The sequence below is a fragment of the Pezoporus wallicus genome, unplaced genomic scaffold (assembly GCF_028554395.1).
Source record: "Pezoporus wallicus isolate ANWC-B61680 ecotype Strahan unplaced genomic scaffold, APGP_CSIRO_Pwel_v1 contig_1583, whole genome shotgun sequence".
In the NCBI taxonomy this organism is placed as follows: domain Eukaryota; kingdom Metazoa; phylum Chordata; class Aves; order Psittaciformes; family Psittacidae; genus Pezoporus; species Pezoporus wallicus.
In genome coordinates this window covers 2807843-2936686 of record NW_026637266.1, presented here as the reverse complement: position 1 = coordinate 2936686, position 128844 = coordinate 2807843, and the positions used below count along the sequence as shown (strand labels likewise).

General features: G+C 38.7%; 5 protein-coding genes across 7 annotated transcripts; 1 reads left to right on the top strand and 4 right to left on the bottom strand.

Annotated features, from left to right (window-relative positions):
- The first annotated feature begins 13380 nt into the window (after positions 1 to 13380).
- CISD2 (CDGSH iron sulfur domain 2) lies at positions 13381 to 20983 on the top strand. Its single transcript, XM_057404609.1, has 3 exons — positions 13381 to 13509; positions 19446 to 19657; positions 20642 to 20983. Exons 1-3 carry the CDS (start codon positions 13407 to 13409, stop codon positions 20729 to 20731), a joined length of 405 nt encoding a protein of 134 aa, XP_057260592.1. The 5' UTR covers positions 13381 to 13406; the 3' UTR covers positions 20732 to 20983.
- A 5824-nt stretch (positions 20984 to 26807) lies between these two features.
- On the bottom strand, positions 26808 to 51151 carry SLC9B2 (solute carrier family 9 member B2). 2 transcript variants are annotated; one of them, XM_057404606.1, is made up of 13 exons: positions 51132 to 51151; positions 50385 to 50477; positions 42004 to 42106; positions 40168 to 40351; positions 39051 to 39221; positions 36201 to 36343; positions 33937 to 34064; positions 32883 to 33058; positions 32246 to 32352; positions 30966 to 31115; positions 28749 to 28857; positions 28408 to 28544; positions 26808 to 27462 (listed from the first exon to the last, which is right to left on the bottom strand). In XM_057404606.1, the coding sequence occupies exons 2-13, from the start codon at positions 50387 to 50389 to the stop codon at positions 27223 to 27225; spliced, it is 1653 nt and encodes a 550-aa protein (XP_057260589.1). In that variant the 5' UTR covers positions 50390 to 50477; positions 51132 to 51151; the 3' UTR covers positions 26808 to 27222. The 2 variants fall into 2 exon arrangements, with proteins under 2 accessions (XP_057260589.1, XP_057260590.1); XM_057404607.1 differs by lacking the exons at positions 50385 to 50477; positions 51132 to 51151 and adding an exon at positions 44954 to 45202.
- Positions 48183 to 61323, bottom strand: BDH2 (3-hydroxybutyrate dehydrogenase 2). Its single transcript, XM_057404608.1, has 10 exons — positions 61219 to 61323; positions 58863 to 58943; positions 56966 to 57044; positions 54780 to 54876; positions 54137 to 54245; positions 52947 to 53007; positions 52193 to 52306; positions 51132 to 51190; positions 50385 to 50477; positions 48183 to 49095 (listed from the first exon to the last, which is right to left on the bottom strand). The coding sequence occupies exons 2-10, from the start codon at positions 58932 to 58934 to the stop codon at positions 49042 to 49044; spliced, it is 738 nt and encodes a 245-aa protein (XP_057260591.1). The 5' UTR covers positions 58935 to 58943; positions 61219 to 61323; the 3' UTR covers positions 48183 to 49041.
- Positions 61324 to 63616: 2293 nt separating this feature from the next.
- On the bottom strand, positions 63617 to 99927 carry CENPE (centromere protein E). 2 transcript variants are annotated; one of them, XM_057404602.1, is made up of 42 exons: positions 99824 to 99927; positions 99433 to 99524; positions 98192 to 98281; positions 97994 to 98112; positions 95571 to 95690; positions 94579 to 94660; positions 94317 to 94384; positions 94167 to 94238; positions 92508 to 92559; positions 91919 to 92006; positions 91614 to 91740; positions 90817 to 90936; positions 89349 to 89507; positions 88855 to 88999; positions 87919 to 88013; positions 87557 to 87613; positions 87312 to 87479; positions 85248 to 85322; positions 84868 to 84987; positions 84378 to 84512; positions 83589 to 83766; positions 82977 to 83131; positions 81662 to 81976; positions 80544 to 80855; positions 80195 to 80353; positions 78813 to 79013; positions 77607 to 77876; positions 77358 to 77495; positions 76311 to 76523; positions 75195 to 75332; positions 74112 to 74312; positions 73880 to 74023; positions 72522 to 72734; positions 71120 to 71329; positions 70394 to 70603; positions 68901 to 69122; positions 68059 to 68262; positions 67397 to 67509; positions 66834 to 66931; positions 65818 to 65980; positions 64775 to 65034; positions 63617 to 63714 (listed from the first exon to the last, which is right to left on the bottom strand). In XM_057404602.1, exons 1-42 carry the CDS (start codon positions 99877 to 99879, stop codon positions 63617 to 63619), a joined length of 6255 nt encoding a protein of 2084 aa, XP_057260585.1. In that variant the 5' UTR covers positions 99880 to 99927. The 2 variants fall into 2 exon arrangements, with proteins under 2 accessions (XP_057260585.1, XP_057260586.1); XM_057404603.1 differs by lacking the exon at positions 85248 to 85322.
- A 461-nt stretch (positions 99928 to 100388) lies between these two features.
- On the bottom strand, positions 100389 to 106775 carry LOC130596675 (radial spoke head protein 4 homolog A-like). The gene is made up of 6 exons (XM_057404536.1): positions 106528 to 106775; positions 105795 to 106026; positions 103411 to 104154; positions 102191 to 102332; positions 101272 to 101389; positions 100389 to 100638 (listed from the first exon to the last, which is right to left on the bottom strand). The coding sequence occupies exons 1-6, from the start codon at positions 106713 to 106715 to the stop codon at positions 100389 to 100391; spliced, it is 1674 nt and encodes a 557-aa protein (XP_057260519.1). The 5' UTR covers positions 106716 to 106775.
- Between the last annotated feature and the right edge of the window lie 22069 nt (positions 106776 to 128844).

Below are 128844 nucleotides of genomic sequence, written 5' to 3'. Positions count from 1 at the left end.
CGCGGCCTGCCTCCGGTCGGACCGTGCTGGGTGCCGAGCATCGCCTGTACCGTGCTAGGTGTTGGAGACGCCTGCTGCGGGCCCTACCCCTTCGCCAAACTCGGTGTCCGTGTGGCTGATCGGTGGGCAGTTGGAAGGGATTGCTTCTGCAGTGGCGCGGCAAGGAGCGAGGCTGGGGCGTTCCATCGGCCTCGAGAGAAGAAACGCCGGCACCTTCGCACCCGCGCCGCTGGGGCTCGGCGGTGCGCCTCGACGGAGCCCTAAAGCCCCGGGGTTTGCAGCCATCGGTGCAGTGCCGGTGCTTCAGCAAAAGGCCTGCTCTGGCCTGGGGGAGCGGCAGTATCGGGGAGGAGCGCAGGGTTGGCCTGATGGTAACGGGCCTGGACGCTTTGGTTTAAGAGAGCATACCAGCACTGACAAGTAAAGCACACCAAGTTTCTCAGTCTAGGGAGAAAGACGACCAAAGGGAAGATGCAGCAACAGGCTGCCAGCGCAGGGGCCAGGGTCACCAAATATTACTTAAAACTGTTCTCCCCTGGGCTCTTTTCTCACGGTAATAAATTGTGTAGGTTTATGTATAGCTGTGTATATGTGTAAGGGGAAGGAATCCCCCTCTGCTTCTGTAACGTAACAGGCAGAGAACGGATGCCAGGTTGCCCTTCTGCTGCAACAAGGGGATAGATGCATCGTGTTAATAAACATGGCATTTGCTATCCAGGGAGTATGGATACGTAATTAGCTACATCGACTTTACTGAACAGTTTGCATTCATTATAGTGCCTTTATTGTGCTACTGTGTTCTTGCTATCTAGGCTGGTAATTATTGTCTGGTGAAAGCAGCATGTTCAGAAAACCTGATTGTGTAACAATGTTTTCAGTATGAAGCTTGAGAGTAGCCACCAGTGAATTACAGAAGCAATGCTTTATTTATTTTACAAATAGCACTGTAGTAGGACCATCATAGTTTTTGAGCATTCATATCATGTAAAGGTGGGAAAGAAAGCAATGCCATATACTTATAATGTCCAGTTATCTTTCTGTGGTCACCTAAACCATTCCTAGTACTTCCTTGTCTTCATTTTCTGCTTATTATTTTAGTTGCACTGAGTGTCATATTTGGGAACAGCAGTCCCAAACTATCCATTAATGTTCTTATCATCTTAATCAAGCATATTGCTGAAAATCACCTTGCTGTTTCTTGCCTGCTTTAGGTTGCAACTGCTGTTAAACTGCTCCAGATCAACAGTGTGTCTGTCACAGACATATTCCTCTGCCTTGTAAATTGGTTACAAACTTCCTGAACTTTTTCATTTTTGTCATCTCAGGAGATTTAGGTACTTAACAGTATTCTAGTTCTACACTTTTAATTATTATTTGAGATTAATGACATCTTAATATGACTATTAAAAAGTTTTGATTTGGCTTGGGATTCACATTTTACTGTATAATGAAAGCAATGCAGGACAGCACAAACATACTGTTGACAGTGTGTAATTTTCCCTGCTAATTTTAGACAACAGGAATTGTTAATCTGGTAAATCAAGTTCTGTTTGTGTGCCTTTCAACAGTTACATGTTAAAAGCAGTATCTGTTATTAGCATTTGACTCCAAAGAGAATTTAAAATGTATTGGGATAGCTCTTGTTTCTAGCCATTGCTCAGAACTGGGTTTGCATGTTTTGGTCCAGTGTACCTTTTTAGACAAACACTTTATTACACTCACTGGTTGTTTCTTTTAAACCAAATCCATCAATTTAAACATTTATCTTTAAATGTACTTGAGAAAAAGAATAAAGCATATTGACTTGTGTAGGAGTGACAAACAAGACGCACGCTCACAATTCTGTGGCCACTTCTGCAAGTCACAGCACACAGTCCTGCTTGGGTAACATTCTGCTGCTCGCTCTCGCTTCTTTTTTCCTCAGAAAGGTGAGGTAACAATCATGTATTTCCCCCTCGGTGTCTGGAAATAAACAAACTCAAATAGATCTTTTACTTCAGCAGAAATACTCAGGCAGTTAAGGCCTCATGACCTTAATATACTAATGGGCCATACACAAAGAGTTTCTCACCTTTACCACACACAGCAAGTGTACTATAATGCTACTTGCACACAGTAATATTAGATGCAAGAGGCACAGATGATGGTTACTGAATATGAGCATTGCACCTTATTGTGGAACTACCCAGTCTATTTGGGTTTGCCTCATTTTAATTTGATTTTTGAAGCTAATCCTCAGAAGCGGCTGAAGAGAGGTATTACCATGTCTAATCCTCATACGGTAGTAAAGTTGGTTAGATGTTCAGTGGTTTATTCTGCGAAATAGCTCAGTACTTCAGTTTGCACAGAAGTACTGAGAACAGACCAGCTCACTTGACCTCCCTCCTTGAATTTTGTTTTCTTTATCAAGTATGGCGTTGCAGAGTCCTGTGCAGCCACTTGGCCAATAACCTGTCAAAGGCTGAACTGGCTAGTACATTTCAGCTGCTTTGTGATGGTCCAGCAGAGCAAGCATGAGTGGAGATTGCCTTGATATGCTGTCGTAGCACTTCAGCTTCAAGAGGGCTTGAGGGAGGAGCAGACCAGCCTTAGTTTGAAGGTTAGTGTAGTATGCTCACACATGAATGTCAGGTTTTCTCTTCCACTTGCACCAGAGCAGCTTTTTCTACATTCTGAGCATGCTATTTGACCTGTCTTCAAAACAGCTAGAGCAACCAAGCACCCTGGACACTAAGCAGCTTTCCATACAGGATGCTTTAAAAAACAGAGAGGAAAGAGAGAAACAAGATGCAAAGTGTGCTAAGAAAAAAAGCTAAGAAAAAAAATTACTTCAGCAAAGACAAGACACTCTTACTAATCCATCCAGTAGATCATTATTAGTGCTTGTTTGGAGGAGACAAAACACAACAGCTTTTGCTGCTGGAAAACAAAGTGCCATGAAGATGAACAACAACAGCTTCCCCCTGTTTGCGTGTATTACCGGGCCTCAAATTTCAGCACCCTGTCCAACTTGTTTTTCCTTTAATTATCATAAATCATGCTTGCAGTCAAATCCCTCTTTAATCTGGCCAAAACTCATCCTATTGGGGCCCTTTTGATTCAATGCAGACCACAAACAGTAAGATCACAGAAGAAAGCTGATAAGACTGTTCCATCAGCTTTTTTAACACAAGAAATAAAAAAGCTGAATTTGCTAACCCACATGCCATTACATGACAGTGGAAGAAAAACAGGTTTAGGGATGTCACTGAGTTCTACCTGATCTGTGCTTTAAATATGACAGGCCAGCAGCCCTTCCTGCGTAGCTGGGGCTTCTCCCCTTCAAGAAGGACAGCAAGATCACAGTTACAGCCTTAGTACTGTGCGCTCAGTTCTCTGGCTTTTACACTGGGGCGATATCACTCCTTCTGTTAAGAAGAGGCAGCAAAATCCTTCCACATCTGGAGTCCAGCCCAACATCAGTATGTTGGGTGGCAGTTAGCTAAGGAATATTAGATAAAAAGTAACTTTGTCTCAATATTCTAACTTGGCAATTATTCATCTCCATTGTTTCTTCAACAGCTTCTCTGACATTCTCACTGAAATAATTCATAAGCTATTCCACATGTTTGTTTTGTATAGGTGTACTCTTTTGTTTCGCTGCTAGGTCATGGGGCAAGACACCAGGTCCCTACATTAATCCATTTTACGCTGTTGCTGCTTTATGTAAAGAGTTGTAAGACCTAATGTTTACGTCCACATATGAGTCTCAGTGAAAAGCTTGAGCGCTTTGTTGCATAATGCTAAGGTTCCGCAGCTTGGACGAGGTCATGTGGGATTTGCAAGGATATAAAATACTTCAGTAACTTACATTGACATCAGCAGACAAAAGTTCCCCACAAAATCTTCCAGTCGTCAGGATTTTGTTCTGCACTTCACTGTTTAGCCTCATAGTGACAGCATAGTTTTCTTTCAGTTACAGAAGATTTTTCTTTTCTTTTGAGATCCTTACAGAAAATAAGAGCTATTTGACAAGAAGAAAGTTTTGACAACATAAAATGCATGATGCTATTTTCACAGGCCTAAACAACGAAATCTCTGAAAACTGCTGCAGGATATTTATTACTATTCATACAGAGCATTCATTTTTTTTCCCAGCAAAACTGCCATTTGATCTAAATGAAAAAGATATTCCTCTCAAGTCAGCAGCAGTTTGCGTCAACAAGAATGTTCATTTTCTGTGCTGATTCAGCTCTATGGATATCGAAGCATGAAAGTCAGATGAGCACGTGCACAGCATAATTGCAGTGCCGACTTTGAAAAATGAAAACTTTTGTTGGCATGCAGTTACTGTCTTTGTTTTCTTCTTTCAGATGAATTCTTTACATTCCTGAATAAACATAGATAATTTAAACATATGTGGCAAAATAGCATCTTAAAATAGGGGTGTGAAGGGCAGCATAATTAATCACAGTTACTAAAATAAGATAACACAGGCTGAATTCAGCAGGTGGAACACCTCTCTGGAGCAAACCAGTAGTTTTGGTAGGCCAGGACACATCCATTGGAGGTCTCTTCAAAAAGGTGTTTAATGGTGACCTACTTTCACCCATCCCTTTAGAGGTGGTTGCTTTTCCTTGTTATACCTGTTTTTTGACCCCTTGGGCTGTGATCAGACTGCATACTAAGTCTGTAGGAGTTACACTGTTACTGAAAATGACCAAGCTCTTACAGCAGTTTTCAGCAGTACTTAATTTGGCCCACTGTGTTTACTAAAGCACACATCAGAGGACTCCGTGAGGCACTTTCAAGATACATCTGTTTAATACTTTGACGTAACTTATTACTAGTCAGATTTGGACCATCCAGATTCAGTTGCTCCTCCAATGCTTGATCCAGGATGCAGATGTACTCAACCTTTGAGGAGTCTTGGGTTCAACAAATTATTTGACCAGTGTACCTAATACACTATAGAAGCTGCTAACCCAGATAAAATGTTAAGGCTTAAAGTTAGTAAGGATAGCTAACATATTTTACAGGCTCCCTAGTATAGGCAAGGCTGCTCAGACTTCACAACATGCTGCACAGCATCCTTGCACACGGCCTGCGGCATGCTAAAAACAATTTCCACTGTTTGATTAGTATTACAGGGAAATAGTTAGCCTGAGCTAATCAAGACACTGATGGGGTACCTTATATTGAAGTATTTTACAGCCACCTTTTGTCTTGGGAGGTTTCCCTACAGAGATCGGCCGGTGTTTCTAGAACACCTGGGACAGTGACCCTCGCTGGGTTAGAAGCCCTTTGAACTACTGACATCCCAAATAGCCCACAGCAAGGTACACTTCTTGGCTATTCCCTCTTCTGGGGCAGTCCTGTTGGTGAATCCTTCACATATTTGTAGCTAAATAAATATGACACTTCAAGCAAAGGCAGGAAGCTGATTTTGTCACTTCATTTTGAGGCTTTTTTTCCTTGTAAAACATTCTCTTCCCTCTCCCCCCTGTCTTATATAAAATAATGTTCTTTCCCTGGGGAAATTATTACAGTCTTGTAAATTGCTGTGGTTTAATTGTTTGACACTCTATTGAATTAATTTAAAATACAGAATTGAGTAAATAAGAAAGTCCACCGAAATATTTCAGTGTTTTTTTGTTTTGTTTGTCTTTGAACTGGCAGGAGTATATGCTGTGCATTTAGACAATGGATTTAATTAGCTAACTATCATGTGGTACTAGCAGTCATTTTACTTTTCTTTTTGACCTTTTGAACAACCTCATCCTTAAAGATTTGGCTCATCTTTCCAGTTTTGGTATGTCCCAGTTAACCAAAAGACGTCCAAGAGCTCGCTTAGACCTCAAGTATTCAGGTAATTACAGGCAAATATATCTCTTAGAAGGAATATTACTCTTGTTTGCTGTCATGTTGTAATTTGGGAAATACTGTTGATGACTGTAAATCACCAATACTGAAATTAGCCAGTTATTACACTATTCATCATTATGGTTAAGGGGGATGGATCAGGGCACTGTTGCTAAAAGAGTGGGTCGTGACACACACAGTAGTCATGAATCACAGGCAGGTGTTGGCAAGTTGTTGAAAACTGTGCAAATTATAAAGCAAAGGCAACCTAGTTTCTGTGCTCCTGGTGACTTCTGTTCTTCAAGGTCAGCATGCTTTTCAGCCTTTCAAGAAATATTACATACATTTGTCACTTTTACAAGCAGGTATCAATCTAGTTTTATAAAGACAATGAGGGTTGAAACTTTTTTTTTTTTTTTTGCAATTTTCAGCTTGAAAAAGAAAACCAACTCAAAAAACACTGGCTTAAGGACAGTGGGATCCAAGATGCTACTCTTGTCAGTAACAGCAATTTAAATTCAAGTTACCAGCAAAAAAAAAGGTGATTTCTTAGTCTGCTCTTCCTATTTGTTGCCTATACTAAATGATTTTACGATCTCAGTTTAGCTCCCATATTAGAAATACAAACACTGCTGCAATTAGGCATGGAGGACTCAGGAACTTGGAAACTAATTTACACACCTACCCTTACATCATTCGGGATATTTGACAGTATCAAATCATATTGGACAGGCAATTTGAAGGACTATGTTTGGCACTCACTTCTACCATACTCATTTTCTCAATAATGACAACATTTCTTGCCCTGGAGCTGTCAAAATAACTCACATAAAAGTGTAAAAAAAGAAAAAAATATAAAAATAAATTCCTCTTGGTGAAGGAGGTTAAAACGTTCTCCAGCATCTTAATAAATTAACTATAGACATCTATGGCAACACTTATTTTCAATAAACGACTAGGATCTTTTACTGGTTTCCAAAACCACTCCCCTAGCATGCTGATGAATGCCTCTTAATTACCATGTATTTATTTTTAATATAATTTTCACCTTTCACAGTCATTAGGCTTACATTTCTGGTAAAGTAAGCTTCGTAAGCTTTGAGGTGCTATGTTTATATCCTACTTTTTGTGCTGGTTGGTTTCTCTGATGATTCAAAGGGAAAAAAGAAACTGATTTCAAAGAAGTATTTCCAGACCTTCCAGCTGCCTGTACCGGTGTGAAGTACAGAATTTCTATAAAATTCTGGCAATATCTTGACAAGTAAAGCAAAGAAGTAACTTACACATCTTCTAGGGAATAGCCAACTACCTGGGTCTGGAAGCACACTGTGCTATAGTTAACCTGCAGTCCAGAGGACAAGAAGAGCCCAGAAAAAATAGAAAATAAAAAGCATTACTAAGCTAGGCATTAAAGAGGCTATATTAACCTTTTTTACCTGCTGTAGTACTATTCCATGTCATTGCCTTGGAATCAAGATAGCCACTTTTTCCCTGCTTTCCTCTCCATCCATTATATATATATATATATGTTTGTTTTCCGAAATTCAAAAGGCATGATATTTTGGGGGGTTGAGTTTGTTCTTTTATTGCTCCTCTTTATTCTTGCGAGACGACAGAGAAGAACTGTGCATTACTGTCAATGCCACACCTGTCTAACCTTGAAAAGAGGAGAGACAGGCTCAGAAATCTCCACATCACTGTTGTTACAGAGCAGCCTGGGAAGGAATGACAAACTGCTGTTTTGCTGTGGTGTCAGTAGTGTCGTGACACAGGAAGAACTTAAGAGCAGAGTGCAGTCATATTGCAGAGATCATGTACTCTGTCCTCGGCAGAGGAAGCTGGTAGTTATTCTGTGCTATAATTAGCCCCTGCCAATGAATGCACATTGCATCACAGGACTTAGTCTTGTGGCATTCTCACCTTTGCCTTCCAAAATGAAGGAAACAGCTTTCAGTGACAGCTATTATGCCAAGGGATTAAAGTACTAAGGGGACGAATATACCCTTAGTTGCCTGGTCAAGGATATACAGTCATACTGACAGCAAAGATCAATGCAGTTTAAAACGGAATGGTAGGTGGTCTTCTGCTGAGAATATATTGACATATAAATAGCTTCTTTCCCCTGGAATTCCCATCATAAGAGAGCAGCTTGTAGTGTTTTGATAGTGGTTTTATTTCACGTATGTTCATTTAGCAGCATGCACTTCCTAGATTATGTCAGCTTTGTCCTCCATAGGTCCTTCATTGTAGAGGAGGATGTATCTGTTTTCCATCACTGTGGCTTCCTCCCAGGGGATAATCTGGTGATTTTGCAGCCTGCTTTATTGCAACAAACCAGGCAGAACCTGACACAAATCAGTAATGTATCTGGCCTTCTATGAACACATTAGTGAACCCTAAGGATATTTGTTCTGATCTGAGTAAAACTGTTGTGAATTAGCAACTCCCTGGAAGCCAATTAAGTTCCAAATCTGCGCAAGTCTGTATGTGACCAGCGATCAGATCAGTCTGGATCCTAATAAGCAGTACATATCGGAGAGATTTAAGTTAGTTATAAGGAAGAAATTCTTTACTGTGAGGGTGGTGAGGCACTGGAACAGGCTGCCCAAGGATGCAGTGAATGCCCCATCCCTGGCAGTGTTCAAGGACAGGCTGACATAGGCTTGATACCTAGTGGGACGTGTCATGCCCATGGCAGGGGGGTCGGAACTAGGTGACCTTAAGGTCCTTTCCAACCCTAACCATCCTATGATTCTAAAAGACTGGATGATTCATGCAGTGGGTCAAAATTTAAAACTCATTGCAATATTACATTTACTGTGTGCTTTCTTGAGCATCATTGCTGTTAGCTGACTGATGTTACCTACAATAGCTTCATGTCACGCAGTTTGTTACTTTCTATGCTTTAAATAAAGGCAGTTGAAATCAGTAACTGAGTGTAACCAAGTGAATATTCACAGTTTGTGATATTTCTGCAAATACAGTAGCTGTAGAAACCGCTACTGTGGACCAGTGCTAACCGTTGCATAAAAAGACAGTTCCAGCCTGGAGAAAACATACAATGTAAGTATAAAGTAACTGAATTTTATCTGGGGATATCTCAGAATTTAGCACTGAATACACCTCCTCTTTCTTGAGTTCGGAAGTTCCTCAACTTTGTTCCATACATAACTTGTGTAACATTTCCCACTTCCTGGCAGTACTAGTCAGAAAAAATAATGAAGACCTACTGTTTTAAAGTTAAACCTGTTGCTGAGAGATCAAAGCATGGTATTTTTCTTGAATAAATAAAACCTGTGTCTACTGCTCTGTTCTGTCATACATAAAGTTGCCATGTCAGAACTTGATCCAATTCTTAGAAATCTTGCCATTTCGCTTTACATTCCTGTATTCACTGTTTTCCACAAATGAATTTACTACAATCTGTGACAATAAATAGCAAGACACAGGGAATTCAACAATTATACATGCTATTAGTAGGACACTGCAGTTACTTAAGTAATTACCCTAGCACCTGCTTTCAAAATGTAACAGTTACATTCTAAAATTCCTGGACGTTCGTTAGATTAGAAGGTAATATCATGGAGTCAGAGTGGTTTGGGTTGGAAAGGACCTTAAAGATCATCTAGTTCCAACACTCCAGTTATGCTATACAAAATGACCCTATTAATTCTATTATAAGTGTGATTTGTTTCCTTTACTAATTTTTCTCTCAAATACTCTGCCTACCACAGAACACTAGGTATTTTCAATAAACACCAGCAGAAGTCACCTAAGGTGCCAGGTTTCAGAGTTAAGTGAACGCATGACAATCTCCACTTTCTTCCAAAGGCAATTAAGCTTCTGGATGTAAAAATAAGAAATGAAACCTTAACCTTCATGCAATGCAATTGCAACTTGTTTAAGCATAAAAGACAGGAAAGTAACCTTATATATACAGTCTTAAGGTTTATGTTTTTAAGCCAGACTACTTTTTTTTTTTGAGATTCAATCATTTTATAGTTGGATGTTGAAAGTGCTGCATAACTAACTGATGGAGCTGGAGCTACCCTATGACACAAATCGCAGCTCCTACAGCCCTTCTGGGGTGCAATGATTTTGCTTACTTTTGGGGAACTGGAAGAGAGGGAGATCTTTGCCTACATCAGGGAGAGCAGCAAATCAAAGCCCATTGTGAAATGAATCAAATACAAAGGGAGAGAGCTAGCTTCTTCCTAGACAGAAGCTTGTGTTTGCTGATTACACAAGCCAGCCCTCTGGTGACAGGACAGTTTTAGTTGACAACAGTGCTTTTTGCCTGCTGCAGAGATTATTCCAGGCATGGAATACAGCAGTGCCAATTCCAAGAAAATGGTTTTAAGAATATAAGATGTCCTGTTGATAGAAAACCTCATTACCACGAAAGAGTGCTGAGCAAATTATTATGCTATTTAGGCTTGTTTTAGAGATGGAAAGACTGCGCATCTGCTGCCTCAGAACCTTTCATCTTTTATCCTTACTGGGTGTACTTGGTAAAATAAAATAATTTATAAATATTCTTTTCCTCTTAGTGTTCCAAACAGAGCAGTATTATCTCATTTTACAGCTCAATTAAAGGCACAGGAAAATCAAGTGATTTTTGAAGGGTAACAAGGAGGAACACAACCACCTTCTTTTCACCTATGCTCAATCTGCTGGACCAGGACCAGCCACTCCACTGCAAGCTGGACCAGTTCAGATGTACTATAGTGACATGAATTTATTCTGCCAAGCATGATCTGCATCTGCACCACAAGATTTTCTACCATTCTTGTCAAAGCATGTGTAGTAGTAAGGTAACTGGGCTGGTCCTCTTTTGGGCTGTGCTTTGGGACTTCCATGCAAAAGACCCGAGCTAGCACTATGCAGATCTGTAGATCTCTACATGTGGACTCCATGCTCCATCTCATCTGGAGCATTTCTTGCTAGATGAAAAATTCCAGTGATAGAGAATACTTACTGCTGAAAGTAATAATCTTATTCCAGTATTGATGACCTAGGTTTTGTTCAAGTATTGATGCTTGGGGGTTTTGTGCTGTCATTTTTATTACAATGACTTCTGTATGTCCTACACAATACCAGAGTTTCAGTTGACAAATTCAGCATGAAACAGAGGCAATCTCTACTTTTTAACAGTTTCCAAACTGAATCTAAATATGCAAGAATGAATTGTTGCATATTACTCTCCCCCCAAAAAGGCAGAAAACTTTCCAGATACCCAACAGTAATGAGATTTGAGGCAAAGTTGAAAAGGATGCTGACAAAATCCTGAAGAAGCAATCTGCCTGTGGAATAAGAATGTCCACATAAGGTGTTAACCTCCTGATGTTGACTGATCTGACCCCATAACGTGGTTCCTGAAGATGGGACTACTGTGTAAAATCCTGTTTTTCTTCTGCAGGACCGAGCAAGCCTGCAGCTGACATTTTCCCCCTTAAGTGAAACAAGAAGTATGCAGCCAAGTTGGACAGTGAGCATACATCTCCTATGCTCCAGTTGAAACTGTTTTTCAAAATACCATCTTTTGCCTCCCCTAAAGTTAACAATCTCATTCAGGCTTAATTTTCTTTATAGTTTTTCCATTATTTATGACTTCAGCCTTCCATATATGAAAACCATTCATGGCTCATGTCAACTGATACCTATGCAGACAGGCGAGGCAGTGAGAATGGCTCCTCTCTGCAATATGTGCAGATTGCCTAGCAGTGTGCTGAGTGGAGCACTGATCAAAAGCAGCACAGTGGGGCTCAGGAGCTTCAGTGATATGTCAGCTGAGCTCCCAGTATCATGGCTAGCATCCAGAGAAGGCTGAAACAGCAGAAGAAAGGGAGGAGGTGGCAAGGACAGAGGCTCTCAACTTCAGTGTGAAACTGATTCAGAGCTGGAGGATTTACCTTATATATCTTCAGCTATATATATTCTTCCCTCAGCAAGTTTCACAAACAAGGTTACATCATGACATCTGATGTGTAATCTTTACAGAGTGATTATTCTGCATTTTGAGCATTCTGCTCTTTCATTATCTTGTCTAATAGCAGGCATTTGCCTACACCAGAAGGAATCATCTTAGGACATCAGACATAGTCATTACAAGGATAAACTTAGGTGAGGTAGGGAACTAAGATACTCTGAGATCACAGGAATATTCTTGCTAGCTAAGTAAGATGATTCATCAGGAAATGTTAATGTAAGGTCACAGTATTATTCAGACAAGAAGCACAAACAAGGTGGATTTGTTTGTCTCAAACCTAGCTTTCAGTATTTGGAGCTTTTACCTTAGCTCTTTATGGTGATTTTAACTTTTGGTTAAGATTGTCCTGAATCAGTTATTAAAGCAAACCAGTAAAAGAGATGTAGCACTGCATTTATCTTAGTCAATACAAGGCAAACACGACTGTAAGTAGATTCATCCAAAGACAAACCAGTGAGTTCATCTGACTCAATAAATACCTATATTACTCTTTCATTGCTTTGCTGAACCCTATTAACTTATCCCCAAACTTCTTAATTCTGGGATGGCACGGAAAGTGCACAGCTGATACAGGCAGATATGGCGCAGTTTCCATACAGTGAAGAACAGCTGTATTCCTGTCAAAATCACATAAGGAAATGTGTCTTCTGCTTCGGCTTTCCTGAAGATAGTCATGCTCTGTGCTATATGCTATCAGCACTGGATGGATTACCCACAGTAGGAAAGAATCTTGAACCAAATGGTGCTGTACTCGTGACCAAAGGACTAATGCAAGAGTCTTCAGGTCTGGCTAGATTATCTAAATTGACCTGGAATAGATACATACTTCCTATTTTCTCCTCCTGGCTACAAAGGCAATTTTGTATGCCAAAACAACCAGTCTCCTTGACATAAAATTCAATAAAACTAAGTGAAGTGCTCAAAGACAGAGCTTGTTCTGCACAAACTACTACCAGACATGAGGCAGATGGGCTTCTTTGTGTAATATTAATCCTCTCAGTACTCACATTATCCCACCTCAAAAGAGTTATGACACCATATGAAAAACAACATCCACATGAAGAAAAACTTCCAGTCCTTCACTTCAGTGTTTTTAAGCCCGTCGACATGAAACACAACTTCAACACAACAGGATGACGACACATTACATAAAGCCTATAAAACTTAAGGCACACGTTATTAAAGCCGCACTCCCTCACCTCCCTAGCTGTACCTTCAAACGGGACCAGCCCGGACAGCACCACATACCCGCAGGCACGGCGCTGCTCCCCTCCGCTCCCCTTCGCTCCCCTCAGAGGGACACCTTACTCCCGGAGGCGCCATAACGGCTCCCAGTCCCACCCTGCCCCGGCCCGGCCCCACTGCCTACCAGGCTCTGCTGCAACCGTCACCACCCCCTTCCGGCTGTGACGCTCCCCACGCAGCGCCCGCCGGAAATGCGGCCCGAGCTGGGAGGAACCGGCTGTACCTCTGGCGGCGCATGCGCTGCGGGAGCATTGCGGTGCAGGGCGCCGGCCGCCGTGGGGGGGACGGTTGGTAGTCACAGAGCGATATCCCCTCAGTCGTGGTCGCCGCCATGGTGCTGGAGAGCTTAGCCCGCATCGTCAAGGTACAGCTGCCCGCGTACCTCAAGCGCCTGCCGCTACCCGAGAGCGTCGGCGGCTTTCTCCGCCTCACAGGTAGGTGGGGGGAGCGGCGGGGCCCCGACCTCCTTACCGCTCCTCTGGCCCCGCGGGTGGTGTGGGGAGCACGACGGGGCCGGGTTGGACGGCGCGGTTCATGCCCGGAGCCCGGCGTCTGCTTGAGTTGCCGGCACATGCCCCGGGGCTGTCCCGTGGCGGGCTGCGACTTCCACTTCTGGCTCCGGACATTGCTCGCTTTCTCCCGACCGTGCTGAACCGTTAATCAGTTACAGAAAGGGGGAGCCTAAACGTTAAACTATTCGAGCAGGAAAATTGTCCGTAAGGACGTTTAAGATATCTTAAGAGGTAGATCATAACCGTCAGAGTAAAATGTAGTGGTAAAGTAAAACGTACCAGGCCGCTCGGGCCAAGCTTCTTTGCACTGTACTTAAAATTCCTCTCTGTGCAAGTATCAGCCAGTCTGAAGCTGTGCACGCAAAGAAAATGGGATTCTAGCTGAAGGCCTAAGCCGCTGCCTCTTCATTTGCTTAAAAGGCTACAGAGCTCGTCTGTACGGATAGGAAAACCAAACAAACCTGTTTCTGGGACCTGTTACATACACGATGTTATGGGGGGTTATTTAATATTTTTTATAAGTATATTAAGGGTGAAGGAGTGAAAATACTTACTAATCATAGCCCTGTCACACAGTGAAAGAACTACACATAATCACTACTGTCACACAAGAAAAAACTACTGTGAGGATGATGAGGCACTGGCACAGGTTGCCCAAAGAAGCTGTGGTTGCCATGTCCCTGGCAGGTTGGCCTGTCCCAAGGTCAGGTTGGATGGGGCTTTGAGCAGCCTGTTCTAGTGGAAGGTGTCACTGCCCATGGCACAGGGCTTGGGTCTAGGTGAGCTTTAAGCTCCTTCTGATCCAAACTGTTCTATGATTCTATAAAATACTAGCAAATTCTTTGTGTTCAGTGCATTTCAGTGCTTTGCAAACTGGAGCTGTCTGAGCTCAGGCTCATCTGTGATAATACAGGTAGAACCTCAGGTAGTGTCAAATGACAAAATTAGTTGGGTGATAATAAACAAGAGGAATGTTCTAAAGGAAACTCTCAGGAAACAGAAAAAGTCTTCAAAGTGCAGAATCAACTTTAGTTGTTTATCTTGCAGCAGTAAGATATATGACTTTAATAGTGCTGGAAAGTGATTCAATGTAGAACAGGCACAATTTATTCAAAACCAGGTTTGGGTACTTTTCCAGCATATTCATACTGCTTGTAAACTTAGTGTCTCATTATCTTTCCCACAACAAGAAGACCTGATTGAAATGAACCGTTCTTCTTTCCCTACAACTACTCTCTCATCAGAGCATGCTGTTAATTATATTTACCAAATATAGAAATTGAGCTGCTACAAAGCTGGGAGGAAGGGGATACAGTACGCTACAGAACGATGGAGCTTCTCATATTCCAGCATTTGACAGTTTCCCACTTAAGTCATTGCCCTTTTAACCCCAAGTTGTACTTAAAATTTGTTAAGCTTGAGTTTAATCTCTTCTTGCTTCACTTGTCCAAACATACATTTCTATAACAGGATTATTTGTGCAGCCTCTGTATTTATTCACACTACGTAGTAGTAAATATAGTTTATTCTGTAAATCTCTGGTCAGGACTTTTCTTGTAATACAGTTATCAGTGGGGGAGAGCTGGTTTGTTGTCGTGTTATTTATCCCCTTGACAGATACTGCTTTGAATTTGGAGGGAGGGTAAGAGACAAAACTGAAACCTTAAGTGGAGACCATACATATGAAATGTCAGTCCCAAAAACATTAAACAAAGGCAAAAGAAGGAACCAAGTCAGAAATTGCTTTGAAACCTGGTGGATTTAAGAAGCATACGTGTTAAAAAAAAAAAAAAATAATCCACTGCCACTAGTTTTAAGTGGTTTCTTTGGCTGGTGTTGTGCTAAACACTCTGAAAATTGAAAAGAGATGTCTCTGTGGCTATGTATTTTTAATTATACAACATTTTTACACTTTAATTTTTTTCAGTAGTCAGACTAGGCTAATATCTACTGTCATGCTTATATATTTTCCCCTTAGGGTGGATATGAATGAAAATGGAGGAAAAAACAGCAAAACTGTACAAGGTGCTTAAAGTTATGGCATAGGGTAAGTGCAACATGGCAAGGCTTTTCAAAAAGGAATCACAGGATGCCGTATCCTAGGCACCTAAATTAATAAGTGATTCTCTCTTAGTGCGTAAGTTATTGAAAGTCATTGAAACCTTATTGCTTATTGGAAGAGTCTTGTGTTTACCTGCGGTCAGAGCTGCTGTCAGTCTAAAGTTTGATCTGAAAAAACAGATTGCTTTAGCAAGTGTTGATTCTTCTGTATTATAGTGGTCTGGTTTATCCTGTCCTAAAGTCATAAGCCTTTAAAAGCAGGGGACTCCCAACTCTGGGAGTTACTCTGTAGCAGCAACTTACAGGATCATATCTATTGAATTACCAATGCTGCAGACCATTAGACAGTAGAGAAGACTAGATTAATATTCTTTTTTGTGTTTACTACTACAAATTACAGAGGGGCATATTCTTTGGCAAATGGCATATCAAACATGTCACACATTTTTCTTCTTTTTGGAAAGTGAGAAATAATATTGATTTTAAAACATTTAAAGTGCATCAGTATTTGTCCTTTGGTGGCATCTACTGATGGGACTACTAGGGACCAGCACCATAAAACACTTGCTAGCATAGACCTTGTTTGCAAAGGCAGGCCAGAACCCAAATCTGGAGCAGTGCAGTCCTTTGCTTGTTAGCTCTTTTATTGCTTCTGTAGACCTTCATTAGCTTCCCAGTTGATGCCACTTCAGTTCATGTAGTGCATCAGCTGTAGAAACACCAGACCAAAAGTGCAGGGAGAATCCTTTCATGTAGGATATTGTATAGTGTGCTGACAAAAATCTTGAGACACCTATTGTCTGTTGTAATCTCAAAAAATCAGAATGGAAAATTGCTTGCTTGGAGAAAGGGAGACTGTTAACATCCAGTGCAAAACTCTTGAAGGGGAGAGCAATGAGAGAGGAAGGAAAGAATGTTTGACCTTGGTTTTGAAAGTGGATATCTAAATTGTCACCCTGCTGCTGCTCAGAAGCCTCTTTCAGTTTCTTGTCATAGCTGCTTTACCCTTCCCTTCTCAAGTTCACTGAAATGAACAGTGTTGTCTCATTCTGGTGTTGCTTTTTATCCTAGTACATGTCATTAAAACAGCATAGACATTAACCTTAACCTAGTATGTGGTCATAACTTCAAGGTTTATGTAAGAATCTTGGTGTTACGCCTCTTTCCATAACCATGACAGTCCTGTGTGGGCTGTCTTACATGTGGCCTACATGTTAAGGGGGACTTTAATGTTACAACCTGCTAGGCAAGAAGAGGACAGTTTTTAGATCATCTTTTACTGTACTGAGGGAAAGAAGGGTGAAACCATGATAACAGAATCTGCATAACCCATTTGAATCATGAAATTGTCATTTGCAGAGTGGCTTGCTAACCTACCCATAGTTTTGGCTTTTTATTTGTGTGCTGTTGCTAAAAGGACCTCTCTACCTTCATAAGCTAATAGGCATAGTAAAGTGGTGTGTGGAATCCTCTGTGTTTAGTTTTGTGTGGCAATGAGAACACCCTTGAGAGACCCAAGCAAACAACAGAAAACAGTTATTATTAGTTCTGACGATAATGTAATTGAGTAAGTGAGGAATTTCATCAGCTTTGAGAACATACAATCACAGTTCCAGTCTTCATTTTGACTGGTAGCTAATACTTGTTAAAAGGTTGGCTTGCAGTTGAGCTGTTACTATAAAAAGCTGCTTTTGGGTCTGCATTCTGTGGTCATTTCCACAGGAAGTGAAAGATACCAAATGAGTAGTTGATTAAAGACAAGCAGGGACCGCTTGCTTTGATTTATGTAAGCTGGCTGGCTGGCTGGCTGGTCCCTTTCTGTTCACAATGTGAACTGATAAAGAATCTCCAGAATCACTGTAATTGCTGAATTCTGAGTTATCAGCTGCGAAAATAAAGAGTCTTGTGAATTGCCTTACATCTGCTTCAGAAAGGTATGCATGGCTTCAAAAACACAGAGCGGCTTACAGTTGTAGAAAGATATTATTGCAAATACAAATATTAAATAGTAACCATGATAAATAATATCCTTGTACTTCTTATTCCTGTTTGTTTCTAATTCCCTTTCTAAGAGGTTACAGCTATCATATTCCTGTTTCATTTGGATGAACCCAACTGGTTATGAGCCTCCCATAGACATGACTACTGTTCCGATTTTGATGTCGTATCAGTGAGTTTCAAGCTGTATTGAGATGCCACTTGCTGCTTAGTTGCTGGTCTCTGTTAATGATGCTTAATTGTGATGCGAGACATTTCCTTTTTGTATGTCAGTTTTAGCCCAGTTGTATTCATCACACACTTGGTAAGTGCCCTGCTTCTGGCTATGCTATGCCTGTTAGAGTGTATGTTCTGTCTTTGGAGATCAGAGTAGCTTTTTAGAAACCCACCTCTTTGCCACCAGACAAGGTAGGTACTCAATTTGGAAATTTTTTTTCAGTGACCAAGCGTTTTTCCTCTCTTCTAAAGTAAGTTCCAAGTCAGTCCTTCACGTAAGGTCAGAAAGCGCATTTGGCTTCCTGTTGACATGGTCTTCTGGAACAGTAATGATAGAAGAGACAAACAAGTACTGCTATCCAGGAAACTCAGTACTTTGTGTAACTGAAAAAGTTTAAGCATCTCAGCGTTAATTGTTTAATTATTTAGGGGTTACAGGTTGTTGGAGGAACTGAGGGAAGAGAAGGATTAGTCTCTTGCAGTAACTCTTAGCAAATTTTGTCAATTATTGTGCATAGGGACCACTGTAAGTACAGGTATGGAAAGACTAGTGAAAGTTCTTGCAGTGCCTTTATCATTTATACAGTCGTGGTGCATTGTATTCAATGTATTCTCCAGAAATTTAGAAAAATGCTCTCTCCTTTATTGCACCGTGGTACGTAAATCACACTGGAGTGTTGTCACAACATGTTTTGCTGGAAAAGTGGATCCACCTTCAATATATATAGATCTTAAGTGAGGTGGTGATGAATTACGAAGTCCAGTAAGTCTTCGCACCAGTATGTCTGGAAGATTTATAATGATGTAGCAAGGCAGATAAGCCTGTAGAGGATACTGAATGTCTTACCTGTTCTTAAAAGAAGTTCCTCATCTTGGCAGAAGGCAACTTTCTGTGGCTTGACTTACCTGATCCCAGGACACTTTCTCTGTGTATTGTAGAAATTGGTGGCAGATCCCTGAGCAAACAGAGATCTGAAAATAAAACCTAAAAGACAGGTGAAGGTTTGGTAGTGTTTATTGTGTAATCTCTATAATTACTACCAAAAGTTTAAAAAACAGACCTTGGAACAAATAAAATGAGGAAAGCTTCAAGAAGCTAAAAATCTAAGAAAAACAAAAATATCAAATCCCTCCAATTGAAAATTGAATTATAAAATATGCTGAATATTCTTCATACACAGAATGTTAAGATAGTGACATTTAACATACTTGCTGCGATTATGCCCAGTTTGCTAGTACACTGTGCTGGTTTACCTTGGGTGAGCAGAACCCCTGTAATTTTAGGGCTCATCATTTCAGTATGCCTTTTATTTGTTTTCAATTTATTTGTTTCCATTGAGTCATCTTCTATAGTGTTAAGAGGAAATTCTAGGAGTCAGCTTTTTACCTTGGCTACAGTAAAGCTCAGGTTTTCACCTGGGTCTGTCTTTCTTCAGACTTACCCACAGTCTGGTTTGCCCTCAAGAGCCTTGCTGACTGAGCAGTTCCATTCCCTACCCTAAGCCTCAGTCATTTGAGAGTAGCTGATGCTGCACCATACTGAAGTGGTGTCAAGAGCCAGTCTAAGTTCCACCTGTCTTTAGTTGCAGAATGGCTGCGGTTGTTGCCTTTCCTTGGCGTGCTGGCCTTGCTCGGTTACCTCGCTATTCGCCCGTTCCTCCCCAAGAAGAAACAACAGAAGGACAGCTTGATTAACCTGAAGATCCAGAAGGAAAATCCAAAAGTAGTGAATGAAATAAACATTGAAGATCTGTGCCTCACTAAAGCTTACTGCAGGTGTTGGCGTTCTAAGACGGTAAGACACGTTGTGCTACTGTAGCATTAGAGATTGAAACTTGGATATTTCTATCAGTGCTTCAGTGGTGAATTGGAGTTTTGAGAATGACACAATTCTTATTTTTTTCTCCACTGTAAACCTGTCTACATGCAGAAAGAAACTGTAGAGACTTGCAAGAAACACAGTAGGGTTTTTCTAGAAACGCTTACACGGTGACCGCCTCTGAGTAGATTGAAACCAACCAACCCTTATTTAATGTCTGGAAATACATTGCAAGTAATTGTAAGATAACTGTTTTGCAAAAACAATGCATAGAAAGTTGTTCATAGTAGAATGAAAGTAAGGCTGGACGTGTGTTGGTGAGGGAGAGCATAACCCCATCTGGTCCAGAGACATCGGTAGGTGACTAGTTGGGGTAGTCCATATCCCCCAAATCAACTAGAATGTACATGAACATTTTTCATCTAGCCTCAACTTCATTTCAATGTGCTGACTGCACCCTGGTTTTGCCCTCTCTGGACTGAATACTTTCTTGTTTTAACAAACAAATCTGCCCTGGACCTAAGAAACCTTCTCAAGTATTCTTGCTTCAGACTAATCACTACTGAAGTAAACTTCAGCAGTTACTTCAGCTTTCCTTAAACCAGTATCTTCTGGTTGCAAATGATTAAATCTATAAAGAGCACTTTTACTAGTTCCACAATAAACCTTAAGCCATTTGTGACTGTGATGGCTGCTTTGCTTGCTGTCTTTTCATGCAAAAAGGCTTTGTCCCTAACTTTGTGTCTATGAACAGCTATTTTAGGACCCCACAAACTTAGTTACCTGTTAGCAGTGTAATGTGTCCTCTGTCTTAGGAGATAGGGAATTTGATATTGAAACAGGATGTAGTAGTAGGAACTAGTGACATTGTCAAAGTGCTCTTGGCATAGGAAGAAATATAAAAATCCCTATGCAATTTTTGTAGAGTTATGCTAATTCCTCATTTCTGTTTTCTTCCAGTTCCCTGTCTGTGATGGCTCCCACAACAAGCACAATGAATTAACAGGAGATAATATAGGTCCACTAATACTCAAGAAGAAAGAAGTATAGCAGATGCTTAATCTACTAGATAATGACTAATTAAAAAGTATTTTTATACTGTTGTAGTTGCAAGGGACAGCATTTTATTATGTGATTGGTATGATTTAGTCTAATTGCTGTAGATTTCTTTTTGGAATAAACTGTATTTAGACAGTGCTAAGTCTGTCACTGGTTTGATACTTTATTCTGAGAAGAATTATGTCTGCTTTGTAAAACTGTAAAGTAACTATTCCTGTAAATAAAATTACTTCCTACAATTAAGCCTTTTTTTGTATGAATATGTAATTCTAAAACTGTTGCTATTTCCAAGTACTGTTGATTCTGTTCTGCTGTTTTATTGTTTTATTCTGCTTTACAGGAACAGATTTAAGTGCACTTACATTTGAGAGGCAAAAAGATACTAAATTCCTCCTTTGTGAATAGACGCTCACGCAGGTAGCATAGCGCTGTTCACTTAGGCTAGGTTGAAGGTCTGGTCTGGGCAATGCTGAAGTGGGCAATTTGTTAATCTCATGCAAAGCAGCCTACCTCAGGCAAACACGTACCCTCACCCCTAGCTGGTAAGTCTCATACAGCCTACCAGGTGGAGTGCTGCAGTTCCAGACCGCATAAATTGAACTATTCAGCAGGTCAGCCACTAATGTTATCTGTTTATATTGGGCACCTGAGTTGATCGTTCATGAGTTAGTGTAAGGATACCCAGATTTGCTTCTTGCAAGTTCACTTGCACTGTAGCTGCTACTTTTTATAGCAGAGAATTTCATGGGAGGAATTTGTTAAATGACCAGAATGCAGAGCTGAGCTGTATTCTTGTTACCTATTCAGAAAGATTATTTGGGCAAGTCAGAACCTTTGCTGTGGTATGGCTTAATTTCAGATGCAGGTAAATAATTGCTGGTTATCTACCTGCTAGATTAATTCTTCTAAAGTGCTTTATTTGCTGGTGAAAGACTGAATCCATCAGTTTAAAAATAAAAAATTGCCCCATGCTACAATTTTAGTCAGTTGTAGTAAGGCACATTTCAACTGTTCCTTAACAGTGTGTAATTTGACCTATTGTTAGGCCGGTGGGAAGCCCCAGAGTGTCGTGCCATTGCCAAAGCTGGTCACCACAGAGCTGAAACAAGTAAGTCCGGAAGCAGTTCTCACATAATGGCTCACACAGCAGCAGTAGAACTAAGGTAAATCATTCCTCCTGCATTTGTAATAATTGTAGTTCTAGGTAGAAGAAGTTTGCAGCAAGGGATGGCAGATCAGGATGTGATTGTATGTTAAGTGCCTGCTTTTGCAAAGCATGTAATAGAACCACAGTAAAATCTTCAAATGCTTGGTGATCTTGCCTGTAATGGACAAGCAAACCATAAACTTTTTATTAGGATATAACATTTATAAGAGAGGAAAATTTATAATGTTGCAAGTGTCCTACAGTTGGTCTTCATTTAAAAATTTAGTATACTGAATACCAAGTCCCAGTTCTTGGGTTTGGAGAAGAAATTACTGTGAAATGCAAAGTCCTGGGTTTAGATGTTTTGGTCTTGTTTTTTCTCCAGCCTTTAAAATCCACAGCCTGTTGTAACAGGCTGTTCCATACAAGTTTGTATGTGCTTCCAGCTTTTATCAGGATACTTTTGCATTCAAATAGTTTGATTTCTTCCAAAGTCTGGGAATTAAACTACATACATCAGTCCTGTTCTCACTTCTGTTGCTCTACTCAGACAAACCCTGTTAAGAGTAAGCAATACGGCAAAATTGGTTTTGTTTCTCCCACAAAGGTCCTGTAAAAGGTGAAAGACAGTGTAACGTTTAACCTCTTGACTCCATCTCTAGCATGGTTTGATAATGTACTTAACTTCTCCTTGCTTGCTGTTAGATAAGATTGCTGCTAAACTATCTACAGCTGCGGCTATGGAACAAGCGGGGTTATTTAGTTTTGCTTATGCCTGGAGGGGAATGGAACACATTTGTAGTGTTGCAATAGCAGCATTCAGTCACGGTTCCTTCATAGGAAGGACATTTTAGTAATTTCTCCAAGATAATGAAGTGAAGGTCACAAGTAAGATAAATGATCATTTCCTCACATTCCAGAATCTGTCAAGGTACTAATGGCACTTATGGCTGCAGAATTTTCTGTAGAAAATTTCAAAAGAATTTACTATTAGTTTCAAATTATCTGCCTAAAGTCTACAGGAAGAGATAGCTAAGAACTGACGTGGGTGCAGAGCCCTGTATCTCACCAGTGCTTGAGAGAGTTTAACCAATTACCAGCTGGGATGTGCTTGGTCATGTCTTGCCACTGGATGACTTTTCTAATCTGATTTGAAAGCTCCACACAAAGGGATAAATTTTCCCTGAATGCTAATTAAGGCCAGCCCTGAGGCAGTAGACCAGTCTTGATGCACAGTCAGAGGAAGCTGAACTTGGCATGTCATGACATGCCCTTTTACAAGAACAGTGATATTTTCATGATGAATTTGAACAGTACTTATACTAGATTACAAATAAAGTTGCATGCCAAATACATTTAGGGAAAGGTGTCTGACTTGTGGCAACTACTAGACAAAGTAAATGTAACTGCAGGGTGGCTGGCACAAAATCCGATCTCCTGCACTCCATTTATTTAAAAGCCAAAATGCAGAAACTATCATTCATTGTTTTGTGGCTGTATTGCACCATAAGTGTTTCACAGTTCAGTTTAGATTTCAGTCTGAATTCCCTAAAACACCAGATTGGCTGAAAAAGAGAAAGTAGGGATGATAATTACATTATCACTGCATCCCCCAGTTTGTGAGACTCTCTGCTTGCAGATAGCCAATTTCTGTTTTGTCCCATATGCTGTGTGGTGTAACTGCCCGTTGCTGGCTGCCAGGAATGCACTGTGCCATCAGACCCTTCTGCTGCAGAGGTTCTTGTGAATCTTCTGGAACTGCACACACCCTGTGCTCAGTGCTCTCCCACATTATGTCAGTGATTATGTCTGCGTGACAGTGGGACTTCTCTGGTTATAGTTTATTGCACATTATGCTCTAATTTTATTGCCTGCAAATAAGAGACTGGCATGGCATAAAGATTTTACTGGCTTGAATTCATTCATTATTCATGAATTATTTTGTGGTGTTTTGTTAAAAGGTAAATGGTCTTAAATGTCATGACTTCACCCACACAATGCCTGATAGCAAGTGAAAGTGTATGTCTCAAAGGTAGCTGCTGTTTAAAATCAGCTGAAATTGTCATCACAGTTATTAAAAAAAAACCAACCATCATTTCTTTTTGTGACAAGATGCAGGTGTTTTATTCCTTTCTGGAAGGTAAGGAGGGGAGCAATACAAAGCATTAATGCTTTTCATTTTAGATCTGCAGGTCTGGGTAATAGCTTCAACCCGATTCTTTCTGAAGATTTAATAAAAGCTGGGGAAAAGGAATCTTGTGAGAAACATCCACACACGATGGCAAGGCAATGAAAACTGATTCAGTTTTGTTTAGATTAGAGGTGATCATGGGGCTTTTCATTGGTATAGCTATTCAAGCACTCGGAATGGTGGGAGTGAGCTAATGAATAAACTGAGAGTGCGGTTTGGTGAAGGAAGCACAATAAATCCAGTTTATGAGATGCTGTTGTGATGGTGAGCAAGTATTAGAGGCTATCATCTGTTTGTCAGAGGTTTGCCTGCATGCTAAAGGTGTGTTTAAATTTAAAAGGGCTGTAATCCCTACATGTCACACTCCTGCTATTGAACAGACTCCAGATTTGGCATAGTGATCCCTCTCTGCAGGAAGAGTCTACTTTTTATAAAGCTTTATGGAAAAGTGAACTATATAAAGCTTTTATTCCTATAAGTTCTACTCAAAATTATTTTATACACAGTCACTGATGAACTGAACACCATCTTCCCTCATCAGTTCGGTTTACAGACATGATTTCAAATAAAATAAACTCCTATTTAAACTACCCCTATTTAAGAAACAGGGCGCCTCTGTTAGCCATGCAAAGTAGGCAGAACAGGCACAGAAGTCAGTGGCTGATAAAATAACCACCCAGCACAGCACCCTAACCATTCATCAATGTGTAGTTTGAAAGCATCTTCCTTTCTGGTCAGGGGGACAAACATGAACTGAACTGAAGATTGTACATTCCCCAAGGAATCAGAGAGAACAGCAGCATACATGGTGAAAAAATGTCAAAGTTCTTGACAACTGTTTGGGGAGAACTTATCAAAGAATTTCCTTGTTTTATCACTGTGCTGGAATTTCACAGTGATAAAATATTTCTCAGGAAGCTTCCTTTTTGGCTTGGAAGAGGAAGCATATACCAAGGCATACTTATTGATGTGCAATTAATCTGTATACAGAGGCATACACGAACACTCTGTAAATAATACAGTTTTAGGTAGTTTTCTTTTAAAAGTTTGACATTTTTGTGTTGCATATTAAAATTGTAAAAGCTAAAACAGAATTGGTTAATTCTTTCTTACTAATGCCAAAATGATCTAGACACATCAAATATATTCTGCACAGTAGCCTGTAAAATGAGTTCAGTTCAGTTCTGGCTGTAGTGCAGATATATGCACTGAGGCACCTTGAATACAGGCACAATGTAGCATTCTTGCTAAAAAACCCATAGGGTTGGAACTAGATGGTCTTTGAGGTCCATTTGAACACAAACTGTTCTATGAAAACCTGCAGTTTCTGAGTGATGCTGTGCTGATTCCATGCCTGAGAGTGGAGGTGGGAACGACCTACTTGGAGCTAGTTACTTGTACAAAACAGCAGAGTGAGAAAGGTCTGCTGGTACCTGTCAATACAAAACCCTAACCAATACCACAGCTAGAGCATGAGCAGGATTTCAGTCAACTGAGGAGGTTTACTTCTGGCTTTAGAACAGCCAAGGAGAAATTATTCTGAGAATGGGAGTATCAGATGTGTACTGTATTGCAGCTGACTCTGCAGGATACATCTATATTAAATACACTGAAGAATACCATATTTGAGCTTTCTGCTCCCCCTGGTGAAATGTTTTGGCAAGATACTTAACACAATTGTCAGTCATTACTATGATCCACAGCCTCACAGAGAAACTTGTTTTTTCTGAAAGACCCATAGTATCTGGGGGTATGTACTGAGGGTGCTAGCACTGTGGTGTTAATGCAGCTTCCTCATGACACCTGCCTTCACACAGCAGCCTTTCTGAAGGTAGGTGAGAATGAAGCTCCTTTCACTTTGAACAATCCCCTCTCAACACTGTATTTTTAAGGTCATTCATTTAAAGTGTATCAGTTTTCTGCATCAGTCAGAGTCAAAAATACCTTGGGAAGTCTTAGAGGCCTCCACTCTCCACAATCAATTCAGCAAACCACCCCTTGGAAAAGTGAGCACCTCTGGCTATATTTGTAGCAAATACCTGGTTTTCTTTGCTGTAATTGTCCAAAAGCAGACGTGAGAGGGGCTGGATCATGGCATTTTCTCAGCCAGATGAGTATTCATTTAGGACAAAGCAATAGGAGATCCCAGCTGACCTAGGAATCTTGATTTGAGGTCTGCTGCTATCACTGAGTTGCTCAACAGGAACTGAGGAAGAAAGTGACAACTCATTGCCACCTTGGCCTTGCCCTGTCAGCTAACCCCACCTAAGAACTCTTACCTCTGTCCTGCAGTGGCCAGTACCAGAACACAGCCACTCTCAGTGGCTGAAGAACTGGCTTTCCCTCCCTTGACATCATGTTGCGTGAAGGCTGAGGAACGCAGGTGAAGAAGCAGCCATCTCAATCCCGTACAACGCTCTCCCAGTCCTTACAGCCTCCCCACAATCCTCATGCCATTTTCAAGCTCAGTCCTGTTTTCTACTAGCACCAGCAACACCTCCATTACAACAGCCCATGAAGGACCTAGCTCTCTTTCAGCACGTTAAGTACCACTTCCTGTTTCTTGCTATGACCAGAGCTGACAGTCCTTTCAAGGCACAAAGGAGTACATGAGCTGAAGAAGAACAGCAATATGAGAAGGCACGTTCTGGAACCTGAATGAGGAAGGAGAGAGAATCACCAACCCATGGCAGGATTCATTCACTGTATGCCAGCAGTCTCTCATTCAGAGAGTTGCATTCTTTGAGCAGTTGAACTTGGTATCTCACGGCCTAGTTTCAACCATCAAGAAGTTATTCACATTAATCTCCAATCTCTCCTGTTTATATTCCACCTCGTAACTCCAACTCTGTGCCTGAACAATTCTGATCCTGACCTCACACCCACATATTTCAAGTAACTGTTCACTGCTAATTTCTCAGTGACTCACTGCCTGGCCAGCCCATTCACTGTATGTTCAGCTGTTTTATCTCTTAAGGCACTATCAACACATAAAAATATTTCATAAAACTCTGCCACGGCTGCTTTCAAAATAGCAGACATAACTGATACTTGGTTTGGTTTCCTCCAGAAAGGTTACAGACATCTGTGTTTACTCAACAGAAGCATAAGGGCTGAAGGGCCATATTCCTGTAGATGTCCATCTTACGAAGGCTCACAGGCCTCTGTTTCTTCTCCAACCGCAGCACCTTCCTCATCCTCCTTGCTATTTGTCTGAGCCTTCTGCAAAAGTCTGGGCCCTGCCAAACCAATAACCAGAGCTCCAACTGGAGCAGTGATTAAGATAGCCAAGAAAGCTACTGTCAGTACATCCAATCCATACTTTTCCAGTTGCTCATCCTGATGACTTCTTGCTGTATCCAAGGCAAGAGAGCCTATTGCAGCCTGCAGGAAAGAAAACACTGGTGAAATGGAGCAAGTAGCCTTTAGCACTGAAAGAGGTAAAAAAGGAAACTAATCATCTGTCAATATTTAGCATAAATTTGACATTTGTAGTACACTGAGTCGATTAATTTCTAGACAGTAAATAAAAAAGTAAATGTTATACCTATGAGAACACTTTTTGCTTGGATACACTTTGAATTTTCTATGCTAATGAGTTTATCTGGATGGTTCCCTCCCATGAAGAACATTGTTTAGCTGTCCTCTTACCTACATTTCTGGAAGATTTGTGATTAATGAAATGAGCCAGTGTATTCTTCATTGCAGCTGTTAAAATACCACAGAATGCATCCTGACAACAGTCAGCTAGCAGCAGCTTCTGAAAGTATAGTTTGCAAATTTTGCAATAATCCTTACCTGTTTGGAATATTAATTTTTGTCTGCAGTTAATCATGCTATTTAGGTGACACCTAAATAACTTAACAATCACTGAAATAAAGAAAGAATGCAGCCAGCCTGAGGCTTCTCTATCCATATGGCTGTCAGACTACCCCTTACCACAAACTGAAAACCCATTCTAAGCCTCTTGATGTGACTGTTCCTGCAGACATTTCATGTATAAGAGGGAAGCACTTTTGTTTTGAAAGTTCTTAGAACCTGTATGTAAAGGCACAGTAATGTGCAATAGCTGAGAAATAGTTAAATTTCCTATATGTACAATTTGCTGTCATTTATTAAGAGTACAACCCAGGATGCAAGCAAAAAACTTTCACATAAAAGGCTGTCCATGCACTTTTCAAGCAGTGGTTTAGAATATGAACTGTCCGTATCTACACTCTGCTTTTATTGAGCCTGATCCTCTCCCTATTTATTACTGTGCTAGTTATAAGGAGCTTTGCTAAGGACAACTAATTTAGCCTGGAATGAAAGTGATGTTGAACTGCTTACCTGGACAGTGGCCTTGGGAATCCATGCCAATGAGATAAATATTTTCTCCTTGAAATTAAACCCACCAAAACACACCATCAGGAACGTTGCTATGATTCGCACAAGGAGGGCAATGCCCAATGTAGCAACACAGAGTCCTGCAACAAAGACAAACACTTCTCAGTACTTTTGTGCATAGGTGTCTGAGAGCAATAAGGCTCCTAAAACCATAGCTTTAAAGTGGGGTTGACTTTCATTTTTTTGGTTTTTCTTTTTTTTTGGGGGGGGGGGGGGGGTGTCAGCTGCTTGGCTTTAGATTTCCTTACAGATATTAAAGCTGGATAATTATTGGATGATCTTACCAACAGTTTCAGGCCTAAGAGATGTAACAGATACTTCTGCACCAATTAAACCAAAAAGAAAAGGTTGAAAGATATTCCATGCAACAGCAACAATTTTTTCTACTTCTTTCTGGAATGAAAACAAAAATAACAAATAAATTCACAAAAATACGGCCAAGTAGACATAAGATTTAATTAATCAAAGTGAAAATGTATCATAAAGATTGTCCAGAATTGCTTCTCCTTTGAGCTAATACTAAAAGATTCAAAATCTGTTGTGTACCTTTTGAAGGTCAGAGTGTGTAGTTCTGCCAGTAAATAAATGCTTATTATCTCAAGAAGAGAAATAAAAGTCACTGATATTTGAAGAGTGACAGAGCAGTTTACAGACAAGAGGAGGAAAATAAAAGCACAGATGGTGTCAGTATTTAGGGAGACACTGTAGTTTGAACAGCTTTGCCATGAAGTTTCTGAGCCTTTGGGAACTGCATGCTTAAATGTGTTCTTCCATCTGTGTCTGAGCACAGTCAGACCTCTAAATTTCAGTTAAGACCTAACCCTGCTTGTGCTGCACTCAAGAGGCCTTTTTCCATGTGAGCAGGAGCAAAATTAGACTGAGCAAGTCTGAAATCCCATACCAGTAAAAAGTTGAACTTTCAAGTGTGCCCTGTATAAGGGCAATGCTGTCTTTTCTCCTTGCATCTGAATTTTACGTCTAACAATTTTCCAAAAACTGCTGCCAGGATAAACAGGAGTCTTCCTGTTCTTCAGTCAACAGAATGGTAGAAAATTGTAACACAGAAACTTCTGTAACCTTAGAGAGAGCAGGGTGAAGATGTACAGACTGCTAAACAGTTTTTTTTATTTGCCTCATTTCACCTTGTCATCTCACCCTTCTTTTAAAAATAGAAAAACAAACCCAAAAACTCTTTACAGATGCTGGCATCCTTTCAGTCTTTTTACTCTCCACTTAACTGTTCCACCAATAGGTACTATGTTCCTTGTTCTCCATGGACAGTATTTTCCAAGTGACTTCCACCACGGATGATGGAAGGAGGAGGACGTAGGATGAAGTAGGAGGTGATGAGAAGCTCAGCAGGAAAACCTTCAAATCTCTGACTGTACCTGATAGAAAAGAGCTAAGGTATTTGAAAAGAACATCCTTAAGGCCAGAAAACTTCATTCACTGATCAAAATAATTTAAACTAAGCATTTATAGACTGCAGAAGGTCCTTCTTTCTGAAATGGTTTAAAAGCTTTCCAATAGAGCGCTTTATCAGATCTAATGTCCTTAAGTGGTTAAGTCCCAAGATGAGTTTTTCTGCTTTTAAACTTGGACAACAAGGTAATACTTCCAAATAGAAACCATGGTTTCTTTTTCATTGTTTTAACAAACCTTGAGATCTTACTGAACTCAGGGTCTAGATGGGGATAAGAACATGGGCTCTGCTATATCTGATCCCCTATCTGATCCCCTTTCTCCTTCCCTTCTCCTACTGCATGTCTCAAGGCTACACCTGTAGAGAGAAAGATGCCCTCGTGTAGCTGATATCAAGCAAAAGAGGCAGACATACAGTGAGAGGTAAAGAAATGCAGTGTGGCAGCAAAGGTAAGAGGAAGCAGGCTTAGTAGCTAAGAAAAAGTAACTAAAAAGCAGTCTTTTGTATTTTTTTTATACGGCCTTATACCACCCTTTATTGTGGGTATCCTGCTCTCTTTTCTCTGGAATACACTGGCTGAAATTTGGGAAAGAGGAGAGAAGATGCTTAATTACTGTTTTCCATTTCACCACCCCAAAACTGTGTAACAAAACCTCAGGGTATTCAGGCCATGCACACAACTGTATTTTGGACACCTGTTTGTAAATCTTACCATAACATGACAGTGTAATGTTACAGACGCTCAGAGCTGGGACATAAAGCTTTGGATTCCTAGTCAAGTGCCTTGACAATAAATCTCCTTTAAATGGCTTAAGATGTCTAAGACAAGTCTGTGAGCATTTCTCTGCCAGTATATTAGGCTCTGTATTGATATATATTCACATAACTTTCTGTCATGCTAAATGTTAAATGTTAAAGACTTCCAAAATAAATGTAGAATGCTTTTTTTCTTTAATCCACACCCCTCCTAAGGCTTCATAAATGCATCATTATCACCCCTGACAGAAATTCAAACTCCTGTCAGGCTGTACACACAAAAGGGTTTTGCTATGGTACACTTCTTTATGCAAACATTTACCTTTTCCTCAGACCATCCAACACCTGCAACAAAAGCTAAGACTAATGTGCAGAGCCCTCCTGATCCAGGGAAGCCAAAGTAGATGCTGCCAAAAACAGCAAACATGGACAGCCCAAGTACAAAATATGATCTCTTCCATGCCAGAGACACCTGCAGCCAAGGAAAGAAGCAAACAAAAAAAAAGTAAATTTCTTTTAGAAATGGAGGAAAAAGGTGTCTGCTGATGATTTTGAAGGGAACAATTTGAAAACAGAAATTGTCATTAACCACTATGAAAGAATCAAAGTTTTCAAGTAAGATGTGAACTGCTGGATTGAGAGGGGTTTTTTTTGACATTAATTCTTAAGAAATTTAAAATTTTTAAATGTAATATTTTCTATCCTCTGCCCATCCAAAGTCTCACTGCCAGTAAGCTTTTTTTTTATCACAAGGAATATGATTCTCTGTTCTAACAGCCCTGCTTCAACTCTGTGATAACAGGTTTTTCTACCTGTGTGTTCAAGTACTAGAACGATTTATCCAAGGAGAGGTGAAATCCTTGACACTAGATGGGTCTTGATCCAGTCCTGCAGGAGACATATCTCTTCCACTGTTGCCCATTTCTATTCATCTGTTTAGTTCCTGTATCTTCTTGTGGTATTTGATAAGAAGAAAATTTGGTCCCACTGAGGGCAACAGATGCTTTGCAAATTGAGATTAGGTAGTCCAGAACATATCTACTTTCTTCCACAATTTTCTATTTGCTTAATTGCCCCTTGATGGTAAATTCATCTATCATTTTAGACAGGCTTGATTTTCATTGAAAGTAACACATTGTAATTAGCACTACTTGTATGCCCCATCACTTAACACCTACAATCTGTCTGCTTTACTCATTTTTAATCTTAGGCCTACTGGAAAGAGGCCTACACTTACAAAAGTAAATGTGTCACACATCAGTCTAACTGATGATTATTTTGCTGTCTGAAATGGGTATCAGACGCTTTCTCCTTTATGTGTGGACAATTCCACCACCTTCAATGAGAGCAGGGTAGTGAGCTCAGTTCCAAAATCTCCACTGGGAAGGACTATGAGATCATACATAGTTACTGGTGCAGTAAAGTTACCTGTAACACGCATCCTCACTTGATAGATAGGCTTTGCAACCTGAAAGCTGTTAGCTCTGTACACAGCTTTCTCCAAAACCAGCTTCATGTGAAGCTTGGAAATTACTAAGTTAAGAACATTATCCCTTATCAAAGAGTCTCTATTTCATTAAGAGCTTTTTACTGGTTTTTTACCTGATCGTGGCTTGGGAAGTATCGAATAAACATTCCCAGAATCCCCCCAGCTGCTATGCCAACAGCAACCTCCAGTACCCCACGGAGAACATTGTACAGAGTAGAACCTATTTGGCAAAAGAAAAATGGGTTCAGTAAGCTATACATAGACTTTTCATGCACAAACCACACTGTATACCTACAAGGGTGATTCCAGGGCAGTGTCTGCTTTAAATTACTTGGGGCAAAGGGGTTCAGGATGGAATGTATGGCCCTGAAAGAACTGGATAGTGCATCTTTCTCTCTCTGGAAGTTCATGCCAAGAAAGAAGGTAAACAAAAAGCAACTCCAAGAACACTGCCAAACCCAGGGATATTTGAAAGCATTATGTTGGGAATGCAGGGCAAGACTTGGCAGCTAAGGGAGCAGAGAGGGAAAAATGTTCTCTGAAAATTGTTGTGACCCACAACTCAGAGCAGACGATGTTACATCAAGACTTTCGATCATGAATAATTTCCCTCTCAATATTCAAGTCCATACATGAACTTTATAAGAAGATGTCATTAACTTACAAACCAGTCAGTCATAACAGAGCACATGTTCTTTAAAACATCACTGCTTATTCTGGATTTCACCACACACAGATTAACCAGCATACCAGAAGAGAAAGCTATTCCAAGGCAGGTGTTGAAGCCTGTGATAGCCAGAATGTCATCAATGCTGCCGGCTGCCATTAGCAAAGTTGGGACACCTTTCTCCACCCCATATCCCCCAGCTTGTAAAATCAGCATTGAGGGAACCACCACAGCAGGGGAGACTGCACCTAGAACAAAACTGAAAACACACAGGTTCAGCCTCTCTTAAAAAGAAAGCACTGAACTGAAAAACCTCAGAATGTTCTGACCCCAATTCTTTTAAAGCATAAATAAACAAGTCTTTACATAAGGTATTTTCCTTACAAGCAGGGGTATTTCTACACACATTTGCAATAGGTTCTTTCTTCCTGCCCAACTCAATAGTATTAAAAATAAAGGGCTCTAAGACTTGAGTCTACACTGCAGGCCAATTATGCTCCCTGATATATGTCTTAATTGTCCCATTTAGGAACCTAGTCTAGACATGCTTATGAGTCAGCAGCCCAGTTCCTTCTCATAAAAATCAATGTGTGGCGTAGTAGGAGTTCATCCATCTTGCTCCAGTATATGCATCTGGACCTATTCTACCAGTTTAGATAGAAACAGATGGAAAAGGTTTCCTCTTTAAGGATATTACTCCAGAATATAACATGCCATATCCTTATCCTTGACTTGGGTCAGGAAGACTGTCCTATGTGCATTTCTGTACAAGGAAATTCTGAATTCCAGCATGCAAATTCTCCAAATTATGGTATCATTTTCTGTCCCTAGAAGCCCTCTGTGTTGTGATTGAAGACTCAATGGTCACACCAGCCTTCTTCAAGTGCTCACATCACAAACACAGAAGATTAATGATGCAAGTACTCATCCACAGCCTGGAAATGTGACCTTCAAATTAGCCACAGAGCCAGACATGAATGGTAAGCAAACAATCATGGGGCCTAAGCACAGTTTCCTAACTAACTGGCATTAAACTGAGGTCTCCTTTTGGTGCAGAGAACTAACTGCACTTGGATCATTTAACTGTACCATGAAAACAGACACATTTGTCATACAGGAGAAAAGAGAGTACGTTACCCTAAAATAAATCCCCACTGCCATGGCAAATGCATGAGCAAGTAGGCAAAAACAGCAGCTGTGCATGTTTCTGAGATGCATGGTCCAAAGGAAAGCCGTAAACAGACTGCTTTGAGCTTCTTAAGAGCCTGCAATATACAAACACTTTCAGACATTAGTCTCAGTACCCTTCCTTGTCTTTATAGAGAGGAAATTAATGTACAATCTGACATGGTTCATGAAAAGAATCCTCTCTAAGCTGCAGTACAGGATGTGCCAGCTTTATATGGCCTAAGCCTGAGACAGGCTCAAGTGCAACTGGATTTGGATATAGAATTCCAAGTGTGGCAGTGAAACCCACTGAATCTAGGGCCATCAAGGTTCCTGCATGTCACAGGAAGGAGGGGCAGAAAATTCTATTTGGCTTCTTGTGCAGAGCAAGGTAAATGTGAGAGGCTGGACAGGGATCCAGTTGAAAAGTACACCCTCAACACAGCTGACTTACCCACAGTTACTTGAGGCCGTTTGCTCCACCCACAGCAGAATTTGCTATAATCCCACAAGTTGCACAAGCATCACCCCCAAAAAAAAATTTCCCCCATCAGTAAGTCATGAAAAGTTGTAGAACCACATACACTTGGCACAAGGAGCCAAGCATTTCTTCCAGCTGTCTCTCACTTGATATCCAGAGCATATTAAGTTCCATTTGGCTCAGCAACTTCTATTAAAAAATTTCTCTAAACCAGAGTATTTACATGTAACAGCTGCCTTTAAAAGTTAGTCACAAACATGACTCTGCTAGGACAGGTCCCTAATTTTGACATATGGGGTGGCGGGGGCAAATTCAGTGAGTTACACTTTTTACCAGCATAATTAGGGCTGGGAATTACCAGAGCAACCTACATCTTTGTCTTCACAGCTTCAATTACACCAGGAGCCATTGTAACTGCATCAAAGCATTGCTCCAGAGCTTCGATTGCCACGTGGGAGAAAAATGAGTCAAAAGACGAAGCTCCCTTGGCAAAAAAAAAAAAAAGTTGTCATGGAATATAAAGAAAAGCCATCTCCCAGAACTGGGCATCCAAGCTGTGTGTAACACGATGCTCATACAAGCTTCAATGTCTTAGGAAAAGAGACAATCGTCATCTAGGAAACCAGGTATTTTTCAAGAATGACAACACCCTATTTTTCTAAATACCTGAAGCATTGGCAACTCCCAAGTCTTCCTTGGTTAAGTAAAATCATTTTAGTTGTTCTGAACTAGCTATACTTGACCTAAGTTTTCTATGAACTTTAAATGGTCCCTTTAACTTAAATGGATAGGGACCAATACAGTACAGCTTTATTTCAGCCAGCTGATTTTGCTTAAGCAAAACCTCAGCTTTGTTAATTTACGGGATGTCAGGTTTCATGGTGTGCAGAGGAAGGCTATGTTTTTGTTCACAGGAGCATTATGGAATTCACTGTGAACAAAAAACCCTAACTGTGATGTGAAGCATTGTTTCTGTAGTGCAGCAGGACTCATGGTTGCCAGTAATGTATTTGCATTGAAATGGCAATGATTCAAAAAAAAAAAAAAAAACCAAAGAAATAAGTAAGTCAAAAAAAACCACACAAGTTTGGATGTTTTAGTTGGCTGGGTTTTTTTGATTTGTGCCAACAACAAAACAAAAGCAACATTCCTTTTCAAGGATTGGGGATCCCTTCCATTACTTGCTTTAGTTTGTCAGTATAAACTGACAGGGAGCTTGGCAGGGAGCATAAACTCTTCTGACAAACCAGGGGGTACATGTCCTCGAGATGGTCTGGTCACAAAATTCAGGAAATTTGTTTAAGGCAAGGGGAAAATGGTCATAAAATCAGTTTTCTTCACGTAGTTTTTTGATTGACTGCCTGCTTCACAAACCCAACTGCCAATATTAACACACATATAACTATACGATAAAAACTACGCTTTCCGTTATTTACTGTGAGGGTAGTGAGACACTGTAACAGGTTGCCCAGGGAAGTTGTGGTTCCACCATCCCTGGCAGTGTTCCAGGCCAGGTTGGTTGGGGCTTTGAGCCACCTGGTCCAGTGGAAGGTGTCCCTGCCCATGGCAGGGGGTTGGAATTGGACGGGCTTTAAAGTTCCTTCCAATCCAAACCATGCTATGGGTCTATGAGCTAATTTGCAGATCCTTTAAGACTTAATTGGTTCTCATAAAAATACTGAACTGTTATTAACTTTTTTTTTTTTTGAGGGCTGTTGTATACATTGCTTCACACAAACAGCTGTCGCCATACCTTTGGATCTAGGCCAAGTCCTGCTCGGGTCAAGATAATTGAAAGAGCAATATTTCTCAGTGCTGCCGACCAGTGCAGATTTATCTGGACAATGTCACTAATGAACCATACATTTCGGATCAGGAAACCAGAAAGTAGCATCCCTTAAATGAAAGCAAGTAAGTGCCTGTCAAATTATTTGTTTTTATTGCACAAGAAAAGCTTGCATAGCATTCTAAAAATAGACACCATATTATGTATTGATGAGAGATGAAGAAACAATGTTCTGAATTATTAACCATGTTTTAACAATGGGGACTAAAGCACGGAAAGAGAGAGACACATTTAAAACAAAGAAAGTGGCCTAAGAACACACTAGATCACCAATTAATAAATCCACAGGATGCTGACACATAGCTTTAGTGCGAGTCACCAGAATTCAGCTTTGTTCACCAGGTACAGGTCATTCTTGCCATTAAGCAAAGACCCCTCCGCATCCTTAAAGGTATTTTTCTTCTTAGCTTGTTTTAACATGAAAAGAGGAAGATTGTCTAATACTGTGTATTTACCTCAGAAGTTGGAAGTCATTAAAAATCCTCTTAGGTGTAAGAAATGCAGGTATCAGAGGAACTGTAATGCTGAGTTCATTGGGAAATACAATCTAAAACAGCTAACAGACATTTTAAAAGTCTCTGGCAATATGACTTTTATGCAAAGAGGGGGAAAAATCAGGAACTTGGTCTTATCTTCTACTTCAGCTACTTGTAAGATCCAACTTTTTACAAATATTAGCAAAGCTACCTAATCAGACTTCCTGCAAAGCTACTGGAACTGTGGTTCTGGAAAGACACGGAAAAGCACAGGGAAGTTTGACTTGAAATGTAGATCTGCAGAGATTCTTGTAGAGCCTGATGATTCAAACATACATTTTTGTGTCATAAATTTGTATTAGCCATATAAAGAAACAGGAAACAAAAAAAGATGAAAAGTAAACACTGCTCAGGTTGGTCCCAGCTTGGTGCGAGCCTTGGCTGTGGACTTGATTTGTCCCGGAACTTACTAAATTTTTGGACATTGTTCTTTCTACCACCTCCCAGGAAAAAAAATGGGATAACTAATGTGCCTCATGACAGTTATATCAGGCTAGCATAATGATCACATGCTCTTTGCAATGTTTGCATGAGGTCCAAATCACTGGAGCTACCCTGATCTAGAAATCTACCCAACAAATCAAAAAAAACCACCTCAATGGATATCTTCACTGTTCTGCTCCATGTTGCCTGCTACAGAAACATCTCTGCAATGTGTACCTAAAATATACTAGGTGACTGTTTCAGTAGCAATTTCACTCCATTTCTTCCTGAGACAGAGGCTCACTATAATGTGCTTAAGTGCTCAGCCATCCACATTACACTCACCTGCACCTAGCAGAAGTGGATTAAAGGCACGTAAGAGTACAAGAATTGTACTACCAGTGTGAAAGCGAGTATTCAAAGACATTGTCCATCTTTTCCTCTGACTTACAGATTTCTTCATTTTTCCTCAAAGACTGGGGATCTGAATGATGAACTCTGTCCTAAGCAACTCAACAGACGTGTGCTGTCATGTTTAAGTTTCTGTTGCTCAGGATTACCCGTCTGACAAGCAGTTTCATGCTCAACTCATAATTTTTTGATGCAGATTTAATTTAAAAAAGAAAAAAGCAGAATCCAAACGGTCAGATCTTTTTTTTTGTTTTATCTTTTTTTTCTCTTTGTTTACCAAGAAAGGGCAGAATCCCTGTGTGTTACGTTCTGTATTCATGTCATTGCAGGCAGATATGCAACATGCAAAACTTCCCTCCCTCTCATTTGAATTTATTCTCACTTATGAAACTAAGCAGTGCAAGAACACACATTCTACCTGGACAGAGCTGTATATGATGCTATCGAGCCCTTCTGTAAGCAGTGCTACTGTGGGAAGCACAATACCAGCTGTGCAGGTTATAAAATCTCACCTGTGCACTGCAGGCAGGTATTTGTAGCCTACTGTGCCATGAAATTTTACTGTCTGTCAACAGCTTTACTCGTTTATGCACTAAGCATGGTAAGGGGATAGTATACAGCTGGTGAGAAGAACCTGGAGCTTCATTTTTCAGCTTCATTGACATTGCAGCACTTCACAACCTTGTACTGGTCTAACCAAAACCTCCTTTAGGAAGGGAGTCTGAAAAGGTTCTGATGATGCCAGAATTAACATCATTTTCTATTTTGTATTTTTATGTAAAATAAGATGTGTATATGAAAAAAATGTTATGATTGATTCAAAATAACTCTCTTCAAAAGAATTACTCCTTGTGGTCAGTTTTATTTTCTCAGGTTTCAGTTATTTTGAGATAAAGAAAGGAGAAAGGAATTGCTTTGGACTACCAGTAATAGGGAATTCTTGTAGTGTTTTCTCTGGAAATCACTTTCATTGTGCAAGATACATGCAAAATTGCTCAGCAATGATTTCCTTATGAATTAATTATTCTACCGTAATAGCAGGTCTAAATTAAGAATCCTTTTTGGTAACATTAAACCCAAATTTTAAGTAACTGTGACAGAGGGGACTGAAGGAAAATAATCTTAGAATCTGTAGGTATACAGTTCTCTGGTCCCCAAAGAATTAGAAAGAGAGCCTTAGTAACATACAGGCAATTTCACCTGAGACAGGTTGGGGAATTTTGCACCTTCTCAGAGAAGACCAGATAAAAGTCACTTGGAAAAGCTACAGATTTTGAGTATGACACAGTTTGTTTACTCCCAATCCAAACATACCTAGCATGCAGGTGCTACTTGACAGTTTAAACCACTCAAATTGGTAGGAAGAAATGAAGGAAGGATATCTTACCCAGAAGAGCAGGGAGAGGGGGTAGAGTTCGTATTTTGATGAATCCAAAAATTTTCCCTCCGATGACAGCAAAAAAATAAAGAAACAGAATTCCAAACAGATTTCCACCTGGGAGACACTCGGCCCCAGTGATGGACCAAACCACAGCCCAAACCAGGACCACGACTGCAACTGGAATAAAACAATAAATATTCATATTTAGTCATTTCTCAGGGATGACTTTGTTTGCTATTAGACCACTTTTGTTTTTCTACTAATGAAAACAGTACCCTGACTTTCAAAAATAAAATCACTTAAAATTAGCTTAATCATAACAATATTATTAATTCATCTTTGATGCTCCCTAAACTGATGTTCTGATTTTATAGATGCTAAGATACTTTAAAAAATGGTACTAGGAACATCATTAGGGACCAGAAAGTACTGAGGGAGCACTGGGGCCACTGTGGAAAGCACTTAACAGGTCCTGAACTTAAAGCAAAGACTTTCACTAACTTATCTTGCCTTTGCATGTCTTCGGCTACTTCAAAACTGCAGTAAGAAGGAAGTGTCTTTTGTTAGGAAAAGTCTTAAATAACTGGTTATCCAGGCATTCTCTTCTGTGAGCCTTCAGTGTAGGGCACATCTTAAACAGAATGGGTTAGTTTTCCATGTAGTTAGGAGGATTCTTGGCTTTATACACCTACAGTATTAAGGAACAAAAGAAGTTATCTCTGCCAAGTCTCATATTTGTTGCCTTAATTCAACAAAAAGCCATCTAGTGTGACAAAAATCCTACTGTGTTTATAATCATCCTGATGCTCCCACACCAAAACAAACTACCAAGACGAGAACTGGGAGGTCTTTCTTCTGATTAAAACAATTTGCAATGCAAAAACACACCTGTCATGCTAAACACACAAGAGAGGATGGAGGAACAAAAAATACACATTCAAACCTTTGTTTCACCTGATTTGGTTTTTTTTTTCCTGCTAAAACATTGAAACAAAAGTAAAACATGTAAACCATAGCTATTTCCCTTTGTTATTTTCAAGGACAATGGACAAATATTATCACATCCAGAGAAATCAGTATTTTCATTTGTCATTTTTTGTTTTAACTAGACTCTGGTACATACCATTTGTCACTGTTCGGGACAGTAAACCTTGAGGAGGACATGTAAATATTTGGCTCCATGTTCTTGCAGGTATTGAAGACCCTGACTTTGGTTCCAGAGGTTGCTGACCACAGTGATTCAAGAGAGCAGTTTCTTCTGTTTGTATATTCCCACCAGTACCTTTGGCATCTACTGCTGGTCCCTCCTGAAGGAAAAGAATGAGACTCCCTCAGAAACAGCACTGTATATACCTGAAGCAGTATAGCAGTATACTACTATATAGCAGTACAAGACCTGAAATCAGCTATGATTCATGAATTCCACACTGTCTACAGATTACATTAGTTAATTAGTTCCACTTCAAGCTGAAATTGCAGCCACTAATTTCCAGCAATCCAATATACCACAGCCTTTTAACTATTGCCGTAGGAATGGTCCAACTTTGTAGTATTTTTCTGATTTTTGGTGATGTGTTTGGTTTTGCATGCCAAAAAGAACTCCATGTGAAATACTCTGGGACATTTGCCTTTTTATCTGCAACTGACAGGACTCCTGTCCCAGTACAAATAGCAGCTGTTCATATTTGATGAAGAAATATTAACAGGCCAAGTTCAGGTTGACTTGTATACAAGCTAAATATTTGTTAATATTTTAAACAATTTGATAAGGTTCCACTTCCAGTCTAGATTTCACAATATAGTTAATGATAAGCATCATTCTAGTGAGACAGCGTCTTTAATATAACTCCTAAATAATTTCTGTTGCAAAGCCTTGAACCAAAATAACAAAACTATTTATGATTAGAGATGAAAGAAACAGAACAGCTGTCCAGTGCAAGCATTACTTACATGATCCATTGCTGGAAGTGTCAAACTGGTAAGTCAAGGTAGAGATGGAGAAATACTACCCTAGGAGTTATTTCCTTGAAGAATGTTTCCTTGAAGCTGTTCTCTTACAGTGATTCATCTACTTATCCATCTTCATAGCCAAAGCGCTTTTTGACCATTTTTGGATATGTGTCTCACTTCATTTTTAGGGTTCTTATTTTTGACAAGTTAATCATCTGCCTTCTCCTATGATTATTCACCTTCACGTCATCTCACTGTCACAGCACGGACATGAAATTCTTGCCTATACTGTGGTTTGGCCCTCCTCCAGTAACACAGTTCCACATTTCCAATTAATTTTTTCTGTCTTGCCTGTCTGTCTCTCTCTCTATATATATATCCCTTACTCAGAGTCACAGTTGGAACACAAATCTTGTGAGCTTTCAGCATTTACTTGTTTACCTACCCTGTGATTGCCAGCTACCGGTGTGTATAAAGACACACCATACAGTACTTACCTTTCCAGTCAATGCTATATGTTTGCTCTGAAGTGCCTTTTAAGTTAAGAACTTTATTCTTCCTTGCATTTACAGCAAATCTTTTTCAAAGCCACAGAAGTTTCCAAGAACACTGGAATTATGCCTATAGAAGTTTAAAACTGGTGGAGGTGTTTATTTTTCTTAGATAAGGAAGACATGCAGGAACAACTTTCAGCAAGTGGACTGACAGGCACAATTTGAAAGCAAAGAAGCAATTTTGAGTCAAAAAAATTCTCTTAAATAGCTGATTGTAAAATATAAGCTGATGCATTTGCCACTTAAAGCTGAAATTGCAACCACTGATTTCCAGCAATCGAACATACCACAGACTTAAAAAACCTGAACATTTGTTAATTGTAACAAATTCCTGCTGAGAAGGTTTCTCTCTGTGCTCCCTTCCAATGTAGGGATTTTAACGTATGTAGAAAGAAAAAGGAAAGGAAAAAAGTTCCCTCTGACTGAAATTGTACTTTGAGACCCTAATTAATTACCTCACTTTGCTTATGCAAGGGAATCATGCCATTTCTCTCACATACTGATGGCTCAAAATCTTCATTGTCTTTTACAGTATCCTCCTTTACCATTGTTGCAAACCTAAGGAAAGCAACAAAGATAGAAAAGTTAGAGAGAAGCAAGTAATGCTATTTTCCATATCAAAGGTTTCTCAGTGATTTTCCCTCCTTCCCCATAGATCAGGTATTTGGAATTTAATGGTTTTTGCATACCTGTGTATGCTATATATAAAAACGAGACAGGAACTAACAGAACAGTATTAAAGTTACAAAGTGAAGCACTAAAAAAGTTGAATTAAAAAGTCTGAGTTGTAGAATCACAGTGATCTGTACTAACCTGTTATTTCCTCCTTAAAAGAATGGCTGTTATGTGTATATACATATATAAATGCACACATATATACATATATATTTGTACCTCCTATTAGTGCAACATAAGGGTTATTTGCTGTCAATTCCACATACCACGACCATTAGTTCTGAAAGTGTCAGAGTCTCTGTGTGCATGGCACTGCAAGCAACCATTTCATAAAGCTAAGAGCAACAACTGTGGTTTCTAAAGCACACACACAAGGGGACGCTTTTTCTGTAACTTAAACCTGACCAGATCCAGCTTGATTTTCAGGGGAATTTTCAAGAACATGCTTCTGTTAGATGCGATTATTCACAAACACGCTGACTGCATATCTAAAGAGAAGATGCCTCTTTGAATGAAGATCATTCCTATGCACAACTGGCACTCTATAATCAGATGAAGCTAATAAAACATGGCTCTTTCTTACTGCTTATGTCCCATGGAGATACTTCTAACAGTAAGAGATAAGGTCCGAGTTGTTTGTGGGTAACTCACTGTACTTAGTCTAACTGATCTATTTCTTGTCCCATAGATGTTAACAAGAGATACGGTGGCGCACTGTTCTGTGTGTTGGAATTGGTTTTGTGTGAATGTTTACTGTAGTTTCACAGGTGCAGGTAAGCAAAAGTCACAGACAGTAAAGGTGTGCATATATTCTCTAACTACATTTCAGTGCTAATGGAATTTTTTGGAAGTCTTTTACGTTGCTCTGGCCACAGAAACACTGATCAAGTTAAGCAGAACTTTTGGGTGAAGATATTCCTTCCTTGCTAGATTGCTGGGAGCAAGCCAGAGAGCCAATTCTCACAATTAGAAAGCCTTCAGTTTATAATTACGTGCTTCATATTTGAGAACAATTGGTGCCATGAGCAAAGACAGAGGCGATTGTAACACCGGGGTGGTTCTGTTTGAGCTGTTCTGATATTAAATTGGCTTGAGACATGGCCAAGGCACAGAGGAAGATTACCGAGCCATAGGCAAACACTTTCCATGTCTTCTAAGGTAATAGTTTTGTTTTCTTTCCTTTTTAAATGTAAAATGTTCGTTTGTTCCAACTCCAGTACTTTTTTATATTTTCAATTACTTCCTGTGGAACCAGTTGTGGTCTTGAAGTTTTTTTAACTGATATATTCCCCCCCACCCTCCCACCCCCCCCAGGGGATTGTTAATCCTTTTACTGGGGCTAGGAATCCATGAATGCCAGTATACTAACTGAAATAGGAAGTATGAGCAACATACCAGTGCCTCCCTCCTTCTTTCCACCTACCATTTCCTCAGGGTATATGTACTTAATTTTGTCATTCTGAAGAGTGTGTGGGTAAGGGACAGAAGGGACAGAAGGATATCGTTCTCCATCCAGCTGTGTATGGGCAACATCCCAGTTCTTGAGATCACACAGTTGTTGACAAAAAAAACATTAATACTTCTGAGAAGCCCAAGTCCACCTCAACAGCTTCAGGTCCTAAATGCATAGCTCAGAGTAGGGTATTTGATTAAGCAAGGATATTCGATGTTCCACTTAGCAGGAAGTTTCAAGGTGTGAATGAGGGGTCTGACAGTGTGTGTGCTGTCCTTGACTGTTTTGCACATCTTCACCCTCTTAGGTTCTTGATACTGCTACTTTCAAGCAACAGCCGGTTGGATTAATGAGACCAGAGTGAGTAGCTAGTAGTCATGGGGTTTGGTGTTCATTTGGTTGTGTTTTGTGTTGTGGGGTTTTTTTGGGTTTTTTTTTTTGTTTTCAAACTTTCACCCCTATGCAGACAAAAATCAGTGATTGAGAAATCATGGAGTAGAATTCATACCACAAGATTAAGGTCTGCACCATGGAAACCAGCCAGTAAGAGGCTTATTTTAGTACCTCCCTGTAAAATATACTTTCCTTATTTTGAAACTAGAAAGGTTTATATTAGAGCTTTTCATTTTATTTTTTTTAATGGGTAGGGATGAGGAAAGAGAGGGAGAGCTGAAGAAATAGCTGTCAGGGGCCATGTGCAGATGGCTGTATTATTAGCTCTACTGCCCTGGTTACTTGTCATAGAATCATATAACAGGGTTGGAACGGACCTTCAAAGGTCATCCAGTTCAACCCCCCTGCAATGAGCTAGATCAGGTTGCCCAGACCCACATCCAGCCCGGCCCTGAATGTCTCCAGGGATGGTGCATCCACCACCTCTCTGGGCAACCTGTGGCAGTGGTTTACCAGAGTCATAAAGAATTTCTTCCTCACATCCACCCTTAATCTTCTCTCTTTTAGTTTAAAACCATTACACCTCATCATAAGAGGCTAAAAAGTCTCTCCCCAGTTCTTTTAAAGTCCCCTTTTAAGTACTGAAAGAACACAATAATGTCTCCCCAGGGTCTTCTCTTCCCCAGGCTGAACAACCCGAACATTCTGCTTTGTACACACACAGGACAGACAAGGATACAAGTAAAATACCACAAATACTGTCAGAGCAACTAACATAACAATAAAACAAAACCAAACGAGAAACCCAAACCACACACCATCGCCCACAAAGAGGTAAGTGACACACCCTCCTTCCCGCCTCCCTGCGCAGCCTCCCGCCTTACCTCTCCTGCCGCCTCCAGCCGCACCGATGGCGATGCAGAGGGGCAGAGGACTTCCCTGGGGAATGGCGGGACGCCAGGAAAGGGGTCGCTCGCCGTGCAGCTCTGCCAGGGCTGCTCCCGCAGCGCCGGGGCGATGTGGCGGTATCCCGCACCCTGCAGCAAGCGGCACCGTTGTGCCGGCTCCGGCTCCTCCTCCCTGCTGCTGTTGGAGCTACAGGCCCTCCTCCAACGCCGCGGCTTCACTAGGCCGCGGCCAAAGCCTCCGTGTGGCGCCTTCGTGCCCTTTGGCGCTGTGACCTGCTATCTCCTAACCCCCCAGTGTCCCGGAGGACAACGGATCAGAAAGAAGTAGGTTTGCGTGTCTTACATAGCCTCCGCTTCACATGTAATTTCCCTGCAAGCTGCGGGCATTAAGAAGGTTGTGTTCTACGCTGCCTTTCCCGTGGAAGAAGCCACGCACAGTCCTGTTACTCAGACCACAATGCTGCAGCTGGAGCTGAGGTGCAATGGAAGCGTAAGGATCTCTAGCTGATTCTGCTCTGGGTACATGCAGAAAAAAATTGCGCTAGGGAAGGCAGGAGACCAAAAAAACCAAACCAACATCAAGAAACGCAAGTATGTCTCCTTCTTAAATAATCATAAAGTGTGTCCACCTTATCCGTACATGCATGTGAGGGAATGACAGACCTACTCTCACAATCTCATTTTGCAAACTACACTGGGTAGATTTAGATGAGATACTAGCAAAAAGTTCTTCATTGTGAGGGTGGTGAGGCACTGACACAGGTTGCCCAGAGAAGCTGTGGCTGCACCAGCCCTGGCAGTGTTTAAGGCCAGGTTGGATGGGGCTTTGCACAACTTGATCTAATGAAAGGTGTCCCTGCCCATGGCAGATGGGTGTTGGAACTGGATGAGCTTTAAGGTCCCTTCCAACCCAAAACATTCTGTGGTTTATATGAAAGGAGATTCAAACGCAACATGCTGCTATTTTGCTCCTAGTAGTATTACACAGAGTGAAGTCCACTGAGAGAAAGAAGCACTGGGTTTTGATCAGTTAAAATGTTAAAATGGACTCTGAATCAGGGAAGTCTCTTCCCCCCTCACCCCTCCCAAAAGACCTACAATCTGAAAAGTAAAAAAATTCCTCTATTATCACTGGAGTGGAAGGAAAAAAAATAATTACCCATTTGCATTAAAACAGACCACGGAATTAAGAGGTCACAAGAGCATCAAGAAGCCTTCTCCTTTAATAATTCCAGCAAGTCTGCTGGACGCATTTCAGCGTTGTAGCTGTTAATACATCCATGAAGAACTTTCCTAGTAAGGCAAATGACAGCAATCTCCGCCCATTTTCTTTCTTTTTCCTGGTCCACCAGCTTCTCCACTACCACCGAAAATCCGTATCCCTGTGCTTTTAGTGCAACATAAAAAGCAAATGGCATCTCCTTTTATTGAAGGAATTCTTTGACAAAAGCAGCATTTCCTGAGTAGCATCTGTGTGTTACAGTCGCCAGTGAACTTAGAAATGTTAATAAAGTTCAATATGCAACAAGTATAATGCATTTTCTCTGAAATTCTTAATTATATTTTCAGAATACACAATGCAAGTTTCCCGTGTTACTGCAGTGGGAGGATTCTCTTTTCAAGGTAAGTCTGAAAACACCTACTATAGAGGAGGAACTTTGGCCTTCATATAAAACCCCAAAACCATTAAAATGGTATCCTGCCAGCCTGAACTTAACATTTGAATTTATGTCAGTGAACATTAGTGGAACCAGTTAGGATAACTTTGGATTTCTGCCTCAGCTCAATCTTCCTTGGCTGGCAGGGTCTTTTTTTGAAATACCGGGTACTCAAAACCCCCCTAAACAAACTACACAAGATCAGAATGCTTCCAACCACGATTAAGGGTGAAAGTTAAGCCAAAAATGAACCTTAGGAAGCCAACATCCACAATACTGTCTCATTTGTAAATGTTACATTTACTTAAGATACTAAAATAAGAAGTCTGATTTTAGCTAGACATGTTCCATCATCTTTGAAATCAAATAATTTTTATTAATGTTTCAGTTAATACTGAAAATCTTAATAATTTTAAAAACATGGCAGTTGTTACAGAAACACGCACAAAATACTGAACGTTTCGCCCAGTGCTTTCTGATTACTGATTAATCACACTCAGTACGTTTATTCTTTAATTCCTCCGCCACACATATATGTATTTAAAATATATGAATATATATGAAATTACATACAGATTCATTCACAAACTAGATAAATGGGGCTGCATCCAATTTCTGTTAAGGTAACCTTATTTATAGACAGCCAGCCTATGTCATTCATGTCCATTTTAATAGTATGTTAGCAAAACAAATAGTTTTGGAATTCAGGTTATCAAGTGCCTTAGATCTCTGGGTCAGGATTTATGGCTTTTTCCCCAGAGTATGAGACTTTCTGTTAATAGGTTTCTGATTCATAAATCAAAGCTACCATGTGCTATCACAACACACACATTCTTGTAGAAACAGTGCTTTTCAGAGAAACAGCCTTGTGTTTTACCATGAACTATACTGATATTTGACAATCAAGCAATAGAATACAAAGCCTAGCACCTAGCATAAGGATTTGAAAACATTTGTCCAATATCAATACATCTTTTTGAAGAGGAATATATCTGCTCTATCTAGAGTTGTAAAATCTACTCCTTTTGCTTGTGTGCCAGAAGTCTAAGCATATTGATGGAGATCCACCTGTGTAAGCACAATTCTCACACACATAGCCCTATCCATGCCTACTAGAGTGATGTCCTTGCATAGTACTTTTTGTACATGGAAGGATAAAAAAACCAAACAAAATATAGTAATGATACTTCCAAGACCAATTTAGGAGAGATCTATACCATTAATGAAACAGTTCTGATCTCCATTTCTCCCACTAAGACCTCTTCTTTACTAGTTAATGTGCTTTCTAAGTGACTGTAGAACTGCATTATGATTTTAATGCTTTCTACATTTTGCAAGCTTTAGTCTTAAGCTTTAGAGCAGGCTCCTCTCCATCATTTCTACTTCAAGAAAACAGCATGGTCTTCATGAAGTAGTTATGTGCTTAAAAAAATCCCTCCCAAACTTCACAAAGGGGCCAATCCTGCTTTTTGTGCTACTGCTTTTCCAGATTTCAAAAATCTAACTTGCCTAGGATCTGGGAAATGGATACAGCAGTTGCACAGCTGTGCATGTACAGTGACCCTCTGCTGTCTACACGGGAAGTTTCATGCACCCATACACCACATATCTACAGTGTTTGACTGTCTTGCACTGCCCACTTTGGATCTGTAAGTGTTCTCAGGCATTAGATATTCTTTTCAACAATTCAGAGTGCTTTTCTACAGCTATTACAGTTCTAAACCATTTTGCTAATGATAGTACAGAGCAGAAAGAACTTACTTTGTAATTTGCAAGGCAGAATCTGCTTTCAAATGAAATTTGCAATTAGTATGTTCTCTAATACAGAAACATTTATTACCAGTAACAAAATTATTCAAATGATCATATCTTCAAATTTGCTATTATATCTGCTTTTTCTGTTTAAACCACACTTAGTTCAGGATCAGGATCCATTTAGATGATTTAATACTAGTTGTTCCATTTTCTCGGGACAGTCTGTCAATGCTAGTAGGAAATCTAATTGTGAATGTTTAGCTTCCAGATACTTTGGAGGATGATAATAAAGGTAATATTTAATTACTTTTGCTCAGATTTGCTTAAAGCACAATTCAGATTTTGTACCTTTAATAATATTCTTTGCCTTCTGAAATCTTACATGTTAAATTGCTATTCTCTCATGTTCTTGGAGTTACCAGAAATTGAAGCCACATGAAGTATGTCTTACTCCAGTATTTCACTATTTAGGGAAAAGTTAATCAGTAAGACCAACCTAGAAGGAGAACATCTAACAGTAAAAATGTACCAAATTTGTTTTGAAGGACATCATATGGGTGATCTAAATCTCTGCCAGCTACCTTATCCGAGAAACACAATCCTCACTTTTTGCCTTTCATGGTATGAATTTCCATTTGCAAGCAGGGTCAATCACAAGCTCCATCCTCCATCAATGATTAGTTCATTACCGGTCACATAGGCAGACTGAAATTACATAACAAATAACAATTGTAACCAATTTTTTATGGCTATTAATTACGGGAAAACTCTTTTTCCTTTAAGAAAAAAAAAAAACAACCAAAAAACAACCACCCTGGCATTCTTTTTATACAAGCATTTTTTGTTTTGTTTTACAAAAATACCTGAACAAATAGAATACAAACACACTTAGAAATGGAAGCCTTTTGGCTAACTCGGGGGAGTGCATCAAAAATATTATTAGAAGCAATATTCACATGAACTAGACTATAGATTTCTTACCTGCAGGAATAATACATCACACTATGATGTTATTAGCTCTTTAGCTTGGCAGAATCTGATCAGGTCAGCCAATAATTACAAGGACACCTAACTGAAAAGTTGATTCAGGCAGATTGTGAGGTAAGCAACTAAGCTGTTGGTATTCTTCTGTATGTCAGTACTGAAGCATACTGAATATACTGGAAAACTGGAATTCTGTCTACATATGGTTGAAAACCCTATGACCAGACTCAAAAAAATTAGTAGCTTTACAGGAACAATAAAACCAAGATGAAAATGGGAAACAGATTACTGAGAGATAGCAACATTAAGACAGCGTTAATTCCATTAAAATATTCTGTTAATGCTCAGTGGGACTGCTGGACAAGCCCAGATGAATCCAGCCCAGTTTTAGATTCACAGTAAATTTATAGCACCCAAAATTACCTTGATACATGCTCATTAATATTGGTAGCACTTGCAGTGGTCATTAAGAGTTTGGTGTATAACAACCTCAGTGAGTCTGTGGTTTTTCTTATGCTGAAAGGGTAAATTCACTCTGAGCATTAGCCCTTTGAGCTAAAATGGCCAGCAGTTCAATGCTCTTTGAATAGTGAATTTGAATTTGCTCTTGAATAGTGAAGGTAAGTGATGATTACTAATTCTACCTCCTTAAAACATGATCTAGCCTTGGTACAAATGTGGAAAAGAAGACAAACCTATTTCTCGTACCATTCAGGATGATCTGGGGTCAGTCAATTTGCTTGGATGATATCAAACCACCAGCCTACAGTAAGAAACACCTAATGCCGTATCAATCACTGTCAACGTTTAGAGTACTTCTTGCATTACAGGTTGAACTCAGTAAAATATTGTGGGCTTTTGTTTTTGTTTGGTTTTTTTTTATTTCTTTTTTTTTTTTAATAATCCATCTTAAAGACAATGTAAATCCTCCTAAAGCAACTTCTCTCTATTGTGAAACAGCAAAGTAGCACAGGATTCTGTGACAAGGAAATTTTATTGTTCATACTTACTTCATCAGAGGCCAAGTACACAAAGAGATGGGCCACTTCTTCAGCAGTAGCCATCCTACCAGTCCTCTGTCTGGCTAGAAAGTCTTTCAATGCCTATATACACAGGAGCATTTGGTATATCAAAAATGAAAACCAATTATTTTAATCTGACATGTATAAAGCAATACTGGAATAAGCCGTAAGACACACATTCTTTTAGTACACTGAGTAGGGAATTTATGCTAGACAAAGAAATTAAACATTAACACTGGTATGAATTTCAGATTTAAAAACAGTAGGAGACTGGACCTGAATCTCTGGTTCCAGAGTAAAGCCAGTGTAAGTCAGTTCTCCCTTTGATGGTAGGTACTCCCAGACCTTTCAAATGAGGGCTCACAGTTATCTAGTCAGTATGGGTAAGCATTCCAAACAATTTTGACATGCATAGCCAGGATGCCCTTTCTATTATGGTTTTGCAGTAGTCTGTGGCTGCCACATGCCCCAGTAGAAAATATCTTCTACCTTTGCAACAGATGCTGTAACCAATGGTTGCAGATGCTTCCATAGATGACAGACCCTCTGTATTCACTAAGCAATAGTAACCTTCTAACACATTAAGACTTCTGTCTTGAGTACAAACTGACCAAACTATCAAAGGAGACACTGCTGCTATGTTATCATTGATATCTGAAATAGGGGACATTCCTGAAAATGGGCAAAGTGCCACTATGTATGTATATTTAAAGGGAGTGAAATGTACGTACACACCTGTTCTGGGTTAGGCCGGGCTTGGATTCTTTCCTGTAAAGATGGAGTGTCAACAGTTCCTATGCAAAATTTTAAATTCAGTGTTAAAAATCACCTTCATCAGCAATCATGACAAAAAATGCTGTTCAGTGGTTCTATCGAGAACCAGTTGGCCATAGGATCTATCCAGCCAACTGGCCATAAGGATGATCGGAGGCTGGAGCACCTCCCATATTAAGACAGGCTGAGAAAGTTGGGGCTGTTCAGCCTGGAGAAGGCTGCATGGAGACCTCATGGCAGCCTTCCAATATCTGAAGGGGGCCTACAGGGGTGCCAGAGAGGGACCCTTCTTCAGGGACTGTAGTGATAGACAAGGGGCAATGGGTTTAAACTTCAACAGGGGAAGTTCAGGTTAGATACAAGGAAGAAGTTCTTTACTGTGAGGGTGGCGAGGTGCTGGAACAGGTTGCCCAAAGAAGTGGTGAATGCTCCATTCCTGGCAGCGTTCAAGGCCAGTCTGGACAGAGCCTTGGGCAACATGGTCTAGTGTTAGCATCCCTGCCCATGGCAGGGATTTGGGACCTTAAGGTCCTTTCCAACCCTAACTATTCCATGATTCTATCTGTATGTCTTAACACTTACATGTAACTTGTAATACAATTCAGGACTGCAAAACTATAAATGTGGCATAGGATTCTAAATTTCGAGAGAAGTCAGGACTTTGAGAATCGGATTCAGTACTTTTCAGATGGTTAAACCACGGCTAGCCTGTTAGTAGCCCTTGCCTGTTCCTGTCTTCCTAGAGTGTATATTTGAAAATAAACATTCAAATAGTATGCAGTGCATATATAATGTGTATGTGCTGGGTTAACAGACTAAACATACAGCTTAACTACAAAAGTAACAAGTTCTGTATTTTAAATCTCAAATGTTCCAAGCAGGTCCTGTACCTTTATGTTGTTGGTAACTTTAGTTGCCACTTGCAAATTTATTCTTTGTTAATAATGTCAAAGTAAATTGGGCCTTCTAGAATCTGCTCCCACTTTACAACCCACTTTACAAAATAGTGTATGAACACTTACCAGGACATACGCAGTTGCATCTGATGCCTTGTTCAATGAAATCAGCAGCCACAGACTTTGTTAGACCAATAACTGCTGCCTTTGAAGTACTATATACACATCTGTTCACAACTCCTAACAGAAGGTCAGTGTGAAGGCAGTGTAGAAACATGTTAAAAAAAAAAAAAAAGAGAACCAAGTTTGTTCAATATGCACCTGCTGCTGGGCCCCAGCATTTCCTGTAGCACCTGTAGTCCCTCTGTAAGGACAGGCTAACAAAAATGCTGACTGCCAGAATTCTACGCAGGCACACGAGAGCAAAGACCTTTCAGTAGTGTAAGTTTGGGGAGTAGTCAGAAAAGCCAACAAAGATTTGGGAACAGCAGAGACCCATCTGTTAGTCACCATCAGGCTTCTTTGGGAAGCATAGCTACAGTGCTGATGTAATTGTCATTTCTTCATTGTTTCTCTGAAGCACATACGTAGCAAGGTATCACTGGAAGCAGTTCATTTTTATTTAATACAAACTGGTAGAAAGGATACTATGAAACATTCAGTACAGATTCATAAACTCAGAGGCAAGCATCTTAGTATTTCTGCAATTTGCCACCCGTGTCCTTGTGTGTACATGAGTTGATGTGTGCTCTTTCTTTTTTCTTGAACTGTATCCCTCCTCAGGATTGGCAGTGCCCTCTCATTTCAAAGTTGTGCAAGGTTTATTTTGCAGTCCCATGATTTCTGAAATTTATGTAAGGAACTCTAGCAAGGTACTGACCTTTAATGCTGGATGCCACAGAAGACATATTTATAATATTTCCAGATTTCTGTTTGAGCATCTGCAAGAGAATACAAAAGTCATTCAAATGCAGACTGTTCTGTCATCTGCAGATCCAGCACAATAGCCCATAATAATCCACAGAACAGTCCTACATGCAATGGATACACAGGGTAGCAAAGCTTAATCAGCACAAATGGGTGCTTATCTCTTTTCATCTACTGACTGAAGTAGTAAAGCAGAATCTGAAGTTCTCACTAAGTTCTTCTGAGTCATCTCAGGAGTGAAGACTATGACAGGAAAGAACTTTTTTCCTGTGATAGGCACCTTGGAATCATTGCCCTTTTGTCACCACAGTAAGCTATACTATGTAGTAACTCTGCTTATGCCATCTACCAAGGCAGTTACTCACAGATCCCATTCAAATGCTAGCTTTGCAGAAGACTAAATCACAACTCTAGCATCTTTGATTTGTAGCTAGATTTCTTCAAGTTATAACCTTTTTAGGCATTCCAAACCCAAGGTGCCTAAAGCTGTTATATAAGAAACCTGAAAATAGATATCAGCTTAAAAACCCCTATAAAACAACAAACCAAAAACCAAACCAAACAAAAAAGACTGGAACAAGATTGAAAAGAGTAATCACCATCCAGTCATGGTCACAGCTTCCACATCTGGCCTTTGCATTTACAGGAATATAAACTCCTTATTCAGTTCACAAGTTTCTGTAGTCCTAAACCCAGTTACTATGTCAGCAAGCGTCCTCATGCTGCTACACTGTTCTGATATAACCAGCATGTTGCCATCAGTGGCACTGAATCGCTTCACAAGATAGTTTCCAGAGTTCCATAAAATTCATGTTACTATACATTATTTACAATTACTGTGTGCAGCTGTGTGCTATAGTAGAATGTGGTAGCACTGTATTGCAATGGCTCCCTTGCAGCTCTGCATTTGAAGGATTTTAGTTACATATTACATAACGCAAGCCCCTGAATGTATCATCTCTACCACATCTTTTAGACAGGTTGTCCGCTTGAAGAATTATACAATGCAGAGAATGTTTTAGAAGCTGCATACTAGCATATTTATCTCAAATCCTGTGCTGTCACAGTGGCAACAATTTAGACCTGTCACACTTTAAACACAGTGCAGCAGAGACTAAAAAATCACAGGCAAGCAATCCTTACCTTTGGAAGGAATGTCTTGATCATTAGATACATGCTGCGAACATTGAGGTTCATAGTGAAGTTCCAGTCTTGATCCTCACAGTCCAGAATGGTTCCATGATGAACAAACCTAGAATAAGTGCATGAACTGGATTAGTCTGTGGTTTACACTTTTGTGCCTTTTAATGCACATTTTCCCATATGATTTTGCACTAGATAACTCTTCCAACCCTGAAAAGGAGGGACTAGAGCTCTTTCAAAGAAAGCAAGCAATGGTGTATTTCTGATGAGTATCAGGGACACAAGGCAGACGCAGTATGTGCAAAGAAATGCTTGGCAGTAAGGACTAAACAAAACCAAAGAAAAGCAGAGCACTAGCAGACCCTCAGCTTTGCTCACCGTTGTGCTAGGAGGGCCAAAGCCATCAGTGCTGGGCACCCACAGAGTGTGGAAAACACAACAAATCCAAGAGCCATTCTGTCTTGGCCTAGGTAACGTGGCTACACATGAGAAATTCAGGTTTGATGAAAACACATGAAAGTTTGTCTTAAAGGCATAAAGTGAACTAAAGCAAAAGAAATAAAATGCATTTAAGTAAAAGGAAGTACTTCTGGAAGACAGAGAAAATTGGAAAAAAATGTAGGATCAAATAGAAGCTTGTTACCCTGCAATGTTACAGAGAACGTCAATCTTTTCAATCTCCTTGGCCAGATTTTCTATCTGCTCCTTTTTGGTGACATCCAGAACACGTATTTGAATGCCTAGAAAAACATGGTATTTGCTTCACTGTACTTGACTAAGGATCATTGGTTTATTTTTCTGAACTGCTGAGGATTGCACCTACAATTTAAGGCAGTGGCTTGACAGGTTGCAGTCCCCCTCAGTGGTACACCACAACGTGGAGACTCAGTGACCGAGAACTACATTTAATCATTAGGTTAGTGCAGTGGTTAAATCGGGACAGCAGGTCATGCTTCCTAAAATTTCCAAAGGGAAATAAACAAAGATCAGCTGGTTCAATTTGTTGTAACAGCATCACACAAGCAGACGAGCTAACATCATTTACCATAAAAACATTTCCAATAAGCTTGAATTCCACTATACCCTCAAACTGAACAATTACAGAATCTGTATAATCATAACAAACTTCCATGTCCATGTATTTAAAAACACACATGAAAAAACCTCCGAACAAACACCACCACCAAAATCCACAACAACCAAACACCTTATATTCAGTCAGACTTCCCCATGTTCCAACTTCTTTCTGTTGACTTTCATCTTTCTGCTGTGGACCTCTCTGTGTGTTTTTAAATACCATTATTATTTTAAAACCATGAGGGCAGTTGCACCAGAACAGGGGCCTGCAGAGGTTGTTGACGAAATTCCATCCTTGGAGATATTCAGAATTTGACTCAACACAGCCCTGAGCAACCTGCTCTAACCACAGCTACTTTGAGCAATAGGCAGGACTGTAAGGACAGTGCAGGCAAGATGTTTATGGCCTCCAGAGGTCTCATCCAGCATATCTGATTCTAGACATACTGTAAAGCTGTTTGTAAAGCATCTGAGTGATATCTAAATTATGGGAGAATTTGATCTGAAATTGATAAAACCCTCTTTCTTTTGAAGCCAAACTGACAAGTCCTTGAACAGGTTTTATATGCCTTAATTAAATGATACAGACACTTTTGAAGAGATTTGTGTATAACGATGCAATTAAGACTACAGGCTGATGATTTACATCAGCACTGGAATTACTTCTCCTGGATGAAATTCAAAGACCACAATGTGCCAAGCCTTGATGAATTACAGCTTAACTAATTGTATGTCAAAAGGATGGAAATGTCTCTGAGTATATGGAAAACTACCTCTTGTGACCACCGCAGCAGAAGGAAAAAACCCACACAGTTGAAAACTTCACACTTTTCTAAACACCCACAGAATAAAGCTGGAAAAGTCCTAAAGTTCCCAAAGAGTTACAAAGGGATTGCTTGTGGTGAACTCCAGTCAAGTCAACAGAGACCAATGTTCACTTTAAAAGCTGTGCTAGAGAAAAGTGCTTTTGCATATTTGACTGTCGCCCTATAACAGGAATTCCTTAAATCCAATTCATTCCATCAGATTAAGTTGGAAGAATTTTCAGTTGTAAAATACATCTTACTTTTTATTTCAAGACTGAAAAATTATTTTTATATGATGGTGCACACTTGGGTCACTTATGATTAAGAAACAACTATGCAAAACTGCTCCTTGCAGTATGTTTCTGTGACATCAGTAGGAAAGTCATCTTCAGGCCTGAACATTTGTGCAAACAGAACATGCTTATCTAGTGTTGCGGGGTTAGTTTCTGAAGACTTAGTAAGCTCTACTAGGCAGCTATCCTCTTAACGCATTCCTTTGTAACTAAGTGCCATGGAAATGCAAGACACTAAATTTACTTTCTGTATAGCTGGGATGTTAGCTGTTGCGATGAGTGAAAAGCATTCTGTGCCTCTTAGAGTGCTGTGTTTGACAATTAGCTTGGTGATCTCAAAAGATAACTGAAACAGGTGCCACTCTGGGAAGCAGAAATGAGCTGCTTCTGTGACACAAAAAACTCAAGTTATTTTGCATGCCTTGAATAATACTCTGTCTGATTTGCTGATTTTGCAGTAGGTTAACATGCTGAATCTCTGCCATTCCACATCACAGAATAAAGCAATGCCAACACCTAAAGAATTAGTCTGGATATTTTCCTTTTATTTCTTTTCTGGTTTTTTGAAGTTTGCACTATCTTCAAGTTAGATTTCAGCCATTCTACACCAAAACTTGCAAAAGCTGAACCAACAACTACTGTAGGTCATTTACCTGGATATTTCTCCAGCTCTTGCAGCTTAGGCTCATTGATATCTGTAGCAATGACTTTGGCTCCTTCTTTTGCAAAAGCCTGAAGAATACAAGAGAAGCAGTTTATATTTAGATATTCCAGATCTTACCATAAATAAGTTCTGTTTCCTCCTCCTTTCCTTTTTGGCTTGAATCAAAGTTGGCTGAAGGCAGTTGATCTCTCACTTTTCATTTAGTGCATGTCAGGGAGTAATGGGCTTCAACTACCATGCATCTTGGGGACAACTAAGTAACTGTATGTGATACAGGACAAGAGTTAACATCTTTTCCTTAAACTATGGAATCCATAAATACAGTATAATAACAGTAACCAGACTAAGACAACTGGTACTATTATTACCCTTATTAGCTGCACGAACACTAGTAAGCCTGTTACAAACAGGTAGTGCTAGAATTGTCTGTCCTGTTTGATTTAAATGGGATTTGACAGATAAAGGCACAAGTCATAAAGAGAAATAGAACCTTTATGACAATACTTTGCAACCAAACCATAGGAATAGAGCAATATTAAAACAAACATGACTTTCTTTGGCACTTAACAGGAGATACTTTCTCATTCTTGATGCGCCCCTCAAAGCCTGCTTTCTCTGCACTGTGATTACTGATAAATCAACAGCTATGCTAACAAAATAACCTCTGTGTCAAAGTTATTCTGACATCTCAGACTGTAGCTCCTAATCTTCAAAATAAGCGTCTCAAGTGCAGCTTAAAAGGACAGTGGCATTTAACAAAAATGGTCTTCCCTCCATGCTTGTTGGGTATTTACAAATTTACAATTATCTGCTCCTTTGGACTAAGTGTTTTAATGGAAGTGCCAAGATTAGCAGTCTCCTGCATTCTTAACTGCATGCATATGAAACTAACTAGGATTGGCAGAAATCCTTCTTACAGGAGCTTTTCCCAGCTTGTTGATTACAATACAGAGATACTGAGATAACCTCACTAGCTTCTCTATCTGCTATGGAAGAATGAAATGGGAGGGTGTCCTGGGTTCAGCAGTAGCAGTCATTTTTCTCCTTCTTGGTAGCTGGTGCAGTGCTATGTTTTGACTTCCAGCCTGGGAACAGTTATCGGTTGGCTGGTGGTGAGGTGTTGTATTCTCTTCCCTTATTTCCTTTATCATTATTATTATTGGTGGTAGCAGCAGTGATTTGTGTTACACCTTAGTTACTAAACTGCTCTTATCTCAACCTGTGGGAGTTGCATTCTTTTGATTCTCCTCTCTGTCCCTCTGGGAGTAGGGGGAGGGAAAGAAGGGGGGGAAGTGAGTGAACAAGCTGTCTGGCTGGGTTTAAACCACGACACAGGGGAAGAACTGGTCAAAAGGAATTAAAAGGTAGCCAGAAAGTTAATATGTATGTTGAATTCTGTTCAAGTAATTGATTCTAAATTATTTCTCACAGTTGCTCATGGTGAACAACACTGTAGCTGTGCAGTCAGCATCATGTAAGAGTTATGTCAATGATTAACGTAAATAAAATATCATTGTTTTACTATAGGGTATAACAGGAAATATTCCTTCTATCCTTATCTTCTTCCAGAGCAAAGCAGCAGAGATATAGGACTAAAGGTACAGACAGTACCAGATGTGTATTGTTAAAAGAGCAGTTGCAGCTGTTCTTGAATCTTGCCCTTATCCTTGCCTGATGTCACCACTTGGAGCCTCAGACTTTCAGAAATTCAAACAGCACAATGCATGCAGTACAAAGACTCTATTATTCCCTGTTTTTTTCAATGAATAGTTCTGGCTTCATCTACAGTTTATGAATTCAAGAACTTGCTTAGTGTGGCTGTCTCTGGACAAGCTAGCTTTAGAGACCTAGCTTAGGTACAGGAGAACAAACATTTTCCCACTTACTATAGCAGCTGCTCGTCCAATCCCCTGTGCTGCTGCTGACAGCAGTATGACCTTCCCATCAAGCCGACCCATGCTGCTGATCTGTGCAGACAGATGTCACAGAATCTTTAACAAAAAGATGAACCAACAACATTCCTGGGAATCAGATGCAAATGCTTTCCAAAAACTAGGCATTATTCTGAGTACCTCTGACATCAAATCACTCCACAGACTGTCCTGTTTTGCTGCAGTGTGACCTTGAGTCACCAAGGGTGCTGAGGGGAGGCTGCCTCAATATATGTTTTGGTTTAGTTTTTTAACATAGTAAGAAGCTAAAAAAACAAACAAACATAAGGTATCTGAGCTCAAAAGCCAAGCTTTTTTATAGCAGAAGCCAGACTTTGTTTTGCCTTAAACAGAAAAAAAAAAAAGTTAAGATGAAACAGAAGCACAGCAGTTCATAATGTTGTGTTTCCATTGTCTATTCTGTTCTTAGAAAGCAGGTCTGCCTTCTCTTCCTCTTAAGCTCATCAACTTCCTAGATTGCAATAAATTCCACACAATACCTTGGGCCTTGGTGTTGGCTCTGAATAGTCTCAGGAAACTTCCAGCACTGCAAATTCCCAGCTACAACAAGGCAGAGGGGAGGGGAGAATAATAAACCTCTGTCCTCTCTTGCCCTTCTCACCTTCCTTGCTCTCAGATGACTACTGAGCATGCTTAGGACAAGCAATAAGGAACCTCTGGGATGTTCCACCTTACTCAGTGTGTAGCAGCCGAAAGGCAAAATGCTGCCCTCCTATCTTCTGCCCAAGGACACACTTTGAAATGTTGTGGCATGTTTAGAGAAAAACAGCATGTACGGTTGCAGACAAATAACTAAAAAGCAAATGCAATCCCCTCCCTCCTGTGGATTTTCTGTTATGTAAGGGACAAACTACTGAACAGGATGTTTCAGAGTGAAGCCACTGCGTTTCAGTCAGAGTGCAGTATCTGGTATTTGTTAACTGGGTTATCAATAAGCAAAACTTTCTGCACTTTTAACCCACAGAGCAAAATTTGTTTATGTAGCTATGAATGTAGAAAGGCATCCCAAGAACCTTAAGTCTTAAAAAATATACATGAAACCAACATACCAGGTACTTCACTGAGAAGTTAAAATAATCTCCCCTGAATTAGCAGACAATGCTGTCATCTAGAGATACTCAAGTCCAAGCTGTGGCTCAGACTGCAAAGACAAATTCAGTGTCCTGTATCTTAAACCAAATTATTAATTTATCTGATTTTGCCCAGAAATCCTGTCTATTTTCTCATCAGCAGCTTTTCCCTGCAAAAGCTGCAGCAAAACCAGTGTTCCCCTGAAGGTTACAGATTCAACAAATCAGACTTCTGAAGAAACTGAATAGAGAAATTCTTTCTATTCTAATATATGAATCAGAAGATTTAACGGTTTTAAGTCAGTTACAGTTTATGTATCAAGACCAACCAAATTCTCCAACACGAGTCCTTCCCACAGGCTGCAGTTCAGAAACTGCTGCAGCATGTGTCCCTTACATGGGTGCAGTCCTTCTTAATGGACTCCTCAAAGTGTGGGTCCCCTGTAGGGGCACCAGTCCTGCAGCAAACCTGCTCCAGCATGGGCTCTTCTCTCCATGAGCCACAGTTACTGTCAGGACTGTGCTCCAGCACAGGCTTCCCATGGGGTCACAGCCTCTTTTGGGCACCCCCCTGCTCTGGCATGGGGTCCTCCCCAGGCTGCAGGCGGCTATCTGCTCCACCATGGGCTGCAGTGGAGCCTCTGCTCCAGCACCTGGAGTACCTTCCCCTCCTTCTGCAGTGACCTGGGTGTTTGCAGGGCTGTTCCTTCCACTCCTCTCTCTGGCTGAAATTGCTCCTGTGCAACAACTTTTCCCCACTTTTTAAACACATTATCCTAGAGATGCTACTGCCATCACTGATGGGCTCAGCCCTGGCCAGCAGCTGGTCAGTCTCGGATCTGGCTGGCATTAGCTCTGTCGGACACCTGGGAAACTTCTAGATGCTTCTCACAGAAACCACTGCACTATTTCCTCCCCCCTGCTACCCAAGTCTTAAAAGCTCCCTGAAGGCAGAGGAAGCTTTTGGGGGTCTTTTCTGTCACATGTCTCTTTTCAGCAGAAAACAGACAACAAAAACTGATCAGTTCAAGTACTTCTGTAAATCACCTTAACACTTTGTAAGCACAATACACTATAGATACATTTTTCAGCCTCACAAACAAGCACAATATTTTTCAAACAAGCAAGGACAAGAAATACGTTTTTCAATCAATCACTTTTTATGAACATTTGCTGATTCTATGAGGCATTTAAAACTAAATGTTAATACAGTCACTCACCAAGCGAGCGCAATCAGCGTGTTATATTTGCTGACCTTTGTACAAAATGAAGTACAGTATCTTTTCTGCTGTGCTTATTGGGAGTTGTAGTGTAAGCGGTGAATTTCTCTAGAACGTAATTTCCTGTTGAAACGTTGAGATGCCGCCACCTACCGAAACTCGAGACTGAATGCTGTGGTTTTATTCCTGCAGAAAAAAAAACACACTAAAAAAGGAGCACCAGCGTTCACCATCCATTCTCCTTAAGGAATTCAACAAATCCACAGGATTCCCTCCAGAACAGGCCACAGACATGCCCCCCCCCCCCCCAGCAATCTCTCTTTAAACCATATAAGCTACCTAATTCCAAACTAGAACAATAATTTATTGATGTTTTCATGAAGAATTTGGAGTCCTGCCTTAACTTGTAAGGCATATTTTCCTAAGAGAAGCCACTTCCGTGGCTAAACTGGGTTAACATTACTTAACTTTATGTGTTAAGTTTGTCTTGTCTTTTTGCTAAATTACGTTAGCTTTTAAAACAGAACTGCCCCTGTAACTGTGTATAAGAAAAGTAGATCTATGTATACACACATTGTTTCTCCCTTCCAAAAGGAAGAAGGTTAAACTCATTTATTAAAGCACCAAGATGGAACGAATAAAGAGAAAAAAAGCTGGTAAAGGAAATATCTTTCAGTAATGGTGGAAATCAAAAAAATAAACCAAACAAAGCAAAAAAAGAAAAAATCCAAACCCCAACCAACCCCCCTCAAAACAAATTAAAGAACACCACCACAAACGCATCAGTACTTAACACATATCACTGTCAGGAAATAAACTGCTCCTACATGCCCATGGCTGTGGTACGAAAGGAGACAGTTCATTGCTGAACACATTAATAGTAGTGAGAATCTGTGTAGCTTTGGCTAGCAATAGCTTTAAAAGCTTCCCAAAATACATTTCAGGTCAAAGAGACTGAGATAGATGCTTGCAATTTCTTAGTAGTTACAACAGTTAGTACAGTTTTCAGCTATTCAGGACAAAAGATAGTTGGTTCTTTTAGATACCTCTTAAAGACCTCCATCACATAAATAATCCTTCTGCAACATTTCTGATGACCGCAACTGCTGCATTCCAGGAAACGTGTCAGTGTAACCATTTGCTTATCAGTTTGGGTAACCCAAAACAGAGTACTTACACACTTGCAGCAAAAGCTTTATTCATATAAAATAAGGATTATGATTTTGATATATTTATCTTCCCTAAGTATGACTCTTGTATCATGATGATTATTTTGTTCTTAAACAGAGTTGATCTTTGGGTTTGAGTGCCAAATTCCTATTTAGTTGGCAGTGCAGGGCATGGGAGGAAGAACTTCTAGATCCCAAAAATTTCCTGACAGACTCCAAAAATTAAACTAAACACCAACAGTAAACTTCCACACAAAGTAATTATTGCAGAAAGTGAGATGACACAAGACAAGAAGCAAGATAATGAAGTGATGTGATTACTATAAAAAGAGAGTTCTTAGATACTGAATATTGTAATCAAACACCCTTAGATCATAGCAAAAGTGAACAAATATGTTTTTAAATACTTAGCATTTTATTGTCAAAACAAATGTTATTATACAAAACATACAAAAAGTAGGTCTCACAATGCAGATAAGCAGGCTATTAAAATAGTGTCTTGCAGCCCTGATCACCATTCAGTTTATTTTCAATTCACTAGAGTAGCAAAGAAGTGTCAGGTCCACTGCTTACTATTAAGAAAAATTCCAATAGCAACTTCAGACGGGCACTAGAAGTATTTTGAAAGATGCCAAGTACAAAGTTATTCTTGGTACCATAACTAGCTGAGCTTAGAAATACTGTAAGGTGTTTAAAAGGAACCCTTGATTGTACCCTATAAACAGAAAATTAGTGAGTTCAGTTGCAATGTCCAGATAGGTTAAATTTGTGGTGAAAATGCCGTTTCTGTGGACTGAGAGAAAGCATGTTATAAAAACCACATGCTGAGAAACAAAAAGCATAGTTCTTTCCAACTCAACAGCACTCTGAAGACACAAGTATTGCCCACCCAGAAGAGGGCTGGTTTAGGAATGACAGAATTTAATTTATGACTGAGAAGTTTCACAGTAGATTAATGTTCCATTCCCATTTCCTTTTCTTTAATACATTAGCTTTTCTTTCTTTGCCATCCAGGAAAGAAACAAGCCACGAAAGCAGAACATAATCAGATCAGTAGTTTGTGGGCAACAAGACTGATTTTCCAATTGTAGCAACTCCAAGATAGCAAGGGATCTGCATGCCAGTGCTTTTCTCACAATTTGAGAGGCTGATTGCTTTTGATCTTAAGTAATTCATATATGCAGGTTGTGGCTGTAGTGACAGTAAAGCCAGCTTAAAACAAAACACCTTTATTGAGCAATACAATCAGGGGCTTTTTCTTTCTCTGAAGTTCCCAACCAGTGTTTAAGATGTTCTTCTGGGGGCTCTTTCCCCGCAGGCTGTGTACCTATAACAGAAGACAAGAATGTTAAAGTAACATCTAAACATTCCCAGTTAGACAAGCAGTAGGAATACAGCAATTCAATCCTGACCAGTGTTTCAAATGTCCTCTATCAAAGCTTGCCTCTGAGGATCTTGGTAACAGTACCACAAGGACCTGCAATGGATTATATTCTTTCTGGAAGTCTGCCATTAATACCTGGAAAACTGGTTAACTTTCCAACATGTCTGCTAGAGGTTTTTAAAATCAAGCGCAGTGATGAGGGCAGTAGCATTAATATGCTAATTTAGAGCACTAGGAGACTTCCTCAGATGTAAGAAATCTTGACCAGGGCTGAGGAACAGAAGTTATCAGGACAGCTACTACTGCAGTTGAAGCCAGGCAGACAGATGCAACAGAGACTGGAGTCTATGATCTTGAAGAAAAACATTAACCAGCAGGTAACTTCAAACAGTTTTGCCAGAAGTCTGTGTTTAACCAATGTAAAGTTAAAAAGCAAAACAGTGTAGAACATCAGCTATCTGCTAATCATAGAACAGAATCATAGAATCATAGAATAGTTAGGATTGGAAAGGACCTTAAGATCCATCTAGTTCCAACCCCCCTGCCATGGGCAGGGACACCTTGCATAAACCATGTCACCCAAGGCTCTGTCCAGCCTGGCCTTGAACACCACCAGGGATGGAGCATTCACAACACTATGTGTAATTATATGTGTATGATGTAATGATATTCTGCTAATTAAAAAGTCAGTCATAAAAACTTCCAACAAAAGTAAAGAAAACCAAAAGAAACAAAAGTTTCGCAAAAGAAAAAAGACTGTATAATGTTCATGGGGTGAAGAGTTCATTTAAGTATTTAGGTTCTGTAGAACATATATAAGCTTCATGGCTCCAGCTGGTCAGCCCTACAATTGTCAGCTAACCACTCAGGAAAACTGTGTTGCCATGCAAACTTCAGGTCAGAATATACGAAGTATGGAGTATTTACCACCCTCATCTCACAGACCACCCCTTATGTTTTATCTCTCCAAACCTTTACAGCACACTATCACTGTGTCACACACCTGTAAGTGTACCCAAGCTGGAATTATCAAAGAAATTTGTTGCAGAAGTCGGTGGCAGAGTCTTCACTGCATCCGGAGTCACAGCCTCCTGAGAAACGGGTTCCTTGGCAGGTGAAGGCATTTGCTCTTTACGGGAATATGACACTGTCTTCTTTGGGGAACTCGCCATCATCTCTCGAGCATTTTCTCTCAAGAGTTTCTCTTTCTTTAGTGCTCTTTCTTTCCATTTTCTAACTTCCTCTTTCAGTTGAAGCTCATTACTGAAAAATATAAACAAAACACACCCCAGCATTTAATAAAGAAAAATTTAAAGTAGTTCTTTATATAAGGAAAAAAAACCTCCCAACAAGTATGTCCCAGTATCTGAAGGGGGCCTATAGGGATGCTGGGGAGGGACTCTTCATTAGGGACTGTAGTGACAGGACAAGGGGTAACGGATTAAAACTTAAACAGGGGAAGTTTTTATTGGATATGAGGAGGAAATTCATTCCTGTTAGGGTGGTGAGGCACTGGAATAGGTTGCCCAGGGAGGTTGTGAATGCTCCATCCCTGGCAGTGTTCAAGGCCAGGTTGGATGAGGCCTTGGGTGATATGGTTTAGTGTAAGGTGTCCCTGCCCATGGCAGGGGGGTTGGAACTTAAGGTCCTTTCCAACCCTAACTATTCTATGATTCTATGGTTCTAAGACAGTTCCTGTATTTTCAGATGACATACCACACACACACAGCAATGCAACACCGTATCTGTCATCTTGCTTTCAGAGGCAATTTATTTCCCAAGCTAAAAATTTTTCCAACATACAATTTAAGTATATCTTCTAGCATTTAAAAGATTAAAAAAAAAAAACAGAAAACCAAGGTCAAAGCCATAAAGATACATAAGCAGGAACTCACTACCTTTAAATATAAGTTTGATGTGAAAGTATCTAGAAAATCTTATAGTAATTCCTCACTTCTGTAGGCCTCCCAGAAAGAGATGCTGATGGCATACATAGTTAAATAGCAAGAAATAATTTGACATGTTGTTGATCAGCTTTATACTTACCTTTGTAGAATGTCAAGTTGTTTCATCAGGTGCGAGTTCTCTTTCTGTAGTTTCACTCTTTCAGATTTTAGAATAAGTATTTGTGTGCTTTGCACAATACCACTGCCACCACCACAAGTAATAGGCATTTGGGATTGCTGAGGAGCTTCTTTTTCTGGCACCACTAGGAAACAGTTTTATACAGATACATGCATTATTTGGACAGTCAGATTTTTTTTTAGTCTGCTCCTTCCTATGGTGTTACATGTAAAACCACACTCAATTACAAGTGCCATTACAATGGTTTTCTGTTCTGTTTTGTTTCTGTAAACCACCACCTCCTCTCCTCCACCCCCCACCACTATTCACACTGCCAGGGAGATATTGAGAAAATTAAGAGAATATTCACTGGGTCATTTCGAGTTAAAATAGTTTCAAATATGTATGATTAGAATGATTAGAATTAGCTGTTCACATGTGAAGTCAAGGAAAAAATGGCAAATGTGCTGGGACCTGTTTAGTATAGAGAAAAGACTAAACAGAGAGGGGATCTCATTAATGCATATAAGTATCTAAAAGGCCGATGCCAGGAAGATCGTGACATACTCTTCTCAGTGGTGCCTAGTGACAGGATGATGAGTAACAGCCATGAAGTAAAACACAAGAAGTTTCACCTCAACATGAGATAGAACTTCCTTATGTTGAGGGTGACAGAGCACTGGAACAGGCTGCTCAGGAGGTTGTGGAGTCTCCCTCTCTGGAGACATTCAAAACCCACCTGGATGCGCTCCTGTGTAACCTGCTCTAGGTGGCCCTGCCTTGGCAGGGGGGCTGGACTAGATGATCTCTTCCAGCCCTAATGATTCTGTGATTCTGTATGTGCAGCTAACATTTTACTTTCCGCTTTATCTTCCAATGCACCCAATCCTTCTTATACCCTTTGAGGCAAAATGCCTATATCTTAATCTGGACTTCAACCATATGACCTTAAAACTGAATGTTTAACATAGAGCTCCTTATATTTGTTTTGAATTTACCAGTAACATCATGCTGTTGATGTGCTCTTCTAAGTTCTTCTTTCAGCTTTGTTATCTGTTGTTCTTGGTGTTCTGCAAGAGCTTTATAATTAGCAAGTCTATATGAGGCAGGAAGGGAGAAAAAAAAAAATCTTAGTTTAATAATCACAGTTTCAGGAGAGCTACTATGTGCTATCAAATACAAAACAAAGTTATTACAGGTAAAACTATATAAATCTGGTTGTCAGATTTTAGGTAGAGTGCAGGAAACAAACTGGACTAGAATTCTCTGTGTATCCATTCACTTCAGTGACTTAAGAGTGATTTCAATTACTGATTTCTCCTCATTTCATTTATGGCTGAACATGGGTTGGTTGATATTTTGGTGTGCATATAGAGTAGGAGTTTTATAATCAACCCGAGATGCATGTGCTTTTTACTTTCTCTGGAATCTAGCTACAGCAAAAACCTAGGATACATAAAGCTGAATGCTCACTTCTTATTCTATTGAAAAAAATAAATGGAAAAGTAAGAGCTAAGAGCTAAAGAGTGGAGAACTATAACAAGGTAGAAGCTGAACTTACTTTGAATCAGAAGATTTGGATTGTTTCATTCTTTCCATATCACATTTTACCAATTGTGTTTTGAGATTATCAATTTCTTCTTTATACAACTCAGCACCTTTATCTAATTTCGCCTGAAAAGAAAAGATTAAGTGTTAAGAGGCTTGTTTCTTAGCAATGAGTTTAAGGGTTGCTTACTTTGTATCTTTACTGCTAGATTTTGCAGGACAAGACTTGGAGCTGGAAGTTATTTTGGAGTAAGAATGCCCACATTACCAATGAGCACTATAGTATTAGCTGGTATCCTAACTCCGATGTATTACATGCAATCATACTATAGCAAGTTTGACTTGTTTGCACATCTAAGGGAATTTTGAACTAGTATGCAACCATATGACATAGAAAAAACAGCTCGTGCTTCAGTTTCAAAATAAAACTTTTAGAATGTTTCAGAAATGCAGCACATAAGTGCTTCTAATATTGCTGAGCCCAGGACTATGGGTTTTAAGTTTTGCCTCTGAAAGCTGCACTGGTAGAGTGTGAAACTGGCAAGTACAGTGTTTAAGAATGCCATACAAACCAAACGGACTTGAGAGAGCTACATTTCAGCTACAGCTGTTCTCAAGCAGATTCTCTCTCCAAGATCAGATGAGAATGAGAAGAGTGAAGCATTTTGCTCATACCTGAAGACTCTGATTCGCTGTCAAGGCAGTTTTGAGGCACTTCTCCATCTCATTCAGTTTGTCTTGCAGTTGGGTGAGCCCACTTGTCTCCGTTTTAGTTCTTATCTGTGCTTGTAACTTGTTTATAGTGTCATCTTTCTTGTCAAGATTTTTTCCTACTTCTTTTATTACATTTTCCAATTCCTGAATTTTTACTTCCTTAGCCTATTGGAATATATCAATCAGTTATGAGTAGTTATACAAAAGGATACAACAGTAACAGCACATGATCATACTCTTAATAAAAGGAAAACCCAAACCACACAAGAACATCCAACACTACAGGCTCTATAGCAACTGTTGGTGTCTACCCTCATGGTTTTGTGTCACCTTTTAGTATTCTGAAACACTCAAGTCTGAGGAGAAAAAAATAAGTGCTTCAAACAAGGGCAACTGTGACAAAAAATAGGACAGAGAGAAAATGAGTCCTCAATCCCTAGGATTAAAGACAGAATTATTCTCCAGCTTCTTATTTGATATAGTGAGTACCATACACTTAGAGGAAGCATCAAGAGTATCACACTATTAAAATCAATACATCAAAACCATTCAGGAACATTTCATGCTGATTTCTGAAGTGATATTTGTGTACAGAAAACAGGTAATTAAGACACATGACAGGCAAGAGCTCAAACTTGCACTTCTGGAATAAAAAAAGCTACAAAACTGAAGTGCACTCTGGGCTGGTATGAGGTGGCACGGATTTACAGTTGCCATCAATACTAATTTTTTTTCCAGCCTGATATATTCTCACTTAGAAAACAAGCATTAAATAAGCTTTCCTTAGAAACAAATACCAGTACCTTCACATCTTGTTCTGCAGCCTGTAACTTGTTACGAAGCCTGTAGTTTTCTTCTTCTAACGCTTGACTGGCAGAGCCACCAGGGGCCAGTTGTTCTTTAAGAGTGTTTAGTTCCTGCAGCAATTCTTCACTTTTCTCTTTTCTCTGTTTTGATTCAACATCAGCATTTTGGCAATAACTGGCAGTTCTGGCATCCAGCTCTGATGAAAGTTGAAGGAGTATCTGAAAATAAAAGAGTGCCATACTGATAAATTTTAAATTATTTTTGAATCAACTAGAATTAGGTGTAGAAACAAGAAGTGTCTTGGTTTGTGTTATTTCACACTCTTGTTTCAGCATCCCATTTGCAGATGCTTGCTATCAGAAATGCGTCACTAGCACTCAAAGTACTGGTTTCCTTTCCAAAGGAGTTGAAAGCAGGAAGGGGCAAAAGAGAAGACAATGCGCTACAAAATTATATTTTATATAATATAAAATACATTTATATTAGAAATGTATTTCTGCATTAACTCAAACACATGCATTACAGAAACAAAATACTGGAAAGACTAACAGAGGCACACACAATTATTCACAGAGGTTTTTGTTAGAATGTATCCATTGACTAAAATAAGTGAAACCATTTGAGAGAAAATATTCACATTGGACTATTCTAGAAATGTTTAACATGCCAGACAAAATGAAACTTCACATTGTCAGGAAATGACACCACTATACTAGATCTGTTTGGTGGAAGCTTTGATCCACAAAATATGAATGTCAGGGAATTCTTCCAAAAAGCCTGGCAATATTGGGAAATCCCTGAAGAAGTCAAGACTGGCTAATCTCTACAAGAAGCAGCTTTCAAATATGCTAAACTTAACAGGACAGAACTGAGTCAAAACACTGAGGGAAGAAGGGTAGTGAGCTCTTCATACTTCAGATCAATACTATTAAAAGGAATAGCATAAACAGACCAGGAACTTCCAGGATATCCTTGTTGTAAAAACTTCCCTACACCTAACTCAGAAAGTAGCGGATTCCCTCCCATAACCTGTTTCTTTGAGAAGTGCTCAATGCATTTGATCAAAAAGATAAAATCTCATGAAGTCCTGTTTGTTATGCACTTAACCCTGTAAAACACTTTTTCCAAAGGGGACAAGAGGTAAGAAGGTAAAAGAAGAGAAAGGAAGGCCAAGCTGCCAGGTTCCATAAGCAAAGTTATATAATAATTATGAACCTACAGCTTCCAGAATTCGGTCTAACACAAGCATACCTCCTCCACATATTTATCACCTAGAAAATTTTTCACAAAGCAAATTTCCAAGTTTGGATACAGTAGGAAAGAAGTACTTGAAAATCTTTGGAGTATTCCTACCTCTTACAGTTAAGTATGAATACAGTAGAGTGCTGATGATAATGCATAATCTTTAAATAGCATTTTTTGTTTGTTTGCAATCAGATTAGAGGCATTTACAGAGTGCTTAGACACAATAAATTAGATGTAACATTACCTTTACTTTAGGATTCCAGAAGTTAATGACTTGTGAAAGCCTTTCATTATCTTTCTTTAACTCTTCTTTCAGTTCCTCAGCATCACAGTGAGCTCCTGAACAAGCTTCCCAAAACTGTGCAGTTTCTTTTCTAGCACTTTCTTCCTGCTGTAACTCTGCCTCTATGCAGAGAAGTTCACTTTCCATTTCTGATATATCTTTGAAAATGCTCTTTACAAAGAGAAAAAAAGAGAATTCAAGTTTAAATATTGCTTTGTAACTACATGTCTAAATATACATTTTGCCCTTTTGGGCATCACTAGTTGCAGAAAATCCGTTTTAGCATCTAATTATCACATAAAAGGAATTCTGCTATACTTAAGTTATACTCTACTGGGAAAATGAGTCTGTCATCTACATTCCTGGGGCAGGTGTGAAGGGAAAAAAATATGCATGTTAGTAAGTGTTTTATTGTTTTAAAAGTAACCTTAGTATTGGGAAGTATGCAATTTAAAGGGCAAATGAGTATATAACATTCCCACTACTTTATAACGTCTTTAATTTTGATATACTTGAGAAAACTTTATAGAAACTTCAAATTATAGAATTAGTAGCATAGAAACTACAAATTTTAATCCCCCCCTTAAGTCTCAACAGATAAAAGCAATGCTATTAGATTAGCACCACCACATTACCCAATGCCTTAAAATATGCAAGTGTTTGCCTGAAAATTATTTCAGATACTACCTCTGCCTCCAAGTGCAAACTCTGCAGCACTTCACTGATGTTTAATTCTTGAGAAGACACTTCATTCTGGTTGAAATAGACCTTTCTTAGGTACTGAATCTGAGCTTGTAGCTGATCTTGTTTTCTCTTTTCCTCAAGCAATTCCATTTCATATTTGTTAACAGTAGCATAATAGTCTCTTTTCTTTGAGCAAACACGACTAAACAGGAACTGTTGGAGAAGCACAGGATGCATCAGTGAGTATGCTTTAAAATGGTACCTCACATCCAGGTAAAATTCCATAATTCAATCTGTTCACTTTCCTAGTCCATAGGTGCCCAGCACAACTAAAGCATGACCAAGCAAATCAAGTTCACATGAGCTGAATAGCAGTGTCATTTAAGAATTGTAGCTGGACCAGCATTTCTAAAGGATGCCATTTTTTGTGGACTCCTAAAGAGGCCAGAAAGCCTGAAATGCGCTAGACAGCCTTCCATGAATCTAGACTTTGAAAAGCCAAGTGAGTTATTCATTGTTGTATTTATTTCCTCTTAAGAGTTGTGAAAGGTGTAGATGATCTACAAGTATAATATCACTGTGCTGATTTAAAGCTTCAATCTAGTTGAACTTAATCTACTTAAACATCTTTAACCATAAAAGTTAAAAAGCGTCTATTGGAGGGAAAAAAAAAGGCAAAACCTAAAGTTATGAAATAAGGTTCTTTGCAGGAGTTGCTTGCTACTGGCTATTTATAGAGATGACTGACTCTTGAGATCGTATGTCCAGTGTTTTTGTATACTGGATATGAACCTTGCCCTCTCCCCAGACCTGTGTGTCATCATGTCCCCACTGCTCCCCTCACCACCAAACCCCTTAGCATTTGATGGCAAATAAAGAAACAGAAAAATACTTTGTTTACTGTACTTCTGCATATGATAACAGGAATTCTTTCCCAATTGCCCTTAATTTTGATAAATGGAATCTGTTTCTCTACTGGACTACAAAATCGCAGAAGGTCCGCAAGGCTATAGAACTTAAACTACTTAGGTAGTCTTGCAGAGTACAAATGCATCTCCAAGGTATTCTTCATTGTGAGGGGAAAAAGACAGGCAGCACACTTAGGGGTCCATAATTTGCTCTATTGCATACAGAAAGAAAATTTCTTTTTCCAGTTAAAATGGATTAATATTAATGAATTACTCTGCAAAACAGCTGAACTACAATAAAAAACTAAGGTTTATTACCTAAATAGTTCCAGTTTTCCAGGATTGAAAAACATTTACCATCAATTTATTTTCCCCAAGATATGGTTCCACAAAAAAAAAAGCAAAGCTAAAATATAAAGAATACTAGCTCTTAATTTGAGAGCTTATTAAAAAACAACCCACACCAAAGCAATATGAGGCATTTTAAAAGTTGTTACCTTCAGTTTGTTCAATAAGCTCTGGAGATTTCTGTTTATTTTCTCATTTATAGTTTGAAGTATTTTGACTTGTTTACTCTGCTCCGATGAAAGCTGAGTGTCTATCGCAGCTATCACTACCTTCTGACTATTCAGTGCATTCTTTAGATTAAGTGACACTGTAGACAGACGTTCGTACCTCTGCCCCATAGCTGGAAATTTCTCAAGAAGCGCCTAAATACAAGTGAAACAGATTAATTCATAGTAAAGAGTGATTAGCTTTAAACAGAAGCTTAAAATAAACCATCAGACTCTAGGACTAGCCTCTGCAGTATGTATTGGTCAATATGCTTCAAAGCACTCCCAGTAAACTGCAATTCAAGTATCACATACGAAGCTACATTCTACGTTTTAAACTATAAAACTTCCTCAGTATACTGCTTGCATCTCTGGTTCTTAGTTGAAAGAAACAGGATTCACCAGTTTAACTCTTCACCCCACCGTAAAAAAAAACAACCCAAAACAGTGGAACTAACATTTGTACTTTTCTTGTTGGACACAGGGGATAAGATCAGAAAACTGCATAATAAGCAGACAAGATCTTAACCTATTACAGAAGTCAGAAGGGGAGAGCACCATGAAGATATCAACTAATGTTTACTTCCCTCAGTATTAGCTCCCTGCTGCTGATGTAGGATAGAAAGTGTGGAGAAAGCTACACAACCAATTTTTACAATTTGGTCCTTTATCACTTTTGATGTTACACTGAAGATGCACCCAGGGCTTTTATAGCATATACAGAATGATGCCCAAATCTGCCGCACGCACTTATACAACTGTAATACAAAGGTACTCTACTTTAACATGTGCCATAAATATTCATAACTCCCAGTTTATTTTGGCTTTCAGTAGGTTAAGAGTACTTTCACATCTGTGAGAACACATTCAGGACAGTTAACTAAACAAAAGCTCTGATGCATTAGAGGATTTTCCTATGTTTTGGAAAGAAGACATTTAATGAAATTGATTTATGTGAAACCAGTTTATTTTTGATGGGAATGTTATTTTTGAAGGGAGGATTTGGGAGGGGTTTTACAAAAAGAAAATGATAAAGCACTGCTACATGACTAGTTATTTTCATTGGGTGGCTGGACAGCAACAAAATCAAGTGATGACTCAACTAAGAAGTTCAATTGAATGAGGTGCAGTCACTGAACAGCAACAGCAAATCATCTGAACCTGTGGTGTGTGGCATCTTAGCAGGATAAGCAAACAGTTTTATACATTATGCACAGAAGCAATGTTTATGCTCCAGAACAAAAGGTATTAAGTTTCTGGTTCTACGTGCATCCTTAAAATAAGGAGATAAGCAAGTTTACCATAATTTTGAAGTTTGTTTCCTTCAGTCTGTCATCAACCATCTGCTCTGCATTATTCAGGCCCACCTGAACAGACATATCATTCAGGTTTCTCTGCTTCAGTTGGTCTAGAGCACACTCTAGTTTTGCATTTGTTTCAGCACACTAAAATAATAATAAAAGTATAGATGTTTAAGTACCATTCAAGAAGAGAAGTTACAAATAAGTGAGGTATGCAACTTGCAACACCTACCTTCTCAGAATTTTTTTGCAATTCTTCCTTGAGCTGGTCCCGCTCAGACCTGACATCCTGAAGAAGTTTTTGTAGCTCTTCTTTTTCTTGATTAATTACTGAGATTTCCTCTTTAAGTTGGGAAGAATGAGTAGTCTTTTCAGCCAGTAACTGGTCTTTTTCACATGATACATTACTTAGCATCTCAGTTAACTGTTGAAGCTATAATAAACAGTGAAGAAAAAAAATAACCAAGAATTATGATTTGGTCCTGGTCTGTATGCTGTCCTCTGAAGTACTCAATTATGTCAAAGAGCACAATTTCCCATAACCCAGTAATATCCAGTAATAATTATCCAGTTATCCAATAATAATTCATACTAGCAGCAAGCAAAGCTTAAAAATATTTTTGTGTTCTAATTGCTCAGAAAAAAATTAAAAAGGAAAAGAATAGCATGACTCCAAGAACTCTAGTCAACTTTGGTTTTCAGTAAAGCAAGAGGAAACAAAAAGACAGTCAGCATATAGCCCCATCAGAAGAAAAAAAGTAACAGATCAGCATAAGAGAAGGGCAACGGAATTGCCTATTTGCTGTAATGAATAACAGAACATGTTTGCTAATGTGAAGCGTTCCTTGGTTACTCTGACTCTACAGTCAAAGGAAGAGCTTGAAAGGTGAAAAGCAAAGAAGTGAAAATTGTAAAGAGACTGAACTGGCAAGAAAGTGCAAGACTTTCTGAATAACATAGTTTGAAAGTATCCAAAGCACCAAGGATTCCAAACCCAATTAGGTTAGTACTGTCTACATAGTGCCTTTTGAAGTCAGAATAAATGTATCAAGCCTGCACACATTGGGTAAACTGATGTCCATCTAAAGGAGTGACCAACTGATCTGGTTATGAGGCCAAGAAGATGAGGATGCTATCTCTATCACTAAAACTTGTAGGAAGTCCCTTGCCCATGTTCATGCTTGTTTAGCAACCATGAAAATCATATGGTGACAACAAAAAAAAATTTAAATAGGATTAGTCTTAAGCAAAAGTTTAGCACATCTGTGATATAACATCAGAAGACAGAACAGCTACTAAAACAAGAACTCCTCACCTTGCTTGTTAGGCAGTCCTCCACAATCTCTGACCGCCTCTGAATCTTTGACAAATGTTCTTCCCTTTCTTCAGCTTTGATCTTCTCATTGCTGAGGAGTTCTTGCTGCCACTTCAATTCTTTTTCAGTTTCAAGAATCTGGAATAAAAACAGATCAACAAAAACAACATTAAAGTTATAAGACAGCATGTGAATCTACCTCTCACATATCAGGGCATTCATTATTTCATACAAGTCAAAACATTTGGCACAAAACCCACCCTGCTTTAGTCTGAGTACAGGTTCTGTCCTTGAAAGCATTTCCTTTCACTAAGCAAAGCCTGCCAATTACATGAACAATTCGTCCAATTGTTTAGTAGCAAGATGCAAAATTAATTTGATAATCCAAGTTTGCTGATATTATTTTTTACATTAGTTAAGTCTATACATACTTAAAAGATCAGTAGCTCTACCTGAGGTTTTCTAAAATAATCCAAAAGCTTTTATATTTCTTAAAATTTGCAGAGTTTCTCTTAGAGAAAAAGATATTTACCAGACTTCCTTTTAACTTTAGAAATCATCATCTTAATTTTTGTTAACTACAAAATTGAATGAATTTTTCTGAAAAGCACGTCAACATAAGCATACCTTTCATGCAAATACTTGGGATACTGAAGTCAGTTCCTAATTTGCCAGGAAATAAGACATCAGGAAGGAGAAATAGTATCACTAATGAGTTTCTCTCCTCAATCCAGAATGAATTGAAGTGGTAGGAGAATTAAGCCCTTAGATATCAGTAAACCCAGCCCGGATTATCTACTATTTAGTGCTAAATCCAGAGAGACTGTAGATGAAGCAGGAATTTGTGGGGTGTTTGTCCAGCAGGTGGCAGACAACTGTGCCTAAACCCACAGTGGCACAATGACCAAAAGGTCAGGGAGAGGATAAAGGGGGATTAAAAATCAGAGATTGCAAAGTCCAGATTGGATTAGTAAATTAAGTTTAGTTTACTGCCGCTATGAAAAAGTGAAGAAAGAGAAACAGATATCAAATAACAGAAGGTTTCACAACCAAAGTAATTTAGAGTGGTACATCCTGCCTTTAAAATGTTATTCTATTAAGAGATTCTATACATACTCTCTCCTTGCTTTCCCGGCAGTCAGCTTCTAACTGATCTCTTTCAGCTTTACAAGTCTCTACTATTTTCTGCAGCTCATCTTTCTCCCGACTGATTTTCTCAAGCTGCTGAGAGAAATGTTCATTCGTTGTTCTTTCAATTTGTTCTTTTTCTGCCAGTAGCTTGCCATATTCCAAAGAAACACTAGTCAGGTGTCCAGTTACTTCAGTGATCTTAAAGAAAAAAGAAGAAACAGTATTAATACATTTAATAATCTCTAGCATGGATAGAAGTAATTTGGCAGACAGAACGCTACTGGTCTGGGTTTTGGTTGTTTTTTAAGAAGTGTTACTGGATCGTATTTCACAAGCACTGTCTGTACATATGGGCTATTATAACGACTACAGAAGACACCTCCATTAGATAACTGCTACAGTAAACATCGGAAAATGTAAATCATGCTTAAGTCAATAAAATTTCAGTGCTTCTGTTTCACTTTTAACTGGTAGATAAAAGTGAACATGTTTATATTGTAGTTCCATAAAAATTACTCCAATGCTGTATCCACAGTAGATAAACATTAATGCTTGTGAAAATCAAGCCTAATAGTTTCAGACATGAAAATAGTAAGTACATAAGAAATTTATGATACTGCAGCAAATCAAAGAATGAGCTAAACTGCCTTTTAGTTGCTCAAGTACCTTCAGAATTACATAGCTAACACATTATGAGAATTTAAAGAGTTTAAGACTTGGAAAATGCATTGAGGTCAAAAGACCAGTACTGATACAGTATTCCATCATTCAGCACTAACGCATGTTTAGTTGTAAGTAAAAGGTTGTAGCTTGCAAGTCAAATTGCAATTGATGATCTTTTCACTGCCTTGGTTTCTACTGAATTCTTTTGAGAAGCAGCACAGTGCAGGCAGGGCATAGGGGGAAAGAAGGAAAAAACTTAATTGAGTTTCATTATTGCCGTTACCAAACCCATAAAAACTGTGGCCTGCAGAGGACATGGGTTACCAATCCTGAGAGAATTGTAGTTTACTTGACAAAACTGCATCTGACCTTCTGCTGGAGTTCATCAGTTGTTTCCTTCAGCACCTCTTGTGCTTTCAAGAGTTGATTTTCTTTCTCTGAAAGACTTTCTTTTAACTCCGCAAGAGAGTTTTGAGCACATCTCAATTCTTCCTTAATTTCTGAATTCTTTGGACACAAGACAGTTAAAGTACATTAAAACCAGAACAACACTTCCAAAATTTAAGACTGAAGTTTACTAAGGCTATTACCCTCAAGGAACAGAACTATTTCTCTTACCATACTAGTTGTCTGCTGTATAGTTTCTCTTAGCTGGTCACTCTCATTTTGGAGATTCTCCAGTTGCATTTTAAGATTATCTCTTTCTGATAAAATGCTCAGTTCCCGACAGTCATGCAGTTTTGGATTCAAATCTGTTCTCCCCATTTGTTCAGATTCTCTTGGACATTCATTGGCCTTCGCTTCCTCCATTTCATGCAGTTTCTTTTGTGCCTGGCTCAGCTCTTCTCTCAGAGGAAACAATTCTTGCTCAATAGGTTTTTCTTCAATCTGTGGTATCTATTTTATAGAGAGACAGAAGTCAACACATTTGGGGAAGTAGCTTTAAAGAGAAAACATCTCTCACCCTTAACAAGTTGATCACGTAAAATGAGCAGAAGCAATGTCTGAGATTTTTCTTCCAGAATAGTAAGATTTGACTGAACTCAACACACAATTCAAGGTTCTTGAAATGAGACATGTAAAAGCACACATCTGAAGTAAGAACTTCTGAAACAAGTTAACCAGAAATAGAATTTCATGACTATAGTTTAAGCTTGAGGGCAAGGGGTAAGCAGAAGAAAAACACAAGAAAACCCTCCAAACCCAAACCAAAAACCCCAACAACACCCCCCTCCCCCAAGCTACTGAGCCCTAATCAGTTTTTCTGTCTTAATAGTAGACAATGGTGCCAAACCAATTATTTTCTTGACATTTGTCTACTCTCCCATAAATACAAAAATACCTACTTCACTTTTTTCCAAGTGTACTATGTACAAACACACTTTATACACATACATAACATATACAATCAGCATATCCAACAGCAGAAAATGTTGGCTGCAGTATCCCTTTCACTACAGTGAAACAGTCAGTTCTAGCTATGCTTTGAAAAAGCAGAACCACCCTTTCCAGGTGAGCAATTTTTAGTTTAGCTACTTAATTTCAGTTTTAACTACTTTCAGAACTACATCTGTGCAGATCAACTCCGAATACCACCATCCTGTATCAAGTTGAAACTGAATTTACAAAAGTGTTTGTCTTTCTACTACTAGCTGTCCAAACAAAACAGTATGAGTGGGATATATTCCAAACAAACAATACTAGTGTTTAATGGTCTGTAGTCAAGTAGCAGGACCCTTTCTCCATTTTTGTTTTGCAAGTTATTTTCACACAAGCTGATGTCTAAGTAAGCATCAGTAACCACTACAGCTTTAACATAATTACCAAAGTTCCTTCTCCTTCTTGTCTGTGATGTAAACGGTCCAGTTTATCCCGCAGTGAATTGTTCTCTTCTGTGAGGGCAAGTATTTGTTCCTTTTGTACCCGAAGCTCATCATTCTCTCTACAGTTATTTACCAACTTTTCCTCAGCAAGCTGGTCTCTCTCTGATGTGATGATTTTTATTTCTTCTGTCATTTGCGATATCTACAAAAAACATGCAAAGACGTATTTCCATCAATTCAAAACCAAAAATAAATGCAAATGTTTGATATACTTTACTACACTATTTTTAACAAACAATTGTAACCAATCTAGAAAAACTTCAGAACTAGGTCTTTTGCCTTTGTCAATTTGTTCTAAGTGCTAACCTTTGACCAGTCTCTTCTGCCATATTGGGCAGATTTTATCTGGAAAAAGTCTGAGGGGAAGCAACCAAAGAAGAAACACCTATTGGATGATTTTTATGCATCTGTTCCAAAGCATGCAAATGCTGAATTTATAACCATTGATTTACTGGGCCTGGCAGCTGATATACTTCAAGAAAAATATATTGTTACATACTATAGATTCTCCCTCCAGAGAAACCGTGCTACTGCAGCAACTGTTTAACATACAAAATTCTCATCACCCTTGTCAGTTTTCGAACAAACAAGCACAAAAACAGGTGGATCAGCCTTCTGTTGTGTGTTGAGAATAGAGATGCCATTGACAATCATGTGTTACACTTCTCATTGGGACTGAGCATTATAAACCATTAGCCTTATTCCTACCCTACATAACCTTCATCTCTTTTTCCGTTTGTCATCTAATGCCACCACTGAAAGTAACAACCATGGGGCACACTTGTTAAACAAAGATTTATTAGAGTATATGTTACAGCTTGAAGCCCTATAGAAATTGATTAGCAATTGGTAAAATTTGGATCAGACAATATTAATTTCTTGTCCACTTTTCACCAAAGCCCTAGAAATTTCCTAAAGGACAAGCATAAGAGACTATAAGCAGACTAACTGGGTTTGTTTTCAGTACTGGAAAACATATTAAAAGCATTTTTTTTAATTAATGTCTTACCTGTATTTCAAGTTCTTTAATGTTTTTCCCTAGTGCCTCTTCAACACTCAGAATTTGAGCCTGTTTTTCAGAAACACTTTTTTCCAGATTCTTGACAGTGTCCTGGGACTCCTTGAGAACACTCTGTGTATTTCTCAGTTCTTCATGTGCCAGAATGTTCTTTAAGAACAAAAAAATCCAGAAAAGAAAAAAAGAAATTTTTCAACATTAGTAAGCACACTGGTTAAAAAGCACAAACAGCAAACCACACAAAAACTAACTTCCTGACATATTTCAGTATAGTTTATACTTGTTCTTTTGAATTAATGTTTTACCTGTATTTCAAGTTCTTTAATGTTTTTCCCTAGTGCCTCTTCAACACTCAGAATTTGAGCCTGTTTTTCAGAAATACTTTTTTCCAGATTCTTGACAGTGTCCTGGGACTCCTTGAGAACACTCTGTGTATTTCTCAGTTCTTCATGTGCCAGAATGTTCTTTAAGAATAAGAAAAAAAAAAATCCAGAAAAGAAAAACAAATATTTTTCAACATTAGTAAGCACACTGGTTAAAAACCACAAACAGCAAACCACACAAAAACTAACTTCCCAACATATTTCAGTACAGTTTATACTTGTTCTTACACTTAACATGTATGGTCAATTTCTATAAAGGCAGAATTCCTACCATTGAAACAGTGTCCTTGATATCCTCTTTGAGTTGGTGTGCCTCAGCTTGGAGAGACTCCTCTTTTTGCTTCAAGTCATCTCTTTCCTGGGTTAGAACTTCTATTTCTTCCTGACATGCAGTAAGCTGCTGAAGAATTGCCTGGATCTCTGAATCCTTGGCTTTCAGTTTCAACTCCATAATCTTTTCTTGCTCTTTTAATTGCTCCATTTCATTCAACTTCTGCTGAGTCTGAATGAAATCATCTTTTACCTCAAGAAGCTGTTTGTGCTCCGCTGTCTTTTCTTCCAGTTCCTTCGTTTTGCTAGAGAGCTTTAGTTTGCAAATGAAGAGCGAATATGCTTTCATTGTAGCGCAAAACTGCATAATGCGTACCATGTTCTCACAGAATCTTGTATTAACATAGAAAGGGTGAGAGATGCTATCTTTCAAACAGCAAATAGGAAGTTGATAATTTAATTTTTAAGTCACTGCTTATATTCTTGCCTACATTACATAAACCACATAAACAAATGCTTAACAACAGAAGTCTTACTAAAACATAGCAACATGCACAAAGTGGTATAGTTTAGGAATTATCAAACCCATAGCTGGAATATGACAGCCATATCAGTGCCAAAGTCTTGTCAAAATATGCATCCTGTTTCTATATACAGTTCCCTTTTTCCCTTAAAGTTTTTGGTTTTGTTCCCCCTCCCCCCTTTTTAATTGCCATCTTATGAAAGGATGTTCTTCAGTTTATTTTGGTCTGTTCTAAACAGACTCAAGTTCCTGATGAGGAACCTTTGTTTCTATGACTTTAGATAGCCATAGCAGCATATCTGAAAAAAAATATTGCATAATAAAGATATAATTTAAGAACAGGAAAAGAAGAATTAAAAGGTCAAATACAGAAGAACACAGAACAACATATACTTTGCCTAGGAAGAAAGAGACCACTGAGCTGCAGAATCCTGCAACCTTATACACCAGGCATAGAGTAAGTAATACCCACTCATGCTAGAGTGATTTAAATTCTGTTATTTATAGCTTCAAGACTACTTCTCCAAAGTTTGTTTTTATACTATTAACAGATTCCTCATGTCTTAATCTGTAAAAAGGAGCAAGGTGACACTGACCTCTAATTTCACTTCATCCAAAGTTACTTTAGACTCTTGTGCTTCTTTAGATAGCGTATCTATTTGGATCTTCATGTGTTTATTGTTTTCTGATGCAGCTGCATATTTTTGCTGTAGTTCTTCATGGAGCTGTTTAAGTGCTACATATTCCTGGTCAGACTTTACATATTTAAGTTGTGCAGCTGCTAGATCATCTTTTGATTTTCCAATTTCCTCAGTCATATGTTTAAATCTAATTTCATTATCAGCTACTTCAGAGAGCAGCTTTTCTCTTTCTAATTTTAATAAGCGTAGCTCCTCACATTTCTCAAGAATCTGCCAACAGAAAAGTAATATTAAATAGCATTTTCTAAGGCAATTTTTGTCATAGCTGCAAAATAAAAATATGTACATGTGCAGATATAGGAAATAAAGCACAGGCAAACACAGCACAGTATATTGCATTTTGCTGTACTGGGAGGGAGCTGCCTCGCAAACAATCCTTCAAAGAGAAGCTAGACAGATAAGCCCCTGCCAAAGCCTTGAAACCTCTCCTCCAGCTGTTTACGTACTCTTTAAGTACTTTTCCTGTGTTTGAGCTAGGTCTGGACTGATACTCCTGGCTGAATATTCAGATGTATTAATACTTATAAACTCTGTATCATGAAGAAAGTTGTTAACATGTAATTAAGCTTTGTTTAACAGTGGAAGGAGACCACTGGAAAGGTTTGGAACATTTTGCAAAGCATTCATGAGTTTGTGAGATTACTTGCCCTGGATAATTTTCCTTGCACATACTTAGTAGCAGGTACTTAAGGATAAAGAAACTTAACATGTTTGCAAACATTTTCTAAGACATTTATAACAAACTTGGTCTACGAAGCCCTGACTCACCAGTAAACTGCAAAGTTTCCTTAAGTCTCCTAGGATTTCCAAGCTAAATCTCTTGCTTCTCAAGCAGCATTTCTCCTAAGAGCTCTTGAAATTTTCCCTTCACCCAGTTAGACAAAAGTTCAGTTTTAGATCAGTAAACCAGGATGAAACACCATTACACATATACACAGTTATCAGTGGTAACCATGGTAAGTAGGCAAGCAAATGCTGGACTAGAAATTCCTGATTAACTATAGTAGACTCTATGACTAAACATGGGATCTTGAATTTATTCCTAGCTGAAAATATTAAATGCCTGAGGAACAATTTACTCAGCTTAGTTACAAAATCTCAGTTACTTGATTCAAGACAACTTTTTGCTTTAAGTCTTTATACCCAGTAGGTATCCACTGATATGTTACCAGCCAAGTACACTATAAAAACAAGGAAAAAGATTGTTTACCTCTTTCTGCTGTATCTCAACAGTATTTGGTAGATACTGAAATTCTGCTAGCTCATTTACTTGTTTTTGTAAAAGTACATTCTCTTTCAATGCTTCTTCTAGTTCTCTTTTTAAGTCAGCTGCCTTTTTTTCCACCTCCTCAAGAGAGCACAGATCTAGAGAATTAACAAGTTTAGATTAATAAGAGTGCAAGAGAAGAAAAGCATGTTTAAAAGTAAACAAAGTTCATAATGCATTCTGGACATCATATTGAGATAATTCTAGGAAAGTGTGTTTTACAGTGGCCAGCAATTAAAAGATAAAACTACTGGCTTGAATTCCATCATCATTTGTTAGGTTGTCATCCAGTCTATTTCAGATTCTCCCTGACAACGCTAATTAACTTGACTGTCTTTATGCAAAATAAAAAGCATTAAGTTGATGTTTTCCAAATAGTTCAAGAAAGTGCTAAAGCAGTTACTATGTGCCGGCAATACCAGATACTCAGTATTTTCATACCGACAGAAGCTCCAAGTGTTTGAAAAGACAAGCTAAAGTCTTACCTATTCCCCTGCCATTGCAGGAAAAAGGGAAGAGAGGGGAGAAGAATAAAAGCACCACCTGGAACAGTACCTTTTGGAACTTTACCCTCCATCAACAAAGTTAGCCTGATGTTTTCTTGAAATACAGACTGCAACTCTTTCTGCAAGTCAGCTTGCATTTTTTTGTAGCTGGCTTTTCCTGCTTCTATTTGGCTTTGATAGAATTCAACATCCTTCTGCATTTGCTTGTAATTCTTTGAAAGTTCATTCTTCAAGAAAACAGAAAGAACCAACAATGCAATTCATACACAAAATGAAAGTCTACCTGTTTGACATTTAAATACTGCATCTGTCACATTTCCTGTTGTCACCTTGAACAAGTCTGGCCTTGATAATCACGGCAGAATAAGCCACAATTTAACAACTGCATTCTTGTCAGAGCCTTATAACAAAACATACCTTACTTTAGAGGTCAGGGTCATAATTATGTCTACAATTTTGCCTTTAAGGCTTGCTTTGAGGGAGTAAAGTCACACTTCTCAGACTTCGTATTTTTTTCTTTAATTCTCTGGTAAAATTAGATTTGGAGTCTTATGTCCCAGTAAGTCCTGAAGTCTGTTCATTTGTACTCTCTCAGTACAGCAAAAGCTAACCACCTACTCCTGTGGAAGAAGTCTGTGTTTTCTTTTTCCCTTTCTTCTGAAGGCCCATTTTCCATGAATTCCATAATAAAAACATTACTTGAAGCACAAGTCCTTTGCTTTCTTTAAATACTCTGTAACATTTGGTCTTTACTGATTGCCTTCTTTACCAGTCTAGGAGCAGATAGGCCGTTAACAGCATTTTGTGCAGCTATAAATGCTGTTTAAATAGTACTTGCCATCTTTTCCTTCAGCTCCAAGTTTTCAGTTCTGAGAAAAGCAGATTCTTTTTTGGCATCCAAGGCTACACTTTCACTATCTAAGAGAGACTTATTCAGCTGCTGGATTTCCTCAATTAGCTTATCAGAATCTCCCTGAAAAAGAAAATAAACACTCAGATATCAAAAAATATATAGACATAATAAAGCAAAGGTGCTCATTATAATGCATTTAAAATGTAAATACAGACTTAGAAAACTTGGGAAGTTTACTCTAAAATGAAGAGTAGCAGGCTCATTTGACGGATGGGATAAAGAGCAGAATTTCCCATAGCTTTATTTCACTAGAATACATCTGTATGATAATATAGTAATTAGCATTTTTAGCTGTGTAAAAAGTTTTCCTGATGTGTAGGGAAGCAGATTTCAATTACATCTAAGGTTACACCCCAAATTAACCCACCTTCAACAAAACCAAAACCACCTCTCAACACAGAAAATGCAAATTTACCACTGAAAAAGATGTGTCCTTTTCTGCTCCTGCTTTTTGTAATTCTTCCACATGCTTTTGTAATGCGCTTATTTTGTTCTCTCTTTCTTTCAGCAGTTCCAATTTGGACTTCATTTCTGCCTAAAAGTTGGAGAAAAAGAAAAGCAGAAGAAAGATTCTAGTGCCCAGTTTGGTTTTTCAGGTAAGAATTTAACAAAAGAATGCTTTGCTCATAGTTAGCATTCACAAGTTTTAGACATATCCCCCATACAGCTAATAAGATTAACCAGACCCCACTGATTCCTAGGTTGTCCTCAGCAGACACAGTGTTTAAAAAAAATAAACAAACCAAGCACATTTCATACAAGTCTTACTGCATGTAAATTCATGGACAGGCTCACCTCAAGTTCCTCATTGTACACTTCAGCATTTGAAACTAGACTCTTTAACTTGGTAATTTCATGCATTAGTTGCATCTGTGGAGCAAATGGAAGCAAAATTGCAGAGAATGTTAGTAAGCACCCACACCATTAGTTTTAGTTGCCAACACCATGAAAATAAGCAAGGTCTGTCTTGTGTTTTCTATTAATAGGCAAACCATATACACACACACACATCTATTTAAACAGTAACAGCAAGTTGGTAGGTATTCTTTCAGACAGACAAGATGCAAAGCTGTTTCAGTGGCCTCGTAATTAAAAAGGATTCAAGTGCATTTTAATCTGTAACAGCTTGAGAAGCAGGAGCAAATTAATGCAGAAATTGTACAGCTATGACACTTCAAATTCTAGTAATGTTAAGCAGCTTTTTATGCCACAGTGCAGATATTTGTGATTTAAACTGTTCACTAACAAAATGAGCAGGTGCCAAAACTTAGGTGAAGCAAGGCACAAAAACATTCAGTGGCATCCTCTGAAAGGAGGCAAAGTAGAAGACTGGATAGAAAAGCATGTGTAAAATTGAGGAACTCCTTTCTTTTGGTCTTTTTTAGAGAAGCTCTACCATAAGCACTCATCTACAAATCACAAGCATGGGCAAGGTGAAAATACAATCTGTAATATTAAGATCAGTGAAAAAACTTTAAGCACACTCCTGTATTTTATGTAGTTCAGAATACAGTGAGAAGAAAACCCAATCTGTAATCTTTAAATCAGAGGATTTTTTTAGAATATATGGTACAATACTACTGTCAGAAGTCAAATGTCATTATTCAGAATCATAATTTACCTGTATGTATCTGTGGTGATTTAAATTGATGGATTTTAATCAATGTTTTTAGTGAAATATGTGACCTTTCAGTATTGCTGTAATTAATCTGCTACATAGGTATCAAAACATGTTTAACAAATCTTTGCAGATAAGGAAGATAACACAATTAGTCTACCATACAAAGGTTCTTCTAAAAAGAATCTTAAGTACAAGCTAGATCAAAAATCTGTTATGGATCCATTTTGTTTAAGATCTATGAATATTTGTAGGGGACACAATGGAAGTTGGAGGTAATCTTATTAGATTGTAACCCAAGTCAACAGTGCAAAATGATGTAACTTCAGCTTCAAACTTAGTTTCTTATTCAGAGGATACTGAACAGACTTGTATGTACATGTAATCTGCCGAGAAGGCATCAGGAAAGAAATGGATTAATATATCCATGCCTCAATACCTCAAGCTGGTTTGACAGTTTTGGTTGGGTTGGGGTTTTTTGGTGTGGTTTTGCTGTTGTTTTTTTTTGCTGTGACTGATTTCACAGTCTATTCCTTGTGCAGCTAAAACTTAACAAGTAAGACATTTTAGGTTACAGAATCAGAGCATAAAACACTTGGACAGAAAAGGAATATCTCCACTAAGAACATTAGAATGTGAAGAGAACTGAAAATATTTCAGCATTTCCTGGAAGTCATCCAGTATGTAGCTTTACTTTCTCTGACTACTTGGCAGAAAATTCAATGTTTCAATTTTCCAGACATGACTATTCTATTATTTTTATTGTTTTCATTGCAAAATTAAACAATGTTAGAAGTCAATACCCACATAGTTCGAAGGATTATCAAAAGCTAGAGCTATCTTTGATTGTAAGCCAAGATGTTTTCCACACAATATATGAAGTATGGTTTAGCAATAGTACAGTAACTTCAGATCAGCTCCAAAACATACTTATATGCAGCAAAACAACTGTCTCCTGCAGAGGTTGAATGAAATTCAGATCATACATATATGAAAACAATGGATATGTACACACACACAAATGTGTTTAACCAGGCTTCAGTAAGAAACTTTCAAAAAATTTAAGTCTGAATTTTACATTCTGAGTAAATACAGTTTGAGCCCTGTCTTCGCTTATTCTGTTGCTGAATGTAGTTATAAACACCATCTGTAAATCAATATCCAAGATTATGTACACTGAATAAACTCTAGAAAACATCTGAGCACAGAGGAATTCTTACCTCTATTTCAATGGACCTTACCTCATGAACTTTCAGTGTTTGGTTTTCCAGTGCTTCAAATTCATCCAGTTCTACTTTTTCCTTGAGTTTCTCCTTCAATTCATTTATTTCTGATTTTAACTGCTCATTTTCCAATACTAGGTTGTTAAAGTTAGCTTGCAGGACACTGATCTCATTTAAAGCAACATCCTGAAGAAGCACAAGAAACTTTAGAAGTTGTTGTTGGAATGTCAGTCTTATTTCTAGACAACACAGAACAGACTTACCTTTTCTAGTGCTAATGCTTCACAGAGCTCTACAGATTCTTCAAAGTGTCTCTGAGTCTAGAAAAAGAATTGCTCTCAGTTAACTGACCTATGAGATCAAGCAAGTTTAGTGTTCTTTGTTGCTTGTCTTTTCATGAGTAGTCCTGTTTAAATACCAACACTTACTGGATCATTTGCCACAAAACTATGCAATTATAGAACCATCCCACAGCTTCACAGATGACCAAGAAACTTTCTAACCAGTTACAATTCCTCAGATATATAGAAGAATATTGATGTTCTATAGAAGAGTAAGGCTGATCTTACTGGGAAGTATGTCATATGTATGCAATGTATTACACAATTGAAACAGATTATATTACCCAATTCATGTTAGGTCCAGCAGTCCATTCTACATCTGAAATTTGATCAGGAGCCATTAGACACTGGTTGTCATGTACAGAATTCTCTAACAAAGCTGAAAAAGAAGATGTATTAAAAAAATAAGACAGTAGATTTTAAACTGGACATCAATAATTTCTTATGAATTTTATCAGATTGGAAACAATCATTCAATGGCAAAGATGTAGCACACTGCACAGGACTCATGAATCTCATAATTTTCCCTTATGAAAGGGAACACAACTAAAGTCCAGTCCATACTTACGATTACCACTTTAAAACAAGTTAATGAGTACTAAACCAAATGCAGCATATCTACTTAATTACAGACTAGAGAAAATATTTAGTTATCAAGGAAAGAACCACTCAACAGTATCCCGCAAGGCTTAAAAAGCACCACCCCTACATACAGAAAAACCCTCTCCTGGGGAGAGGGTGTGGTTTGGATGGACGGTCTGTGTTAAAGAACAACTTTGACTACTGCATGGCAGAAATATTTGTAGATGCTGTCTTTTACCTCACATCTGTTACTCTCAGTTTTAAGAAAATAAAAAAAGCTCAATATCCAGAAGGGGGAGTGGGTGCTATCAGACTTACTCCCTTTGGGAATTATTTCATCTGGGATAGCAAGACTCAAGTTCCCAATTAATCCCAGGCAAGAACTACCAGTATTGTTACACTAAAACCAGCTCCCTTTTAGGCAGTGTTCTTTGTTGGCAGACACGTTTCCTTATGGGCTAAACGTAACTCTTAAAACTGGGTTCACAAAACAACTTCAGCAGTATAATGGCAACTAAATGCAGCTGTAGGTTGCTAATAATACAAATCTGCTTTTTAACTCATTTATTAAAAAGGTATTATTTCTCACTTCAAAGCTGCTTTGCAAAGTTTCCTTATTTTTTCCTGAAGATACTTACAGTCCTCCATGTCTGGTAGTGATGTCAGAGACCTTTTAATTTTTTTGGTTTCACTTAGCCTTGTTTTTTCAAAGTCTTCAAAATAGCTCACATTTGCCTGGTTTATTTTACCAGGAGCCCAAGTAACTCTTCTCTTTCTCTTGGCCTTTAAAAAAAGTATTTACAGAAAAGTGATACAAGGCATTTAGAGAACAGATGTTGCATCAGCCTAGTTCTATAACAATATCAGCAGCTAACTAGATTGTGTTTCGCAGTTTCTTAAGAATTAAACTACAGCAGAACAGACTGAAAGCAAAAATCTATAGTCTGTTCACTGCAAGGCAATACTGAATTGACAGTCACTCAGGAGTTACATTTAAGTTACCCCTTTAAAAATAAGGAAAATTATGTAAAAATTGAATATCAAACTTAGTCTTCATTGGCGATACAACTATGTATTTAATGTTACCTTTTGCATAGTATTTCAGTTAAATAAATCTAGAACAGGTGCTTACTTTGGTATTTTCTTTTGAGGAAAAGGAGGCAGAAGTCACCAGCATCTCAGTTAAGTTTCTTATCCTATCTTCCTGTACTTTTTGAAGAGAATTTTTTTCTTCCAACAGCTGGGCCAATTGGTCTTTTTCCATTGCATGAATTTGAGTCTTCGAAGACACCTTCCATAAAAAGACTATTAATCAAACTATCATCTTAAGAGCCAAAAGTACACCTACAGATACACAATTACTAACACTTAAACACAACTACACACATTCTTTTAAGTCTGGAAGAGCTGTTTTTAACTATGAAACTGATTAGACTACAATTTACCTGTAGACTTAGTATTTAAAGAGGTCAAACTTCACAAAACAATACAGCCTCAGATTTTCTAAGCTAAAAAAAAAACAACAAAAAAACCAAACCCAATTCTTTCAAGTGCAACATTGCTTAAGATGACCTTCTCATAGGGCCAGAAGCCTAGAGGACTACCATTCAATTGTCAAATAACAGTAAACTACTCTAATGCATGTGTTGTCTTAAAATTTGAAATACTGAAAGTCTATTCTGTTGTAAAGGAACTACATTACAGTAGCTAGGTTATTTTTATTTTAAGCTTGCAATAGGGTAATTCAAAGGTCACATGGGATTTCCCAAACTCTTCCGATATAGTAGGTAATGAGGAGAATATCCCAAGTACAGAAGACAGTAAACACTTCCAGATGCAAGCTTATTTTTAAGAACTCATTTCTGGTATAAGAGGCAAGTTATTTTTCCTTAACCTTTTTCTACGGCTATTTTTAAATCTGTAGTTATATGATAATTTGTAATAATATTTTGACAATTTAATTCACCAAACCAGTACATTCAGGATTGTGATTTTCCTTCATCTTTTATGATCTATGCTCTAACAATATTTGCAAGACTGCTCTTCAACTACACAGATTTTTGCAAAAGATGACCACATGAAAGCACTGTTTGGTGGGAAGTTACTATTGCCGATTTTATTAATAATAGTCATGTCTATGCATGACATCTGTTTTGCCCATGGTGTTACACAGTTGCAACATCCTGCAACTCAAACTGAAGCTAAACATCAGTAACAGGGGAAAAATACAAATTAAGTTGGAATCTTTAACTGACATACAGTAACTTCTTATATTGCAATTAATTATTCCTTTTGATCTGTGGCAATACTAAAGTGTGCTATAAGGCACAACACTTCTGTTTCTTAAACATAACCTACAGAAAGCAAGCGATTTAATTAGTTCTCATTCAGTGTTAGCTTTCACACAGATATATTGACTCTCATCATCAGTTGTTCTAAACTTCACATTGTCTTTTCAGTTTCTATTCTCTGAATTGAAATGGCAGATACAACTCAAAAGAGTTTACCTATCAGTCCAAATTTAACTGGTTTAGTTTTAAAATAGAATGTTTCAAAATAGCTATCAGTACTAAGGATAGATTAATATGTTTATTGCATACTTCTTCCAGCTGCTTTTTCAAATCCAGAATTTCTTTGCGATATCTCTTCAGGAGGGCATCATCGTTAAGCACTTCATTGACTTTGGGAGTATTCTTCATTCTTTTGGCCGTATTGGCAAACTGGAGGGATATTATGGACAATAGTTAAAAGAACAAATATATCAGACTTACTCTGTCTCACATTTCCCAATAGAATTAAGGGGACAGTTTCTCTAATAAAGAGAAACATCTAAAAAAGGACACTTATATTAATGGATATAATATTAAATATTTACATTTCCTTTTATCATTTATTCTAAGCTTTGAAAAAAAAGTAACCTTTGCTTGACATTAATACCTAAAAAGTGAAGCCTAACACTTCAGCAAAAATATACAAAGTTTTTTATCTAATAAAAAGCTCAAAAGATCATAAAAAAGACAATCCTATCTAAAGGATTCATTAATAGGTCAATTACTGTAGGTAATTGTATAGGTCCTTTCCTGTAGGATCTGCCTAACATCTTGTGTTAGCACAGACTTGCAATTCTAACTGTGTTTGGAAAAGGTGAATGAGAAAACAGGTTATTTCTTGACAGGAAGAGATACCAACTGCCAGAAAGCTCTAGTTAGACAACCTCGCACAGGATGACAACAAGGAAAAGATGCTGTACACAAAACAAACATTTCAAGTTCCAAGTCCACAGGGGACATTTACAAGATTCAAGTGACCACAATCCAGCAAATTAGATCTTCCACCTGTTCAACCTGTCTACAATGAAGCCTCAAGTCTGAATAACGCTAGAGGTGATAAGTTTTACCTGAAGAGTACTGAGAGTTTCATCAAAAGAAACAGGAGTAATTGTACAAATAATGACCGTCTTCGCATTTCCTCCAAGGGAGTTCTGCAGAATTCGAGTCAGCTTGCTGTCTCTGTAGTTTATGAAGCTGATGAAAGAGAAAAAAAAATACTTTTGCATAGAAAGAAACAGTAATTATCTTTGCTAGAGGTAATGGGTTATTTGAAATAATTACCTGCATAAACCAGGATTACACATAAAGGATTTTAATTTCTCATTTCATTAGCGACTTATATTAAAACAGGTATACAAACACAAGTGCTTACCCAGAAGGGTCATCACAAAGTTTTTTGATAACTTGGCCCAGAATGAACAAGCTCCGGTTTATATTGCAGCCTTCTTTCAGTCGGACACCTGGGTATCACACAGCATTTTTTTTTAATACTTTATTAATTTAAAAGATAAAGATACATTTTAAACCTGTCAAGCTTTTGTGCTGTTACACTTAAAAGGGTTATCCAAGTGCTAAATCTCAAGTGCCACAATGCACTATGGCCCAAAAGCAGCCAGTATCAAATCCTTTATAATAGCTGAAATGCATCAAAATAAGACAGCAATCTTTCCCAAATGTTAATACTTTTTGTGTAGTAAGTAGCTGGGGCCATAAGAACTTTAATTTTGTTTCCTGTTTAAGTTTTGCAAATGCCTGTATTAACATGTGTAAGTATAACAAACCAGCCTTAGATATAACTTTGGGGTTAATTATTTCTTGTAAGAGAATATTAACTTGTTTTCTCTCTGACCACTTTCTTCTGATAAATGCATTTCTGTGCAGCTTTATGCTGTCACTGTTAACAGTCAAGCTCACAAGGGTAAACAGAAGAAGTCTTCAGAAGAGCCTCATTTAACACTCACCTTCAGATCCTGTTTGACTAGCTCTTTCACTGCCTGCCAGATCTACCAAATTCTGCAAATTCAATAAGTATTTCACAGGTTAATTCTGAGGCAATTTAGTTTTAGATCCTCTTAACTGTAAATCTTGGTTAAGAATTTCAAAAACTGAAGTTACACTTAGAAAAAAGCAAGAGGCCTGTCATTACTGGAAGCAATCCATAACTACTAAACACATACCAACCAGTACTTTCAAGGTACGTAAAGACATGGAATGAGTTTGCATGAACTCTATTATACCTGACAGTTTTCCAATCTTGCAGTGCAATTTCCCCCCCTCTCAGTGACAAAAAAAATAAATACAGTTGCTCAGTACAGAAGTGTTAACTACAAACTCAAGCCATAGAAAGCTTCATAGAATCACAGATCCTCTGGTCCAATCTTTCATGGGAAAGAGAGACTAGAAGTTACTATCTAGCACCCTGTCCTGAATCAGCTGTACATCTCTCCTTGCCTGTCATTGTGGAGATAAGGAAAGGAAGAAATTCAGTATCAGAGGAGACGCCTCCAAAATCTGGTTCAAAGTCAACTAGACCTTTATACCATCCCATAATGATTTGCCTGAGCATGTACTCCTCACTTAAATTGAGTTTCTGTTTCAGAAGGGTAAAATCCTATACTAACTCTCCCAAACAGCAACAGACCAAAAAAAAAAAAAAAAAATCCAACCTCTCTCTCTGCTATTACTAGAGGTTACTCTAAAGTCAGTTGGAAGAGAGACAGAGCAGAGCATGGTTTAAGAAGAATAGATCCCATGCACTGCAGTGAGAAAAAACGAAGTGGGCAGTAAATTGCCGAGATGCTGCATGAGCAGTGTCTACATTCAGATCCCAGAGCTTTTCTACATGAAGCCAGAACAGAAAGCTCTTTCTACAACACATGTGATTGACTTACTGCTATTCCCAATGCTAAATAAGAGTGCTCATGCAGATTCTAGCAAGCTCAAATGCTTTCATTTTGATTTCATTCCTCCGGATGATTTGGCTTCCCTAAGAATCAAAGAAACTGTATAGAGAAGGCTTCGGAAACCAAAACACTCCAGAGATAAGCAATGTACTCCTCCTAGTTTAGGCTATTTCATATATCAGTAATAAAGCATAATTTTATGATTCAAATCCACCAAAGAGATTAGTGCTAAGTGGGGCTACTTTTGAAAAAAAAAATTAATCTTCTGGCCATTGCAGCTGTAGGCCACATGTTCTTTTAACCACTAAGTCTGAGGAGAAAAGAAACTTTAAGGTTACCCACTTTACAGGTTCTTTCAGTGGGCTTGTCAGTGGTCAGGAGCTGTATTTAACAAAACACAAGAGCACCCCAACAATAGCTCCTTATGCTTCTGGGAAAGGCATAACATCCCCCTGTCCAGCATGAATTGTCTAGGAACTATTCCCATATCCAATTCCCTTTGGTGGGAATATAGCCTCTAGGTAACACCCCAGGAGTCTCCCTTTATACAAATAAAAACCATGATTTCTACTTAAGAAATGTCTGCTCAAAGTTAACAACAAAGTGTACTTGTAATGTCATTATAAAGCAGCATTATTTTCTCAAAAAAGCAGCAGTGGTAAATTGCTTACTTAATAACTTAATGCCCATTAAATAACTTCTTGGAATACTGCTTACCAAGTGGGATACCATCACTGCTCCATCACAGTTCGCATTTGCAAGGTCACTTCGTTCTCTGCTTTCGATGATCTAGAAGATGATGGTGCAATAAAGTTTAAGCCACTTTAAAAATATTAACACCCCTCCTAATAATGAAACAGTTTTTACCATTCTGAAGATAGTGTGAGAACGGCTGCTGTGTTCATTCATTTTTGTTTCTCCGTAATGGCGATTTTCTGTCAAAAAGTAGCAGAATATTTCTGCTTACATTCTGATAAACTGGAGATATCAGACAAAAACCACAATTCCGAAACTATCTGACAACACTGATCTCTGAATATAATCTCAAAGAGATACCCTATGATTCTAGATATACCCAGTTCATCAACGCTTTGCTAAGATATCAGCTGACAGTGGCTAAGCAACTTACTTTCTCCTTTTCTTATCCATTCCATTACTTGTTCTGGGGCAACCACCACCTCTTCGATGAGATCTTCTACATATGTATTCCTCTTAAGAAAAAACACAGTAATAAATTCTATCAAACTCTAAAACTCACTTCAATATCTTAAGATTACCAGCAATTATTATGGTGTTCATTTCAGTTTGCTTCCTTTTAAGGAAGCATTATTAATTGAATGTCTTTACTCTGGTCACAAGGGATAGGGCAAGTTTACACCTTTATCAAAACTATAGTCCCTTTAAGGACAAGAATCAAACAAAGATCTAGAAAGTTTCCTAAACATAAAACAAGAGAAATACCCTTCTAGTCATTTTCTGAGGGAACCCAGAAGTATGTTTCCTTGGTAAATGTTATAAGGCCATAATTATACAACTGAAAAAAAATCTCCCTTCTTCCAAGTCCCAAAAGTGTTGATCATTCAGGACATTGGAAGACCTAAAAATCCCCAAAGCCAAAACACTCCCTGCCTCTCCAAACCACCAGATTTTATAATTTGCTACAGGAAGAAGTTCTTTACTGTGAGGGTGGTGAGACACTGGCACAGGTTGCCCAAAGAAGTCGTAAATGCTCCATTCCTGGCAGTGTTCAAGGCCAGGTTAGACAGAGCCTTGGGTGACAGGGTCTAGTGTGAGGCATCACTGTCCATGTCAGGGGGGTTGGAACTAGAGGACCTTAAGGTCCTTTCCAACCTAAACCATTCTGTGATTTTATAATATACTATGCTAGAAGACTTAAGGGATTAAGTCTACTTTTGCAGACAGTTACAGAGAAACCAAGAACAGCAAGCCCAAATTCACTGTTGTTGTTCTACTAAATCAGGTGTCCTACTAATTCTGAAGATAACAGTTACACAATCTGACACAGACAAGTTTTCAACTACACACCTCTGACGGTATTTTTTTTAAAAAAACTTTTACTCCAAGCAGATACCATACTTATACTACATTATATGCACTTACACTAACATCCTCACGAATTCCCAGAGGCTTCTTTTTCCTTTTATCACAAAGCAAATCTGTAATGGTTTCATTGTAGATTTCCATGTAAGAAACCCTTAGCAAGAATTCTCTATCTGGAATCTGATGTTAAAAGAAAAAATAAAGAATTAAGAAAAAAGAAAAGGCTAACTAACAATCACCTTTTAATGCAAGTATTCTTACCTTGAAGGTATATGTTTGGATATCATTCCACATGCACATTAGCATCTATCAATACAAAATCAGTTTTATTCCATTCCACCTCTTTCCAGCTGGATAAATGGTATATCACATTTTGTGGATTATAAAAAGTAACTGCACTACTGGAAGGTTGACAGTTGTTCTGCTTAAACGCCCTTTCCATATCTAATTTCCTTCTGCTTATTCCTTTATGTATACCTAGTCTTTTGTCCTGGGTGCAGCTGTAACAGTTACTTTTCTTCTTCTTAGTAGCTGGTGCAGTGCTGTGTTTCATCTTTAGTCCGAAAACAATGCTGATAGCAACAGCTAGAACACTGGTGCGTTAAGTAATGCTTACCCTGATCAAGGACTTTTCAGACTCTCATGCTATGCCAGTGAGGAGGGGCACAAGAAGACAGGAGGGAGCAGAGACAGGACACCTGACCCAAACAAACCAAAGGTGTATTCCATACCACAGCACATCATGACCAGTATATAAACTGGGGGGAGTCACCAGGAAGGGCAGATTACTGCTCTCGTCAGGCTGGTTATCGGTCAGTGGGTGGTGAGCAATTGCATTGTGCATCACTTGTGTTTATTGTTGGATATTTTCCTTCCCTTTTTAGGTTTATATTCTCTCCCCTTGTTATTTCCCTTATTATTATTAGTGGTAATAGTGGTTTTGTATTATACTTTAGTTACTGGACTGTTCTTATCTCAACCCATAAGATTTACATTCCTTCAATTCTCCTCCCCATCTGTCCAGGAGAGTGCAGGAAGGTGGGGAGTAAGCAGGCAGCTGCATGGTTGTGCAGGGCTGGGCTTAAACCATGACATCTTCTCTTTCTGCTTGCTCATATTTCCTTTGCTGCTGCTTCTTCCCCTGCCTCCCTGCTAGAGCATACTGGGGCTGCACAACAGGCTTCAGGACTACACCATCATGGAAAGTTTTCTTGCCTTTAGTTAGTTTTATAGACAACCCCCCACCCCCACAAAGTACTCTCTGCACCTCCTTAAAGGAGGAATGACTGTTTCATTCAACCGATAACAAGTGCTCTGCAGGTGATGTTTTGTTCTTATACCTTCTACTTGCTTCCTATTAGCATTGAGCAACTAGCCTATCATTCTTTTGAAAACCTGATATGATAAAAAAATGAAACTGAAGGATAAAATGAAAAAAAAAAAAGAAACTGAATGATAAAATGGAGGGAAATCGCCTCCTGTGGCAGCGTCTGAAAGCTGACAGAGCCATGTTGGAGCACACAGCCCACTGCAAAGGAGGGTAAGTGAAGTAACAGCAATTTAAAACGTGCATGAATAGAAATTCCCCATCCAGAAGGTGGACCTCAGTGGTGGAGACGGTGTTTTAGCCTGTGTGACCTCTTTTCCTGGAAAACCCTAATTGGAGAACCTTTAGAAATACTGCAGCTAGCACCACAGTTGGGGCTGTGCAGCCTGGAGAAGAGAAGGCTGCATGGAGACCTCATAGCAGCCTTTCAGTATCTGAAGGGGGCCTATAGGGATGCTGGGAGGGACTCTTCATCAGGGACTGTAGTGACAGGACAAGGGGTAATGGGTTAAAACTTAAACATGGGAAGTTTAGACTGGCTATAAGGAAGAAATTCTTTACTGTTAGGGTAGTGAGGCACTGGACTGGGTTGCCCAGGGAGGTTGTGAATGCTCCATCCCTGGCAGTGTTCGAAGCCAGCTTGGATGAAGCCTTGGGTGGCATGGTTTAGTGTGTGGTGTCCCTGCCCATGGCAGGGGGGGTTGGAACTAGATGATCTTAAGGTCCTTTCCAACCCAAACCATGCTATGATTTTATGGTATAAGTAAATTTAGTGCCATATTCTTCCCACTGGAAGTCTTTAATATTGTTAATTTTTGTAAGTTTTAAAATAGCAGACTAAATAAAGAGTCACATTACCTTGTCTACCATATTAACAGGTGAGCATCTATTTAGACTTACAGTATAGTTTAGTGTATTTACAAGTTTAACAACCCAGCTCAGTTTTGTTCTGATTTGATTCCAACTAAGAGAGTCCCATTAGCCTTTTTTTTTTTTTAACTACTCATCTTTGCCAGGCTAGCAAAGCAACTGCAACATACAGGCCAATGTAAATCCATATCCTTCACAAGCTCCTTGCTACTAAAATTAACTTTCACATAACCATTACAAATATTACTAGTCCTTTCAGCCACTTCAATGTAATGGAATTACTCACCTCACAGATAACTTTGAAAACATGTCGAACTGCCTTAGGGATAATGCCTACAGAATCTTCATTTCCCATCATTGTGTATGTCTTTCCTGAAGCTGTCTGTCCATAAGCAAAAATTGTGCCTAGAACAGATGATTAAATTTAACTGATTAACCATGAAATATATTAAAAACAGAAATTGAACACAGTTTTAAAACTTACCATTATACCCTTGCACAGCTGACTGTATAATTGGAACAGCTACACCTTCATATAACTTCTCAGTGCTGTCACTTGAGTGAAACACACGATCTTAACAAAAACAACAACAAAAAAAATCAAGCATATGAATACATTGTGCTGCAAGTCAAAACCAAGCTGCCATCTTACTTAGTATTGCTGACTTGAGATTCAATAAATAGGCATCTGACTGTTTATAGGAGAACTCAAACAAAAAGTATAATGCTTCTAGTGTAGGCTTTTTTTCCTTAAAAAGATATTAAACTTGGATCCAAAAAAGTTATGATGAACAGGCAAGTCAAAAAAAAAACAACTTAAAAATGACGGACACAGTTAAATAGCCATCCCATTTAATCCTAAAAAAATGTTACGGCTAGTTTAACTAAGAGAACTGTAAGCCTGACAAGACAGGCTAATTGTTAAACTCCTAGCCTGGAGCATGATTTTATTATAACTGTATTTTGGCAAAAATCCTTGCAGTGGCTACATTCATAGAATGGTTTGGGTTGGAAAGGACCTTAAGGTCATGTTATGATCATGTTAAGGTCGTTCCAATCCCCCCAACACAGGCAGTGATGCTTCATACTAGACCCCGTCACCCAAGGCTCTGTCCAGCCTGGCCTTGAACACCACCAGGGATGGAGCATTTACCACTGCTTTGGGCAACCTGTACCAGTGCCTCACCACCCTCACAGTAAAGAGTTTCTTCCTTATATCTAACCTGAACTTCCCCTGTTGAAGTTTAAACCCATTACCCCTTGTCCTGTCACTACAGTCCCTGATGAAGGGTAGAGTGGATCAGTAGGTAGAGACTCAAAGTGAGGCAGTTATGGCAATCTAGCATCCACACTACACACTTTTACATGTTGGGGTCCCAAATGTCTTTCTCCCTAAATGCTCTGGACTAGCCCTAGTCTAGTCCATTTGTAACTGGGATTCATATGAAAAGAATACAGCTCATGTGTTCCAAAGCCACTCTACACCATGAACCAGGATAGAGAAGGTCATATTCATCAGGAAAGTGCCTTTAAAAGCATGTTCCTGGTACTGACAAAACCAGAAATCCTACTTGCCCAGATGGCACTTCTTTAAAATTGCGAAGTAAAAAAAAAAAAGTTGATGGCCATTGCAAAAAGCCAGCATCATTAAACTTTGTTAATACATTCAAGTAGCACGGTAACAAGTCCATGTAAACATCAAAGTAACTGCTCTCATATTCTTACCGTAACTGAATACTTTTGTCCCATTCACTTCTGAAATAGTATTATTTTCACTTTTCCAGTGGAGTGACACTTTATCTTCTAAGGCATTTTCCCTAAACCAAAGAAATAATCCGTTACCTGAGGGCTCTGCTCCTCAGGGATCACCGCCCACTCAAAGCTCCGACAGCCCTGTTTGCTCGGGGTTTCCCTTTCTCGGGGACAGACACCACACTTCGCCCCCACCTCCTCTCTTCGCAAGGCTGCAGCGGCACTCCCGGGAGACCTGCTGAAGGGGAGGAAGGGGCAGCAACGCGGGGGGAGAACCCGAGGGACATGGAAGCCGCGCGCAGCACTACAGCCTCCCCTCAGGCCGGGGATCAGGTGCGACACTACCGCTCGGACAAGGCCTCACCTGGCGATAAGCGGCCGCACACGCACACAGACCGTCACAGCTCCCTCGTCCGCCATCGCCAGGACCTCTGTGGAGCGACAGGGAAGCAACAACTCCTCTCCCGGCCGCCAACGCTCAGTGAAGTAATGAAGTGACTTAACCGCCAAACAGAGTTTAAACCTCTATTGCAGCCGCTTCCTATTGGTCCGTGCGGGACAGACGCAACCGCGGAGCGTACCACAGCCAACAGCTTCTGAGGGAGGGCGTGGGGAAACGCTTCCCCCCGCAGGGCGGCCTGAGGTGGTGCCGGCCAGGGCGGCAGTGGTTTGTGCGGCGGTCCGTGGTGCCGGCCGGTTGATTAATACGGTGTTTACTGAACTTAAATAATACGCGTTCACACGTGTGACACTGTTGGGAAATTAAGTTTATTTCTTTTTTTTTGGTTGAAGTAAGATCAAGGGGAAGGTGGCTGCAAGGGAGAGCCTCCAGAATACAGAACATGCTGCATGTCTTTTAGCATCAACTAATTAATGACTAATTTATGAAATTACTATTCGTGTTTAAACTGTTAAACCGTATGTTTCCCTCACGTATCATAATCATCCTCGTCATCCTCTTCATCGTCCTCAGCTGCTTCTTCCTCCTCTTCCTCAGCTGCCGATAAGGCTGCTTCCTGTGCAGCCTTGAAAGCCAGTTCCTCTTCCAGGGTGGGGTCACTTGTCTCCGTGATATCTGGCCCACTGAAGTATTCTGCTTGCACTGGTGGCGGCAGGGTAGGATTGTGGTTCTCTGGGCTGTATTTGTGACCCCAGCCAAAGTAGATGTTATCGAATTTCCTGAGAAAGAAAAGTTAAAGGTCAGGCATTCTACCCCTGACAGAACATCTGTGGAGGTATTATCAGGCTTCCATGCTCTGCAAAAAGTCACCCTGGTGCAGCTATTCTGTAACAGGAGTGTTTAAAAGACAGCACCTCTTTTTAACTGCTGTGACTGTTGATTAATACATCTTTCACTTAAAAATCTCTATAAATGCTAAAATGGTGAAGGCTGTATATCACTTTGCTGTACTGCACAACTCCACATTGGTAACATAGCAGTGTTCCTGACACCAAATCCAGCACCCATTTAAAAGCATGTGGAGGTCATGACTGCACCACAAGTAAATATTACAACCACAGAATGTAGCTGTTTTTATAAAAAGTACCAGAGACTCAAGTATAATGTTTTGAATCAAGGGCTGTGCCCAAATACTGGCGGGACACTTACATCCATTAACTTCATCCTAGCCTTTCCAACAATTACTCAGTTCAGTCTTAAATACATATTCACAAGTTGCCTTCCCCACCAGTCTCTGGAATACTTAGAATTCAGTCAATGAATTAATAATACAGCAGCTTTGGCTTCATTAGACCGGTGTCTATGTTTAGCATATACAGTCTGTGTTGTGACCATATCAAGTAGCTACTCACCTGCCAGATGCAAAGGCATATGCTCCAGGCCATCGGTTAGACTGGAGGACTGCAACAGCGTATTCTGGGATCAGGTCTGTAGAAGTCTGACCTGTCCAAGCAGGGATGTTTTGAATTCCTGGAGGCAGCCAAACACACACAGTCTATGAATAAATTGATGCCTCTACGAAATATTTAAGACTGAGCTACAAGACTTCCACAGAATTCAAGCAATGGTTATATTAAGTTGCATGTTAGAAGAGCTGGAAGTCTGAAACAATAAATGTAGGCGCTGCATAGAAACAGGCTGTTTGAATGTATGGGTAGGTAGCACAGGAATGGTAATAGACCAACGTATAGAAAAGATCATGCTTCTGAAATTCAGTAGCAGTCTTTTGTCAACGACTTTTTCATAACTTACGGATAAATTATATTACACCTTGATCGACAAATGGAGAATAAGAAAATAATTTACTGGTGGTGTAATCTAATACACAGGTTTCCATATTTCCATGATTTGCTGCAGTAATATGCTACAGGATCTAAATTCTTATTTGTGTATCTACACACGTGTACATATATATTTATTTATTTACACATGCACACACACTTTTTCGCCTAAAAAGATGATGGAAAAAGAGCTGAATGTATTCAATGTAGTGAGCTGTCTTGAACTCACAGTAGCTTGGCAAGTCTGGAGTACTTGTTCCCTTTATTCACAACCAGATTGTTAACTAGTAAACCCAAATGTCTCAGTTCTAATGTCAATACTGATAGCCATTTTGCTTTTAATCAATTTTGTAAGAGAATGTGCTTACCCTCCAGGGGCAAACTGTATTTCTCCATGAAGCGTCAGTCCTGTAACTTCAAATATTTACTACCTAAATGACAACATTCCTAATGGCTCTCCATCACAAACTTCATATTCCATGAAGAATACCTTCATCTTCAGAGAGTGGAGTGAGAAGAGGTGGTCCTATTTCTTGCTGTACGTCATCTGGCTCGTCTGCTTTCTCCTCCTCTTCTTCTCCTACTTCTTCTTCCTCTGATTTTTGAAAAGGATTAAGCCAAACACAGCGACCCTATAATTGATATGGAAAAATAATAAATACATATATCAATCACTCAAAGAATGCAAGCCAGTTAAAACAATTGGCTCAGACACAGGCACTCATAGTTAAGGGAGGGGGAGAAGAAAAGAAATATATATATTCTAACACTGGTATATTGTTAGCAGAATATGTATCCTCTTGGCAGAGTGTTCCCTATATCCCTCATTCCTCCCTCACTCATGTTCACTATTCCAGAATGACCTTATACCTGTCATCAGTTTTTGCTATTTTGTAATCTTCAGTTTCTTGCCCATTGGGTTTATATCCTTCTACATTACCAGTTATTGCAAACTAAGAGGCTTAACTTAAGGACTTTGACACTTTTTTTTGCCTTGTTATCTAGCTACCAGTCAGAGGAACATAACAAAATATTATCTTAAGATTCTAATGCATGCATTTCTTTTTCTTTTACAACTACTGTTTTTCTGGTAATAATTTTAAACCTTCTTTCCTACTATTTGCTGTTATTTCACACTAGCATTCTTGAATTGGTAGACTGGCCAGCAATTTACCTAGCAATGGTAATCAAATTAGTGATACCTCTTTCCAGCCTGGTATCAACAAGCTTTTAAGCTTTTGCATTTGCATGTTTCACAGCAGAAAGTAAGCAATGAAAAATAAACCAAAAGAAAACATCAAATAAGTTTCATTTAGCATACAATCATAAACTACCTGCGTTTAAGCATCCTACCCAAGAAAAAAGAATTTAAAACATTTTTGTCAAGTAAAGACTTCAAAAGAGAAAACCTAATATAGATCACCAGAAATTATCGTTATCTATCAAGGCTTAATTCCATACTCTTATCTAAAGGTAGGTTCTGATCTCAAGAACACACCTAGAAGGTTCCTAAGTATATATACATAAAAATATATGCTAAATGTAAATATGTGCAACATGTTATATACTACATCAAAGGTATTTTCTTTAAAAAAATATTTTAGGCCAATACCATTTCTGGTGAATAGTTCAAATGTGCAGGTGAGGAGTGTGTTTACATTCTGAAACCCTATGAGCACCACAGTGTGAATGAGCTATTCCTGAACATACCTGTGTTAAAATACTCTGTACATGGTGTACCCAGCTGGAGAGAGAATCCACCATTTCAGCCACAGGAATAGGCTGATAATCAGGGTTTTCTTCATATGTATCTCTTCCTCCTTCTTCCTCTTCGTCTCCTTCCTCCTCTGAAAAGTGGTAAAATCCAATTGGAGAGATCTGGGTTCCTGCTGAGATCCGAGCTATCTGTGCACGCAGGTAATTGGCCTCATTTCCAGGGAAAGGAGGAAAGCTCACAATGGGAGCATCCAGCCTACCAGTGAAGAACTTCTTGATTTTCCTGGCACAGACAATCTGGGCTGGTGTCACTGGAGGCAACTTCACCCAGGGATTGCCTGGCTCATTACAGACAAAGTAGACATATTTATTAGCCCCAGTTCCACTTTCTTCTTTTGGGATGGTAGGTGGGGGCTTATACGTGGACTTTGGTGGTTCATCTTTTTCCTCTTCTTCATCTTTGAACTCAGTCATACCTTTCCCTTCTTCCTCAATAGCTTCTTCCTCTTCTGTTTCCTCCTCTTCTGCCCCCTCACCGTACTGTACTTCAGCTATAATATAGTTCATCTCCAGACCCAAAATTTTGCCCCAGAAGCGACAGGTCTGGGGCACTGGCTGAACACTAGTTAGTTTTTTAAGGGCAAGGAATATGTGATAGGATTCATCTTTGCTCAAGCCTATTCCAGCCTGTTCAAAATAAAAGGCTGTTTCCATCACGTTAGGTAGACTGGTCTCTCCCTGGGAAAGAAGATATGGAGTTAGAGCTGAAGAATAGTGTAATTATCTATTTGAAAAATCAACGGTTTATCCACTGAATGTACCCTTCACTTTCCTGTAGTGCCACTTACTCTCTCAAGGTGCTTCACAGACATTCATTCACTACATCTTCCACTATAATTTTAAAAAAACAACCTGAAATGCTGTTTTAAAGGTAAAAAAGAGAACACAGATGAGCTTCAGCTTTTAGAATACAAGATTTAAAATTTCAAATTCTAATTGCTGCAAAATAAGGAAAGTAAGAATTCTTACACAGGATCTGCAAGGGACCTCAGTGCTGCAGCATGTCAGCTATGTAAAGAGGCCTTGATGCCTGCAAACGGTGTTACTGTTTTTCCTTGTGTTTGTCGCAGATTCATTTGGGGAAAATATAATACATATTTTATATATTTAGACACCAGATGAGCAATATTTCTCTGGAGTGAATGTTGTTCTTTTGAAAACCTTGACATACGGTTTTCATTTTTTAAAATACTGGCCTCTGCTCGCTCTTACTAAGGCCCATTATGAGACTCCAGCTGTCTTCAGTAGAAGCAAAACTAGGCCAATAATGATTTCATTATTTCCATTCACTTTCTCACTCTTCTCTCATTTCATGTGGGTAGGTGATTGTATCACACAAAGATAGTAGAAGTTGTTCACTAGAACAACTAGAACAAGTAGAAGTCTTCAAATTTGGAAGAAGTGAAGTTAGCTTCGTATGGAATTTCTTCAGCCCTTCCAGGTTTCTTACACCAAAGCAAGATAGACCAGAGTATGAAAAATTCAAAATTCCTCTCTGAAATGCCCTACATGTTCCATTTTTACCATTGCATAAGCTTACTGTAATAAGTAATAGGCTACAGAAAAGATGAAAGACTGCTCTGCTGTTGTTAATATTTATATTCTGCAATGGCAGTTCATTTGAATATATACTGGTAACTTCATGTGAAAATCAACATTTAGTTGATTTAGTTTCCCTTGTTTTTTTTTTTTGAAGAATTTATTTTTTTTATTGTATACAAATGCTTCTGCATATAAGCAACTGCATACTGAAAAATCCCCTGTTGTAAGAAGTGGCTTTTCAATTCTAGTAGTTCTTCATTATAACCATATTATTTTTTTTTTTTTTTTATTTGGAGAAGGACAGACTGGAATCACAGCTGGAGCTGGAAGGATCACAAAATCCTCCATTCTCTATTTTACAGTAGCAGCTGTGCACAATATTCTCAAACTGGAGTACCAGAATTATGGTCACTTTAGGTAAGGAAGTTAGATGCAATATTCCATGCTGAACTGGCATGTGGGAGATATTTTAAGCTTTACTTTCTGTTCATCCTCTCTCAAACATCTGTGGTTTTAAAGGTTCAGGGTATTAGACTTACTATAGGAAAAAGACCCAACTAAGTAGCCAGATGGGTTTTCTTCTTCACACTTAGACATGGGACCAACTCAGCTGTGAGGAGGGTACATGGTACTGTGGTTGCAATTATGTATACGATTGTGAGAGGCAAGACTACAAAGGAGAACACAACTCCCTCCCTTCCTCCTTTCCCTTCCCACCATCCTCCCATCCATTCCCTGGTATATATGGTATGTATTTTTCTGTGATAATAACTCACTATCTCCTCTTCTTCTATTTCTTCTTCTCCTCCATTTGCCTTGAGGAACAAAGCTTTACGCTTTTCTGCAGCTTCAAATGTTGGAAGAATCTCATGTTCATCTCGAAGAGTGTCCATTTTTTTCCGAAACTGAGTCCACTTCACATCCCTGCTGATATTCTCAATTATGTCTACTACATTTGTGGGCTGTTCATCCAGGATCTTTGTTAGCATATTAGCAAGATGATCATATCTGTCATATAAATGTAAATATTATCAGCCTACTATACAGAAGTCTTAGAATATTTTATTTTTAAGATTGAAAGTAGAAGCTAATCACCTGGAGCTTTGGGGAAATTGTTGGAATAGTCAGATGAAAGGGGAACATGGAGCATTATGGGAAATTAGACTTGAAACTGGCCTGACTATAGTATGAGTAGTCCCATCTTCCATTTTTGGAAGGCACCTGCCTCTGGAGCTGAAGCTGAATTTAAATTTGCTCTTAATCAAAACCTTTGAACTCTACAAATTCTCTTAGGAATTTTGATTCTGAAAGATGTTGAATACACAGAGGTGTCACATAGTAGGAATTATTGCATTTATAGTCCATTCTATATATAGCATTTATAGTCCATTCTATATATACCCCTTGCTATACCTCCCCTTCTTAACCCTTTGCCCTTTTACCAACACTACTTTTCTCTCCACTCATTACTTCCTACCCCTTTCAGTTGAGTCTGTCTTTCCGACTTACAAGTTCAGGCCAGATGTTGTGCTGCTCTTCAGTAAAAAGGCTTTTGCATTCTGAATTGCCAGCATTTGCTGTGTGGGATCGGGTATCTGATCATCATACGGGCTGTATCCTGGCTGATAAAGACCGTAACCTGGTTCATGTGGCTGCGGGACAGCCTGCGGCGAGGGCTCCTCCGAAGGCTCGGCCATGGCCTGGCCCAGCAGCGTACGCGCCGAGCCTGGGGCACGCAACAGCCCCTCGGCCGCGGCCAGCTCGTCGCGCAGCAGCAGGTGCTGCCGGCGGGGCGGGGCGTCGCTAAGGTAAACCGGCCGCTGTTGCTTAGGACGCCCGGCGAAGCGGTCAGATGGGTTGGTCCGGTACCGAGTTTTCCGTCGGCGCTGGGAGTTTCCTCCGTGCGTTGGGAGCGCCTCCTGTCTTCCACTCTTAGCTGATAGGCCCGGTGGTGCGCTCTTTTTGTCGCCGCACGCTGAGGCACAGCAGCTGGCGGACGAACGAGCGTATTTCTGAGGGGGGCCACCGACGCAGCTTTCCCCAGCGCCGGGCGGGAGGCCAGAGGCTCCCCGCAGGGCCTGTCGCTGTGAGCACCTGCCCTCAGGGCCTGGGGGCTCTCCTGCCGGGCTCGCTTTTCCCAGCCCACAGCCCGAGCCGAAGCTGTTTCTAGAGGGGTTTTGAAGCCCTGCTTGCTTCCTGTCGTCGTGAGTTCCCATCCATGACGTGCTGTTAGTGCTACATCTTGAATGTTTGCGGCGAAAGAATCTTCCAGTTGCCCAGTGACAGCAGAAGAATGCATCTTCAAAAGCTTAATTTTGGGTTTATAAAGAAATAAGTGATGTTTATTTGTCTTTGTTGCTTTCATGGTGTGCAGTAGAAAGTGCAGTTTAATATTCTATATTTTAATGTTGCCATAAGGTACAAAGTTTTTCTTTTATGAGGAGAAAAAATACTGTAAAACCTGATAATTACTTAAAAAATTGTATTCACAGATCCAAGTTAAAAAAGCAGATGTAAATGAAGTTGGAATGAAGGTGTTCTGAAGGAATAGTTTTGTCATACGATGTTATCAGTGTTAGGCCTTGATTTGAGTACCTTCTATTGCAATAGTATTCAAACACTAAAACGTGAAGGAGAACTCTCCTATTACAGAGGAAGAACCTGGTAATTTCTATTCATTTTCTTACATATTTGTTTTATAGAAATACAGTAACACAGTGTTGTATGCTTTTGTAGTCTTACCAGGTGTTATGTGCTACTTGAACAGGTATTTGAAGTTGTGTCAATATCCAGAGGATTTACACATGTGTAAAATTTGTTCTCCTAATTGCTCTTAATTAAGTCAGTGAAGAACTTTTACTGTTTGAGTAAACACATACCTCATTCAACAAGGAGGTTATGAAACAAATATATAGAGCAAGTGAGCTTTAAAGCTAATGAACAAAAAGGCATTTTAAGGAGTTACGTTTTAGCAGATACCTCCAGGTGGCCCAAGGATAACTGTCAAATGTTCTCTGTCAGTTTAACAGGGAAAATAATGCTGTATTAAACATTCTGTGTGAAGAAGTTTGTCGTTGGAAGGATTGGGTAGTGGGGGACCTACAGGGGTAGTTTCTGTAAGAAGGTGCTAGAAGCTTCCCCTGGGTCTTATAGAGCCAATGCCAGCTGGATCCAAGATGGATTTGCCACTTTCTGAGGCTGAGCTCATAGCTGACAGTGGCAGTGCCTTTGGGATAAGGTCCCTAAGAAGGGAGAAAAGATGCTGCTCAACTGTAAGATATACTTCTTTGTCATTGATAGATCAGTTAATGTAACTTAACAAAAGCAGTTTATTTTGGATATTTACTAGAAGTAACCAGAAAACATTCTCATATGGGGCATTGCAAGCTTCTGTGAAGTTCCAAGAGTAAGCGCCAGAAGTATCACTGAGGAGTCTGATCCATTTTGAACCAGCAGCAGAACATAAATTTCCACATCCTTTACTGCACAGAACATTTATATGAAGAATTAAAAAGGTTATATATTCTGTTACTATGTTTCTAACAAGTAAATCAATATCATACAAATGTTACTTCTGCTAGCTTTCAATTGGTAAAGATTTTATTATTCTACTGATCTTCACAAGGAATGTGGGCAAGTCTTTCTTGCGGATGTATTTGCAGAACTTACACATTGACTGCAGAGGGCGGTACAGTACTTGGAAATTGCTTGTAAATTCCTTTTCATTTAATACCCATATTTCATATTTGGAGGAAAAGCTTGGTTTGTTTAGTAATTCACTTCTATGAAAATGGTATGGAATTAAGTTGTCTTTCTGCCAGTGATGTTCTGTGAAGCAGCTGCTCAAGAAAGGGCAACTGCTTTATCTTTTCAGTCTTGTTCAACAAAGAAGAAAACTAGGGGCACCTATATTGCAATTATGTAAGCTAGGACACATGTAAAACACAGTGGCTCAGGACAAAGCACACCTCTGCAAAAGGATGTTTCAACAAGGTGCTGTGATGATCTCTTTTTGATAAAGAAAAGTAGGAAATGGATACATGCAATATTGCTGCAGAATCTTACTGTCATGGGCACTGTCAGTAGCATGGGTTAATTAGCTGAACAGTAACTAAAGTATTCATGTTTCTTTCCAAAGTCTTGCCTCTTGCTGATTTCCAAGTGGAGATGCAAAGATGGTATAAATTGTTGCATGTAGAACAGGTTATCTGTTTCATTTCTGTACAGTTTCATTGGAGAATTTTGAACATGCTTACACTGGGAAGGGAATGACAGGCAATCTGAATAGAGCTTCCCATTTCAACTGGTGATACTTCTGTGCTCTGTTGGTTTCTATGCAAGCAACTGAATTAGGAAGCCCAGATTCATGTCCCATGTGTGTCTTCCTAAAGAATGCCTTCATCACCAGACCAGTAATTAGCACCTGTAACTACTGAGGTCAAGCTACTCTTCAGCTGGCAAGGCAACTTTAACTGAATCCCCACCTGTACAGTAGGAATCAGAGGCTATTGCTTTTTGTATAAAGCTTGTTCTGGCAAGTGGCTGGCACTTAAGAGGAAGGCATGATTAGTAGATACTTACTTGATTTGTTGTGGCATAGGTCTCAGACTGCATATTATGCCTGAGCATATGAAGATGGTTGCTAGCTTTTTCTTCATGCTGTGTCTATGAATTAAATACTTAATGCTTGCCCTGACTGCTTCTAAAAGACTTAAAGTGGAAAGGTACTTGAAAAGCACAGGTTCTGTCTTGTTGTGTTTGTTAATTCTCATGGAAAGACTGTTAACTACATAACTACTTTCTAATATATTTTTTTCTGTTCAGATACCAGTGACATTCATTTCTTTTGCAGTTCTGAAAAAGCCACATTGTTTTTTCTCCCCCCCCCCCTTTTTTTTAAACCCAGAGAGGATCCAAATGTATTTCTGCATCACTTTCAACATATAGTTTTCCATTTGATTGAAGTTCTTCTTTTCATGTCATTGCTAATAGCAATTTCCTACTAAATATTTAACTGCTTGTATGCATAAAAGCAAATATTCTGTTAATCTTAGGTGTTTATTGTGCAGAGAGGGATTATAGAATCATAGAATCAACTAGGTTGGAAAAGACCATGAAGATCATCAAGTCTGCCCATTACCCCAGGGCTGCAAAACCACCACTAAACCTTATCAATGAGGGCCTCACCTACACAATTTTTGAACACTCCCAGGGATGGTGATTCCACCACTTCCCTAGGCAGCCTGTTCAAGTGCCTGATCATCCTCTTGGTGAAGAAATTTTTCCTAATAGCCAACCTAAACCTCCCCTAGTGCAGCTATCTTTATTATACTATAATTATCTATTATGAATAGATGCTCATACAAAATCTCTGTAAAGTATGGCAGTGACTTTTGGTAGTTACAAGGTTATCAGTGAGTCATTACTGCTGGTATGCTTCTTTCTTCTTCCATAAGGCTTGATTCTTTTTATCTTCTTCAGTTTATATGCTGAAGTCAAAGTGTATTCCTCAGGTGGTCATAGATGTTAGATTAGTGCTGGCAGTCTGAGATGCTTCTTTGTGAGCCAGTATTATTGGAAAGCTGGGAGACCATCATCCTTCTGCAGGGAGCTGATAGGAAATGCATATCGTTCTCTGGAGAGAATAATAATAATTTCTGGAGAACCAGTGCTGGCTTTTACACTTATTAAAGTCAGTGAGAGTTTTGCTACTTACTTCAGTGAAAGTAAGGTTAGGTTCTTTGTCATTTCATTATCATTTTTTGACACAGACCAGGTTATATGCTGTGAGACAAACTGATTTTAGTCCTGACTTACAGCGGAGAGCTGCTGTGGTTAAGGCCAAGCGTGAGTTTGCATCCTGAAGTGTGAATTCTGTATTTTATGTCCTCTGAGTTCAGAAAATCACCTTGAGTTACAGGATAATGTTCAGTAGGCATATAACTATATAACTTTGCATTTGGCAGCAATGCTGATCTGGACCAGCAAAATTTCAAGACGGTAAAGAATTTTACATCCCCTGATAATCCGATTGCTAAAGCTATATTTTAAACAAAGCTTTTGTTCAAACTGTGTTATTAGAGTGAGATGGTGAAGATTTTTATCAGGAGAATTGCAGGAAATTGAAGTTGATATTTTTTTTCGGATACTGGAATGTAATGTCTTTATGATGATGATTTCTGTCACTGAAGGTGATAGTATTTCTCTGGTTTTGGGCACTGTGACTGACTAGAAATTGCAGTGAACACCATGATTGGTGTTTTGTGGTGCAGCTGTGCATCTTTTAAATACAGGCTGTGTTTAACTAGTATCAGCATAGGTTCTGTGTGGTGTTGGTCAGAACTATCAATTTCCTACAAGCCTGTTGCATCACAACTGCGGATTTCAGAGGCTGTGTGCTGTGACACTTGATAGAGTGAAATAAAAAAGCACTGATGATCTTGGCTATACAGAGTTCATATGAGCCTGTTTTGTATCTATGTAGGCTTCTGTTCCATGTTTTTGTCAACTGTTACACAGAGAAATCTGAATGTGTATGTGGGATAGTGCCTTCTCTTTCCTCCTCTCACTGTACATAATTGTGTGTTTCTGTACTATTATCACTGAACCTGTTTCAGTGGTTCATGTTGAAGATCCCCAAATTTGTTGCTCAGAGCTGTATGGAACTTGATGACTGTGATGTTCCAACTGTGGAAAAAACAGCAATAGTTTAGAATCTTTGATTGCTGCAATAGTGATACCGCTAGTGGTGGTAGTGTGGTGGAATGAGCTTCAAATACCCTCCTTTTCTCTGGCTTGTTACAGTCTTGGTAAATCTTACAGGTTTTTGTGTTTGTTTTTTTTTTTTTTTTTTGCAGTGCTTCTGAAGTGCTCCTTTCTTGAAGGATAAGGGGTTAAAGGGAGGAGAGGTTTTGTTCAATGTAGAAATTCGTGTGGATTTTATTTCAGTTATTATTTGAGTGACAGTTAAAATGGAGCAAAGACTGTCATTAATAAAAGGGAGGTTCAATTTTTCACTTTACAGATCTGTAGCCTATATTGCGTTTCTGAGTGATACAACAACCTTTTATATTTACTAGATGCTTCATTCAATTTACAATGATTAAATGTAATGGTATTATTCCTATATGAAGCTGAGCAAGTGCAATCACTTCAAAAGCATTATAAATTTCAGTCAATTACTATTTTTCTTTTCCTTAGCTATGTAAACGTTAAAACGTTTCTTACTGTGGAGAGAATGGATTTGAATATTTTTTAGCCTATTGTGGTAAATCCTGTAGTCTGCAGCAGCAGTGTAAAACAGGGTATAATGGTTGAGTAGTGGTTTATGAAACTATACAAAACATGAGGAAATAGAGAACCAGGTCTGGGAATCAGCCCTTCTGAATGATTAGAAGGACTAAATGAGCATCTCCTTTGCTATTTATCAAATACTTAGAAAATAAATATCACAAAAATAAAATCCTTCAGAAGTGTAGATAGCATTTTTTTCGTTAGGGACTCTGGAAATAGCTGGGAGGTTTTGTGTAACTTAGGGATATACAGAAGAAGTTTCAGTTTTTCACTAGGGTTAGTCATACATGTAAGTTCACACTTAAATCCTTTATAGGAGGAGCTTGCCATGTTAGACTCAAAAAATAGGAAATTCTGCTCAAAAATCCATGTTTATACTGCAGTCATGTTAGAAAATCCATGCTACTGAGTATCATTCTTAAAAAACAGAAGTTTTCATGCCATGTTTGTTCAACAATGTCCAAGCAAGTTGTCCTACATTATGCTATTTTGATTGTGATATGTAATAATTGACTTGTTTAAAGATAGCAGTGTGCTCAGAAACACTGTGTTTAATTTCTGTCTACTGAGTTAATAATGTAGATTGTGTTCTTCATTTGAAATAATACTCAAAGCATAAGGGGCGGGGGGGAATCAAGCTTCATTGTTATTTCATGAAATACTAGTAAAATAACCGTTTTCTCTGGAAGTAATTTCTGTAAGTTAAAATACTCTTTCATTGTAAATTGGACTCCTAGGTTCAGTCTCAACTGTTGCAAATAACTGTCTCATTTCCTTTTTCCAGAGATGTAAAAATTCCTGTAAACAACCTTACTGTAGGATTACTTTTTTTCTCTCCTTTGTTTTCCTTTATATTATTTTGGCTAGGGATTCTGTTTATCTTCAGTCACTTAGTCTCCATGTCTTTTTTTCTATCTATGAAAAGCATAACAAAAACAAGGCAAAAATTTCCATCAGCAATCAAATTACTGTATTTAGGTGAAGTAAAGAGGAGTATCTATGAAGTGTCCCTTAGGTAGGTTTCTCCATATTTTATATTAGTATGTTTGTTACATCACTATATTTTTTGCGCAACAATTTCCATCCTGTTTCACATATAAGTTTTTCATACAAAATATGCTGTGAATTTTGATAGTAGAATAGATTCTATTAGTCTGTGTTTTTCTTGTAAAGTATGTATCTAACCATTGTAAACAATATTTTGGTCACCTGCATTTGAAACTTGCTTCTCTCTTCTGTTTTGTTGATATAAGCGGCTTCTTTAGCTGTCAATGTTAGTAAGTGTTCAAAGCATCCATATTAAACCATAAATTTATTTGTATTACTTTATCAAAATATGAAAAAATACTGTACCCATGTGAGAAAGAGCATCTTGGAAGGTGTCTTTAAATATGTAAAACTCAAGGGCTGTAACATTTGTTTTTTAGCTGTCTGGAGGGAGATTGAGAACTCTTTGATGCTTAGACTTAAATGCATAGGGTAAAATGGTTGGCAGTCAAAAAGACATGACGGTCCATGCATTGAGCAGATTGCTTAGTGGAATGAGGTGGAATGTCATGATATGCTATCAATACGCTATGAAATATGGTATGCTATAAATTGTGCATCTCTTCAGGCTTTAGTCACCCTTCTCAGAACTGAAAGGGGCCCACTGTTATCTATTTCAGACTCCAAATCTGTAGATCAGCTCCTGAAAGAGAAAGCAACTTCCCCCCTCTTCATTCACTGTCCAAAGAAACAAGCAGGTCTTGTTTTCTAAAGAACAGCTGGTGGGAGCATATACCCTTTATACCAGCCTAAGTGGAACTTGGGAAGGGAGAGACCTGAATTCAATTCCCTTAAGGCTAAGACTCAAATTATATTCCCCTGCATCTTGAATAAAGGAACTGACTCTGCCTGAGGAGACTACAAAATTCTGCTATCCTTTTCCTAGTTGTTTGTTTGTTTGTTTTCTTTCCTCATCTTTTATAAAGCAAAACCATGATCTTGGAGCAGACATGAGTGATTTCTTAAGAGAGTCCAGTACAGTCAATGAAAAGATGAAAACAATTAGAGCTAATACTTCATAGTGTCGTGGTTTAAAACCAGGCAGAGGGTTCATTCACTTCCCCCCCCCCCCTTCTTGCTCTCCCCCTACTCCTGGAGGGACGGAGAGGAGAATTGAAACGAATGCAACTCCCACGGGTTGAGATAAGAACAGTTTAGTAACTAAGGTATAACACAAATCACTACTGCTACCACCAATAATAACAACGATAAAGGAAATAACAAGGGAAGAGAATACAAAATCTCACCACCAGCCAACCGATAACTCACCTGCCCCAGTCCAACCAAGCTCTAACCGATGCCTCCTCCAACCCCGCAGTCCCAGCCCTTCCGGGTAACTCTCAGTTACATCCTGGGCATGACATGCTGTGGTATGGAATACCTCTTTGGCTAGCTTGGGTCAGGTGTCCTGTCTCTGCTTCCTCCCAGCTTCCCCTCCTCCCTGGCAGAGCATGAGGCTCACAAAGTCCTTGACCAAACCAAAACATCATTGTTATCAGCTCTGTTCCTGAGCTGAAAGTCAAAACACTGCACTGCACAGCTACCAAGGAGGAGAAAAATGACTGCTACTGCTGAACCCAGGACACATAGCCAAGAGTAGTTTTCCAGAATACAGTAATAACTGTAAAAAGAAAACATGGGGAGCAAAAAGTCAGGGTATTAAAACAATTTTCAGTAGAGCTTGAAATTTCTCTTTAAATAATCCAGGTCCAAACACCATCTGTTAATCAGATAGTGGTTCACTTCCTGAAGTGACCATGATTTTGATTTTATTCAGAGGGCCAAATTCCATTGTGGAGTTAACCAGTGAAATTCACTGTACCTTGGTGAGACAGTTATGGCTCAAACTCCTGTTTGTCAGGAATCTGCATTACGTGTTTTCATTAATGATATTCCGGGGAAGGACATACTAACTTTATACATTAAAAAAAACCCAAACACTTTTTGCACAGATATAAATAATTGTGAAGCAATAATGCTTCAAGTTTTAATGAAAAAAAAAAAAAAATTGCCCAAGCCTCTTACACTTATAAGGTAGTGTATTTATAGATTAAAAATAAATCATAACAGGAAAAAAATTATCCAGCTTAATATGTTTACTTGTGTGGCATTTCCAATCTCTTTGAGAACTCACGGTAATTTGTATTTTTGGTTGAGATTTAATAAACACTATTCAGTGTTGCACTGTATGGCTTTACTGCTTTGAAACGAGCATCAAAAACTTGGGTGAATAGGTTTAGTTTGTTCATTACTGGTATTCAAAAGAGTATCATGGCTTTGGAATTCTGAGCTAACAAACAGGTTTAATTATGTACCATTTGACTTTGGATTTGCTTCCCTGAGCATAAGGACACGTCTTGTTAACATTCTTCTGGCTATGGATATTAAAATATAATCCAGTTGGTTTAGTTACTAGGTCTGTGAATTTAGTACCTATTATGAAAGAGGAACTTCCTCAGCCTAAGATCTTGGAATAGCTCTGGCACCAAACTTCCTTTAGTACATAATCCAGAGTTTGAACTTAATTTAAATGATATATAGGCCTTGTATTGATCTCTGATTAATTCAGCAATTCTTAATCATTTGCTCTGCATATTTATTCAATAATTTTGTAATCAAAAAGTTACCTTTGAATAATTAAAGATGGTAATAAAACTACTAGCTTACTGTGAGATTGCCTTCAAGAAAAAAAAAGTCAGATCCAGTTTATGTTGCCTTTCTCTTCATTTGCTTAACACTAAAGTGCAACAAAAATGAGGAGGAAAAAAAAAAGTTTTTAAATGAAAGTATTAATTTATTGAGTTTTATATCTCTTAAAATTAAAATTCTCACAAGGTTTCAGTCTGTATTATGAAAACACAGAAATCCAAATATAATAGGAATCAAGAAACAGTAATGATGAAAGTTGCCAGATATCTAAAAATGTAGATGTTTGAGTTACTTCTCAGAAACAATGTATTTTCTGGAATTCTGGATCTCTTCCAGAAGTTTCATTTCTTCCCTAAGACTTATCTGTTCTCTTTTTCAGTTGTGATGGTAGGGTTTGTTTTTTTTTTCTTTTGGAACCTGTCACTGTAGACATAGGTGTATCCTGCATATGCAGCTGATAAACTGTTCATTTCCTCTAAGTATGTGCTATAAACTCATTTACCTATCATTTATCTTTTATTCCAGCTCTTCTTCCTGAAAATGGAACTTGCTTTTCAATTACTTTGAGAGTTCATAACTTAGAGTCTATGAGCTCTGAATAAATTAACTCATTCACCTGGTGTGGCTGGGGAGAGGAATGAAAGATTATTAATGAATTTCCTGCTAGGGAGAACTAAGTTATTGAGTCTTATCTCTTTCTTCTCCTCCCGTTATAAATGCAATAAGGTCACAAATTAGCTTTGCCCTTGTTTGAGATTTTTAGTGTTTTGATCCTGTGCTAACAGAAAAGTCATTCTGATAGCTTGCCAGTTTTCATTCTAGTTTAATTTTACAGAAGTTACTGTCTGAATTATGAGACAAAGAGAAATTTTGTAGCAAAAAAAACCCAACCTACTTCTGAATGTGTCACTGTTTGAAGATACTGTCTGTGTTTAAGTGAACTCTATATGTAACTGTAAAGAGTTTTTATTTTTTATATTGGACAAAGATGGTGAGAGGGACAGATGTAGTCATTATACTGACTTTCTAAATGGATAAAATTGTAATTATAAGGCTATTCTTGACTGGGTTTAATCGGAACAGTTCTTCTGCAGTCTGTGAAACTACATGCTTTTGATAGCTGAAAATCTCTCTTGTGGTGTTTGCTTCTTGATATTTCTTGATGCTGTCTTGCTATCTTTACCCCTTCCAACTTCCTCTACCTGTTTTAATTCCAAAATGAAAAGAACAAGAGCTTGGAGATGAGCAGATAGAATTAAAGTGTGAAGCTGATGGATGTTTTTGCTAATCAACAAGTTGATTATCTTTCAGGAAAGGCAGACAGATTTGGCTAATAATATGGTCAAATACAGAAAAACACCATGCCTAAAATTCAACAATTAAAGGTGATAATAATTTCACTTGTGGAGGTACCACTCGTGAAAGAAGTTGGAGGTGCAGTGGCAGTAGCTCTGTTCCTAAAATGGATTTCCTGAATCAGAGCTTTCTGGATAAACAAGAGTTACAAGAGAGGTTTTCCTGGTAGGCTTCTGAGATCAAGCTCAGGAAGATGTAGAGTCATTTAAAAGGCAAAATCATGGTGAGTTTAAAACATTGAAAAAGACCTAGTCTGGCTCTGTCATTTCTGGTTTACACTCTTTTAGCTGGCTAGATTCCTTTTGTCCCTGAGATTTAGGAAAGGACAATGTATACAGGAGGCAAAATTTGTAGAAAACATTTTGTGTAGATGGATGCAATGTACTTTCAGATGTGTGAATTTTGTCTAGTCATTCATTAGCTTCTGTATACAGGCAGTAAAGTGAAGTAATAAGGGTTTAGAAGCAGTCATCGTTCAGTGATGGGAAAATATAATTACCTGTCAGAAATAATAAAGGGTCCACCATAACCTGGCTTATATTATTCAAGCACCAAAATTTGTTCAATCAATAGGTACACAAGTATAAAACAGTTAAAGGGAAACATTAGTTTTCTTACAATTATTTCATGCATTTTATCTGAAATGTTTAAACTTTGCTGTTCAAACAGTACCTCACCTTGTCTTTAAATGCCACAACTGCTTTTTCTCCATTATTTTATGTATCCTAATGTAAACATCCATTAACCTCCCTTCTGCCTCAATTAAATATGCTTAACAAGTAATCAATCTGAATTAACAGCAGGAGACTTTGTGCCATCTATTTTTAACAGATGTGTTCACATAATTTTGTGAATATATTTGACAATAAAGGGAATCTGGTGTGATTCACCAGTTTCCTGGGAGAAGACTTGGGGCACACATCAGCTTAATTAAACGTTGTTATTTTAAGCCTCTGACACTTGTGATGAAGTTAAATAATAGTTCATTACTTTCTATTTATCAAATACTTGTGCGGATGAAACTTTTTAATTTCATCTATAAGAAGAGCCTTTTAAATTCTTTCTTGAAATATTTTTCTGGTAATGGCTTTGGGGGATAGAGTGAAAAATAATTTAACAAATACATAGTAAATAATTCATACGACTCCCCAGATTCAAGCAGCACAAATCAGCTTCTCTGAAGTATTCAATTTTCAGTTAATATACTCAACAAAAAATATAACAGGGATTAGTTACATGAGTGAATGCTGGGCTTGCTATGAGTTGTATAGCAGCCTTTGTTTTAGTTTTCATATACTGTTTTAATTAAGTCTGGATTTTTAGCCAATTAGAATGTTTGCCCATACTGCCCACCCATAACTTCATTGTATTCAGTGTTCTGTGTTTCTCTTATGTTGGGCTCTGCCCATTTACTTTATGTGAAAGTGTATTTAGGGTAGCAAATCTTGATCTTTATTTACATGGAAGATTTGAATCCCTAAGCATGGTGAATTCCTGTAGAAGATTAAATGTAGTTCTTGATTTAAAAAATGTGGCTGAAAGAGTTTTGTAACTTAAAAACAAATCTAAAACTAAATGAATGTTGGAAGCTCTGTCCTTCACCCAGCTTGTAAATAATGTACACCAGTGGCAGCATTTGCTTACTGTCTGGTTGGATGTCACAAATGCTGATGCTATAAAAGCCTCAGCAGTGGACAGTTGAATCAACCTCGTAGAAAGAGTAGATAAGATTTCCTCAAATGACTTGACAGTTACATATTTATAGCATGTAAATTATTGACATAGCATCCTGGGGAGGAGGAAGGGAAGGAAAAAAGTATCCACAATTTCCTGATCACTAGCAAACTAGGATCTGGTTTTTGCTGGACCTTAGGTGGGAATGTAAAAAACCCTTGATAAGTAACATGCCTATCATCCAGTCTCTGCCCTCTGTCCCCCACCTCCACCAAACTCTGAAAAGGAATGTTTTGTTTTCCAGGATGAGTTTCCTGAAGAGACCCAGTGGTTAAGGAAGATACCAAATGAGTTTTCTCAGTAAAGCAGTAAAATGCTAAATAATGCTAATGTGCTTTTATCTCCCACCAGCTTTCACGCTCTGTACTTGACAAATTATCTTGCATAAAGCTGGTAGGATGTTTGATCAAATCTGCAAATTTAGATATGCAATTTATCAAAAGAGCACATACAAACCCAACAGGTCCTTTCTGTCTGTAGACTAGAGCCTTGTTAATTTGTCAGTTTTTGTTTTGCTCCTATTTATACACATAACTGAGTAAAACAAATGTATTCTGTTTCTTGCTGCTTTCACATACCTGTATGGCTTTGGACTCCACACAGGGTAAAAAGTGTCACTAAACTGTATTAGTGGCCCTAGGTTGCCTAGAAACATGGCAGTGTTGCAGGTTAGTGCTGGTTCTTAAAAATGTCATTGCATGCCACTGAAAGCAGAGGGGATGTCGGTAGCTGTGTTGAACTGGCTCAGGTGTTTCTCCTTACCCACCAAGCCTAACTTACTGCATCCTCTGTTCCTTCAAGTGCTGCTGTGCTTGACTATCAGTGACTTAGGAAAACAGTTTTATTGCTGTTTCCTGGCTTCCTAGAGACATCTCTGTGGAGTCTGTAGTAAGATATTGTGAAACTTTTGTAAGCTTTGATCCAGACTCATGGAAAGTTTGTAATCTTTAACTGCGTGTTGTCTTTGTTGGGTAACTTGGGGTACAGTGGGATAGGAGAGTAGTTCACTGCTTTCAAGCAGCTAAAATGCCACATGAAACTAAGTCCTTAGGAGCAGACAGGTATCTAATGCATTGAAAAATCAATATACTGATTTATCTTTCTGTGCTCCCCTGGACACATTAAAAGTATGTCAAATAAGCACTGTCAACTTCAGATTGTATTATGCTTTGAAGCATGAACATAAAGTTAATGCGCAAAATTGGCTTTTGATTTTTCCAATTTAGCTTTACTTTGTGTTAGAAATGGAAATTGCATCATCTATTTATCAAACTTATCAGGCTTTGAACTAAATAAAATCAAATTATTATTCCTCTGCAAGATGTCTCCTAAGCCAGAGCCAGCTGCTTGACTCTTGGCATGTCAAAGCAGGGTTCATCTACTCTGATGCTCAGGTTTTTTTTGCATATTTCATTGCCATGTTTGAGTGACTACCTAACACATCTTTAATAAACAGGACTTTAACAAATATGCAAGAAACTCAAATGTTTGAAAACCAGCAGTTAGATTTTTTCCCTCACATTTTCAAGCTTCAATTCAGTTTGATCAATACAGCAATCAGATTATGGCCGATAATTGGTTGGAACTTTGCGTTGGTTGTTCCAGAGTATGTGCTGAATAGTGTGTGTAGTGGTATATTACTGATGTGGTGTACCAATAGGCAGCTATATGAATATATATTTGGTGTATTTATTTGTATTCATTCATGGACAAACCAATGTTAATATATAAAATGTTTATACATAAAATAATATAAAATGCTTATACATAAAACAAAGTTTTATGTACGTATTCGTCTGTGATTAATTAGCCACGTTAGTACTGGAGTATTTTTCAGTTACAGTTATTGTGGCTTTGTATAATCTCTTTCTCACTAGCGTAGTGAGAAAGGATAGAACTCTTAACTGTTTCTGTACGCTCACACTAAGAGAGGTTGGATAGCAGGCAAAAATTGGTCTGATTTTCTGGCAGTTAAGGTATTTTAAGTTGCAAGGAGTTAATTTTAAGTGCAATAAAATGTCATGGAATATAACTAATTACCACAGCTCTTGCTTTCTTGTCTGCCTGGAAGAGAGGTACTATCTTGAGAATTTAACATTTCTGGAAAATGTACATCTTACTGCAATTTTTGGATGGAGTAATTAACTAGCAATAGAAAACTGTTCTGAACTGAACAAGTAGTTCTGTGAAACAGCCAGACCTGGTAGTGGTTTCTGATTCCCTACTGCAAAGCTCATAAAATTGTGAGATAAATTAATAAGGTTCTGTTAGCTGTACTTAGTAAAACTTTACTCCATGGCATGCATATATAGCTTTACTCTGCTAGTCTTTCATAAGCCTTCTGCTTAGGCTTTCTGACACTTTTTATCTGTAAACATGTTTAATTTATAAAGCTTTCAAGTGCATCCTTTGGAAAAAAAATCCAAACTATTTTTATGTGGTAAATTTTGCTGTGTTATCAAAAGATCATACTTCTCATGCTTTTGGGTGTAATTATTTTAGCATAGTTCATGTTCTGCTTTCTCTTTCCTTTCTTCTCAGTGTATTTTGGCATGTTTTTATACCTTGAGATGAAGATGTTGTTTCTATTTAAATGCACAAAGATTTTTCCAATTTGAGGTTAGAAAGTGTATGAGAATGGGCTCCCATGACTTTCTGGTCTTTTATCAACAGATCCTTTGTCAGGATCTGTTTTCCCCCAGAAAGCTAGGCTGAGTGCCCTAAAATTTCATGCTCTGTACATAGCAATGCTGTCCTCAGCAGAATTACGCTGGCATGCTGCTAGCACATCTGTTGGCTTTTAACCACAGGCACTCGAAGATCTCAGCCCTGTGTCTGATGTATACAAGCCTGTCAGTCACAGCAAGGTTTGGATAAGCGCAGAATTGTGCTTAATTATCTTCCCAGTAATACATAGACTGGATTCACTCAACTGTAGATTGTGGTGCAGGACAGACTATGAGAAAGGGCAAAGCTCCTTTGAGTTCAGAAGCATGAGAGTCATGAAGACATGGCTCTAAGGTACTCTTTAATGACCAAAGCAGTCGCTGCAGTGATCACACTGCACACTGATGTGGTTCTATATCTGTCTGTAGGTTGGAGTTGCTAAACAAGGAGCTAGAAGACAAAAGGGGAGACCTGGTGTGTTTGTGTTGTCAAGGCACTTAACAATTCTGAAGTAAGCTATTTGCATTTCACTGTTCTCTTATTTTGTAAAAAAAATGTGCCCTTAAAATGCTGTCTTCAGATGTCTGGTAATGCTCCATCCCTGATTCCTTATCTTTCTTTCATTTACTTTAATTGAAAAGAGATAATTTGTAAATGCTGGAAGAGTAGCAGACTAATGTATGCAAAAAGCAACAATAGTATAAAAAAGATAAAGGAAAAATCTTTGGTGGGTCCTTATATACACAAACTAGCTTTGTCTTGCAACAGAAATTGTGTCAGCTTGTATTTCAGATGTGTCACACTTGAAAGTCTGAAAGTCTTATTTTTTTGGGTAGTTCTGTTGTGTGTTTATTGGGACAAAAAAAAAGGTATTTTGAATTAATTTGGATAAAATCATAGCAAATGGCTTTGCACAATTGAGGATCCTGACTTAGGAGGGAACAGGGAAAGCAAGGAAATACCTAACATGATAGGTTGACTTAGGGCTTTGTGTAAACTCTATTTTGAAAGGGTAAAGCAGGTGACGTGTATGGGGTTGGTGATGAGAGGTTGGAGGAAGAAGGGATGAATTAGCTTAAATTCAAACCCTTGTGACTGATGATGTAAACCAACCTGTAGGACAGAAGTAAGCATGTAGTTTCTGTATATGAAGCCTACTGGGTAATTGCATACTGTAAAATTTTGTGAGTTGTCTCAGACATCATCAGGCACAGCACTAATCCACTAACACAATTCCCCATGAAAGGTGCTAAAGAATTTATACATTTAAAAAGTTACGGAAATTGACTGACCATAGTTGATATGATGTGAACACGTTAGTGTTAAAATGGTCTTACTGAAAAAGCTTGATCTGCAGAGTAGTGATTACATTATTTTTTGGCAGGCTATAAATACAGCAATAAATAGTCTGATTAATGATCTTTCTTGTTAAAGTCACTAAAGTCCATAGCTGCAGAGACTCTTCACATTATGACACAGATCTTCTGTCATTGCTGAGGCTGGAATTTCCTGATGGAAATCACTACAGAAAAGAGAATCTTTCTGTTTAGTTGGTTTGTTTAATCAGGAGAGATCACACAGCGATCTTCTTGCTTCTTAGCAAGAACTTATACTATTATTACTAATTATACTGTTATGCTAATTACTGCGTTATCATAGACTTCTGTTCAAAAAGGTGGCAGCTCAAAAAGTACCTACAAAAAAAAAAAAGGCAATACAAAAAGATTCCCTCTGGAAAGCCCTTTCTTCATTATAAAGTCTGATAGACTTTAACATCAGAACATCAAATGTGGAGCGTAAAGGCTGTAGTACTGGAAAGACTTGACTGTGTTAGCAGTGTCCGCAAACAAATTCCCCATGAAGTATCACAGTATGCTAGAGATTGGAAGTATCATGTCCTGGAAAGCAGAGCTCGCCTTCAGATGAGTAACTGGGGGTGCTTTGGTTCTCTTTTCATAGTCACAGTTGTAACAAGTTGTCATTGTTCTTTCATTGCTCATGTGAGCATGAGGTTCCAGTAAAATATAAACTAAGTAGAACTCCCTTTGACATTCAGTAGCATAAGGGTCACAATTACCAATATTTCATATAATTAGCTTCTATGCTAGAGAATTCTGTGATTGCATTTGGAAGAGTGCTAGCTAGTAGAATCCTTCTAAATCAAACTCTCGGTGCATGAATGCTTTGTGGTCTCTTGGGAAATAATCATGAAAGTGTTTTAAAGAGGATTTTATTAATTTGCTTCAGTTCAGAAAAGACTGGGAAATTATTTTTCCCTCGTTGGATGGTATAGCAGCTTGTTGTCTGTCATCAAATACTTTGGGTTTGATTGCAGAAACAGATGTTGGAATCATTACTCAGTCAGTGTTCCTTGAGTTATGGCTGTGCATAACTAATTGCATAATTGGCACATAGCATTATGAATTCTTTATAGGAACTGTACTGTTATTTGTCCATCTACAGTTTTTCACAGTAAGGCTCTAATTCCAGTTTCTTGTGGTTGCATTAGAATACACATAAGACTCAGAATTTTCTTTATATAATGCATACTATTCTATTAAAAATATTAAAATTATGCATTCTGCATTTATACATTGACAAAGATATGAACAGTTTTCACTCCCTGATATGTTTAGTCTCTCCCAGTGCTGGTGATGTGGGAGAATGTGTATATGACAAACAACTGAGGAAATGAGACAGATTCTCACTGTATTTTAAATATGTTTCTTCCATTAATTTTGATTACCTAAATAGCCAGGGACTCCTCTCTGTCTAGGTATTTGATGAAAAGTTTAATCTTAGTTAAAAACTTTGTAATAGGTAGAAAAAAAATAGATGCTCACAAATATGTACACTCAATAAGAAGTTTGCAAATCCCTATAGGTGCCCAGGAGAATTTGATATTGGAATGAGCTGCAAGAGAAGGAGAAATTGTTGTATAATACTTATTTTTGAGAATCCACATGTATGAGGGTAGCTTTTAAATTACTGTGCATTCTCCATGGATGATTATATTAGCACTAACAAACTATGCCTTGAAGAATGTTTGAACTAGATTCTGAAAGACAAGAGGAGGAGACTCTTCCTCTGTTGGATAAGGGTCATTCAGCTATTCAGGACCCTGAGTGTGTGACAAGACTGAGGGAAAGGAGATGGGATTATTTATATAATTCAAGCTGATGACAAGAAGCTGTCTTTTGGAGGGTAAGCTCTTCTGCTTACCTCACATGGATTTCTGTGTGCACGGGGCAAGTGTATTTCAGTGTGACAAAGATCAAAGCTATGTATGGAATGATTTCTGTTTGTCTTGGCTTTCTTTAGTTCTCTGAAGCATTTCACTTTCATGTTTGAATTTTAGCTTTTAAATATTGCAGTGAATCCTGGATAAAATCTGAAGTGACTTTAAGACAGAAAGGAAGTCTGAAGCAGTAGAAGAAGTTTAAATCTCAGACTTGCGTCCCTCTTAGCCTATGTATGCAATTTTCTTCCTCAAAGTCCTGTTAGATTCTGGCCATATCACAGTCTGTCTTGATACAGAGTCCATTAAATTATTGAAAACTGGAGCTAAGTGCTTATTAGATAATGATCTGAATCTTCTAAGGTTTTTGGTTTTTCTTTTGCTTTGGTTAGGTCTGAATGAAATAATCTGATTTGTATACATTCCGTATATCTTTAGCCTCTTTTAACCTTTTGAAGTTTTAAGTTCTCCATGAAGAGTATATAGAAGCTAGCCAGTAGGCTGCAGGAGTAAGCAAAATAAGAATTAATCTTTGTCCTCTGTCTTCCTTTCAACCCTTGACTATTTGTTGGGAAGATAAAGGGATATGCTGGTTCCCACAAGCCCTGCTTCCTGTGAATGAAACTGTATTTATCCCCTGTGTTTGTGCAATAGGTTGAGTTTCCCTTTTCAAATTCTGCTGTTAAAGATCATGTGTCTCATGTTACAGATAAAGCATGATGTCTGGCTTTAGAGCGGTAAGCTTGCTTCTGCAGCACTTAGTGTTGTCAGCTCTTTTTGTGTGCTTCACAAATTACTAGGATGAAAATATTTAGTTGAAAACCAGCCGTGATATGAAGCAGCACTTGAAGATGAGCAGTCATAGTCAAACTGAACAGTGCAGGAAAACTTTTAAATCCCAGTTCAGGTAATTAGTTTTTTCTTAGCTGGCCAATACACTGGAAATGCTAAATCTGAATTTATACAAGGTGTTGTCCGTATATTGCCAGAGTGAAGAAATACGTGACAGATGATAGCTCTATTGCAGTGGTATCTGCTTGCATTTGAGGGAATGGATATTTGGTGTCAATATGTGCAAAACTGTATGTGGGGAGAAAGCTCAAATGCATCTGTTTCTGGAGTGCCAAGGTGGTCAAAGACTTCCCAATGGTAACGAGAAATTCTGAAGAATGGTGGACTGCTGCTGCACACTAGCTATATAGGAGTGTTGTAAATGCCGACAGGCATGTTGTGTGACTTCATAAGATACGTTTTTTCATATTTATATATTATGCTTCATAGACAGGCCAACAGAAAAAGCAGGTAGCAATTTAACGCCATGAACTAGTAGTTAAAGGTAAAGTATACTTCTCTTCTGCACTGCAGAGGAGTATTTTGTGGGAAATGTTGCAAGACAATTTACTAACTCCAGTCCCAGTCTATTTAATAAACTGACTCTCTACAAATTTTGTTGATGTCGTGTAAGCTAATTTTCCCTGTGGAAGTGTAGCAATAAATATTGACTGAATTAAATTATGGACACAGAGATGTAGTGAAAATGAACTTTTATCCAGAAGCTATGTGGTCTGTGGACTAAACTGATGACTGAAGCAATCATTCTGTCAATGATAGGTCTAGCAGCTTGGCCTATGTTTATTTCTGCATGTTGTGCATAGAATCATAGAATAGTTAGGGTTAGAAAGGACCTTAAGATCATCTAGTTCCAACCCCCCTGCCATGGGCAGGGACACCTCACACTAAACCATGTCACCCAAGGCTCTGTCCAACCTGGCCTTGAACACTGCCAGGAATGGAGCATTCACAGCCTCCCTGGGCAACCCATTCCAGTGCCTCACCACCCTTACAGTAAAGAACTTCTTCCTTATATCCAATCTAAACTTTCCTGATTTAAGTTTTAACCTGTTACCCCTTGTCCTATCACTACAGTCCCTAACAAAGAGTCCCTCCCCAGCATCCTTATAGCACCACTTCAGATACTGGAAGGCTGCTATGAGGTCTCCATGCAGCCTTCTCTTCTCCAGGCTGAACAGCCCCAACTTTCTCAGCCTATCTTCATACGGGAGGTGCTTCCATCCCCTGATCATACTCATGGCCCTCCTCTGGACTTGTTCCAACAGTTCCATGTCCTTTTTATGTTGAGGACACCAGAACTGCACACAATACTCCAAGTGAGGTCTCACAAGAGCAGAGTAGAGGGGCAGGATCACCTCCTTTGACCTGCTGTTTGCTGCTTTTGATGCAGCCCAGGACACAGTTGGCTTTCTGGGCTGTGAGCACACACTGAAGCTGGCTCATGTTCATTTCCTCGTCGGCCAACACCCCCAGGTCCTTCTCCGCAGGGCTGCTTTAAATCTCTCCTCCAAAGAAGTAAAGTATAAATAAATATCTCAATGGAAGTAATGTTCTATTAAAATATAATGGCACAATGTCTGGTATATTTGATTAGAATCTTTTAGTAGAGACACTGATTATGCTTGGACTAATTACAAATTACTTAGTGGAGAGGGTATTACCTTTTGTGACTTCTGTTCTAACAGAAAATTCAGGCTTTACATTTAAAATTAGCATGAATATTGCTCTGGAGAGCAAGTGGACAAAAGAGTCCAATTCAACGTACGTTCTGTGTGAACTTTAGTTTGAAGACACAAACAGCACAATATTCCAATTTGACCTGGTGCTTAAGGGCTGGAATACTTAATTTTTGGGGAATGGAGAAGCTATTTGAAAATAGTAGTATAATAGGTAGCCTTGAAGTGCTAGTGTTACAGGATATCAATGCTCATTCAAAAAACAGTGTGATGTGTGATGTTGCATTTCATGGTTTGTGGTGAGAGCTAAGGTTTGCTTTTTCCGCTTTACCTTCTCTTGAACTCTGACTGTGTTTCTGTGCATGATGAGCTAATTATTCATTTCAACTGGGTATACTTGCATAGAGTGCAGAATTCAGTTGTGATAAAGTTCTAGACAAGTTGTTTCTGTAGTAAGGCACAGTCATGACTGTCATCTCCTAAAGATGTCTTTGAAATGACAAATTGGTAATTAACACTGGAAAATAAGCAACAGTCTCAGTGGGAGACCGAGAATTAATTTTATTTCTCTTGTGTTTATAAATGACAGCAGTAGTACCACTACTGATAATAGGGTGAAAAATTATTGGAATGGGATGGTAAAGGAAGATAAAACAGGGACTTGCAAATTAGAAATAATAATAATCCATATAGAAGGTATTATTAGAAGTTTAATTGAATACAGTGGTGAAAACAGACCAGTTTTGTGGAATGCCTGGGGATTTGGTAATTCAATTAGCAGTACCACAGTAATTAACGTTTTGGGCAAACCATAAAGTTCTACCATCCAAAAGGTCCAGCTGGGTAATAAGGCAGCTAAAAGCCTGGCAAATACAGTCATACAGGAACATTGCTGTCGTATGCCAAGTTTGCAAAGTAATGGTTTTCACAAGTAAAGCCCTTTCTGAGAGTAAGTGTAAGAGAAATTTCTTTGAGTTATATATATATATAAAATGAGCATTTGGGAAACTGATCAGGTGAATATGTGCATGAAAATTTAAACAAAAATTATTATTTTAATCTGGACTTGTTCCTAATATAACTTTAGTTTTTTAAACCATGTGAACTGATGGCACCTAACTTTTTCTCAAATGCATTTCATGTAACCTATAAAGAATTACATGTCAAAAAGAGAAACTAACTGTAAGTAGGCACCTAGCAAAATCCTTGCAATATGAAGTTATATCATGTTTGTTATGCTGTTGCTCAGAGAACTGCTCATCTCAACAGCACAAGGTATGATTGAAGTTACGTTGTATTAAGATGCTATTTAAA

What these genes read in the sequence shown, in the direction of transcription:
- CISD2 (XM_057404609.1), top strand. Translation starts at nt 13,407, where the DNA reads ATGGTGCTGGAGAGCTTAGCCCGCATCGTCAAGGTACAGCTGCCCGCG. An exon ending in CGGCTTTCTCCGCCTCACAG is followed by an intron (nt 13,510 to 19,445) that starts GTAGGTGGGGGG and finishes ACCTGTCTTTAG; the next exon opens with TTGCAGAATGGCTGCGGTTG. An exon ending in GGTGTTGGCGTTCTAAGACG is followed by an intron (nt 19,658 to 20,641) that starts GTAAGACACGTT and finishes GTTTTCTTCCAG; the next exon opens with TTCCCTGTCTGTGATGGCTC.
- SLC9B2 (XM_057404606.1), bottom strand. An exon ending in CCTTGCATAAGCAAAGTGAG is followed by an intron (nt 40,352 to 42,003) that starts GTAATTAATTAG and finishes CTTTTCCTTCAG; the next exon opens with GAGGGACCAGCAGTAGATGC. An exon ending in TCTTAGGCCTGAAACTGTTG is followed by an intron (nt 28,545 to 28,748) that starts GTAAGATCATCC and finishes TCTTTGTTGCAG; the next exon opens with GACTCTGTGTTGCTACATTG.
- CENPE (XM_057404602.1), bottom strand. Translation starts at nt 99,879, where the DNA reads ATGGCGGACGAGGGAGCTGTGACGGTCTGTGTGCGTGTGCGGCCGCTT. An exon ending in AGCTGTGCAAGGGTATAATG is followed by an intron (nt 98,113 to 98,191) that starts GTAAGTTTTAAA and finishes CATCTGTTCTAG; the next exon opens with GCACAATTTTTGCTTATGGA. An exon ending in GGAGGGTAAAGTTCCAAAAG is followed by an intron (nt 83,132 to 83,588) that starts GTACTGTTCCAG and finishes TTAATTCTCTAG; the next exon opens with ATCTGTGCTCTCTTGAGGAG.
- LOC130596675 (XM_057404536.1), bottom strand. Translation starts at nt 106,715, where the DNA reads ATGGCCGAGCCTTCGGAGGAGCCCTCGCCGCAGGCTGTCCCGCAGCCA. An exon ending in AAATAGAAGAAGAGGAGATA is followed by an intron (nt 104,155 to 105,794) that starts GTGAGTTATTAT and finishes CTTCTTTCCCAG; the next exon opens with GGAGAGACCAGTCTACCTAA. An exon ending in TACAGAGTATTTTAACACAG is followed by an intron (nt 102,333 to 103,410) that starts GTATGTTCAGGA and finishes TATCAATTATAG; the next exon opens with GGTCGCTGTGTTTGGCTTAA.
- BDH2 (XM_057404608.1), bottom strand. Translation starts at nt 58,934, where the DNA reads ATGGGTCGGCTTGATGGGAAGGTCATACTGCTGTCAGCAGCAGCACAG. An exon ending in AGAGCTGGAGAAATATCCAG is followed by an intron (nt 54,877 to 56,965) that starts GTAAATGACCTA and finishes ATGTTTTTCTAG; the next exon opens with GCATTCAAATACGTGTTCTG. An exon ending in TGTGGCATCCAGCATTAAAG is followed by an intron (nt 52,307 to 52,946) that starts GTCAGTACCTTG and finishes ACCTTCTGTTAG; the next exon opens with GAGTTGTGAACAGATGTGTA.